This window comes from Cynocephalus volans, chromosome 10 (assembly GCF_027409185.1).
Source record: "Cynocephalus volans isolate mCynVol1 chromosome 10, mCynVol1.pri, whole genome shotgun sequence".
In the NCBI taxonomy this organism is placed as follows: domain Eukaryota; kingdom Metazoa; phylum Chordata; class Mammalia; order Dermoptera; family Cynocephalidae; genus Cynocephalus; species Cynocephalus volans.
The window spans coordinates 1,571,355-1,711,061 of NC_084469.1; the positions used below are offsets into that span (position 1 = coordinate 1,571,355).

At 46.3% G+C, this 139,707-nt stretch overlaps 6 protein-coding genes, 1 non-coding gene and 1 pseudogene across 13 annotated transcripts; 4 read left to right on the forward strand and 4 right to left on the reverse strand.

The window, feature by feature from the left end:
- The first annotated feature begins 8,038 nt into the window (after positions 1–8,038).
- On the forward strand, positions 8,039–35,820 carry EZH1 (enhancer of zeste 1 polycomb repressive complex 2 subunit). 4 transcript variants are annotated; one of them, XM_063109359.1, is made up of 21 exons: positions 8,039–8,085; positions 15,935–16,003; positions 16,519–16,646; positions 16,772–16,900; positions 17,858–17,977; positions 19,692–19,812; positions 20,837–21,013; positions 22,001–22,103; positions 22,584–22,747; positions 23,133–23,224; positions 25,503–25,683; positions 25,929–26,125; positions 27,532–27,623; positions 28,567–28,607; positions 29,091–29,216; positions 30,564–30,742; positions 31,451–31,546; positions 31,964–32,045; positions 32,534–32,614; positions 33,011–33,095; positions 33,377–35,820. In XM_063109359.1, the coding sequence occupies exons 3-21, from the start codon at positions 16,530–16,532 to the stop codon at positions 33,435–33,437; spliced, it is 2,244 nt and encodes a 747-aa protein (XP_062965429.1). In that variant the 5' UTR covers positions 8,039–8,085; positions 15,935–16,003; positions 16,519–16,529; the 3' UTR covers positions 33,438–35,820. The 4 variants fall into 4 exon arrangements, with proteins under 4 accessions (XP_062965429.1, XP_062965428.1, XP_062965430.1 ...); XM_063109358.1 differs by having other exon boundaries at positions 8,054–8,085; positions 15,913–16,003; XM_063109360.1 differs by lacking the exon at positions 8,039–8,085 and adding an exon at positions 9,731–9,749.
- Positions 35,821–37,169: 1,349 nt separating this feature from the next.
- On the reverse strand, positions 37,170–50,427 carry CNTNAP1 (contactin associated protein 1). The gene is made up of 24 exons (XM_063112391.1): positions 50,361–50,427; positions 49,385–49,486; positions 49,098–49,291; positions 48,520–48,667; positions 48,237–48,440; positions 47,512–47,696; positions 46,807–46,950; positions 45,865–46,126; positions 44,833–44,982; positions 44,397–44,568; positions 43,807–43,913; positions 43,539–43,658; positions 42,793–42,996; positions 42,450–42,606; positions 42,237–42,364; positions 41,807–41,992; positions 41,087–41,308; positions 40,592–40,831; positions 39,338–39,691; positions 39,069–39,196; positions 38,510–38,603; positions 38,076–38,321; positions 37,926–37,973; positions 37,170–37,450 (listed from the first exon to the last, which is right to left on the reverse strand). The coding sequence occupies exons 1-24, from the start codon at positions 50,425–50,427 to the stop codon at positions 37,170–37,172; spliced, it is 4,143 nt and encodes a 1,380-aa protein (XP_062968461.1).
- Positions 50,428–51,300: 873 nt separating this feature from the next.
- CCR10 (C-C motif chemokine receptor 10) lies at positions 51,301–53,271 on the forward strand. Its single transcript, XM_063113186.1, has 2 exons — positions 51,301–51,324; positions 52,177–53,271. Exons 1-2 carry the CDS (start codon positions 51,301–51,303, stop codon positions 53,269–53,271), a joined length of 1,119 nt encoding a protein of 372 aa, XP_062969256.1.
- Positions 53,272–55,418: 2,147 nt separating this feature from the next.
- On the forward strand, positions 55,419–64,146 carry PLEKHH3 (pleckstrin homology, MyTH4 and FERM domain containing H3). Of its 3 annotated transcripts, none has more exons than XR_010024638.1 (13): positions 55,419–56,030; positions 58,016–58,071; positions 58,450–58,529; positions 58,635–58,826; positions 58,914–59,071; positions 59,182–59,302; positions 60,102–60,408; positions 61,191–61,398; positions 61,638–61,774; positions 62,043–62,175; positions 62,376–62,809; positions 63,142–63,333; positions 63,843–63,929. XR_010024638.1 is itself a non-coding variant. In XM_063111779.1 (13 exons), exons 1-13 carry the CDS (start codon positions 55,869–55,871, stop codon positions 64,014–64,016), a joined length of 2,379 nt encoding a protein of 792 aa, XP_062967849.1. In that variant the 5' UTR covers positions 55,419–55,868; the 3' UTR covers positions 64,017–64,146. The 3 variants fall into 3 exon arrangements, 2 of the variants coding, with proteins under 2 accessions (XP_062967849.1, XP_062967850.1); XM_063111779.1 differs by having other exon boundaries at positions 62,376–62,834; positions 63,843–64,146; XM_063111780.1 differs by having other exon boundaries at positions 61,638–61,765; positions 62,376–62,834; positions 63,843–64,146.
- A 985-nt stretch (positions 64,147–65,131) lies between these two features.
- Positions 65,132–70,080, reverse strand: LOC134388950 (tubulin gamma-2 chain-like). 2 transcript variants are annotated; one of them, XM_063112337.1, is made up of 11 exons: positions 70,032–70,080; positions 69,637–69,749; positions 69,265–69,432; positions 68,195–68,263; positions 67,649–67,728; positions 67,070–67,196; positions 66,748–66,834; positions 66,477–66,626; positions 65,872–66,024; positions 65,627–65,788; positions 65,132–65,498 (listed from the first exon to the last, which is right to left on the reverse strand). In XM_063112337.1, exons 1-11 carry the CDS (start codon positions 70,078–70,080, stop codon positions 65,328–65,330), a joined length of 1,329 nt encoding a protein of 442 aa, XP_062968407.1. In that variant the 3' UTR covers positions 65,132–65,327. The 2 variants fall into 2 exon arrangements, with proteins under 2 accessions (XP_062968407.1, XP_062968406.1); XM_063112336.1 differs by having other exon boundaries at positions 68,168–68,263.
- Positions 70,081–90,690: 20,610 nt separating this feature from the next.
- On the reverse strand, positions 90,691–90,797 carry LOC134389757 (U6 spliceosomal RNA). Its single transcript, XR_010024734.1, has one exon. It is a non-coding gene; the product is annotated as a U6 spliceosomal RNA (small nuclear RNA).
- A 7,316-nt stretch (positions 90,798–98,113) lies between these two features.
- On the reverse strand, positions 98,114–103,188 carry LOC134388227 (tubulin gamma-1 chain-like; annotated as a pseudogene).
- Positions 103,189–103,496: 308 nt separating this feature from the next.
- LOC134387022 (reticulophagy regulator 3-like) lies at positions 103,497–106,536 on the forward strand. The gene is made up of 2 exons (XM_063109220.1): positions 103,497–103,755; positions 106,474–106,536. Exons 1-2 carry the CDS (start codon positions 103,517–103,519, stop codon positions 106,478–106,480), a joined length of 246 nt encoding a protein of 81 aa, XP_062965290.1. The 5' UTR covers positions 103,497–103,516; the 3' UTR covers positions 106,481–106,536.
- The last annotated feature ends 33,171 nt before the right edge of the window (positions 106,537–139,707 follow it).

Here is a 139,707-nt window from a genome sequence, read left to right on the forward strand (position 1 = left end):
CTCCAACTGGACATTGTCATGAGATTTTTGGCCCCAATGTAGATTGATTTCTCCTGAACAGAGATCCTACTGCCATGTAAATTTCCCTTTGTGTTACAGGCCAAGGGCTATCTTCCTGAAGCAGAGGAAGAGGTAACTCGACCCTTAGAGTACCAATTCTAATCTCCAACCTCCCCACTCATCCCCACCTACCCACACAAATCCAGAACAACACAAGAGGAAGTAATTATATGTGGAGCATCCTGCAATTAGCATCTCTATGGTATAGAGACATTCACACATGCTAGCCTCTTCCCTAGCTGTCTGCAAAATAAAGAGCAGAGCACAAGACAAGATATAAGAGAGAGTCAGGGTCAGAAAAATGGGAAGTCATGGCTGGGAGGGGTTGATCCTTCCAAAGGAGAGAGAGGAGACAGACTTCTTCAGAGGGAAGGGAGGCAGCAGGGAGAACCAGAGAAGCTACAGCCAAAGAACCAGCTGGCTAAGGGAGGGAAGGCAAAGGGGTAGGGATGCAACTACTTTCTCTCTCCCCAGCCTCCTCATCTCCAGAATGATGGTACACCCAAAATGAGGAGGCTGACTACCTCTCAGAGGGAAGAATGGTTATTGGAGAACACTTTTACTCCTGAGCAGGTAAAAAGCAGAGAAAATGATCAAGCCATATTACTCATCAACTGCTGGGGACTTAATAGTAGCTGCCATTTATTGAACACTTACTGTGTGCTGCATAGTGTGCCTTCTGACACATGTGCTGTATGCTTTGTATGCACGGCTTAAAGCCTGACCACCACAACATCAGAATTATCTTCTCCATGGGTGAAATGGGGAAAAAGAAGCAGAGAGTATAAGGTCCCAGAGTTAGTAATTGGCAGAGCCAGCATTTGAACCCAGGATAGCTTGATGTTAAGGTTCATGTCTTAATCATTACGATTTATCACCTCCCTCCCACTCCAGGTCAGAATATTGATTCTTTACTAAGTCTTGAAAGAAGCAGAGAAGGATGGAGAGTTTCTTCCAGGATGAAATTGACTTCTCCAGGAGTGAGAAGCTCCCTAGATCATGTGTACAACCTCCTCCCCCTTTCCTCCCTGACCAAGGCTGGATGATGACATCACATGGTAGAAGCTGTTTTTCTAAAAAGAACCCAGACCAGATTTACAGGAACAACACTCAGACACTGTGACTGAAGAGAACCGTGTCCAAGTGACCACAGCACACGCCCAACAGTGCTGAGAACATGGCTAGTCCCTCAGCACCTGGGGCTGACTCATGTTTGCTGTCAAGACACAATGCCAGATGCCAGGATTGCTTTCTTCCTCGTCTCATTCCTCAGGGCTGTCCTGTGAAACCATCCCCAGGAATGTTTCTGTGGCAGCACCCTAGGAGCCCAGATGTTGAATAACATAGGATACACTCATATTCATTTACCAAGCTCTGAAGATGCCAGGCAGTATGCTCAGTGCTTCATACAATTGTTTCATTTAAAACTCACAACTCTATTAAATTACATATCATAGCAAGCCACTTTACAGACACAGAAACAGGCTCAGAAAGGTTAAGTAATTTTTCCAAGTTCATGCAACTCATAGTGCCAGATAACCAGGTCTGCTGGATGGTGAAGCTTGAGCACTTAAGTTCTGCTCTACAATATCTGAAGGTAGCCAAACTGCTAGATTAGATTCAAATAGAAAGGATGAGGAAGACTGGCCAGAAGGGCAACTGACAGGGCTCCTCCTGGCACAGCGGGCCTTTCCCACCCAGTACTGCTCACTCCTGACTATGTTTGCTTCACCTATAGAGAGAATCTTTTCACATCCTTTCCCCCAAGACTTTTGTGCATTAGATAGACAATGAGAAAAATCCATGACATTGTGAAATAAATCATTTTGTAGATCATAACAAGGATCCAACATATGTTAGGCAAATAGGACACTAATAGCATGTGTGTTTAATGTGTGGTGTCTGTAATGTGATCTTAAGTAATATTATAAAAGGCAATATTTTGGGCCGGCCCGTGGCTCACTCGGGAGAGTGCGGTGCTGATGACACCAAGGCCCCGGGTTCGGATCCCATATACGGATGGCCGGTTCGCTCACTGGCTGAGCGTGGTGCTGACAACACCAAGTCAAGGGTTAAGATCCCCTTACCGGTCATCTTTTAAAAAAAAAAAAAAAAAAAAAAAAAAAAAAAGGCAATATTTTCCTCATCTGTAAAATGGAGATAATAATATTTATAAATTACCAGATATAAAGCACTTGGGCTAGGTGGTTAGCTCAGTTGTTTACAGGATGGTATTATAACATCACAGTCAAGGGTTTGGATACCCATATCAGCTAGCTGCCAAAACAAAACAAAACAAAATAAAACAAAAGATATAAAGCACTTAAAACAGAACTTGGCCCATAGTCACTGTACCTTTATTATTATAATTATTGCCTTAGTGGTTAAGAGCACACACTTTGGAGTCAAAGTAGACTTGGGTTTGAATCTCAGCTCCATTGTTATTTAACTGTATGTGACTTTGTGCAAGTCACTTAACTCCTCCGAGCTTGTTTTCTTATCTGCAAAATGTAATTAATAGTGGGTGTCTCACTGAGCAGTTGAGGTAACACATGTAAAGCATTTGGCCCAATGCCTGGCACTAGTAAGCATGTGATAAATGGAAGTTACTACCATAATATGTAACACATATAGTATTACAACTTTATTTCCAAAATATTCTGGGATCGTTCCAGTCTCATTATTTTGTTATTTTCATTATGCAGTACTCTCAATTTTTATTTTATTTATTTATTTTTGGTGGCTGGCTGGTTGGTGTAGGGCTCAAACCCTGGACCTTGGTGTTATCAGAACCACACTCTAACCAATTGAGCTAACTGGCCAGCCCCAACACTCCTTTTATTGAAAATAATACAGAGTTTGGAGTTAGACCTAGCTTGCGTTTGAATTCCAGTTCCCCTTCTTAACAGCATGTAGCCATGGACAATGTTGTCAATTTCTCTGAGCCTCAGTGACTTTCCTGTAAAAATGGGAATAACAGTATCTGCCTCCCAGGCCTCTTGCAAGGATTACATGGGATTCATACCTGGTGCAATGTCTAGTGCTCATGAATGCTAAAGGCAAGCTGTTAAAAGTATAAATAAAAATGTCTTATTTTTGTTCCTTTATATACAGTATCATGAATATAATCTGTAGATGTACATATTATGAATAGAGTAGCCACTTCTCTTGTTCCAAAGAGCTCTTTGTAGTCTGGTGTCCCATCCTAGCCACAGTGGGGTTCAAAAGGACATACCATCAACAGTGTGGGACTCTGCTGATAAGCCAGGAAAGAGAGAAGGGGAAGTCACAGAATCAAGGGGAACTCCCCTTTCCTGTCTGGCTAGGATTTGTTTTTCTTCCACACAGGCTGTTCCCTGCTGATACAGAGTTCTATTGAGTATCCAGCTTTGATTGGCATCTCCAGTACAGCAGAAATAAGGAGCCCCTTAACTTTCAGAAGCTGTTTTTCTCTGGACTTGCAGACTAGAGTCCCAAACAAGTTCTCTTTCTGGCACCACTGGTGAGAGCAGAAAGCCATGGAGAGAATCCAGAATCATGATGTCAGAGGTAGAAGATCTCAGAGAAGGGAGGTGGTATGGTGGAGCAGTTCAGAGCATGGGTTGGAGGGTCAGAATTACTGGGCCCAAATCCTGGCCATACCACTTACTAGCAGGATGACCTGGGGCAAGTTCTACAATCTCTATAAGCCCTAGTTTTATCAGCTTTAAAATAGGGATAAGAATATTCCCAACTTCATATGAAGTGAGATGATCTGTGTAAAGGACTTAGCACAGTGCCAGGTATATAGTTAGTTCTCAGTATTAGAAAGCTGTTATCATTTTTTTCTAGTTCTGCCATTTCAGTTTTACAATTGAGGACCCTAATGGCCAGAAAAAAAGCATAGCTGTCCACTCAACAAGAGCTACTTCCCAGGCAAGGCCGTGCCAAAGGCGTGTCCTAAAGGATCAAAGCTCTGCATTAACTGTGCCCAGAGAGTAAGAACAGGCAACACCACCCTAGCTGTGGGGTTGGAGCTTTTAGAGTATGTGCAAATCAAGGCATGAATCCCACCCAAGTAAACCCCCAAAGAGAAAATCCCTTTCTTCTGGAATTATTTATTTTGTAATTAACAAAGGCTAAGGAAGCCCTTTCTAATAGTTTGGCTTGGAGGCTCAGAGCTTAAATTTATAACAGCCATGGACAAGGGTTTATTGTAAGCCTGTTCTTACTTGCTGAATTGAATGCATTATTATGATCCCTAAGCAACTAGGGGTCAGGAGCTAAGTACTTAAGGCAGAAAGCTGGGTTTTTGAGATCAGAGGATACAGTGTCCGGGAATGGAAAGGCTTCAAAAACCAAGCCATGTTTCCAGACTTTATAATGTCCACACCTCAACTTGCTTGGGAGCTGCCTTTGCCACTAAGTGTTCAGGGAGGGGTCTGGCACTTCATTTGGCCCCACCAAGTCCTGGGCAGCAGCCCCAGTTTCTGGTGACCTTCGTGCAGGGTTTTAGGTTGTGCTTTGCTTTGTTTTCTTGTTTGTTTCCTCATGGCAGGGTGGCCTTTCCCTGCTTCTGGGTGGGAACTGAGGGGAGGAAGGATGGTTTGCTCCCATCACCACAGCTGTGTTTATACTTCCCTGTCAGGGACCATCTGGGGCCCAGTCTTTCCTCAGTCCTCTGTGTCCCCTCTGAGAATTGTTATTTGATATCCCTGTGGGCATTACAAGGGAGGGGCAGAGTGGGCCAAAGGGTCACCATGCAAAAGTGATTCAGGTTGGAAGGGGGGAGGGAATAGTCAGAAAGCTCTGTCTGAATTCTGAAAAGCATCATCCCTTTCCCCTTCTACCACTGGTCTAAGGAGCAGCAGGAGACGAAAGTACTCTTAGAACTCTCCTATCCCAGAAGTAATAGAACACATGACACATCGTTTTTAATCACTGAGTTGAACAAAATCATGCTTTGTGATGGGGATGTGAGTGCATAGAGCAGAGCAGTCTTCCCTGAGGCTTCACTGGGGCCAGTAGTCAGAGATACAGCACTTTAAAGCCATAAGGTTGTGCTAAAATATAAGCAAAATTAAAAGAGATTTAAGAAAATGGCCACGTAACCATTACTCTTTCAGAGTGAGAGAAATCTAGGGTTATCAGTGGTGGGATGGGGGAGAGAGAGGCGATAGGGAGAGATTGGACAAGGGACATAAAGAATAAGTACAATTTGTAGCAATATACACACTTGTAACATTGATTTGATCAACATATGTCAACATTGAATCCCCAAAATATGTATAATCAATTATGATTCAATAAAAAAAAAAAGAAAGAAAGAAAGAAAGAAAGAAAGAAAGAAAGAAAATGGCCAAGTAAATAGTGCTCTTCTCCAGGGAGCAAGTTGAGCTGGTATTAATCAGTACTCTCGGCCAAGCCTGGGAGAATGGCTGCCAAGGCAAATCAGGCATCAGGTTTCAGAAATTAAACACATAATTTTATTTTTCCACAATAGGGAACTTTCAGAAAAAGAACCAGCCCTATTAGGTTCTTCAGCACACTTTGTCCAGTTTCTTTCAACCTCCAATTTAAGAGCCAAATGAGCAACTGGAAGCCAGGAGTGACACAGTTATTCCTTTCTCCTATTAACTTCCTGGGGGTGGGGCTGGAAGGAGTGGGGCAGAAGTGATGGGGCTATTTTTCAAAGGTCTGGTTGCTGACCACTTGCCAATAGTTTTCCCACGAATTTACAGGATAAAGATCTGAGGGGTTGGAAAAGAAAAAGAGTTGTAGAGAAAGAGCTAGTCAAACAAAGGCTGGCTGATAGTGTCCCATGGAACATGATTAGCTAAGAAAGCCTGGTCTCAGGAAAAACTTTCCCCTGTCATAATGAGAAGGAACCAACTGGCAAACAAATTTTCCCCAAGAGCCCCATGCTTATTGGTAATGTGGAAGGTTGTTTTTATAATTCTTCAGTGAATGAGGATCACTAAACTCTACGTTTAGTCCTATGCCAAGTATGGTGGTTGATGTGAAAAAATTACATAGTATGGCAGTGTGTGTAAAGTGGTCTAGAGTTGAAGTGTCAGGGAGATACAGGAGGGCTGGAAGCTTAATGAGGAGGTGGAACTTGAGCTGGGCTGCACAACTCTGATCCACAATTTTGTCACAAATCCTTTCAACTTCTTTACTTTCCCCTTCAAAATATTTCCCTAACAATACTTTGTTATCTTGAGATTTCTTTGTATCTCTTCTCTTGTTACTTGGCATACTCTCCTAAACCAATGTTGTCTACTTGCCATGGCTTCAGTTACCATCAATATGGTGATGGTTCCCGAATCTCTCATCAGTGTCTCTCCTGACATTCAGACCTTCTGAACATCTCTCCTTTCTTTCTATCGACAATTATTATAGTGCAAATGTTCTCAAGCTTGGCTACAAATTGTAACCACCTGGGATGCTTTTAAAACAAAACACGCAGGCCATACCCCAGACCAATCAATCAGATTTTCTGGGTGTGGGAGGCAGCCATCAGTAGTTATTAAAGCTCCCCAGGTGATTTTAGTGTGAGCCAAGTTTGAGAATCCCCTATCTAGAAGGTAGCAGGAATAGAAAAGAACATCATTGCAAGTTGCAAGTATAAAGGATTATTTGCTTTGATTTGGTAATTAAATGGATAGAGGCAAAGAAAAAACAGCAAAGTCAAAGTTTTTGATATAGAGAAAAAACAACAGCAACACTAAATCTGGAATCCAGAGACCTGAGTTTAAGACCTGACAGAACAATGTTTTCGTCTGGGCAAGGCAAGTCATTTACTCCTTTATGCCAGAATAGCCTGGTATGTAAAACTGAAATCCACCCCAGCTACTTCATAGGGTTGTTATGAAGATTATTTGAAAAAAATGAACATTATAGACTTTTGTAATTATACATTTTGAGACATAATCAAGGTAGTTATTATTTTAATTTTAATTTTTAATTTTTTAACTTTATATTTTGAAATAATTTCAGACTTACAAGAATTGCAAATATAGTACAGAGTTCTTGTATACCCTTCACCAACTTCCTCGAATGTTGAAGAAGTACAATAATCAAAACCAGGAACTAAGATTGGTAAAATACTGTTAACTAGTCTATAAATCTTATTCTAATTTCACTAATTCTCCCACTAATGTCCTTTTTCTGGACGAGGATTCAATCCAGGATCACACATTACATTTAGTTGTCATGCGTCCTCAGTCTCCTGCAACCTGGGACAGTTCCTCGCCCTTTCTTTGTCTTTCATGACCTTGACGCTTTTGAAGATACTACCCAGTTGTTTTATAGATTGCCCCTCATTTTGGATTTGTCTGATTCTCCCTCATAATTAAATTCAGCTTGTGCATTTTTGTCAAGAATACTACAGAAGTGATTTTGTGCTCCCTGCATCATATTGAGAGGTATCTGATAAGAATATCTGTCATCACTAGTGATATTAAGCTTGACCACTTGGTTAAGGTGGTGTCTGCTGGATTTCTCACCTGTAAAGTCACTATTTTTCACTTTGTAACTAATAGGTATCTTGTGGGAAGATATTTTGATATAAGGCTATAATTTTGAATCTAAGTGACTGGGGCAACTATTGACGGAAATAGGGAAATGAGATGTAAATAAAGCAAGAACTTAGGTCCCATAGACAGGGGTGTTTGGGGTACTGATAGGCGTGAGGGATCAGTATGAAGTTACCAGCGTGTGGTGATGGTGTAAACTGCTGGACATAAGGCCTTCATGAAGATGTTAGTGGTTCCACGAAGGTTTCCCCAGAGCCTTTCCTCTCTCCTGACAGCGCCGCCTTGAAAACCGTCAGGCTCCGGCTGCATCACCTCTGACTCCTGAGTCCGGATTATTGGCGCCAAACCGCAAAAGTGCGAAGAAGGAAGCCCAGATGGCCCATCCGCGCGGCGCCGGCGGCTGAACGCGCATGCGCCAAGAGGGGGCGCGGGGCGGGGCGGCGACGCGGGGGCGGGGCGGCGGCGCGCAGGCGTCCTAGCGGCAGGTCCCTGACGCTCGGGATGGAGGGTGAGTGAGTAAACAATCCCCGGCCGGGTATTGGGGCCCGGCCTCGGCACGTTGCCGCCCGGGGCCTGAGGGAGGGAGAGGCGAAGGGATCAGGGATTTGGGAGGAAGCTGAGGCACACACTGCCTGCCTGGCCGGCGGTTGTGGGGCGCACCTCCCGGCTTGGAGGGCTGGGGGGACGGGGGCGACGGGGCGAGAGAGCCCGGGAGCGGACCGCGTCTGAGGCTGGGAGGGCGGTGTCTCTGGGAGGAGGTGCGGCGGGGGCGGGCCGCGGGACAGGGAATCCCGTTGGAGGACGGGCTGGGCCGGTGGGCGGGAGCCCCAGCCCAGAGGGAGCGGGTGGGCGGTAGCACCTGCGAGGGCCCTGAGCGAGGTGGACTCCCGGGGCCCTGGGGCTGTGCACGGGGAGAGCCAGAGACCGAGGCTGAGCTTGCGGTGACTTTGGGGATGTTGAGGAAGGAGTGGCAGTGAAAACAGGGTCGGGTCTAGGACGAGGTGAGTGAGGCTCCTAAGGCACAAAGTGTAAGGGGCACTGACTCTCAGGGTCGTGCAAGTGCAGAGTGGGCGCCTCGCTCACCTCAGCGCATTCCTGGCCCTGAGGAAGAGGCTTCTTTACCTCCACACTTGGTCTGGCGAAGCAAAGGCAAGGTGTTATATTTGGGACATGCCTGTTAGGGAACGTAGGACAAACTTTTATTTCGGTAAAAAGTGACTACTGAGAAATTGTTTGGGGGACAGGGAGGGAAGGGATGCGGAAGGAAGCTAGTGCTGCTCGTGGAATATTGATGGTGGGCTTTGATGGGATTGTAAATGGAGTAGCGCAAGGTTGACCTTGGCGGGGGACTATAAGGGAAAAGAACCGAGGTAGATGAACAATTGGGTGTGTGCAAGGATGCCGTTGAAAATGTGGGTCTCCCCCATACCGGCCAGCCGCCAAAAAAACAAACAGAAAATGTGGATCTCTTTCTCCACATTTGCTGCGCTGACGCCTTTGAATAGACCTACCCCCGCCCCCCCCCCCCCCAGTGCTTTTAAATTTAGGAACCGGTGTTGTATGAAGTTTCCAGCCTGAGAAAGGTGCTAACTATCAGAGATTTCTGTGAGAGCTTGTCTATTTTAAGGCTTGGAACCCCCAAGTGTGGCACTGATAAAAGAGTTCACTTACTTTCACAGGAGAGAGAGTGTTAGGAGATAAGTACTTAAAACATACAGAGAAGCGGTAGAAGAAAGGACCGTCTATAAAAATGTAACGATGCTATTATTGTCAAAGGTTATGTTTAGTGTGTCTATCACAGACAGTGTGAATCACTTCTCCCAGGGGCAGGGGTATGTGTCTGTTTTATTCACTAATATACTCGAAGCACCTAAAACAGTGCCTGGCATGTAGTAAGTGCTCAGTACATATTTGTGGAATAAATAAATAGTGGGAAGATTTCTGGGACTGGGAGTCAGGAGATCTGGATCCTAGTTCTGCCACTACCTGGCAGAGTACGTGTAAGCCGTTCACGGAACTCGATGCTAAGGCACAGCTTTAAAACTCCCTGAAGTGTAATGATTTCGTCATTATGGTGGTTACATTAGTACCCTTTGAGACCACTAAAATAAGGAGCCTGGAATTAAAAAATGAAGTATTACTCCCAAGAAGACTTTTGTGAAAAAGGAAGAGGTGAGAAAATGTAGTCAGACTTGTTTCTCTCATACTTGACTTTGAGTTCTTATGCCTTTTAAAAAACGATTTAAAATATTAATTTTATCTATTTAATTCTGGGGATCTGAAACATGGCTTCCTTAGTCCTATAGGTAACAGTTCCTGCCCTTGATTTACGCCTTATATGAAACTTGTAACAATTCATTTCGTTAAGTATATCTTTTTCTGGCTTTGGATTAAGTTTTAAAAGTTTCCACTTTGTTCTCTACTTTTAGTTTGTTCACTAGCAACTTCCCAGAAAAAGTTTGAGGTAGCAACACTAAAAACTCATTGCATTTCTACATAGGATAGTTAAACTAAAGAGAAAAAACGTGGAGAGGGTGAAGATAATTATACCAGATAGGTTGGGATTGAAGGGGAGGATTAAAAAAAGAAAAACTTTTATTAGGAAATACCTCCATTCTGGAAAGTCCGCAGTTTTTTTGTTTTTGTTTTGTCCACACTGTGTATTGGGTTTCTTCCTGTCTCGTTAGTCTATTAGTGGATCATCAGTTGGGACTTCAGTGCTCTGAACCCTAAAGTCAAGAGTTACTTGATGGGTAGTTGGAGTTTAGTTCCTCTGGTGTGTTGTGTTCCTTGACTCACCCTAATAATTTGATTCAAAATAGACTAAAAAGTCTTGTTTTTATTGATGATGAACAGTCACTGAATAATAAGCTTTGTGCTGACGTAGTACAGAACCGTCCAAGGTAGAGCTCGGGCCTGTTAGGAGATTGCTTTAACCCTTCTCAATCAGCATCGTACATCCTAAGAGCCAGCATTTTCCTTTGGGTCTCATAAAACTAATCCTGTCTTGATTTTTGTCACCATTGCCTCCAGCACACATGACCTGATTCTTCTAATGAAGCAACACTAGAAAATATTAATCTTATAATTTTATTTTAAGTCAGAATTCAGGGTCACACCTATTAGTAAGGTTCTTTCTGTGTATATAGTGCCCAGAAGCTCGAATTAATAACAAATGTAAATCCCTTGGAGAAGTGGGAGGGTATAAATCAAAGGTGTGCTTAACAGATCCTAATTGAGAGATCTATCAGGCTGTGTACCTAGCCACAGAATTGACTTTAACCACAGTGTTGATGAAATTGGTGATCACCAGAATGACTCAATTGTATTACTAGAGCTCTTTGCAGGGGTAGGTTCACTCCTACCCTTCATGTGTCACCTCCACGATGAATTGAAAAGGAAAGAATAAGGTGGAAAAATTTTAAATCTATAGTGTCATCTGTCTCCAAAGCCTTAATGAGCCTGCTGGTTAATAAAATATTATTAAAAAGAAAGTAGTAAAGACATTGAACTTGACAAAGAAGCTATTTCTGCAAAGAAGCGCCTTTATATAGAAGAAAGAATTTCATGGTTTGGAACTTTTGTATTCTGATTTCAATCTCTCTGAGTTTAAGAACATTGTTCCTTAAATGTTTTACAGCCATACAATTTTAATGTTTTCCCATTTCCAACTAATGAAAGACTGCATTCTAGTTTTAGCCTTTAAAGCAAATGGAGATCCAGTTTTGTGGGGAAAGATTTCCAAGTTTTTGTAGATTTCTTTTTCTGTAGAAATGTGACCTGTAAATAAGGTAGTTCTTATTTCCAATGATTCTTTTTAAAAAATAATCTTTATTTTCCAGAACAGTTTCAGATTTACAAAAAAATTGAAAAGCTAGAACAGGATGTTCTCATAAACCCCACATCCAGTTTTCCCTGTAATAACATCTTATACAAGGGTACTTCACAAAGTACATGGAAAAAATGGAATTAAAAGATAATACAAATCTTTCCATGAACTTTTTTTTTTTTTTTTTTTTTGGTGGCTGGCCAGTATGGGGATCCAAACCCTTGACCTTGGTGTTACAACACCATGCTCTAACCTACTGAGCTATCTGTCCAGCCCCTTCCATGAACTTTTTGAAGACCTCTCATATGAGCGTATATACGTAACATCCATTACGTTAATGAACCACTATTGATTTTTCTATTATTCATTCCAAAGTCACTCAAGAATTAAAAAAAGAAAAAAAAAAAGTAGAATTGCCTACAGATGTTTAATAGTAAAAGTCTCTAGAAAATACTGGGTTGATCTATTCAAGACTTATTTTTTCTAGGGCTGGCTGGTGGCTCACTTGGGAGTGTGTGGTACTGGTAACACCAAGGCCATGGGTTCGGATCCCTATATAGGGATGGCCGGTTAGCTCACTTATTTTATTAAAGACTTCTTTTTTTTTTTCTAAAAAGATGACCGGTAAGGGGATCTTAACCCTTGACTTGGTGTCATCAGCACCACGCTCTCCCAAGTGAGCCTGTTATCAGCACCGCATGCTCCTTAGTGAGCCACGGGCCGGCCCCTAAGACTTGTTTTTTCTTTAATCAGCTTTATGGAGGTAAAAATTTACATACAGTAAATTCACCCATTTTATGTAGAGTTCAGTGAGTTTTCATAAAAAGTATACAGTCGTGTAACTATCACCACAACAAAAATATAGAACATTTTGTCACCCTGAGAAAGTTCCTTCATGCTCTTTCCATTTAATCCCTTTTCCACCCCAGTGCCTGTCAACCACTGATGTGCTTTTGTCACTAGTTTTGCCCTTTCTGAAATTAATCTAGTAGAACATCTTGTAAGTGGAATTATACAGTTTGGAGTGTTTTGTGCCAGATTTTCCTCGCTTAGCATAATGCTTTTGAGATGTATTGTGCATGTGTAGGAACTGTTCATCCCTTTTTATTATTGAGTAGTATTCCATTGTTTTTTGTTTTTGGTGGCTGGCCAGTACAGGCATCCAAACCCATGATTTTGGTGTTGTAAGCTGCACTCTAACCAACTGAGCTAACGGGCCAGCCCGCATTGTATTTATATACCACATTTTGGATCCATTAGCCAATCCATTGATATTTGTGTGATTTCCACTTTTAGGCTGTTGTAAAGCTGCCATGAACATTTGTGTATGGGTCAATGCGGGAACATATGTTTTCATTTCTGTTGGATAAATAATTAGTAATTGAGTGCCAGGTTATATGGTAAATATATATTTAACCTTATAAAAAAAAAAAATCCTGGCAAACTGTTTTCTAAAGTGGCTGTTCGATTTTGCATTCCCACCAGCAATGTATGAGGATTCCATTTGCTCCATATCTTCACCAACAATTGGTATTATCAATGTTTTTGATTTTAGCCATTCTAGTGGGTGTGTAGTAGTATCTCATTTTGATTTTTAATTTGCATTTCCCTACTGACTAATGACTGAGTATCTTTTTGTGTGCTTATTTGTCATTCCTATATCTTATTTGGTAAAGTATCTGTTCAAATTTTTGCCTACTTTCTGTTGGGCTCTTTATCTTATTATTGAGTTATAGGAGTTACATAAGAGTTACTTAAATAAAGGTTTACTTATTTTTTTATTTGTTTCTTTTGGTTTTTGGTGGCTGGCCAGTACAGGGATTGAACCCTGGACCCTGGTGTTATCATATCAGCACCATGCTCTAACCAACTGAGCTAACTGGCCTGCCTGTAAAGTTCTATTTTAAAACTTCTTGACCAAAACAACTTTTGGAGTTTATCTTTAATGTAGAAATAAAATTAATGAAAGGCTTGTAGATACTAGCTAAGTACTTAACTGAAATATAAGTGCTGTTTTGCATGTGTAAGTAACTAAAGTATAGATCTAGTAGAAATGTAAAGTGGTTTTTTTGTGTCACTCCCTCTGCCTGGGATGAATAAACCCATTTCTCCAAACCTGTTCTAGTGAATGCTGTGTTTTTTGTTTGTTTGTTTTTTAAAACCTTTGATATGATAGTTGTTGGTTAGGTTCCAGCTGCTATGAGAACCTATCCTATGGCTGTGTTTCAGGCATTTATTTTAATCATATCTATCTGTTCCAAACAGTATGTCTCATCTTCCTCATATACTCTGTGGGGACTGACCAACCGCCAAATAAACTTTTAGAGACATTGAAGAGCCATTAAAAAGCCAAGTAAAATAGATATTGGCTCATGGACACATGAGATTCAAATATCACTTTAGTTGTAAAAGGAGGAAGTGTGGTTTATTTTCCATTGTGATTGGTTAAAACTCAATGGCGTTTTCGTGTTTATATGTGTATTTCTCTGGCCAAATAAAACACTTGAGTAAAATTACAAATGATACCATTAATTGTTGGATTATTGTAATGTATTTACTGTCATCTCTCTTGACAGACTGTAGAAGATCACATTTCAATTATAACTCCTTTCTTTAATAAAAATATTGATATTTTTCTGTGGCCATCTCCTTTAAGAAATCTACACCCACACATGCACACATGCGCACGCACGCGCACGCACACACACACAACAGCAGCTGTGGATTGAATATGTTCTTTTCCATTACTTGATTAATTTTAAATGGATGGAACAACCTGCTGTAAACTTACTATTTCAAAAAGCGGAATGAGTTCCAAAAGGAGAGGGACTGCAGTTCAAAACCAATTTTTTTTTTTTTTTTTGTCTTTTTCGTGACCAGCACTCAGCCAGTGAGTGTACCAACCATTCCTATATAGGATCCGAACCCGCGGCGGCAGCGTCACTACCGCGCTCCCAGCGCTGCACTCTCCTGAGTGCGCCACGGGCTCGGTCCCAAAACCAATTTTTAAAGGAGGTTGTGATGTCTCATTGAATTGTAATATATAACATTTGTGTCATTTGGGTCTCAGTAAGGGTAGCCTAAGGTTTTTGAGGGAGGAAGTTTTGTCCTTGATTCAAACCATTTCTTTATTTACTGGAGGAGACTATTATTAAGCTTGTTTGGGACAGAAATTGTATGAGTAACCACTTAATATTACATGTGAGTATGGTGTATGCTCTTAAATAGTTTTATCATTCAAAAACCATTCCTCTTTTGGCCCCATCCCATGTAAGGGTGAGAGGTATTTAAAAGATGTAGGAGTGGGCTGGCCCGTGGATCACTTGGGAGAGTGTGGTGCTGATAGCGCTGAGGCCAAGGGTTTAGATCCCTGTATAGGGATGGCTGGTTGGCTCACTTGGGAGAGTGTGCTACTGACGACACCAAGTCAAGGTTTAAGATCCCCTTACCAGTCATCTTTAAAAAATGAATGAATAAATAAATAAATAACATAAAAGATGTAGGAGGAAGAGAGATCATGCAATTTGGAGGAAAGAAATTCAAGTCTGCTTAATTTTTTTTTTTTTTTTAACCCAGAATCTTAGCACTTTGGGATTCAAATTCTTGGATTTTGTTGTTGTTGTTTCATTCTCTTACCCAAAGAGATAATATTTAACTCAGGGCAATTCTATTTTTTAAGAGCTTGAATAACTTGATTGAATTAGCAGTAAACACAAAGAATCTGCCTGCTTCTTTGTTATTTCTTCCATCCTTTATTTATCCTCTAAATTTAACATAGCATTAGATGGCTTCACTTAGTTCTTCAAATGAAACATTCAGTATACTCTTAAAATTCATATGCATGAGATATTATAATCATGATCTGATTGTGATTTGTGGTGGTGGGTTAAATTTTGCTGTTTTCTTTCTTGTCTGTGCTGATAATTTTTTATGGGCCCAAACAGGTAATTTAAAAATGTTTCTTTAGAATAAATATGCTGTTCTACTCCAAAAGAAAAAAAGTATTTTGTAGGAAATTTTTGAAAACAAGGTCTGAAACATTAGCTTCTATTTCAAATTTTGGGTCTTCATAGCTCCTTATAATGTTTTTAGAAATTTAAAGTGTTAGGTGAAATGAATAGAACTAATTTGAAGCCTAAGTAATTAATATAGAGTAAAAGCGTCATCTTGTAGATTCTGTTGAATTTTTATGTGAATTTAATATTTGTTCTTTCTCTAAAATAATTGATGGGCCTCTGGCCAAGCCTAGAAATTGGATCAGAAAACCATTATGAACTTGGTAATTGTGAGGATATATTTGCACACGTGATTGGAAGGATAGAATTTAATAAAATAAAGTCCTCTTTCCAAATGGCACCAGGTATTGTTGAAACCCGACCTACATGTAAAATAGTAGTAACAGAGACCTTGAAGCTTTCCTAGTTCTAGGGGAGCATCCTACTAAGGGTATCAGGGTCTAAATATGCTTTTCTGACTTAAGACCACTGTTTGTTCTCTTTTGAAAAGCTGAACACTTCTTTTGCCTTAGTGTCTTGCCATTCCTCTGAAGAACAGAAGCACATCATAAAACCCAACACTTCTCCTCGCATTCTATGAAGTAGGTAAAATGTATTACAATCAATACTACTTTAAAACTTTGAAACTTAATTCAAATACAAAAAAAAAAAAGTGATTTGCAGTGTTATCTATTTCCATATGTCTTGCTGCTCACTTGGAGTTGAGATAATGCTGTTGTCCATATCCTATTTTTATTGCTAGGCATGTAGTAGATTTGGACAATTTGGCAGGTATGGTTTTGTACTATGAGTGGATCTTCCATGAAGTTCTTGGATATGAACTTGGTTCTTGCTGAACATTTCTCTTACTCAAAGTAGTAACTAGGCTTCCATATTTCTAAGTAATTCAAATTCCTAATATCTGTGAGAGAACTGCTTGAGTGCTAAATTTAAAAAATGAGGTACCACAAGACAGAGGCTAAGCAGGAATTGCTGCTTTATGTTTTTTGAAGAAATTTAATGGGAACGAAAGCACATTTGAGCATGTGTATTTGAATTTGAGGAGTGCTTCATTTTCAGGCAATAAAATGCTCTCTCTCCTTTGTGTCTCTCTTAGATTTCAGCAAAATGGACATACCAAATTCCCCAACCTCCAAATGTATCACTTATTGGAAAAGAAAAGTGAAATCTGAATATATGCGACTTCGACAACTTAAGCGGCTTCAGGCAAATATGGGCGCAAAGGTAAAAAATAATTCCAAAGTGAAATGTTATGTATTTCAGTATATTGATTCAATGTGGAGGGGTTGGAATTTTTTTTTGTAACTCTTGTTTTGAAATCTTAAAAATCATTTCCTTGGCTTTTCTAGGCTCTATATGTGGCAAATTTTGCAAAGGTTCAAGAAAAAACACAGATCCTCAATGAAGAATGGAAGAAGCTTCGTGTCCAACCTGTTCAGTCCATGAAGCCTGTGAGTGGACATCTTTTTCTCAAAAAGGTACTTCTGGGTTTCTAAGTTCAGCCTTCCTCTCTCAGGCTTGAAGAGTTTTTTTTTTTTTTTGTATTTGTGACTTTCTAGAAAATAAATAAGTAAGGATAACGGATACAGCTATTGTAGTCGACTTTGAATAATTAGTATAGTGTATCTGTAGCTTAAGGAACAACCTTTTCACCTGTTTTCCTCAGTTAATGAGTATAATTGTAAGTTTTTCATAGGAAAGTAAGACATTGTTTACTTTCCTGAACTCTATGTCCAAACCTTTTCTGTGTCTTGTTTGGTTTTTCAAATACTTTGACATTGGGAATGGAGTGCCCTGGGTAACGGACAGGAGTATATTGATCAAAGGGACATCACTTATTTTAAACGTAAAAAGAACATTCTAGTTTCTTAAAGAGAAAATATATTTTTTGAACTGTCAATAACATTTTTAAAATATAAAAAGCAGATAGTGTATTGAGGGCAATTATCTTTCTCAAAGCTATATTCCTTTACCAAAGTTATATTCCCAGAATATAACTATAATTTATATCAAACTTTGCTTTCTCCTGTACTGTCCCCATCACCTGTGCAGCTAAGTGATGTCCTTTGTCTTAAAGTATAGGTCTTCAGGAAACTTCCTCATCTTCATCCTCATCTCCTAGGTACATGCAGAGGCCCTTTGCTGTTGTGTATACTCCAAGAAGGCCAACAGTTTTAGATTGAAATAAAAACCAGTTGAGTATGGGAGACACTATGCTGGACTCTGTAGAGGATACAAAGGTGAATAAGAGACATTTCCAGCTTTCCACAGGTTTACAGCCTAGGAGTTCCTCTTAGGAGCTGATGTTACGAAACCTTCAGCTTACTAATTTGTAAGAATTAGAAAGCTACTGGGATCATTTTGGAAGGAAACCACAGTTCTCTCTTGGGTTGTGTGCTTGCCTTTCCCTTTCCATGCCATTGCTTATATTTCAGTGTACCATAGACAGCATTTTCCCAGGATTTGCAAGCCAACATATGTTGATGAGGTCTTTGAACACAGTTGCATTGGTTCCCATCATGTATTCCTGGTCCCCTCTGCAGCAGAACTTCATGGTATGTATTGAAAGCGCTGTGGTGGTTTTTTAAACTGTGATTATCCTATATTGATATTCCAGAGCTCCTCAGAATACTTAACAGAGCTTGGACATACAGGGCAGAACTTTATGGTGATTTACTTATTCTAAAACTATCTGTGTTGCAAGTTTTTCTAACTTCTCAATATTTTGGGCTGTCTGAAGTGTACTTTTGAATGGTGCTGGTTCTTTTTTGAATCAGTAAGATTGGGCAAGACTTCAATTTTCTCTTACTACCTTGGCCTAATTTTGTAATATTACGTGCAGTTAAATGCAGTCTAAATCAGCCACTCAAAGCTTAAGCAGGTTGTCAGCTCCTTGCTGATGGAGCAATCCTTTCTGCATCCTCTCAAGGCAAGATGCTGTGAAAGCAACTGGGATAACAGACATGCACATAGAAACACAATCCTTTCATCTGGGTCTTAGGCTGACTCCTACTAACATTGTTTGTGGTTCTGATAATCAGTCATCCCTAAATACTGCTATTGCTTATCATCTACCTGGTGACAGAAGCAATACTGCTGATTCGAATAGGATGTAGATTTACAGAAAGAATCATTTCTTAGAACAAAACTTCAGAGTAATTTTACTTGGGGATTTAAGAATGACTGTGTTCTCTGCTGAGCACCGCCCCCCCCCCCCCCCCGCAATCTTCAGTATCATTTATTGACATAAAATATCCATAGCCTATTCTTGATTGACTTTAGGCTCCCATTGAATGTAATTGGCATGAGTTGTAATCATAATTTTTTTTTTGGCAGCTGGCTGGTATGTGGATCCTAATCCATAATTTTTCATTATTGGAGAGACTTAATCTGTTTTATAGAAAGCCCCCAAATTTTATGGTTTCCCAGTTTCTTTTCTAGTTATATTGCAGATCATACTTTTGGAGGCCTTCCTTTTCATTTATCTTTCTCTCTACTTATGAAAACAATTAGAATTGAAGACTTTTTACAGTGTTGTTTGAGTGATATTCATACTTATTTCACAAAAATGTTTAGTGGGTAAAATGAGATAATAGATGGAAGCTTATGAAAAATAAATGTGCTGTCACATTCTAGGTGTTGGTTGAGATATCATTGTTAGTATGAAGCTAAATATTTAGTAGTTAATATCAGCTAAACTGACTTTTTTTCCCTAAGAGGGGGAGAAATGTTCAGCAAGAACCTAAGAGGGGGAGCTGGTTAGCTCAGTTAGTTAGAGCACATCCTTATAACACCAAGGTCATGGAGAGCACAGCCTTATAACACCAAGGTCATGGGTTCGGGTCCCTGTACCGGCCAGCTGCCAAAAAAAAGAAAAAAAAAGAGTAGAATTGTCCCTTCCATGTGAGGTTTTTGTTGGCAAAGCAAAAGGGTCAGTCTTTAAAATGCAGGGAACTCTGTGACCAAAGGCATTTTAAGGAGACTCAAGAAAAAAACAAAACTCAGCAAAGGTTCCATTAAAAAAAGAAAGAGGAGAGGCCAGCCCGTGGCTCACTTGCTAGAGTGTGGTGCTGATAACACCAAGGCCAAGGGTTCAGATCCCTATATAGGGATGGCCGGTTGGCTCACTTGGGAGAGCGTGGTGCTGACAACACCAAGTCAAGGGTTCAGATCCCCTTTACCGGTCATCTTTAAAAAAAAAGAAAGAAAGAAAGAAAGAGGAGATGAATAGTGGCTTCATGGAATGAATTACATCTGGTTTGATTTCAGGTGGAAGATGAGACAGTTTTGTACAATATTCCCTACATGGGAGATGAGGTAAAAGAAGAAGATGAGACATTCATTGAGGAGCTGATCAATAACTATGATGGGAAAGTCCATGGTGAAGAAGGTAGTGGTGTGCTGGGCTCTTTGGGAGAAAACTTTGTTAGAATAGTGCCTCTTCTTTGGTATATCATCATCTTGCCTTTGTCTCCTGCCCCATGAGGTACGAACTGAAGAACATTTCAATGTCGTTGGACGGCTAGGAGTTAAAAGTTTTATATTAAACATACCCCAGTTAAATTGTAAAAGGAGTTGGGACATAAAGGATCAGTAATCAGTGGCTGGGGAGAAAGTTCGTTGTAAAATAACTTTAATCTTAGGAGTTTTCTACAAGCTCATCAAAGGCCATTTTGTTCATTTCCCTTTCTCTGCGAGTGGTAATGAGCATAACCTCTGTCATACTTCCTTGATCCAGATGTCCCCTGGATCTCCCAGAAGTTGATTTTAATATTCTGAATTTCCTTAAAGCAAATCATTTGGACTTAGCTGTAATTCTAGAATAGGCTGTCGGTATGTAAGAAGTGGGAAGAGGAGGAAATATTCCCCACAGATTTGCAAACCAATAGCCCCACCCGCGCCTTTGACAATTGTGGGTGCTGTTGTGATGCTGTTGAAACACATTATTTATCCACAGCGCCCCCTTGTGTTCAAAGACATTCTTCTAAGTTGTAGTAGAGCCCCATAAAGTATGATTTTAGGAAAAAATGCTGTCTTTTGATTTAGAGCAGTCACTAACAACCCAGCAGCAGCAAAACCAAGTGAATTTCTATTTTATTATTCTTTAACTGTCATACTTGTGATTATTCGTGCACTTTTGTGATATTTTGAACCATAAATACAGAGTTGACCTGTGACTGAGGAAGTGAACTACTGCAGTAGGAGTAAAACCTGTGACTGAATTTCCTATTCTAGCCAGCTGAACTATTGCAGTTGGAGAACCAAGCAAATGATTGTACTTCCCTGATTGTCCTTATAAAAATGTACATCCGTTACCTATCTGGGCCTCAGGAATAAATATAAGAAAACCTCCCTAGGAGGACTAACGGAGCATGAAACAATCATTGCTCATCCTTTTAATCCTCATGTTTCAGAGATGATCCCTGGATCTGTCCTGATTAGTGATGCTGTTTTCTTGGAGTTGGTTGATGCCCTGAATCAATACTCAGATGAGGAGGAGGAAGGGCACAATGACGCCTCGGATGGAAAGCAGGATGACAGCAAAGAAGATCTGCCAGTAACAAGAAAGAGAAAACGACATGCTATTGAGGGTACATAGCACTGTTTCCTTATTCCATTTTGCAAGTGACAGCAATAGGGAAGAAGTAAAAACTAGAGAGGTTTATTGCTTATTAAAGGCTGTTGGTGCTTCTCTTTGGTCCATTTAAAGGAAAACATAATCATTAGCTGATAGCCTAAGATAGCTGTCACCTAGCTGAAGAAGAGAGCAGAAGAACTTATAGAATAGTTGTTCATTTCTAATTGTAAAACAAATGTGTTTGGAAAACACAGAAAGTTATAAAGAAGAAAATAAAATTACCCTATAATCCTGCTACCTATCTTTAATACAAAGGTACTTCAAAAAGTTCATGGCAAGATTCATATTATCTTAATTCTGATTTTCAACAAACTTTTTGAAGTACCCTCATATTTCCTTCTAGACTTAAAAAATGTATATATATAAATCAACATGTTTATGTATGTTAAGTGAAATTAGGATCATGCCAATTTTATGTATATATAAAATTTTACATCTCTTTATTTACTCTTTTATTGTGGGCACTTTCCCATGTCATTAATATTTAATTGTTTAATTACAGTATGCGTTATTTAATTACACTATATGAAGGTCAAGGATTTGGATCTCTGTACCAACCAGCCGCAAAAAAAAAAAAAAAAAAAAAAAAATTATATGTCCAGAGACATATTTTCTCTCTCTTATTATAAAATAGTTATGGTCTCAGTCTTGTTCTTCAGCAGCAACATTATGACAGGATTCTTCTATATTCAGATCTCTCCGTGAAAACTTATCTTTTCACCTCCACATTTTAATTGGGACTGTGGATTTGTTGTTAATATGTAGATGACTCTGACTTTTCTACTGGTAGCCTATATGAGATAAGCCCAGGTAGCACTGATCTTTATGTATCTTCAATCAGTGATCAAAATGCTGTGACAAAGGGAAAAAAAAGGTCAGACAGCTTTGTTTGCATGCCCTGATAATAGCACTCAGGAGCTTTTTGTCATTTCCAATTCAGGCAACAAAAAGAGTTCCAAGAAACAGTTCCCAAATGACATGATCTTCAGTGCGATTGCCTCAATGTTCCCTGAGAATGGTGTCCCAGATGACATGAAGGAGAGGTAGGGGAAGCTCTCCCACTCAGGCCACACAGAGAGTGCTGGAACTAAACTTTTATTCAAGCCTGTTTTTTGGTTAATGAAAAGCCTTGTTTATGGTAAGCACGTTCTGATTTCCCTGCACTTCTCATTATTTCTTGCTCACTCTAAATGCCCCTGGCCATATGATGGGATATCATCTGCTGGCTTTTGAGTAAGTCTAAACAGAGAACTTTTACTCTGCCATTTTTCTGGGGAGTTACTCCAGCACCATATTTACCAAATCTCCCCCCAACCCCTCTTACTTTCAGACGGATGTGCATCCCAACGTAATTATAATGGTGTACCCATTTAGTTATACACCATTCCCTCATCAATGAGACCCATAAAAAACACCCACCCTCTCTTGGCAGACTGTACCTTGGTGACTGTCAATTCCCAATCTGTATTTTCACAGTAAAGACATTCCCTTGGTGGAACTCTTATCTCTCTTTTCTTAAATAGGTATCGAGAGCTGACGGAGATGTCAGACCCCAATGCACTTCCCCCTCAGTGCACACCCAATATCGATGGCCCCAATGCCAAGTCTGTGCAGCGGGAGCAATCTCTGCACTCCTTCCACACACTTTTTTGCCGGCGCTGCTTTAAATACGACTGCTTCCTTCACCGTGAGTGGGGCTACTCTGTTTGAAATGCTCTCTTCTTTTCCGTCCCCTGCCACCATTTCCTTCTCTTTGTTGTAGTTTATCACATAGAATTTCTGGCTTCTGATCTGATGATAGTTTTACAAAGAGCCAGTTCTATTTTCACTTGTTCAGTTATAGTGCAATGTGCTTTGTGTGATAGGGACAGACTAACCAGCGATATAATTGTCCCTCAGTACCTCCTAGCTTTGAAAGGATTGTGTTGATGTCAGAAATGACTAAATTTCCTTGATGGTAGCTCTTTATGTTGAATTCTAACTCATACATTAGCTCCCTAACTCAGTTTTGTTTCTCCCCATCCTGTCAAGTGGATGGTCCATTGGAAACAGGGCAATTTTTGTTTTTCTAGCTTTTCATGCCACTCCTAATGTATATAAACGCAAGAATAAAGAAATCAAGATTGAACCAGAACCATGTGGCACGGACTGCTTCCTTTTGCTGGTACGTTCTTAAACTGTTATGGCATTGTTAATTTTGTCGAAAATTGAGCAGGAAGTGGTCCTTGGGCTTTCTGCCCCTGGGAACACAAGCCAAGTGAGCCGGTACATAGCACTCTGAGGGTTATAAAGCAGAAATAAAAAAAGACTTCTGCCCTTAAGGAGCTCCCCAGAGACAGGAGGACTGTGAACTTAGTCTGATGGAGTGAGATTTGAAGAGCATTAAAGGCTTTCCTGCTCTAAATATCATCTGCTTAGATTTTAGAGCCTGAAACTGTGTTGTTAGAATTGGAGCAAATTGTGTATGCGTATTGTGTGTTGTACTACTTTTTTTTTTTTTTTTTTTTTTTTTTTTTTTTTTTTTTCGCTGTCTTCCTTTAAATGCACGTAACTATGGAAGGACTAACACATGGAGGTACTGGTGTCTTACTGTGATCAACCAGATGGACTCTTCCCTGATGGGTAGACCTTATATGACAGCATAAATTGTTTTGCATACCTGCGGGGAGTCAGTATATTGGACTTGACAAAGAGTTTGGCTTTCTACACAGTAGATGAGATTAGGTAAAGAGTAAAATACCTTGTAAAATTAGATTATATAGCCAAGTGCTTTTGGAACCATCTTTAGCGGGATAATAGAGGGAAAGATGATTCAGAGTAGTATTGGTACACATCTAGAAAATGGGCCATATGATAATAGCAAAAGAATAGATAGAATAAATAGACTTTATTTGATTTATTTTTTCCCTAACATGTATTGACTCCTTCCTGTATGCCAAGTACTGTGCTAAGCTCTTAACATACATTATCTTAATTTCATCCTTACAATGACATATAGAAGTTATATATTTTGCCCAAAGTTTGTTAATAAGTCAGTGGTATGATAATGATGAAATTCAAGCCATGGTCTAACTCCACAGTCCATGCTTTTTAAATTCTTCCATGCTTTTTTTTTATTACACCATGTTATGTCAACATGCCAGCATTTATATAACCCCAAAGGGCATTGTTCTTCACACAGTAGTCACCCTGGTACATTACACAAGTATTACAGAGATGCTGTTGATGCCCAAGATATGTGTGTGTGTGTGTGCAGGTGGGGTTTTTTATTGCTTTTTAGATATGAATACATATTCAAATATAGTGCTGGACTATTTTCCCCAGACTTTTTTTTCTTTTCGATGGCTGGCTGGTATTCCCCCAACTTTTTACCAAGAACATTTTCAGTCATGTAGAGAAGTTGAAAGATACTGTCTTCCTGGATTTGATAGCACTTTTTTCCATATTTGCTTTAAATTGCAGATATTGCGATGCTTATTTGTTAAATGTTTCAGCATGCATCTCCTAAAAATAAAAACATTCTTTTTCATAACCACGTAATTACACCTAAGAAAATTAAGAAGCATTTCATAATATCATCTACTATCCATTCTATATTTAGTTTTTTCAGCTGACCAAGAATAGCTATTATTGGTTTTTGCTTTTTTTTAGACCAGGATAATCCAGTCAGGAATCATATTTGGTTATTATGTCTTTTTACTCTCTTTTAATCTCAAATAATTCTACCACTTTTTTTTTTTTTTAAGTTCCAAGCTTGTTGTCTTGTAGGATGATCCATATTCTGAATTTGTCTATCGTTTTCTCATGCTGTCATTTAACCTGTTCCTCTGTCCCCTATTTCCCATAACCTAGTAATTAGCTCTGGAGGGTTGATTTTTATTTGTGTTAGACGTTTTGGGTAAGAATACTTTGCAAGTGATGGTGGGTACTTCACATTGTAGCATAGGCACAGAATATCAGATTCGATTAATTTCAAAACTTCTCTTTTAGAATGTCCTTTAGGCCCGACAATATATTATTCTGAATATCCTTGGTGATGAGAAACCTTTATCCTTTACAAGCAGATTTAGTTTTCAGAAACAGCTAGAAGTCTTTGGGAATCAAATCTGATGAGAAGCATATTGATGATCAAGCTGAGTGATAGTTATTTGGTTTGAAAAAAAGCATGGGGCTGTCAAGTTAGCTCAGTTGGTTAGAGCACAGCCTTATAACACCAAGGTCATGGGTTCAGATCCACATACTGGCCAGCCACCAAAAAAAATATGAAGTTCGTAAGTTTTAGAATGTTTGTTAGACACCTACTTCATTGCTATATGGTCATATTTTTTATATGGCACAGAGAAAAAAAGAGTGTGATAGCACTTAAGCACAGATGTTGAGGAAGGTGAAGATTTGTGACTCTGGCCTGTTCCTGTTTCCTGTCTGCAATGTGTCCACTGCAGGAAGGAGCAAAGGAGTATGCCATGCTCCACAACCCCCGCTCCAAGTGCTCCGGTCGTCGCCGGAGAAGGCACCATGTGGTCAGCGCTTCCTGCTCCAACACTTCAGCCTCTGCTATGGCTGAGACTAAAGAAGGGGACAGTGACAGGGACACAGGCAATGACTGGGCCTCCAGTTCTTCAGGTACAGTGAACAGAAAATGAAGATCTTTTCTTTCCATGCAAGGATTTTGGTAAGACCAGGATCACTAGGGTAAACATTTTAGAAATTGTTCATTCTTTCCACAAGTTCACCTGTAAACAGTGGAGGTGGAGAATATTTTCATTCTTAACTATTCTGCCTTTTAAAGTAGAATGAATTATTTCTGAGTTTATGACAAATGACAATTGCATTCCACCTTCTGTTTCTCTCATTTCCTCTTCTCTTAGAGGCTAACTCTCGCTGTCAGACTCCCACAAAACAGAAGGCCAGTCCAGCCCCACCTCAGCTTTGTGTAGTGGAAGCTCCCTCAGAGCCTGTGGAATGGACTGGGGCTGAAGAATCTCTTTTCCGAGTTTTCCATGGCACCTACTTCAACAACTTCTGTTCAATTGCCAGGCTTCTGGGGACTAAGACGTGCAAGCAGGTACCGTCTGACAGTGACAGATGAACTTGGGTCCTCCTTTCATCTATTGCTGTGCCTGTCCTTTTGCCATCTTGTAAGGCTGTATGTCTGGAGAAAAGTTGTCTTAAGTTCAGTCCCTGATGAGCCAGTGTTTCTGGACCATAAAGTGGGTTCCCCAAACATGGGCCCTTCTGCAAATGCCAGGCCTAATAATGCATGGGGATCTGCTCTCTTTACTTGTCTCTAGCCACTATTTAATTCTTCTGGGTGGTCCTATACTTTTTTAGCTTCTTTTTTTGATTCCTGCTTTTCTTTCTAAATTTCTTACCCTTTTCCTAGAAGGGACTCCCAGGTCTTTCCACAGATCTTCCTAGCTAGGATACTCCTGCTGCAACAGCTGCTCCTCCCTGCATGAGCCTCCTCAGTTGCTTTATTCTCCAAATTGTCTATCACTAGATTTTCTAATTACCACCTCCAATAGCTGGGCCTGGTTGTTGCCCTTCTAACTCATACCATCTCTAGAAGCTCAGCTTGATAGCAACCACTGGTGCTGTGGAGGCAGGAGAAGACTGCAGTGAGAAGACAGGCTGAGACAGGGATGTGAAGTCAGATGTCAGGGTCAATCTGTCCAGTAAGAAAGGAACCCCAGCACTTGAGCCATGCTCACATGGCTCCCTAACATCTTCAAGAGTCTCTGTGGCCTCCTCATCATGCTTCCTTTACTTAGAACAGTTAATATCACCATGAGTTAAAGTGCCGTTTGCTTCCATTTTGGAGCTCAGACTTATTTCCCTGGGACACAGGTTCTTAAGCTAAAGGTCTATGGAATTGTATGCAAAAAAAATTCTTGTATGTATTTTCCTGAGAAGGTTTATAATTTTCACAGATTCTCAAAAGGGCCAATAGCTGACAAGAAAAAGAAAAAGCTAAAAACAAGTGCTATAAGGGAAGAAACACTTTGAAGGTGAGCCAGACTTCCTGAAATGCTGTCTGGCTGAAGTAGTCAAGGCTCTGACATCTTTATACCAACAGAGGGAGCTAGTGCTTAGCCCAGTGGAACTCTTTACCTCATACCTTACTCTCAGCTACTCAGGGTACACAAAGTTGCCCTGCCTAAAAAGAGGCAGGTACCGTTGGTAAGAATCAGCACACTTGGTAGAAAGAGCAGCAGATGAGAGCTGCTGACCAGGGAAGTGGTACTGTGCTCAGTATTTCTCCCTTCCTGAGTCAGGATAAATGATTAGGAATTAACTTTAAAGCCAGTGACCCAATATCCCAATGACACTGTTTCTCCCTTACTGGAGAGATGCTCTGTCAGTTGCCTGTGAGTTCTCCAGAACCCTCCCAAGCCCAGGACCTGGCTGGGCCACTTACCTGACCACCTAGCTTGAGAAGGAGTGACAGGCCTTATTGGGTTTTTCTTCCAGGTCTTCCAGTTTGCCGTCAAGGAATCACTTATCCTGAAGCTGCCAACAGATGAGCTCATGAACCCATCACAAAAGAAGAAAAGAAAGCACAGGCAAGGGTTGGACAAAAGATTTTCTACAGCCAGGCTGTCCTCTGGGCTCTGACTTCCCCTTGGACTTCCCGTCTGCCTCCCTCCTTAGCCACTGCACCAGGCTGTGTGAGCTCATCACTTTGGCATCACACAGCTGAGGGCCAGTATCCTCAGTGCTCCCTGAGGGTCTGTGCCCTAGACTAGTTCTTCCTCTGCCCCCACCATGAGATAACTGTCTGGGGTGTTTTCCATTTAAACTCCTCACCAGTAGAATAGGAGCTGGCTTCACAGTTCCACCCCAAGGGCATAGTGTGGTTAATTACCACCTTACCCATTTCTCAACTCTGACCAGAATTTATTCCTGTCTTTGTTTGTCACTTGTGTTGTTTTTCTAAGGTTTATAATAACACTCTCTCTAGTTAGCCTTTACTTAGGGTTGGAAGTTTTCTAAAGAATTCAGCACTGCCTGGCTCAGTTTCCTAATGACTATCACCTATCAAAGGGAGGAGCTGACACCAGTTCTAGATACAGAAGGAAGTCCCTGTGGCTCCTCTCTTTCAGTACCTTCCCTCAGAGAAGATTCCTGGAAGGTCTCCCCGCTCCCCATCTTGAAATTCCCCTACATCTCCACCTCCACAGAAGAGGGGGGAGAGAGAGAGAACCAGTGGCATTATAATAGACATATAAGGTTGGGCTTTGTTTTGTTCCTCTTTTTCTTTTATGTTTGTTTGTTTGTTTGGGAGGGGGTTATGTTTAAGTTTAAAACCTGCAGCATAGGCCAGCTGAATTTAGGATGGACTGGAGCTTCCATGTACCAGAGTAAGGGCCTCCTTCGGAGGGATTTGGGGAGAATACTCCCCGATTATCAAACCACAGCCCCTCGGAGCAGGTCGCATTGTCATTAACTGCATCTGCACAGCTCCCTGGGGCTATAACCCAGACCCTTCCCTTCTTTCTTTTTCAGGTTGTGGGCTGCACACTGCAGGAAAATTCAACTAAAGAAAGGTAAGTTCCCCTGGGGTGCTCTTCAGCAGTTTAGTTTAAGACCTCACCCTGGCTGTTACCTGCCCCACCTGCAGCTGCACTGGTTGACCCTGTGCTGCCACCACAGCTTGCAGATTTCCCTGCAGCAGCTGAGAAGAGCTCAGCTTCTCACTGCAGCCAAGACCTCTTAAGAGGTAGAGTTATGGGCCTTGTCATCTCTGACTTTCCTAGCGTGCCATTTACCAGGTTCCATTCCATTATGCAATGTTTAGAATAGCTTCCCTGTTGTCCTAGACCATCTCCACTCTCGCCCCACAAAACAAACCACCCTATTGGAGCTTTTGAACAACAGTCGTCTCTGCTGCCTTCTCACTTCAGGTGCCAAATGTGTGTCCAAGGTGATGGTTAGAATAAGCCTCCTTTGAATAAGGGTGATTGGACTCTTGAGATGGAGTGCAGCTACGGAGCATGGTCACAGCAGTGTCCTGTTGTTCTCTCTCCTAGATAACTCATCCACACAAGTGTACAACTACCAGCCCTGCGACCACCCAGACCGCCCCTGTGACAGCACCTGCCCCTGCATCATGACTCAGAATTTCTGTGAGAAATTCTGCCAGTGCAACCCAGACTGTAAGAGTGCTACGTTTTCCTATAGAATCTACCGGAACAGTTGGCCTCAGTGTGCCCCCAGTTCCTCTCCTTTCCTATGCCCTTTGCTGTTTCTGGGGCCTTCTGATATTCTGTTTGCTGTGTTTTAGGCATTTTACACATGAAACAAGGTGCTTAAGATCTGGAAAAGTCATTTTTGAAAAACTGTTAGGTTCATGATTCTAAAAGCAGCAATTATACAGAAATCAGGTGCTTTCCCAACTTTGTTTTCCAGGGGAGAATTAAGAAACAGAATTTTTTTCCTTAAGGTACAGTCACAGTCTCCCTTTTCTGGATGTTGTTTTAAAATATTTTTGATTTGGGGTAGGGGGAATTTTTTGATTCACCTTTTTTTAGGTTATAGTTCTGTGTGTGTCTATTTTCATTTAGTAGCTGGAGTGTTGATATCAGGTAGGAGATGGGGGCCTGGATGTCAGCAGAGGCTAGAAGTGCTTCTCTAACTTCTTATCTCACCATACCCTTTCCCTCTCAAGGGTGAGCAGTTTATTTATTTATTTATTTATTTATTTATTTATTTATTTATTTATTTATTTATTTATTTTTTAAGGATGACCAGTGAGGGGATCTTAACCCTTGACTTGGTGTTGTCAGCAACATGCTCAGCCAGTGAGCCACGGGCCAGCCCTAAGGCTGAGCAGTTTAATGGCAGCCCCCAGAACTTGCAGAACATCATGCCCAGGCAGTTGTGCTGTAAATACCTCCTAACCCATAGCAGATATCAATCTTAGCCACAGCAGAGATATGCTTGTGCTGGGGAGGGCAGTGGGTGGAGGAGAGTGGTGTAGAACGGATGCATTCTGTTCTCAAAATGATACTTGTTTTGATGGTGAGGATTTACCAGTGAAAAACACTGATTTCATTTTCTCTGGAGCACTCTCCACCTCCCTTCCAAATTCCACCAACAGGGGGGAAGAAGAGTATTGTTGGGGAATCTCTAGGGCACACATATCAATTTTCACACCTGCGTTTTTGACTCGCAGACATGAATGTTAGGAGGCCCTCATTTTCTCTCAAAAAAACTTGAGTATATGATTATACAGAGGGAAGCTTCTCTCCTGTTTTGCCAAAATCCTTGAACATGTAACACTGACTTCTCTGCCATACCTTGAGTCATACCTGAGCCCCAGTATTAGCCTGCTTCTCTTCTTTTTTTTTTTTTTGTTTGGTTTTGTTTGGATTTTGGGGGGCAGCTTGTCAGTACAGGGATCAAACCCTGGACCTTGGTGTTATCAGCACCACACTCTAACCAATTGAGCTAACCATCTAGGCTGTGTTTCTCTTCTTAACCTTACCTGTCTTCCCACCCAGGTCAAAATCGTTTCCCGGGCTGTCGCTGTAAGACCCAGTGTAATACCAAGCAGTGTCCTTGCTATCTGGCAGTACGAGAGTGTGACCCTGACCTATGTCTCACCTGTGGAGCCTCAGAGCACTGGGACTGCAAGGTGGTTTCCTGTAAAAACTGCAGCATCCAGCGTGGCCTCAAGAAGGTGAGACTTTTTCTTCCTTTCCTTTTTTTTTTTTTTAAAGATGACCGGTAAGGGGATCTCAACCCTTGGCTTGGTGTTGTCAGCACCACGCTCAGCCAGTGAGCAAACTGGTCTTCCCTATGTAGGGTCCAAACCCATGGCCTTGGTGTTATCAGCACCGCACTCTCCTGAGTGAGCCACGGGCCGGCCCTAGGTAAGACTTTTTCCAAGGACTCCCTGCCAGATAATGGAGTGGGAAAGAAGGAATAGTCCCAAGCATCCTCTTTCCACTGGTTCCTTAGAGGATTTGTATGTGAAAGCTCTTGGTAAATCCTAAAAGACACACACTTACTGAATTAATAAAGTTTTCCATCCCAGTGAGGGGTTAGTAAAGTGGCCCCTTGAACTGGCCAGACCGAAAGGAGGAGAGAGGTGAACGTGCCATTGATGTTGTCTATTTTTACCTCATAGCAGTGAATTTCCATAGATTCAGGTCTAGGAGGTCCCCGGGGACAGAGGAAGAGGTGTCCTGTTTCCTTCTACTACCTTCCTTTTTTGTTTTTGCTGTCACCAGAATAAAATGGCTTAGATCTTTTTCTGCTTTCAGATCCTCTTAACAGTTGCTAGTGCTTTCCACCCTGCCTACCAACACACACATGCACATACAGCACACACACCCCCACACTCCCACATGCCCTATCATCTGAGGTTTGTCTCTCTCTTCCCCAGCACCTGCTGCTGGCCCCCTCAGATGTGGCCGGATGGGGCACCTTCATTAAGGAGTCTGTGCAGAAGAATGAGTTCATTTCTGAATATTGTGGTGAGGTGAGTGCTATAGGTTTGGCCCACATTCTTTCTGGGGAGATGCTGATGAGAAACTGATTTTCTGTGGGCCAGGCTTCTGTGAATTAATCTCTAAATAACTCAGCTGAGTTCTCATGTGGCCTCTCGGGGGATCCCACAGAACTGTTTTCAATCCTGAAACAAACTACCGTTCTTCAACTCTTTGACAAGCCAAGCCTCATAAGAGACTGGGAAGAAGCTCCATTCAGCCTTGATACTGGTCAGCCTGGGTGGGAATTAGAACCACATAACCTGAGCCCTCTCTCTTATGATTTTCATCATTATGCTCAATAAGTACTCAAATGACACTGCCGCCTCCCAGCCCTTTGTAGGGGCAGGGTACCATGCCCTGAGCAGGCAACCTGATACCACTTGTTTATTCCTTGTCTGTCCCTCTAGCTCATCTCTCAGGATGAAGCTGATCGACGAGGGAAGGTCTATGACAAATACATGTCCAGCTTCCTCTTCAACCTCAACAACGGTATGGAATCTCTTTCTCTCATCCTGAGGTGGTCTTGTGCAGGTCTTCCTACTAAATTGCCCTTGCTGTAGTCCAAGTTCAAATCATCTCTGAATCTTTCCACACAAGCATACAATAAGGTGGCAAAATCGAACTCAGAGACCCCACAGGCCACAGTTCACTTGCTTTGAGAAAGCCTCCATTTCTGGTTTATGTTTTTTATAGAAGAACTAAGCACTTACACCTCAGAAATCTTCCTACCCACTAGATGGGAAGAAGAGATCCATAATTCAGACAAAGGGGGAGACCCAACAGGAGTGCTCCCACACAAGGCCACGTTCTTAGACTGCACGCTTTCCCCAGCTCCTGTTAGTACACTTCTCTTTGAGAGAAAATTCCCATTGGACTAAATTGTTTCTCTTACTGTTTAGTTGATTTTAAATTCAGGCTAAAAAAGCTGTGGCGTTGCCCTGATGCACTCATGGTCTTCCTTGATTTACTTTATACAGATTTTGTAGTGGATGCTACCCGGAAAGGAAACAAAATTCGATTTGCAAACCATTCAGTGAATCCCAACTGTTATGCCAAAGGTGAGTTCCCACCTGGGAGGTGGGTGCTTCCTTTACTATGATTTCTACCCATTGTTCAATTTTTTTCATAGCTGAGTTATTTTTTGTCCAAAGATAGTCATGATTAATGTCTGGTATCATTTTAGGCCTCTGTTTCTCAGTTTTATAATCTACTTTTTTCACTGCATACATTGTAAACACTTTCCCACAAACATGATTTAAAAATAATTCTTCCCCAATATCACTAACCAGAATAACAGATCTAAAAGCATAGAGGCAACTACCTTCATTGACTACTTTTTAAGTCCATTTGATTTATATTTTCACTGGGAATTTGGAGAAAGTCAGCCCAGAATCGTAGTAATTGTTGACTTGGAGTTGAGTACGAACCTAGCCTTGGGTTCATCCTATTTGCAGTGGTCATGGTGAATGGAGATCATCGGATTGGCATCTTTGCCAAGAGGGCAATTCAAGCTGGCGAAGAACTCTTCTTTGACTACAGGTGAGGCAGCCAGTAATGGTCCTTGGGATGTGGTCCTAGAAGCAGAGGCAGTAGCTATTGGAATTGATTTGGGGGCTTAAGGTGGGTCATACGGATGAAGGAGAGGATTTCCCAGTGGTCACCACTGGATCATTTTTCTGATCTCTGGTGCATTGCCTCAGAAGTGGGAACACTGTAAATGGCTGTTAGGGACTGGGAGGGGAAGTGAAGTGAGAAGGGGATTCCATCTTTACACAAAAGCCTTGAGAGTAACCTGGTTTCTCCTCCCTGCCCTGGGACAGGTACAGCCAAGCTGATGCCCTCAAGTACGTGGGGATCGAGAGGGAGACCGATGTCCTTTAGCCCTCTTAGGCCACATGCCAGCGCTTATGGTAGCGGCACTGTCTTGGCTTTCATGCACACACCACTGCTGCTCAAGTTTCCTGCACCTGTGTCTCCCACACCGAGAACCCCCACCTATTCCCTCTGTAGTGAGGCCTCAGCTGTGTCCAATGGGCACAAAACTCCATGAGAGGGGAGACAGCAGCAGTTAGGGCTTGGTGTCCCAGGACAGAGAGCTGCAGAAATGGGAGACTTCATCTCAGGCCTCAGAGGAAGAGAGCACAGGCTGGGGTGTATGACTTATGCTTGATTTCTTGCAAGTCCCCCAGGCCATGGGTCTCAGGAATCAACTGAAGGCAGTTCCCAGCAAGCGTCATCCTGGAATTTTAGCTTTGCCAGTCAAGGGTCCTAATGTAATTGGGTGTCAGGTGTATCTTTGTGGTCCTAAGACCTAGAGAGGACAGGCTAATGAAGTTTGGTCCCTAGCTGGGAGGTAGGCTTGCAGGCAGCACAGACTGAATTCAGAGGTAGATTGGTCGTCTTACTACCTCTTTCCTCATGGCAGTGCTCAAGCTGAGAGAGTCTGGGTTCTAAGTACAGGTATTCAAGGCTGGGGGAAGGAAAGCTAAGTGCCATCCTTCCATGGACAGAGAGGGAGAATCAGCCTGATGACAGGAGTTAAACTGCTAAGCTTAGGCCTAGAGGCTTTGAGAAAGCCTTCTCTGTACAACTCGAAATAGACGAATAAGTGTGATCAGATTCCTGGGAGCAGATGCCAGTGCCCCAGCTTCTTCCAAAGTTCTGGCTTAGCTGGGCTGGCTGGTTAGCTCAGTTGGTTAGAACGCAGCCTGATAACACCAAGGTCAAGGGTTCAGATCCCCATAGCAGCCAGCACACATACACACAAAAAAACAAAGTTCTGGCTTAGCGACTGCAGGCAGGCATTATATTGCTACTGAAGAAGCATTGGGGGCTGTGCCTGGTTGGGTATGAGTGCTCTGGTTTGCTAGATTTGTAATTGTTTTCAGGCCTTCCATTCCTTGTAGAGGCTAGGCCCAAGGGGCTAGTGTTGTTCATCTCTTCAGGGTAGATGTGTCTGGACTGGAGAGGGGAAAGGTTGTTGGTGTGATTTACTTTTCTGTCTGTAGCACCTGCTGTTTGGAAAGGATAAGTTAGCAATATGTGTTTGGTGGTGGGTGAGGGGCTAAATTGCACATATTTAGGATGGCATCAGACGTGCAGACTGGCAGAGGGTATTTGAGGTATTGAGAAGAAGCAGAAAGACCACCTATCCCAGTCTGTGGTGCCATTCTTTCTGGGATTCATACAGAGCAAAGCACTTTATTTCTTTTAGAAGGTCTGTAGATTGCGGTGGAGCTTGAGCTGAGGTCTGGGGTCCCTGCCCAAATCCTACTCCTGAGGAAAGGTGAAGGAAGGGGGTTGGACGTAGAAGGTTCTCCTCCAGTTCTGTCTCATTTCCTGAAGGAGGGAGGAGGAACTGGTTTGCCACAGAAGAATTTACTGAGAATGGGGCCAGCAAGAGCTGCCTGTGTCCGTGGCTAGTGTGCTTAGCTGCCAGGGAGCAAAGAGCACTGTATGGGGCTGAGAGGACTTGTGCAGGCAGACTTGCCTAGGGAGTATTAGAATATGGAGCAGGCTTCTTCCTTCGTTCTGGGGAATCAGAGCCTCTCTTCCCCTGGTCTATTCCGACCTCTCCCTTCCACCCCACTGGTTGTCCTATGAAGGAAGAAGTGGGATTCCCTCTAGCCAGGCTGCCTCTTAGGGATTTGTGTGGGACTCACACACACACTCGCTTACTCTCAGCACACTGGCGGGCACACATGCACCTGCACCCAGCACATACCCAGCCAGCTCCTGACAGAAGCCTCTTCCCACCTGATTGGGCCAGCCCCACCATGGTTCTAAAACATCTGCTGTGGTTTGTATTCATTAGGTAGATTGGGGATAGACTCAACCTGGACTGTGTACTCTGAATTACTCATAAATTATAGGGGAACCAGAGACAGATGGAGTTAGGTCTCTCTGAAATATCAGGGGCTAGCCATGAGGAATAGGAGAAAAACAAAATTTTTTCCAGTCTTTGAGAGGCTAGACTGACCCCACCCTTCCCTCAGTGAGCAGAATCACTGTGGTCAATACTTCCTTCCCCAATTTTAGACCACTGATACTCCTGTCCCTCCAGCGTTTCCATTCTTTGTCCCTGCTGTCCCTCTCCTTTAATGACGGGTCTCAACCCCTCACCCCCACACGTAATGATGGATGGAACATGGCGGTGGGAACTGGGGGGAGGCTGGTATACCTGCGGCTTTATTGCCAGTGAATTTCACGCACTTTAAAGTCCCGTGGCTTGTGACCTCTTTTCTGAATAAAGTGTTAGAATCCATTTTGGCAAATTGTGTACTATGTGCTTTGGGGCTGGAAGGATCGAGGGATGGTGGTACAGGTGCAGGTTATGCTAAAGCACCCCCCCACTTTTCCACTGAGATTTGAAGATGGGAGGTGGCAGCAGGCGGGGGGGGGGGGGGGGATGGGTTTGGCAAGAGCCAGTCAGGTCCTGGCAGGTGATACAAGGATTCTGACAGCTCCCTTAGAAATTCCTTAGCCCTCGGATTAGATCCCTTACAATCATCCCACTTATCCCCTAATCACAACACCAGCTACTACACACAGACTGGGGCTCTGCCACTCTGCTTTATTGGAATGGCTTCAAGTCTGAGAGCACAGAGGCTCAGCCCTGCTTCAGAGAAGGCTGGTTGAGTGACCAGCAGGACTCCTGAGACTTCCAACACAGGAGAAGCAAACTATAGACTGTGGGCACAGCACAGCATGGGACAGCTGATTGATTTTTTTTGTTTTATATAGAAACATAATTAAAAAATTAGAATAATATATAGAGTTCCTCTAGAGAGAGACTTTGCAACAAAAAATATATATAAAGAATATGACCTCCTGGGCAAATGAAGCAGCATCTCTGAGCGAAGGTAAAAGGTCTCCTCATGCATTGGAGAGGGGGCCAAGACTTTGTGCAGGCACCAAGGCTATTGCATATCTTGGAAAAGGTGGAAGAGTAGAGGGCTGGCTAGTCAGGGTGTCAGCATTATTTTCACTATGTTGCAGGGTTTCTTTTATGGCTTTGGCTGAAGCATGTGAAGCAGCGGAGGTACTAAAGTGCTAAACTGAGGCCTCTTGGTCTGTATGTAAAAACAAAAAGCAGGTAAGGGACAGCAGTGAGGCTCTCCCTAACCCCCAGCTGAGTGGAAGCAGATGGAAGAAATTCTGCAGGGCCAGGGGGAGGCTGGGGTATACGATTTAGCAGCTTCCTCCCCCATACCCTGTGCAGCCCTGCAGTCCCATACATCTGTCCCTGCTGATATTGTATATTGGAAGGGAGGCAATTAATCTCCCCTATATTCTGTTGTTAATCCCTGGTAGCAGCTGGGACAGAAATGGCAGGAAGGGCCTGTCTCAACCCATGAGACCTCTTCTTTGGGGCAGGCAAACAGCCAGGAGCCTGGGGAAACAGGGATAAGCAGGGCATTGGTTTAGGCAGTGAGGCTTGGCCACTCCCTTTGGTCCCATCTGTAGCTCTGCCCACAAAAGTTGGTAGGAGGGGTATCCTCTGGATGAGCAGAGCCAGCTAAAAGGAGCCAAATGTCCGTGACAAGGTAGGGAGAGGCAAGAATTGGGGAATTCTGAGGAGCTGGACTTGTTCCCTAAAGCCCTTCTCCTGATTCATTCAGACCTGGACTCCTCCAGTATCTGGGGTAGGTTCTGGTCCCGAGGGCCAGGGGTTGGGGCTGGGGCCGGGGCTGGAACTGGAACTTTTGTGGGAGCTGGTGTGGGGGCAGGGGCCTGGGCAGAGCCTGAAGTAGGTAGGGGAGGTTTGCTGCCGGGATGGTAATCGTGGGTGGCCTTGGGCTCATTGGTATGGTAGGAGCCCTTGTAGCGATGATTTTGCAGATAGAAGAGCACCAACATTCCCACCAGTCCCAGCAGCAGGAAGGCCACCAAAACTGAAAGGAAAGGAAGAAAAGGAACAATTCAGGGCAAATTGTTGGGGTTACACACACACGCACATACACACCTACACTTTTGGCCAAAAGCATATGTGTATGACAGTGTCAGCTATACAACCACATCGAGCTACTCCTCAGTATCTTGTAGGTCTGAATTCCTGACTTATCCCCTGCTGACTTCTGTTTCTAATATTCTCTTTCCAAATCCCTGGTAGTCACCCCAATTTCTCATCTCTCTAGATGTTACTGTACCCCCATTTCCTCATCCCTTAGCTATAGTCCCATTTTAATATTTCAATTAAAAATTTATAGGATCCTCAAACATACTACCTTCAGCCAAGCCTATCTCATCCTTTGTAGTGTCATTCATATGGCGCCTTTGCCCTCAGCTTTGGGGATAAGGGGCAGGGAGAGAATGCTGACAGTCAAAGGGTAGCCTTGGGAGGTCAGGTTATTGATTACTGCTACTCACAGCCTAAAAGTATGGCAACCCAGCCATCATCATGGTAGTATGGGAAGTCTGAAGAGGAGAAAACACCAGTCAGGAGATACCCCCACGCCCCAAGTTAAGAATCATTTCCCTTTCCTGCTCCCTTCCCTCTTCTGGGTCCCAGGGACGTACCTGGGGGCAGATACCAGGGATCAAGCTCAGGTGGCACCTCTGCAACAAGACGTGGCATAGCTCCACAGTTAGATTCAGATAGTTCTCCCTGAACTCGAAGGGCCTCAGCTAGCTCAGCAGTCATGGGTCGAGGGGTTCGGAAGTGAGTCTTGAGGGGAGCCACGTTGTTGAATCGAACACCAGACAGGCAGCCTAAGAAACCTGGGGTGTTGTAGCGCTGGATCTCTGGGTCAATTACTCCTGTCTCTAAGGGAGAGGCAGGCCCACAAAGAGAGGGGCTTGGATCACCCAAAAGCCTGCCCCCTCACTGTCCATAGTTTTCCCACTTATCCTTCTCACCACTCTCACTGCCATTCCCAGTTCTTGACTCTCCTCTAGGCTCCAGGTATTTCACCCACAACTCTGCCCAGGACTCCTCTTCACCCACAGCTTACCCATCACACGCCCTAGATACAAGGCCTTGGGTGAGTCCAGCTGGCTGTCTACCAACAGCGAGAACTTCTGTTCTGTCAGCGGGAAGTAGTCCACCTGAGGTGGAGAGGGCAGGGCAGTGAGGGACTGAGGACCAGAGGCCAGTGCAACCAGGACCACGCAGCAACTCTCATTCTTTCCAAACTGGTGGTGCCAGCTGGCGAGTACTAGCTCAGTCAGAAGTGGGCAACCCCTGGGCCCAGGTGTAGGATTTGGTATGTTTTTAAAAACCCTACTTTTGAGCCCTGTTTTTGCAGCTCACTAGTGGTTTGACTTTGGGAAACTACTTTACTTTCTGAGCCTGCTTTACTGATTTGTAAAACAAGACAATAAGAACGCCTGCCGACCTGAACTACCTCAAGGAGTTGTAAGGGTCACATGAGGTGATACACATGAAAATCCTCCGTACATTGAAATGTGCTCTACAGATGTTAAGTGTTTGGCATTTTCCTGGGAGCCACAACCAAGATCATGAGGCTATGATCTAAACTGGTTCACACACACCCCCTCCCCCCCACATACCTGGATGAAGAGGTTGCGGTAGACCCGGGTGATGTTGACACTGTGGGGCTGGCCATCGGTAACTGGTCGGGTGGTTAGCTGGTACACATAGGGACTGGTGCCCAGCTGATATCGCAGCTGCAGGGTTCCTGTTGGGTGAGGAGAAATATGGGGTCTCCTCTAAACTCTCACAACCCTCATCTTCTAGAGTACTTGGGTCCTTGTATTAGTGAATCAATAGTTAGGAGAATTAAGGGTATGTGGGGAAAGCTGGAGTTGGGGGAGCTTACCATCCTCCTTGATGAGCACGGCCATATAGTCACGCACAAAGGAGCTGACGTAGAGCAGGACAGCAGGGGCAGAGCTGGTGCTGAAGCTGAAGGAGACCTCCTCTCCCGTAACATTGTAGACAGGCCCACGGTAACCTGGCACAGGCCGGCCAGGCCGGGGGTAGTCAGGCAGGTGGTACCCAGGGCCATGGTAGCCAGGCGCGTAGCCAGGAGTGTCATAGCCAGGGATATAGCCAGGCTCATAGCCTGGCACGGGTCGGCTCAGCATGTGGGAGAACTCCCGGGCTGCAGAGCGCAGTGCTGACTGCAGGTTATAACGCATCCAGGTGCCCGACTCAAAGAAACCGCCAATATCTGAAGGCAGAGGCAATGAGGTCAGGGCCCCCAGACTCCTCATTCCCAAATTCAGAGGTTTTATATGTCATCTACACACACACCCTGAGAATTGCTTTAATTTCTGCCACTATCACATTCCTCCATGTCCTTTTAGGTCCCCTTGAGGCCCTCTGTCACAGAACAGAATCTTAAAGCCATGAGAAACTTGAGAAATAATCTAATTTAATCCATGCATTTTACATATGGGGGAACTGAGGCTCAGAGAAGGTAGTGACCTGCCTAAGGACACACAGTAAATGGAGAGCCAAGATTAGAATTGAGATGACTCCATCCAGTCTATGTGCCACTACTCACACTTTCAAACCAAGACCAGAAGTCATCTGTTGGCCCCTAAGTCCCTGTATCTCCCTAGTCCACCAGACTCCTCCCACCAGTAATCCACCTGCCCTTGTATCCCCCTAGGCCAGCCTTAGGGAGGATGCACTATGGGTACATATGCAGAATTTTGCTGTGGTGAATGTCAAGGCTTGTCAGGTTGTAGATATATTTTAGGAATGCAGCAGTCATCACACAGGAAATGGCATAGAAGGCCATTGTGCAGCGTAAAGTGAATATGCTTGTAAGGGGGACAACTTGTGTCACCTTGGTGATAGAGGGAAGGTGGAGAAGTTATTTGCTTGTTGCTTTTGAGCTCTTTTGGTACCAGCTAGCTGTACCATTCCTTCCATGTCCCACTTTGTGCCTTTGGAGTCCACCCAGCATCTTCAATTGCCTGACCCCCAGCTCAGAGCTCAGGAGCCCAGGGACAACTCTGTTTTTTCCCCTGATGTTGACTTTACACCCTCTCTTCTTCCCTGCCATTCCTATATCCCATTACACCCTATGGGTCCCTGTTCCCCCATAACCAGCAGCACTGACCATGGTTGCAATATGGCCCATCAAAAGCTGTAAGGTCACAGTCACATGTATAGTAGCTATAGCGCTCCACGCAGCGGCCTCCATGAAAACAGGGGAACCGGGGGTGAACACAGTGGCCCGTGCAGTTGGGTGAGGTGCCCTCAGAGGCATTGGCACGGCCCTCCAGGTTCAGAGTCACTCCGTTCAAACGCATGGCCCTCAAGCAACCCACAAAGGGGCGCCTCTTAAGCTCCGCAGATCCTGGGAAGGGTAGGCAGGTCAAGAAATGGGTGTAGAGCCAGAGACAGGTAGAGGTATTGTGGTTGGGAAGGGAGCCAAGGGGGCTAGAAAAATAGAATAAGACATCAGGTCTGGAGGGGAAAAGTGGTCCTTGGTTCAATCTGAAGTAGAGGGGACTGGGACCTAAGACATGGGTTTCTGGAAATAAGGGGAGTGGCCTTGAGAGGGTGCGGAGGGTCAAGGGGGCTTTTGACCTGCTGCTGGGTTACTGCTCACCGACATAGAGGGGCTGGTCATACTCCAGCCAGATGTAGGTCTGCAGGGGCATAGGCCGCAGCACCCAGGGCCGGTGATCCACTCGGAGCCGGGCCTGCTTCACGTTGATTTCAGCCCGGACCAGGTGCCACTCGTCGTCATTGAACTCAAAGTCGTCTGAGTGTACTGTCAGGTTCTCATCCCCATTCCCCACATCAAAGGCAAAGACGACATCCCAGGATGCTGGACAGTGTGGCGGGAGTGGAGGAAGAAAAAGATTCAGACCTCCATGATCCCTCACAGATTCCTTGCCCAATACAACCCCTCTTCCTCACCTCTTTGGAGCTCCTTGAATATCCCTTCAGTTTTTCCATGGGTTGTTTGGGACACAACCTATAAACCGCTTAAAACCTCATACCCTTGGTTTCTCCCCAAATCACGATCCCTTGAGGCAGCTTCCCAGCCCCGCCTCTCAGGCTAGAAGCATGGCTAGTCAGAGGTGGGAGAGACCTCAGGAGTCCAGCTTTCTTATTCATAAGTGAGGAGGCTAAGGCCCAGCAAGGTGAAGTGAGTACCTAAGTCACATAGCCAACCATCAATACAGAGCTAGGTCTAGAGCCCAGGGTCACCTAAAGCCTGTTCTGTGCTGCCCTGGTCTCTAACCCGAGCCTCCACCTGCCCCATATCCTCCTAGAAGTCTCCTCATCTACCCTGTGTCCCTCCCAGCGTCTGCCTGCTCACTGTTGAGTTCCACCCGCACATAAGGTCGGCGCCACTGGCAGTAAGCGCCCCCCATATTCTCTAGGAAGACTCCTGAGGGAGCCGAGGTCCTGAAGTAGAAGGAGACATCAAGACTGTGATTGGCACGGATTGGGGGAAAGCGTAGTGCAGCTCCGGTGTGGAATGAGATGGTGTTCCAGGAGTTTCCTGCAAAACCAGATGAAGGAAGGCCTTGTCAGGGAGGTTGGAGGAGCTAGGGAGCCTTAGGTTGGTGGGGAAAGTAAGACAATGGGGAGCATTAGGGGTTACCAAGGAGAGACTAAGGAGTGGAACGAAAGAGTAGTGAGGTGCCAAGGAAGATGAGGGTCATGTCACAGGCTTGTGACCCATGGTCAGGTAGAAACTGTAGAGCCAACCCAGGGAGGGCACACAAAAGGGATCTGCAACTCACGATCGCCATAGCAGCGCAGAGGCCTCAGGAAGAACTGGGCCTCAGAAGTGGAGCGGTTCGTGTCCCCCACCACCACCTGAGTGACAGGTAGATGGTCCACAAAGTTCAGTAGTCCTTTGTCAGTTCTCCTGTAGGGGCAGGATGTGGTGGCTCAGCCCCGGCCACTCAGCTCACCCTGGAATCCTGAAAACCCTATCCCTCTGCCCCCCTCACCACTGGGGCTGGTCAGCATCACAGTTGCAGTGCAGGGCAGGGTCCACACAGCTCCTGTCCAGACCGCAGGCACAACGCTGGATCCCAGGCTGCGAGCCTCCCCAGTAGAAGTGCTGCTCCTCATTTCGGCCAATCCAAAAGCTGTAGGGGTAGCCTCCTGGGGAAGAGGTTCAGGCAGCTTCCAGGCCTTGTCCCTCCATTAGCCTCTGGACTCCTCTCACCCTTTCCTTTCATGAATCCTATAGCCCAGGGCTCCAGCTGCACCCTCTGGCTTCCTTCTCCCAGGCCCCACTGGTCTCTCCTCCAGCTCCTCCATCTTGCCCTTCCTGACCCTAGCCCTAACCTGCAGTGTTCAGCAGCCGGGAATTGTAGCAGGAGAATTCAATCCACTGTTCACAGTGCTGGGAAGCATTGGCCAGAGCACTGACTTCCTCCCACGATGCATTCCAATACTGGACAGCCCCCAGGAATGGCCGTTCCATGCTGGAACCTGTCACCCGAGTTGTCCACAGCCTGTCATGTCGCACAACTGTCCACGCTCGGTTCTCTGGGGGAGGGGAGGAGACAAAGCTTTTGCTGGAGATCGGCATTCTCTACCCATCTCCCTGCCTACCTCCACCACCACTGCTGCAACTCAGAGCCAATAAATGTGGCCAGCAACTCTATTCCAGCCAAGCCCCAGGCCCTCTATGTTGTAGGCTGGAGATGAGACAGCTGGAATGGATCAGAAAGTTGGAATTTATCTGCAAGGCTAGAGTACAAATTCTTTTTTTTTTTTTTTTTTAAAAGATGACTGGTAAGAGGATCTTAAACCTTGACTTGGTGTTGTCAGCACCACGCTCTCCCAAGTGAGCTAACCGGCCATCCCTATATAGGGATCTGAACCCATGGCCTTGGTGTTATCAGCACCGCACTCTCCCAAGTGAGCCACAGGCCGGCCCTTAGATTATAAATTCTTGAGTGTCTCCTTTCCCCTCTGTCCTCTTTTATCCCCACCACAGTTTAATCTTACTGGCCCCCACCCACTACTCTACCTTCTCTGTTCCCTCCACCCCTGCATTGCCATCACCACCCATCAGAGCCACCTACCTCGGATATCACAGTACACTACAAATGGCTTCAGGGGGCCACTGCCATCAGGATCAATGGTGAAGTTTCCAGAAGTTTTCCCACTGAGCCGATAAGCCTCACAGGATTCTTTATACAAAGCTGGTTGGTGGTGTCATGGGGAAAAGGTAATTATGGGGTTGGAGAACTAGGAGGACCAGCCCCACCATCTCCAGCAGCCTCATGATCACCAGCAACCTTCTCCTGATCTCCCTGTCCCAGACTCTCCCCCATACCCCATCTGGCTTACGTTGGTGGCAGGTCTCCCCCTTGTAGCCCGTCAGTTCACAGTAGCAGATGAAGTCATCCCAAGACTGGTAGCAGCGTCCATCATGCTCACACATGTTAGGGCTGCACCTAGGAAAGGAGTCAGCACCAAGGGAAAGAGACTTACTGGGAGTTCGAGAGTGGGGTCTGATCCCTACAAGCTTCACTCCCAGTTCCTTGCAGCACCAAAACCCGGTGAGACACACCCCGCCTAACTAGCCAGATAGAAGCCCAGATGCAGGGGCACTAGGCAATCCTCAGGGCTCAAGCACTACTGTTCCTGCTTTCACAAGAGCCAAAAGCATCTTATTCCACCACCCCACCACCACCACACACACACACACAAAACACTCTAGGACCAAAAGCAGATGCTTCATTTCCATTCTGAGCATATGTCACTTTAAGGGAAGAAATAGGAGGTGAGAGATCAAGGAGGAATTATCCCCAGGTGGGGGACAAAGGAGCTGAGACAAGGAAAAGGGAGATTATTGAGAAAGCTCACTCCCACTGGGAGACTATGGAAGAGGGCTCTGTGGGGGTAACCTCTTGTTAGGGCGAGGGGCTTCTGGATACCTATCAGTGATGCCACATGTGTCAAAGAGGACCTCAGCATAGTATCCGAGCCGCCGGCCCTCCACCAGAGTCAGGTTGACCAGTTGACCATCCACCTTCAGTAGCTCCATGCAGCCATGGAATGCTGTCTGGTTGGAGTGGCAGCCCCATCGACTGGCAGGCTTGGGACAACCTGGAGCAACCACCCCTGTGAGGCCCTCCCCAGGGGAGATCCTAGAGACCCTCCCCCAGGGAGATGCCAAGGAGGAGCCAGACATGAAGAAAGGGGGCTAGAACCAAAGTGCAGACTATGGCAATAACCTTCTGCACCCCAAGGCCCCAGAGGGGTAAAAGGACTGATCCATACAAAACTCTCCATGTGGCCCTGTCTGCCTGGACTTAGATGGGGCCCTCCCACCCAGAGACTAGGGTTTGGCCAGGATGGCCCCCCACTTACCCCCAAAGAAGTATGAGGTCCCTGTACGGATCAGCAGTGGGTATGAGACCCTGACCTCTGCCCCCTCCACATCATCAATGCTGATGACTGCATGGTTTTCCTGTGTCACAAAATTCACCTCATGCCAAAAGCCATCATTCAGGCGGTACCCTGGACAAGAAAGGAGGATGATGCAGGTGGGGAAAAACAATAATGAGGATAGGAGAATGTTTCGAGTGAGGAAGCAGCAGTCCCATTCTGTCCCAACAGCAGCCTGTGTTCCTCCCATTAATACACTTCTCACACTGAGGTGACATATCTGAATGTCTCCACTGTCCACAACCCCAGCAACTGACAGAGTCTGCAAAGTCATAAATGAGTAAAAAACATCTCCAGGGACCCCCTGGAACTGGAAAATACCGGGACACTTAGCCTTCCCACTTCTCCCAGAATCCTGAGCCCCTCAGGTCAGCCTTGTCAGCTGCCCCCAGCCACTTCCATCTTTTCCCAGTACCTTGGGACCTCCTGCCCTGCTCCCTTCACTCCCTCTCCCCTCTCCCCTCACTCCCTCTCCCCTCTCCCCTCTCCCCTCTCCCCTCACTCCCTCTCCCCTCACTCCCTCTCCCCTCACTCCCTCTCCCCTCTCCCCTCTCCCCTCACTCCCTCTCCCCTCACTCCCTCTCCCCTCTCCCCTCTCCCCTCACTCCCTCTCCCCTCTCCCCTCTCCCCTCACTCCCTCTCCCCTCACTCCCTCTCCCCTCACTCCCTCTCCCCTCTCCCCTCTCCCCTCACTCCCTCTCCCCTCTCCCCTCTCCCCTCACTCCCTCTCCCCTCTCCCCTCACTCCCTCTCCCCTCTCCCCTCTCCCCTCTCCCCTCTCCCCTCACTCCCTCTCCCCTCACTCCCTCTCCCCTCTCCCCTCACTCCCTCTCCCCTCACTCCCTCTCCCCTCTCCCCTCTCCGGTATGGAAAGGCCTCAGCCCAGGCCTACAACCTCCCAGGCACCGCTCTACCCTCCTCTAGCCTGCTTGTGCCTCTCCCACGACCCCCTCACCCGCAGCGAACTGAAGCTTCTTTCGGCCGGTCTGCGCGATGGACACGTTGACCTGCCCTTCACTGAGCATCAGTTCCACGTGGCCCAACCCATCCCCCAGGTGGGAGAAAAGTAGGAGCCCGGTGAGGTCCCATGTGCGGAAGCGAAAGGAGACAGCGAGGCGGCCGCGGCGCGGGAAACCAGGCACTTGCACGAAGTTGTGAGGGCCTCCGAAGTTGATGGGGTGTGGAACCGGGTCCAGGCAACGGAATGCCACCTTACCCTAGAAGCAAGAGTGAGGATGCATCAGCATCCGCTAGCAGGTGCACCCGCCTGTGCCTCTGCACATTGCTCTCAAACCCTCGCCTCCGCACTCCTCGGTGGCGGCGGGGGTGAGACCTCCAAGCATGACTCTTCCTGCCTCAAGCACGTCCATTTGTGGAGGGAGACCCAACCAAGTCGGTCTTCGGGAGCCTCAGCTTGTTCGCGCGCTGTTGCTCATCTACACTGTCTGCATGGCGACTACTTCCTTTTAGTGTCCAAAGGGAATTTCAGGCTACAGATCCGGCTCCTGCTGGCTTCCCAGCCGCCGAGTATGCATATGATCTCCCGAGTCGTAGAGGGTGGGGGAAGCATATCAAAAGAACCCTGGGTTAAGTCCCTATTAGGCCACTGCACAACTGCCAAGTCCCCTGGTCAAGCCACTCCCTGGCTCGGGGCCTCATTTTCCTCCTCCACTAATTAAGGAGGTGATTGGACCCGACCACGGTTTCTTAACTCGGGGGTGCATGGCTCTTGCACCTCCTGTGAGTCCCTGATACACCTCCTGCCCCAATTGAGAATCTGGCTGGGTAGAGAGGGATCCTTGGATTTTATCTGATTCTCAAGATCCCTTCCGGCTCCACCTCTTTGCTTTCCAAGAGGCTTTGATGTCCCTTCCCCCAAATCCCCCTGCCCACTGGCCTCGAAGGTGATCCGCGAATGGCGCCGCACGGCAAGGTCTGCGATGTTGACGCGGTTGAAGATTACGTTTTCCATGCAGCCGCGGAAGTTATGCCGATAGGCGAGATTCTTCTGCGCGGCGCCCACCAGACCTCCGATGAACATCTGCAGGAGGGATGGGGAATGAGGTTCCCCAGGCACGGGAGCACTCATGCCTTTCTCACCCGCCCCTGCCATACGCTTTTCCAAGCGCCAGGCCCGGCCTTATAAAAGACTTGAAACACATTTTCCCAGTGTCGGTACTAAAACTTGCTTGCTCAGCTTCCCAGGGCTTGGATCAGAGCTCTGACTCCACCACAAATTGGCTGCACGCCCTTGGGCAAGTCAATTAACCTGTCTGGAATTCTTTATCTGCAGATTGGGGCCTGGGTCTTTCCCAACTCCACAGTTGGGGGAGGATCCAAAGGGACAATTTTCCTACCTTGCCCGCTCCCCACAATATGGATTTCCAGACCCCATCTCAGTAGTTCTGGGGTTGCACTCTGGAGTCCGCATGCAACATCGACAAAAAACTGGGCCTTTTCTGGTGAGCAGCAAGTTTGCTAAGAGTTGCCAGGATATTTGGGAACCTGAAAGTGAGATCTTACCTCTGGGAGAGAGAAGTACTGTCCCCATCCACTCACCCTGGACTCCACCCAACCAAATGGCGCCTCCTCCTTCGCTCACCTCTGTGTCCAAGTTCAGCCTCTCAAAGTCACCGTTGAGCACAAAGCGCTGCACGTAGCCGTCCAGGGTGAGATTTGCTTCGCGGCCATATCGGTCCACCCGCACGTAGTGCCAGTGCTGGTCATTGAGGACGCCGCCAGCGCTCACCGTCGTGTGACCTGGCCTTGGCTGGATGGGGCTGCTGCCTGAGGGTGGGGCGGGACAGAGTGAAACCCAGGAGAACTCCAGCGAGGAATGCAGAGGGACTGCACAGAGCCCCGGGCAGCCGGACGGGGTGGGCATATAGAAGATAGACGGCCGGCCGGGAGCCTGGGATGGAGAGGCCGCCATTTGCTAGTGTGTGACTTAGGGTAAGCCATTTAACCTCTCTGAGCCTCTGTTTTCTTATCTGTAAAACTTAGGCCATGATAGCTGCATCTACCTCATCACACGGGTGTTATGAAAAACTAATAAGATACAAAATAACGTGTGTGTATTTACAGGGAGGGAACTGTGAGGCTCGGGGAAGTGCCTTGTCCAAGGTCACACCACTGGCAAGTGGCAGAGCTGAGTCTGGAGTCCAGGTCTCCTGACTCCGAGTCAAGTGTTTTACTAGCACCAAATGCTACAAGAAAAGGGCAGTTTAGGTTTAGATAGCAAAGAAGGGGAAGATCAGGCACGGGCGCGACTGCACTGAGTAGGTGCGCGAGGGGCGCGGTAGGTGAGCTTCAGGCCGCCGAGCTCACCCAGGCTCATGTGCAGCAACAGGTGCGCCCCCTGCAGCTCGAGCGTCACGTAGTCGCCTTGGGCGCCCTCAGCGTGCAGCAGAAGCCCGTCCTTCTCCTCAGTCTTGAAGCTGAAGGCGAACACGTCCCACAGGCTTCCGCTGACTCCTCGCGGGAAGCGGTATGAGATGGCATCGTCGCCGTCGAAGTAGAGTATGTCAGATTCTGCACGAAGGACCGTAGGTGGGCCGGGTGCCCGGGAGACTGTCTCCCGGGCCCCCTCCGCCCACCTCCACGCGCTTACTGTAGGGGCAGCCGTAAAGACCGAGCCTCAGACCGATCTTGCCTCGCGGGTTCCAGGCCAGGGGCACGATGCGGATGTAGCGCGCGGTGAAGTGGTAATGCAGGTCGTGGCGCACCACCGCCGACTCGTTCACGTTACCGAAGAAGGTCTGCAGAGTGCGGGGAGAGTAGTAACCGAGTCCACACCCTCTGCTTCGTTTCCCCGCAGCCTCCCAGCCTACAGCTTTCACGCCCAGCCACCTCGACTCCCGGAAAGCAAACACCCCTCGATCTTCCCTGCCTTCGCAGTTTTGCGCGTAGTTTCCCCAGCCTAGAGTTATTTCCTCAAAATTCAAATCAAACGTCACCGCCTTAGGAAGCTCTCCCCGATTTTACTGAAGTGTGTTAAGCCCTGTGATCTGAGAGTGTGAGTGGACATGGCGATCTGACAGTCCCTCTGGTCTGAGTCTCCGGAGTGGAGTCACTGCTCCTCATCTGTGCCCTCGCCACCGCCACCTCCCTTCCCCCCCAGGCCAGTGCCCAGCCCAGGGCCTGGAACAGAGGAGGATCCCTTTGTGCGCGCCTGGGCACCCGGAGTACCGCGTTGTGCCCTCGCTGGTAGAATGGCGTCCAGCTGTCCACGCGGTCGCCGTAGAGCAGCATGTAACGTGTGACCCAGTCCCAAGAATTAAAAGAGCCCTGCGTGGCCACGGCCCGGATCCGGTGCTTCTTCATTAAGTCTATCTGGAGCCAGGGATTCGGGTCCCCAATCCGGGGTGACCATCCACTTATGCCTATAGAAGGGGCAAGGGCTTTACCACCGGCTAAACCCCTCCCCCCAGTCTTCGGTAGTCCTCCACCCCATCCCGGTGCGCAGCCGCGCTCACCATGCAGCCGGGCGAAGCGCGGCGCGGTGAAGATCCCATAGTAGGAGGAGGCGCCCAGGGAGCGTGAATACAGGGGCCCCACCAGCTCCTCGTCGCAGCCGTCTGGGGTGGGGAAACGGACATGTTACTAAGTGCCGGCCCCTCTCAGGCTCTTTCCAAGGCCCGGTCCACTGAGCAACCTGAGTACCTTCTTTTCTGCCCCCCAGCGGCAGACCCAGCTCTATCCTAAAGCCATCTATTCAACCCGGGCTGCAGCAACAGCTGCAGCTCAGGGGAGGCTGCTTTCTCCTTCTAGGAGAACTCCTAGGCTAGGCCTATAGGCCCAACGCCAGACCCTCCCTAGTTTAGAACTCGCCCAAACACAGTCCCAAACCTCAGTATCTTCCAGATTCCGAGTCAGCCCCAAGACACCAGTTTAGCTCCAGCCTTAGCCTCAGTCCCATTCATCAGACCCCCAAATCTGCACCAATCTCAAATCCAAGCCTCGCTGCCAACCTCAGCCAGTCCTAGCACCATCACCAGTTCTATGCCCAGCCTTAGCATCAGTCAAGAACACCAGCTCCTGCTTGGATCCCAGCCACAAAACCCAGCCCCAGACACAAACCCTAGCCCCTGGGCTAACTCCAAAGTCCAGCCCCAGCCGCTGGAAAAACCCTAACTCTAGCTTCAGTCACCAGTACCACAATCCAAGCCTAGCCTTAAATAGGGCACCAGCTCCTGCTTGGATCCCAGACCTAAATTTCTGTTCCGACCGACTCCATCCTCAGCTCGGAGCCCAGCCCCAGCCCGGGGCGCGCGCGACAGCCTCGAAGCCGCATTGCGGAGAGCGGAGGAGAGGCAGGAAAAGATGGGAGCAAGCGAGCACGCGCCAGCGAGAAGGACCCGCGACCACCCAGCCGCAATGCGGCGCGGGACCCGCCCTGCAGGTTCTGGACTCCTGGACCCAATCCCGCCTGCTTCCAGACCCAGCACTCACAGTAGCCCCAGCCCCGGGCTCCTGAGAACGCGGGGAACAGAATGCAGAAGAGCCGGAGGAGCATCATGCAGGGCTGACGGTCCCCGGCGACCGCCTCCCTGTGCCCGACTCTTGGCTAGGGCTCCAGTTCCGGCGGCTCGGGGTCCCAGCTCTCCTCCGGGGGTTCGCCGCAGGCCGCTGTCTTCCCTCCCTACCCACCCCTCCCTCTCTCCTCTCTCCCCCAGCCCTTCTTCCTCTCTCCCTCTCTGTCTCTGCTCTCTCCCTGTCGTTCCCGGTTCTCCGCTCTTCTGTCTCGCTCTCTTCTCCTTTCCACCCTCTCTCCTCTCACCTCCCCCCTTCCCCAGCCTCTCCCTCCTGGCACGCGCCGTTTTCCCGGACCCCGCGCAAGCGCGCGGCTCAGCCCCGCTGCGAAAGGGCGGGGGTAGCGAGCCTCCAGCCACCGGGAAATACCCCGAGGAACCTGAGGCCGGCAGGGACTGGGGGCGCAAGGATGACAAAAGGGAGGAGGCAAGGGCCGAAAAACCCAAGAAAAGCGGGGGCGAGGGGGCAGAGATGGAATAAAGGGTAAGTAAAGGAATCTAACATTTTCCGGAGGCAAATTATACTCCAGCAGTGGTGCTGGGCACTCTCTTAACACTGTGAATTCAGAATTTTTGCCTTACTCCACTTTTCAGATGAAGTACATGAGGCTCAAAGAGGTCCAAAAAACTTACTCAAGACCACATAGGATAGCAAATGATGATATTCCAAAACTCATTCTTTTTCCACTGGCAGGGTAAAGAGAAATTCTTTGGGGGAGGGGGATGGGAAGATGAGCCCACAGACCCTAATCCCCACCTCCTGCTTGGCCCCTCTCCCCGCCCCTTCCTTCCTGTCCCACTAGTTGTTTTAACTTCTACCCCCTGCAGCAGCTGTACCTCAGAAACCCGTGTGGCCAGAGATGGGGACCGAGCCCACAGAGCAGGTGGGAGTGGGGGCAGGGAGGGGGTGGAGGCTTGAAGAGAGGGAGGGGAAGAGGAAGGGATGGGATCCTCACCTGGCAACAGGCTGCTGCCATCCTATGACCTAGGCAGTGTGCCTGAAGCTATCTCAGATCAGGGGCCCTCCAGATAGATGAGGCTGGGGTGTGAGGCTGGGATCGTGGGACAGGGACAGGGGCTGAGGCGAAGGGCAGGATGAACCTAGAGACCACAAGGTCCCAACTGACCCCAGAAAACCTGAGCCCCAACCCTTGACAGCCCTGTGACATGAGTGGTTCAGGGGATTTGTACTATGGAGGTAGCAGGGTGCGGAGGGGAGAAGGGAAAGGAGACAAACAGAAACCCACCCACGTCAGACCAAGCTTGGAGCCCAGAGTCCCGGTCTGAGGCAGGCTTTGAATCTGTGCGTCCTTCAAGAGGGGGCACTGCAAAGGGAACTGAAGCTCCAAGATTTACTAATAACGCCAGTGCTTGGCCTACGGAGAGCACAGATGCTTCACATTCATTTTCTTCCATATTTCAAACAATCCTCACAGCAAACCTTGGCAGGTGGGCTGGTCAGGACTTCTAATCGTGACAGTTACATATTAGGCAACTGAGGTCGAGAAACAGCAAGTGGCTCGCGTCACCGAGGAAGCTGGAAGCAGAGGCCGGAGGGGTTCAAGGGAAGCCAAGGCCTGTTGAGGGTGTTCCAGGAAGAGTCTGGAGAAGAATTTACGTCTTCTCCCCATGTACTGTCTGGTCACAGAGGAGCTCCCAGCTTAGGTGTGTGTGGGAGAGGGAGGTGCGTGGGCAGATGTCTCATAACGTCCCTCTTCTCATTTTGACCTCCCCAGATTTCCTGGGGCCCCTACTCGGGGGATGATGAGGAGACATACTCGGCTGAGCCATTGCCAGAGCTCTGCTACAAGACGGATGTCCAGGCTTTCAGCCGGGCCTTCCAACCCAGCGTCTCTCTCACGGTGGCTGCGCTGGGTATGGCTGGCAATGGCTTGGTCCTGGCCACCCACCTGGCGGCCCGACGCTCTGCTCGCTCCCCCACCTCCATCCACCTGCTCCAGCTGGCCGTGGCCGACCTCCTGCTGGCCCTGACCCTGCCCTTTGCCGCAGCAGGGGCTCTTCAGGGCTGGAGTCTAGGAAGTTTCACCTGCCGCGCCATCTCGGGCCTCTACTCAGCCTCCTTCCATGCCGGCTTTCTCTTCCTGGCCTGTATCAGCGCCGACCGCTATGTGGCCATCGTGCGGGCGCTCCCAGCTGGGCCGAGGCCCTCCACGCCCGGCCGCGCGCACTTGGTCTCAGTCATCGTGTGGCTGCTGTCACTGCTCCTGGCGCTGCCTGCGCTCCTCTTCAGCCGGGAAGGGCAGCGGGAAGGCCAGCGGCGCTGTCGCCTCATCTTCCCTGAGGGCCTCACGCAGTCGGTGAAGGGGGCGAGCGCTGTGGCGCAGGTGACCCTGGGCTTCGCGCTGCCGCTGGGCGTCATGGCAGCCTGCTACGCGCTCCTGGGCCGCACGCTGCTGGCCGCCAGGGGGCCCGAGCGCCGGCGCGCGCTGCGCGTCGTGGTGGCCCTGGTGGCGGCCTTCGTGGTGCTGCAGCTGCCCTACAGTCTCGCCCTGCTGCTGGATACCGCCGATCTGCTGGCCGCCCGCGAGCGGAGCTGCCTTGCCAGCAAGCGCAAGGATCTGGCCCTGCTGGTGACCGGCGGCTTGGCCCTCGCCCGCTGCGGCCTCAATCCCGTGCTCTATGCCTTTTTGGGCCTGCGCTTCCGCCAGGACCTGCGGAGACTGCTACGGGGTGGGGGCTGCAGCCCAGGGCCTCACCCCCGCGGCCGCTGTCCCCGCCGGCCCCGCCTTTCTTCCTGCTCGGCTCCCACTGAGAACCACAGTCTCTCCTGGGACAACCAGGGCTGTGAATCTAGAGGCGGGGGCGATTGAAGGGAGGGTCGTGGGGAAGGGGAATAGGTGAGAGAATGCTGAGAAAGCAGTGTGGACCTAAAGGGATCGCCTCTGTGCCTTGCCACATTAAATGGATAACATGGAAATAAGATGCAACCCAGCAACTGTTACTGTTTTTGAGTCACCCACTTGGAAGTGATCTGTAGCAGGGCACAGCCGGTGGGTTAACGCCCCCACTCCCACCCCATGCTTGGCTCTGAGTGGAAGGCGCTGAGAGCTTGGGGCGGGGGGAGCGGGGGCAACTGCTGAGTCTGCCAGAGCTCTGGACACTGACATTCCCTCCGCCTTCACCTAGTGTCTGACAGCAAAGTGAGGTGAGAAAGCTGCCGCGCTAGGAGGGGCGGTGGTTCCTCCTGAGATAGTGTAAGGAAGAGCTTTCGAACAACCAGAGCTCTATCCAGTAATGGCTGCCTTAACAAGTACCGAGTTCCCAGCTTCTGGTGTGTTCGAGCCATGGGAGATTGTGTGTCTGCGCGTGGTGTGGGGGTAAGGGTGGGGGAAGGAGATTCTGTTTGGGGTGGGCGTTTGAATTAGATTACCATTTTACAATTCCTTCTAAGGTTCCGTGATGGAAAGAAAAAAAGAAAAAAGTGATTTATTAGAAAGATCAGTTGGAGTTTTTCACCTTGGAGAAAAAACTAAGGAGGGAATTGCAATTTGCAGATTTCTGAAGAGTAGTTATCACAGGCGTGGTGGGGATGGGGATACTTGCTGTTCTCCATCCTCCCTGGGGACTGGGTCAGAGGAAATGCACCGAGGCTGCCGGAGAGAATGGGGTTAGACGTCAGAAAGGACTTCCCTGCAGGCAAAGGCGAGGGGTACAGACTGGGAAGAGAGCGTATGGTTGCGGTGTCTCCGTTCCTCGGAAATCTCCGTACAGACCCGTCTCATCTGGGGAGAGAGCGCTGCCCGGATGGCCTGTGGAGATGGTCACACCGATTCCTGGTCTTTGTTTTACACAATCACAACAGGCAGGACGTTGTTCACGTGCGACAGTTCTCGCAGTTTAATATCCGGTCAGCAAAGCCTTCCCCACCGCTCCAGCCTGGAGTGTGAAGGAGAGAAGAGCGGGGCGTGACGAGGAGGCCTCGAGGGAGGCGCCAGCCTGATGTCCCCGCCTGCCCTGCCCTGCCCAGCCCCGCCCAGGCAGGCAGTGCTTCCCAGAGCCTCCTGCGGCAAGAGACCGAGGGCCACGACCTCTAGGGGGCCAGGATCCAGGGAAGACCCGGACACGGCGCGGACCCTCAAAGGGCCCCGCACGCCCGCCACTGGGGGCCGACCTGGAACCCACCGCCAGAGACCGCGGGACTTGCCGCTGAGTCAGCACCGCGCGCGCCCGCTGTCGCCCGACCCCGCCCCAGTCGTCTGGTCCCTCGGTTAACCCCTTCTTACCCAGAAGCGCAGAAGTTTCGCCCCGAGAGGCCTCCACTTTATTCGGAGGTCGCAGAATTCCCTAGAATCTCAAGTCACTTTCCCCACCTGAGTCTGCTGAGCCGCGCTCTCTAGATCTTTTATTTCCGGCCTACCTCTGCGTCCTCCCGGAGTCCTTGCCTCAAACTTCACCTCAGAAAGGAGGTGACTCACACTGAGGAGCCGAACCCCGTAAACCCCGGGTAGGAGGCCGCCTCCAGAGCCGTGTCCGGCGCAGGTCTGAGCACGCTCTCGGTAGCGACGTGGCCTTTCTCAGGAACCCGGAAAGGAGACGGGGCTTCAGCGGGCAGCAGCCGGGCCACCTGCCCTATGACTTTCGTCCTCCAAAGCTCCTCAAAAGGGTTTTGAATTTGTTTGGTTCGCCGAGAGTTAACTCGAGAGCTTGGAGGCGGGCTTCCGTGACGTCACAAGCACCCCGCGTCCGACCTCCGAGACTGGGGCGCGGCTAACGTCGCACCGCCCCTTCCCTCTCTGCTCCCCCGCCCCTCCCCGCTGTCACCGAGCCAGGGGCACATGATGCAACCCGCCGCCGTTTCAGCCGTTTGATTGGTGGCTGCGCCCGGCGCCAGGCACAGGGATTGGGCGGAGGAGGCTGTGACGAAACCTGGACCCTGCCCGGTAAAGAAGGGAGGAGAGGAAGAAGAGGGACGGGGAGAGGGGGGTTGGGGGCCTGGGAGGCGGGGTCCGGGCACTGTGCTCGCGCCCCCAGCGCGCCAGTCCCGGGGCTGCAGGGAGCGCAGCGCGCGCGGCCCGGGCCCCGGCCACCGGACGCCCTGCCCGACGCCACCCTCCCTGGAGCTTGGATAACTGCCCACCTCGGACACTGCACCGGACACTGCCCCCCACAGGGCTGGACACCACAACGGACACTACTTTCCAGCTCCGGACATTGCTCCCTCCTCCCCCGGGCCCTGGGCGCTTTCCCCCTCCCCCTACGGGGGCCCAGACACCGAGACCCCCGCAGGCTCTAGCTGACGTCCCCTTGCACCCCAGCACCGGACACCGCCTCCTCCCTGTCCCCCTCACCCTCCTTCTCCTCTCTCCTCATCTTTCCCCTGCTCTGGCCGGAGCCCAGACAGTTTCTCCGACCCCCCTGCTGCTCCGCCGCGGCTGCCCGCGCCCCCGACTCCCGGTTCCTCGCCCGGATGCCTCTCCCTGGGGGATTGTGGTGGCTCCTCTGCTGCCGTCGAGGCTTCACTCTTCTGCACCGGGACTACGGGGACGGCGAGCTTAGTGGGGACGGGGACGAGGACGAGGACGAGGAGACCTTTGAGCTACAAACCCCGAGTCCAGCGGGCGGCGGGAGAGTAAGTCCTGGGGGGTTTGGAGGCTTGTGTCAATTCTTCTCACTGCAGCCGGCCCTCACGCCTGACCCCGCTCCAGCTGAGCGCTGCGTTCTTGGCGAACTGGGACGTGGGTGAGGTTTCCGCCTAGGGGCCAGAGCCCCCAGGAACTCAAGGAGCAGCCCTCCTCGGGATGCGCCCGTGGGCCTCGCGCCGCACGCTGGGCGCTGTCCACCTGCTGGGGGCCCTAAGGCAGGGGAGGCGTCATGCGTGGCCCGACCTGGACCTGCCTCTCCCTTCCCCGCCGGCCCGCGTCCCATCCCGTCTCCTTCCGCCTCCGCCAGCGCCGAGGAATGTGGCGAGGCCGGCTGGGCGGCTCGAACGCCTGGGTCCCCTCCGCTCCCAGTTCCGGAGCGCTGGGGCCAGATGCGGGAGCTCCCGCCTCAGGGACCTGGGCGAGTAGAAGAAGACGTCCTAGGATTGGGGTCCGTGGCGGGGACCCCACTGAAAGGGAGCTGGGGGCCATGGCTCTTTGAGGACCCCTCGTCATTACTCTGCCACTCAGGACAGAACTCTCGGCCTTCCCCGGTGAGGCTCCTGGGAAATCCCTGAGAGAATGGTGAGGGGCACTTGTTTGCTAGATTTTGTCTAGTATCTCCGTGGGGAAACTGAGGCACGTTTGGTGTGGGAGACCTCCATCCTCTGACGTCTTTCCCTCCATGCCTCTGCACACCAGCGACCAGACTCGCGTGTGCTGTGGCCCGGGTCAGGCTCCCATCCCCTGCTCAGGGGTCCCCAGCAGGCCCGATGGCTTGGTGCCCGGTTGGGGCGGGCTGCGCCGCGGGGCCGGCGCCAGCACCTGGCGGAGGCGGAGGGTGGATAAATATAGAGGAGGGGAGGGAAGCAGGAGACTGCGATTAGGGGAGTTGGTCTGAGCGGGTGGTCAGTACCTGCCACCTTGGTGGTGTGGCAGAGAGCCCTGCTCAGACCCTCCAGAAAATGGGTGAGTGTGCATCCAGGGAAGAGCAGGACCCAGACGTCCCCAAGCTTCCAGCCTGGGCAGGGTTGGCTCTGTGAACCAGGCCATTGCCTCCTTCATGCTCCACCTCCACCACCCCCCTCCCTGGAGCTTGGGGACAGGTGTCCCTGGCCCCCCTCCCCCACCTCTCTCTCCGGGCTTTAGCAGTCTGGGCGCAATGGGATGATGGCACAGTTCCCGCCTGGCTCTGCTCTGGGTCGGGTTTGCGGCCTCTCTTAGACCCCAGTCTACAGTGGAAGTCCCACAGCAGGAGGAGGCTGGTGGGGGAAGGGCAAAACCCAGAGCTACACCTAGCCTGGAGTGTGTGTGTGCTGTTCCTCAGCTTGTCCTGCCCTTCCTGAGCCCCGGCAAAGAAGCAGGTCTCTATTCACAGTTGAGTCTCAGGGATTTCTACGGGAGAACATAAAAAGCTCTTGGAGAAAGTTCTACACTGAAAGGTCCCCTGTGCGCACCACCTGCCCTCCCCTGGACAGGGAGGCAGAGCTAGGAAAGGAAAATGAAGAGGAGGGGGTGACTTCCATCCTGTCAAAGCGAGAGGGGGACCTCATCCACCTGTCTCATTTCAAAGATGGGGAAACTAAGGCCAAGAGATGGGAGGAGACTTGCCCAGGGCTCCACAGTGAGTTAGTGGTGGAGCCGGTGTTAAAAGCCAGGTCCCCTGACTCCCTGCCCAGTGCTCTTCCCACCCTACCCTGTCCCTGACTGCATCTTCAAAGGGGAACGGAGTCAAGGCTCCAGCCTTGGCTTCTTAGCTGCTGTAGAACTTGTTTTATACACACCGGCGGGAGGAGCGAGCCCAGCGGCATCAGCTTGCTCCGCCCCACTCACGACCCCACTGTCGACCCCACTCACGACCCCACTCCTTGACTCATGCCTCAGTCCCCTGAGCCGCACTGTCCTGGGGGCAGAAGCCCCGGCCATTGCGTGAGGAGGGCTCTGACCCTGAGGGCTTCCCTGCCTGTCTCCCCAGGGTCCCCTGGACGTGACGCTGACTCAGCCAGTCAGGAGCGGGCCAGTCTCCGACAGGTGAACTCCGCCCCTGTGTCCCATCTGAATCTGTGTCCCATCTGAATCTCGAGACCCCAGCCCTTTCCCGGGACCCCGTTCTTGCCATCTTCCCTCGCGCAGTTGTGCAATAAGGGAGAGGCCCTACGCCGCCGGACGCTGTGGTTTGGCCGGGGTCCCGGGGGGAGGTACGGTCGGGGGAGCGAGAACGGGGGGGGGGGGTCCGGGCTATTTCTGGTGCGAGGTCAGAACTGCGCGGCGGTTCCCACAGCCTGGGGGAGGGGTGCCCAGCCTGGGAGCAGGCGCCCCTCGCGGTCTGGGAGCCCCTACTGAGGAGCCTCCCGGAGGCGGGGTGGAGGCCCCGCAGCCTCGCCCAACCCTCCCTCCCCTCTGGCCCAGGCTGCAGAGCTGCGAGGAGACGTGGAGCCTCATTCCGGAGAAGGGGCTGCCAGAGGACGACCCGGACATCGTTGTGAAAGGTAGTGACCCCCTTCCCCCCAGTGCACACCGGAGGCCCCAATCCCAACCCTCCAGAGGATAATGTCTCCTCCTGCTGATTCCCCTTCTCTCGCTCTCCTCCAAAGGTTGGCTTTACCGTGAGCCCCGCGGAGGGGGGACGCGACCCTGGCTGCCCCCGCGCCGGGCCTGGTTCGTGCTCACGCGGGACTCTCTGGATCAGTTCAGCAGCAGCGGGAAGGGGGCGCGGCGCCTCGGGAGCCTCGTGCTCACCAGCCTGTGCTCGGTGACCGGCCCGGAGCGCAGGCCCAAGGAGACCGGTGAGACCTCGTGCGAACTCGACTACCTTCCTCGGCAGGGGCCCCAGCCCACCCTGACTGCCCTCCGCGCGCTTTTTTCCCCCGTAGGTCTGTGGTCAGTGACTGTGTCTGGCCGGAAGCACAGCGTCCGCCTCTGCTCCCCGCGCCAGGCGGAGGCGGAGCGCTGGGGAGCGGCGCTGCGCGAAGTGATCGCCTCCAAGGCACCGCTCGAGACCCCCACCCAGCTACTGCTCAGAGACATACAGGTAAGAGAGAGGATTTCAGCGAGAGCCAGGAGGGTGGTGGACCCAAAAAGCTTTCTGGGCTCACGGAGAGCTCCCTTCCCCATCACGTCGACTCTCTCCCTGGCCTCTAGGAGAGTTGTGGGGACCCAGAGGCCGTGGCCCTCATTTACCGGCGGAACCCGATACTGAGGCACACCAGCAGCGCCTTGTACGCCCCACTCCTGCCCCTGCCCTACGGAGTCAGCGCCCCAGGTGAGTGGTTCCATGGCCCAAGTTCCCTGGATGGTTTGGAGTGGATCAGAGGTAAGAATCCGAATGCCTTAGCTGGCAGGGGCCTAAGACTACGCAGGGGGCCTACCCACCTCTTACTTTTCAAAGGATAAAGGTGAAACCCAGAAGCTGGCCACGGCGGAGGGGAGGAAAACCCTCACAGAAAAAAGGGCCTACTTTCACCAGCTGCTTTATAGTCTCATTCTGACCACTGATGTTCCTTCAGCGGTTTTTGCACACTCTCTTCTAATTTTTCATTATACTCTTAAGACCATGTCATATTACTCTTAAGATGATGTCACCTTTCCATAAGCGGTGGAAAAGCCCCCACTTTGGGAGAATGTGCTGGCCTCCTCTGGCCATACCTCCCCCAAAGGGTGCAGTAACTGACCCAGGTCCTAAAGCTAGGGGATTAAGAGGAGCTGGGAGAAGAACCCTGGTTTTCTGACTCCCAGTATAGCTTGATTTCTGGCCCATGGTGATGACTGTTGGTACCCGGTTAGAGAATCTGCGGTTTGAACCTATGTTCTTTATCCCTCTTACTAATTCGAAGTCCAGGCCTAGCGGGATCCAGAGTGGGATTCCTGGGAGGCAAGGGTTAAGTTTGTCTCTGTGGGACCATTGCTTTCCCTTCCCTTTTCCTGTCATTCATGCCCTCCCCTCCTTGCCAACCCCTGTCTCCTTATACTCCCCTTGACTTCCCCCTAGTTCATGCCTTCCTCCCAGGGCGCAGCTCTGTGTCTGCTCTCCAAACCGTCCCTCCACCCCCACCCTCCCGCAGGTCCAGGCTATGCACCTTTGCGGGAGGAGGCAGTGCGGCTGTTCCTGGCGCTGCAGGCACTCGAGGGGGCGCGGCGCCCCGGGCCCCTGATGCAGGGTGTGCTCCAAACTTGCCGCGACCTGCCTGCGCTCCGGGATGAACTCTTCCTGCAGCTGGCTAAGCAGACCTCGGGCCCCACGGGCCCCCCCGGGCTCCCAGCTACCCAAGACCCTGCGTCCCTGCGGTACTGGCAGCTCCTTACTTGCATGAGCTGCACCTTCCGGCCTGGGGGAGCTGTACGGGGACACCTCCTGGGGCATTTGGAGAGGTGAGAGGGGAGGGGCTGGGGTCAGGCCAAGATAAGGGAGCTGGGAGAGAATGACAGGCCTTTGTGCAGGGTTTGGTAGATGGGGAACATAGATCCAGAGAAGGGAAGGGACTTGCTCAAGATCAGGGCTGCTGCTGAAATATACAGTGCCTTTGTGGAAATTACAAGATCATATCCCACTTATAAGAGGATTAAGTAAAATAAGTCGCCCCGTCTGGGCAGAGGAATTATAAAAAGGCTGCTTTACGGGCTGGCTGGCTAGCTCAGTTGATTAGAGCACGGTGTTATAACACCAGTGTCAAGGGTTTGGATCCCTGTACCGGCCAGCCGCAAAACACACGCGCGCGCGCACACACACACACTTACGCACACACACGCACGCACGCACACACACACACATACACGCACACGCGCGCATGCGCGCACACACACAACACCTACTTTTCCTTTTTCCTCTGGCTGATGAAGGACAGCACCAGGGCTTTTAGGTTGGAAAGCGTAGTCATGTGGCTGGATTTCGGATTGCATTCCGAAGGAAGATCGCAGACTTTCGGAAGTGGACGGGCGCAGTTGAGAGAGAGCTGCCAGGGTACTTAGAAAGTAACTCAGCTCCATATAGAGTACCGAGGACAGATTTAGAACAGCTGGTTGCTGCCTTCAAGGAAATTGAGTTGGAGGGGAGGAAAAAAACGAGATGAAATAAACTATAATACCAGAAGGCGAGAGGCAGGGAAAGAAGGAAAGCCCTTGGAGCTCTGAACCCTTGGTTCTCCCTAATCCAGGACTGAGCAGGCACTCCCGGACTCGGAACTGGCGGAGTATGCGCGCTTCATCCGGAAAGCGCTGGGTCGGACCCGCGGCCGAGAGTTGGTGCCGTCACTGGCTGAGATTTCTGCGCTGAGCCGACGGCAGGAGCTGTTGTGCACCGTGCACTGTCCGGGGGCTGGTGCCTGTCCCGTGGCCATCGACTCTCACACCACAGCGGCGGAGGTGAGGCAGAGAAAGGCCCCAGCGCCCCCCACTCCCCGCCCTTCCAGCTCCTCATGCCTGGCTCTCCCGGTTCCTGGGCCCTAGGTTTGCTCCGAGTCTGTCTCAGATTCATCATTTCGGTAAGGGAGGAAGTGGAGGTGATAGGACTAAGAGACCCCTTCTGTTGGATCAGCCCCTCCCAGAATCCTGGCAAGACCCCAGTGTGGCCTGCCATTCCCGTCACCCTCCCTCCCCTCTAGGTGGCTCGACAGTTGGTGGGACGGCTGGGCTTGGCCCGGAGCCGCAACACATTCGCGCTGTACGAGCAGCGAGGGGCCCAGGAGCGAGCCCTGGCTGGAGGGACCCTCGTGGCCGACGTGCTCACCAGGTTTGAGAAGTAAATGTCCAGCCCCAATCCTGCTCTCTGTTAGCCCATCTACTTCCCCGTTGCGTCAATCACTAAGCCAACGTTTATCGAACGCTTGCCACTTGCGCTGTACAGTGACGTTCGCTGGTTTTCGGATGGACGCCTGCTCGCTGGCGGTTTGCAATCTGATTTCACGGCTCACCTCCGCCTGCCAGTCCCCCGGGCCCGCCCCTCCCCCAGCTGCCGGAGCGCTGGGGCTCTCCTGCTCTATCGCGTCTCTTCCTTGTCTTTTCTGCAGGTTGGCCGCGGAGGAAGCCGGTCTGGAGGACTCGCCGGACTCCGGGTGGAGACTGTGTCTCCGTCTTCACGGACCTTTGCACCCCGAGGGGCTGTCCCCAGACGGTCACGAACTGCCTTTCCTCTTTGAGCAGGTGAGGATCTCCAGCATGTACGCCTCCAAACAGAACCCCCAAGCCTGAACCCCTCCTTTTCTGAGCCGTCTCATTTAATCATTATGGCAACCCCGCGGGAGGCTTTTCGAACGCAGAGCTCAACTCCACACCCCGAGGTGTTTTCGCGACAGTACAGCCGCGGCTCCCGTGCTGATTGATGCCCGGTGCCTCCCGCGTAGGCTCACGCTCTGCTGCTGCGTGGCCGGCCGCCCCCGCCCGACGACACACTGCGCGCCCTGGCGGCGCTGCGCCTGCAGAGTCTGCACCGGGACTTCTCCCCGCGGGTCCCTCTGCCGCGCCTGGACCGCCTGCTGCCACCCCCGGCCCCGCCACGCGAAGGCCCGCCCCGTTCAGCCTCCAGGCCACCGCCCTCCGCCGCCCTGCTGGCCGGGGCACTCTGGAGCCCGGGCCTGGCCAAGAGGCGGGCGGAGCGAGCCCGGCACGGAGGGGCCGGCCGCACAGCTGGAAGCACGGCCCGCGAGGGAGGAGGCGGCGCCAGGACGGCTGCTGCTGTGCTGGGCAGCTGGAAGCGGCTGCGGGGCATGGGCCGACCTGAGGCCATGGCTGCCTACCTGGCTCTGGCGGCGCAGTGTCCGGGGTTCGGCGCTGCTCGGTATGACGTTCTGGAGCTGAGCACGGTGAGGGGGAGAAGGGAGAAGGGAGAAGGGGACTCTGGCGGCCCAAGCCCCACACCTTTGCCCCAGAGCCACAGGCCCCCACTGTGTGTCACTTCATTCCCTACAGCCAGAACAACTGCCCGTTTCAAGCCCCAGAAGTCACCAGCTCTTGGGCTGTCACGTCCCTGGAACCCTTTAGCCTCCTCCATACTTGAGCTGTGCATCATAGGGGGTTCCGGAAACTCCCTGATCACAGCTATCTCCCCCTACCAAAAAATAATGCTGCAGGGTCCCCTCCTTCCACCCTGACTCTGCTCATCTGCTGCAGGAGCCTGGTGGGGGTGCTCCACAGAAGCTATGCCTGGGCCTGGGAGCCAAGGCCATGTCCCTCTCCCGGCCCGGTGAGACAGAACCCATCCACAGCGTCAGCTATGGCCATGTGGCCGCCTGCCAGCTAATGGGACCCCACACTCTGGCACTGAGGGTGGGAGAAAGCCAGCTCCTCCTTCAGAGTCCCCAGGTGGGTGAGAAGGGGGGTTGTGGGAGGAGGAAAGGGAAGAAATGTCAAGAAATGTTGCTGAACGCTAGTACAGTTCTAGGCACTGGGGATCCAGCAGTGATCAAAGACAAGGTCAGGGAGCTTACATTAGAGTGGGGGAGTCAGACAATAAACAAGAAATTAAAGACTATTTAAGACAGTGATAAATGCTACAGAAAAGAATAATATGACTGGAGGTACCATAGCATTAGATAGTCGGGGAAGGATTCTTAAATAGGGTGACATTTAAGCTGACCATAGGAAGGTCTGGGGGATCAGCATTTCAGGTAGAAGAAATTGCAAGTGCAAAGGCCCTGAGATGAGAGAAGCAAGTATGACTGGCACATACTGAGTGAGGAAGGAAATGTTGCAGGGGCCAGAGAATAGAGGAACATGGTAGGAAAGGGAGCGCTAGAGCCTGGATGGAGAATGAGAAAAAAGAAGAAAGTTGAGTGGCCCCTGTTGCACACTGACCTCTGCCCCTCTCTTAGGTGGAAGAGATTATGCAGCTGGTGAATGCCTACTTGGCCAACCCGTCCCCTGAGAGGCCCTGCAGCAGCCCTTCTCCATGCCAAGACCTGCCAGACACCTCCTCTCCCAGCCAGCACCCAGGCCTGGACGAGCCCCAGGGACAGTCTGGCTGTTTGGGGCAGCTGCAGGACTGAGCCTGCCAAGAGGTCACGACCTCCTTTCTGCCTCCAGCCTGGACCAGGACTGCTCTGAGGTTTGAGGGAACCATGGACCCTTTTGGCCCTGTAGGGACAGGGCACACCCCACATGCAAGGGCTGCAATGGGTGTGGACAATTTTATAGTTTGTTTCTTAATTTATTTGTAGAAGAGAAGCAAAAAAAAAAAAAAATCATTATTTACACAAACCTTTTCTGTGGGAGTGTTGTCAGTGGGACATGTTGGAGCCCCAGGGCTCAGAGCTCCGCCCCTGGGGACGCCCACACTCTGGGCTTTTACCAGGCACTGAGAGGAGTCTGGATATCACAGAGCTCCACCCTCCTTGACATTCTGAATTTAACCTCCTCCTGGCCATTATGCTGCCATAGGGTGCTGGATAGGGCAGGCAAGAAGGCCATTTTGGAAGCTGGCAATTACTCACCCTCTCTTCTCCCTTGGGTGGTGAAGGGGTAGCCTCCTCGCATCCCTCAGGCTAGAGAGCAGTGAGTCAGCAGGACTGGCACTGCTCAGTTCCTACTCTGGTATACAGCTTCCGGGCCCTGGTTGGGTCCATCTTTAGTGTGCCTACTACTTTTGGCTTGGAATGGAGAAGGTTGGGGCAGGATATGTACTCAGAAACTTCCCTGGCACAGAAAAAGAACTCAGGATGGGCTCAGCCCTACTCCTGAGTTCTATTCCTGTTTATCAAGGTGGGTTGAATTGGGTTGAGTTCCTAAGAGTCTGATGGCCCTGGGCACTGGGCCTCCAGAGTCCCAGCTTTCCTGACCTGCTCAGTATGTAGAGGGCCCTCCTTCAGTAGACCCCACATCCTCTGCCCTGAGTGCAAGAGTCTAGGGCAACATTGGCCCACCCGGGAACAGGAGTTCAGGCACTGAGGAAACAGCAGACCTCAGTAATCCTTTAATCTTGAGAGAAGGGCTGACTCCAATCAAAGCCTGGTTCAAAGCAAGAGATGCCGGTGGCAACAGTGGACACACTAAGACCTGCACTAAGTGGTAAGAAGTTACAGCAGGTAAAGGCCATCTTATGGTCACATGCCTAGAGAGTGGAGATCCCTTTACCATCCCCGATATTCACAGCTCAATCCCAGACTATATTCACAACCAACCTTTATTACCTTATCAGAGCTGAACAGGCACATCAAGGGTCAGGGCATGGAACCCTGTAGGGCCAGCTTCTTGGCTGGAGATGAACCTAGAAAGATTGCTGGTGAGGTGAAGTTGGGTGAGAGGGACCAGGCATGGTGGGGGCTGTGCTTCCTATACAGTGGGAGTAGGGGGGTGGGAAATCACTGCTCCTGGATGCCCCAGGAGATGTAGTCTGGCTGTGTGGTAGCAACCTCCCTGGACGTGTCCATCTCATCAAAGTTGTCCTTGAACATGTCCTCCTTGCGGAACTGCTCCAGGAAGGCATCCCGTTTCCGCAGCTTGTCGAACTGCTGGCAGGAACTTTCAAAGAGCTGAAAGAGATGGAGACCTCCAGAATGGATGCCAGTGTAGTACAGGGGATTAGGAATGGACCGGAGGAAGATGATGAAGATGGCTAGTGAAACAGAGTGGCCAAAGAAGACCAGGCGACTAGACTCACCGAGGAGATGCTGGTGTGGTTGGCCATCATCAGACCGCTAACACGGTGGGCTGAGGGCAGGTAGGGAGACTTCCTGGACAGGGCCACCTGGATGCTGGCTGGGCCCCAGGGGATGAAATTGGCCAACTTCCGTTCGCGGATCCTCTGCAGGCTCTTGTGGACCTGGGGTGGGCACAGGAGTGGTGATGGTAGCCTCTCCTCTAGCCCTGCAGGTTCAGGGGGTAGAACTGAGGGGCCTCACCCACCTGGGTGGGGTCCACCTCTCCCTGGATGATGTTGAGGATGGCAATGTAGCAGTGGTTGGTCTGGCGGTCCCGGCCTGTGGACACCATCACGTTCTTGGGCTGTAGCAGCCGCCTCATGACATCTAGGACCGTGGTCTTCCTTACGCTAGCCACCTGATGGGACAGTGGGTCACAGGGACCAGGCCAGCACTCAGGGCACAGTCCATTGATTCATGGACAGAGAACAGCGGTCAACACATGTTCCCGTCAGACTCGGGGTAGGAGGGTCTCTGTGGGGAATGTCTTTAGATTCAGGTCTGTACTGAGTCTCTGCCACAGGATTACGGTCTTAGCCCTCCTCCGCTCAGCAAACTCGTGCCCTTGTGCAGTAGCAAAACCCAACTCCATACAACCCAAGCCCTGCAGGAGCCAAAGGCAGAGGGAAGACAGGAAGATGGGAAGACAGAGAGCATGTCAGCAAGAAAGCTGTAGATCTGTGCCTGAGCGCAGAGCCTCTGGGAGCTGCAGAGGGCAGCTCCTGGGGTAGTGGGGGGAAGAGAGAGACTAGGTTGGGGCCTGCCAGGTCCAGGGCCAGCCTGGCCTGGGCCACTGAGGGTTGCTCTTACTGACTGGTCCGTGGTGAGGGGGGTGTAGCCGGTCATGAGGAAGTGGAGCCGGGGTGTGGGAATGAGCGAGGCAATGAGGCCGATGAGGTCGTTGTTCATGTAGCCAGGGTAGCGCAGGGTGGTCGTGCTGGCCGACATGATGGTGGACACCTGGGGGCAGGGGTGTCACTTCATAGGCTTTGGCCTGGATGAGCCTCCCTTCCCCAGATGGCCCTCCAGCAAGGAGGGTGTCCAGTCCAAAGGAGTCCAGGAGTGGGTAGTGGGTGCTCACCAGCTGGTTGATCTGGGAGAAGGACGGGTTCTGGATGTGCAGGCGGTCTGTGGCGATCCGGTTCAGGGCTGTGTTGTCCAGCACCACCTGGGGGGACAAAAGAGGGTGGCAGATTTATGGGAACAGTGAAAATAGGAAACCCGCCTGAACTTAGGCTCTGAAGCTTAATTTCCTTTGAGCCTCATGGCCAGAGAGTCCCATCTAAAAGGGACTTGCACAGGCCTCTGGCAAAGGAGGGCTCAGAATGGGCTTTTGAAATGCATGAAGATGAATAAGTCGACAGGGACACTGGGAGTGGGGAAAGGTAGCATCCAGGACTCACCACACAGTCTGCGTTCTGGGTCAGCCTCTTGAGCGTGAGGAGTGAGTTGTAAGGTTGTACCACCACGTCGCTCATCTCATCCTGGTTGGGAAACACTGAGTACGTCTGCACCAGCTTCTTGGGGTACCTGGTGGGGGTTGGGAGAAAAAGATCAGGGCAACAGACTGGAGCTTGGTGAACATGAGGTTCCCCAACACCTGTCTGGAAAGCAGCTAAATCTGGAAGGGGAAATTGGGTGGGTCACAGGATCAGTAGAGAAGGGAAACTTGACTTTTGGAACTCTGTAACCCCCAAGGGAGAAGGGCAGAGAGACATCTTAGGATCTAGAGTTCCAGCTCCTAATCTGGCCACACTCCCTGGACCTTCGTACCTGGCCCAGATCCTAGGCTCCAATTCCCACCACTAGGAGTGTGATTGGGTTCTCAGTTGTTGTAACTTCACTTTCTTCACTATAGGAGAGACTAGAAGGGCTCTTTCCTACTCCAGCACATAGGGATGTTTATCTGCAGGGCCTCCCAGTCACTTGGGAAACCAAGTTGGAGGACATGTCTCTTCCTAGTCCCCCAAACACAGACTTACCTGTCATTCAGCCGTTCTAAGAGATAGGAGCCCAGGCCAGAGCCTGTCCCCCCAGCGATGGAGTGACACAGCACAAAGCCCTGCATGGAGAATGGGCAACAGTGTCCAGGTATCTAGTAGCAGAATTTCAAACTGGACTCACCCCCCACAATTTCTTTTTTTTTTAAAGATGACTGGTAAGGGGATCTTAACCCTTGACTTGGTGTTGTCAACACCATGCTCTCCCAAGTGAGCTAACCAACCATCCCTATTAGGGATCGGAACCCGCAGCCTTGGTGTTATCAGCGCCACACTCTACCAAGTGAGCCACAGGCTGGCCCTTCACCCCACAATTTCTTGGACTCCTATCTTACTGAGCCCTTCCTTCCCCTACGGTCCTTTTACATGTACAGCTCAGGAGACTCTGCCTTGTCTCCAGCAAGGCCCAGTAGCTTCTGTACAGTGCAAAGGGTACATGGGTGGGTCTTGTGCTGAATAGATAGCTTCTAAAGGGTGTTGCCAAGACTTCCCTATGTCGGCTCCCACCAGCATTCCTGGGACACTTACCTCTAGACTGTCACTACCATCTGCCTCCCGATCTATGATGTCAAAAATGTCTTCGTGGATCTTCTCTCCCTGTACAGACAGACATGGGGGGGGGTCAGAGTGGGATAGGACCATGTGATGAGGGTCCTGACCTCAGAATAGCCACCCTTGATTCTCCTTATAGCACCTGAAAGTACTTTTTTGTAGCATAGGTGCCCTGCCTTTTATTTTTAAAAGATGACCGGTAAGGGGATTTTAACCCTTGACTTGGTGTTGTCAGCACCACACTCTCCCAGTGAGCTAACCGGCCATCCCTATACAGGGATCCGAACCCTTGGCCTTGGTGTCGTCAGCACCACTCTCTCCCGAGTGAGCCATGGGCCGGCCCCTGCCCTGCTTTTAATCTACATTGAGAGGCAGTACAGCACAGTGGTTAAAAGCAAGCACTCTATACCCAGACTACCTGGGTTCATACATTAGCTGCAGCCCATTGAGCTGAGTGCCTCTGGGCACGTTACTTGATTTCTCTATGCCTGTTTCCGCTTCTGTACAATGAAGGTAATAATAGAGGTCCACAGACCCTTATCTAAAATCCTTGGAGCCAGTTATGTTTTGTAATTCAAAATATTTCAGATTTTAGAAAGATAATATGGTACATATATGTATATTAAATAAAACCCCAGAGGAGATCTGAGGTGCATTAATCAAATACATTAATATTTCTGTAATGAAAGGTATGAGTAATAACAATAAAATGGACAGAAACTCTAAAATAGTCTGTCTCCATTGAGATTTGGTTTTGCTGCTCTTTTGGCTTCAGAGCTTTTTGGATTCTGGAAAGGCAGATAAGAGGCTGTGAACCTGTAGTACCTCCGAGGTTTAAATAAGTTAACACATGTAAAGCACTTAGAATAGCCTGGCACACAGCACCAGCTAGTGCAGGTTCTTAATATTATGTAGTTAACTCCCTGCAGCCATGTCTCTCTCCTTCCAGCTCTCATACATCCTGATCTGCTTTCATCTCTCTGAGAAGTCACAGGGCCTGCGGCCACACAGGGACTTGTGGGCCCTGCCAGGGAATAGCAAATGACCTGGGAGAATCCACTGGCCCAGTTGTTGCCAGCTCCTCCTCCATGCTCGGACAGGTAGATGTTCTCTGGGTTGTACAGCTTGGCATAGGGGGAGTTGAGGATGGAGTGGATCACCCGGGGCTCCAGGTCCAGCAACACCGCCCGGGGGATGTAGTGCTCATCGTCCGCCTGTCAAGGGGAGTCCGGGAAGGGGCCCAATCGGCTAGGACCTGCCCAGTCCTCAGTCCTCCCAACACTGGCTCCTGCCGGCCCTCCCTCCTCAAGCCAGCCGCCTGGCCCTTTTGCCCAGCGGATTTCCCAGTACCAGGCCGCTGCCCTTCCCTTCAGGGACCCCCGGGCCACGGCCGGCCCTGGACAAGTCGCTGGGGGCACCTGGTAGAAAAAGACGTCCTTGCGGTCAGTGCCCTCGGTGGCGAATTCCTCCACGATGCCCTCGGGGCTGATACCATGTTCGGCGCACAGTTGTTTCCAGAACTCGAACCCAACTGGGAGAGAGGGGGAGACACCTGAGTCTACTTGAGTCCTAAGGCCTGAGGAGCCCAGCTGTAGGCTCAGAGGCTGTCACACTCAAGGGTGGACCCAAGACACCTGGGTCTCTGAGCCATCACAGCCCAGGGCTGAGGCACAGCTCTCGGTCTGGGTCATCATACGCAGTAGGGCAGGAGACTCATGGAAGGGAAAGAGGGACTAGTGGATGCCGAGCTCTTGGGTAGGACCGGGAAGAGGCAGAACCAGAGACCGGAGGGGCTCAGGGCTCGCTTGCTCACTCTGGTTGCCGCACTGGCCCAGCTGCAGCGTGATGATCTCCCGGGGCATTGCTCTTCAGACGTGGGCACGCCAGCCCCGGCCCTGCGGGAGTCACGACTGAGACGGAGGCCTGGCAGCCGGGCGCGCAGGACGTGGGGAGCGCGCGCTCTCTCCGTCTTTTGACGCGCGTGCTCGGTTTGCGCGTGTGCTGTGTCGGCCTCCACTAGGCCAACAGGCCAGGGAGCCCAACCTGGGAATCATTTTATCCCACAGCAGTGGCGGCTGGAATTCAGCACAGGCGCAGAATGAGGCCACGCCCCATCCTGGCCACCGCTCCGCGCCTGCGTGGTGAGACGGCGGGGGCCGCAGGGTCGCAACCTGTGGGGGCGGGGAGGGGCGGGGCTGGGGAGGGAGGGAGGGCGGGGCGGGGGAGGGAGGGGCGGGGCTGGGGAGGGAGGGGCCGGGCTGGGGAGGGAGGGGCGGGCCGAGGTCGATGAGCTGGACCAGGTGTACGGGGTCACCTGAGCGGCTCTGCTAGGTTGAGGGCCTGGATTTAAGCCAACTTTATTCTTTTAAATTTCTATTTTTGTTTATTGCGTTACAATATGAGTATACATAAAATTTACGGCTTTAACCATTTGTTGTAAGTATACAGTTGCATGATTTTACATGCGGTGGCATTGTTCTGTACCATCTCCACCATCCATCTCCAGAACTGTTTCACCTTTCCAAAGTGAAACTCTGTGCCCATTAAACAGTGACTTCCCATTCCCTCCTCCCCCAGCCCCTGGCAATGAGCATTCTATTTTCTGTCTCTATGAATCTGACTGCTCTGGATCCCTTACATAGGCAGCATCATCATAAAGTATTTGTCCTTTTGTGTCTGGCTTCTTTCACTTAGCATACTGTCTTCAGGATTCCTCCATTTTGTTTATCAATTCATCCCTTAATGGACACGGGTTGCTTCCACCTTCTGGCTATTGTGGATGATGCTGCTTTGAACATGGGTGTGCAATTATCTGTTTGAGTCCCTGCTTTCAATTCTTTTGGATAGATACCCAGAAGTAGTAGACATGGTAATTCTGTTTTGTTTTGGTTTGGTTTTTTTCCCTGGCAGGCTGGTGTGGGGATGCAAATCCTTAAACCCTTGAGGTTGGGATTATTAGCACCACACTCTAACCAAGTGAGCTAACTGGCCAGCCCGGGTTGTTTGGTTTTTGTTTTTTTCCAGCTGACAGGTTTGGTGATCTGAACCCTTGACCTTGGTATTATAACACCATGCTCTCACCAACTGAGCTAACTGGCCAGCCCTCTAATTTTCTGAGGAATCTCCATACTGTTTAACACAGCAGCTGCACCATTTTACATTCCCACCAGCAATGGACAAGGGTTCTGTTCAATAAAATTTATAGGTTTGGACTGAGCTCCTGCACTAGGCCCAACAGACCAAACTGAAATGGAGTCACTCATGCTAAAACCAAATTGTTTATCTGACTTTCTCAGGAATCAGGAGAGTTAGTAGCCAGATCTCTAAATATACCAGTTTTAGCCATCAAGGTAAGGAAATTCCCTCTGCTTTAGCCTTTTCAAGAAAAGTAACTTTGAAACAACCAATCTGTCTTTTGTTTTCTGTTTCTACTTCTTCCATCCCTTTTCTGTCTATAAATTCAACCTCCTGTGCTCAGCTCATTGGAACACTCATTCTACTTTATAGAACGAGGTGTTGCCCAGTTCTAGAATAACAAATACAGTAAAAGCCAATTAAGAACTCTAAACTTGGGCTAGCTGGTTAACTCAGTTGGTTAGAGTGTGGTGCTGATAACACTAAGTTCCAGGCTTCGATCCCTGTACCAACTAGTCACACACACACACACACACACACACACACACACACACACACACACACACAAAATCTTTAATCTGAATTTGTTGTTCTGATTTCATCTCCACCAACACTTGTTACTTTCTGGGGTTTTGCTTTTTGTTTTTAAAAAGATGACCAGTAAGGAGATCTTAACCCTTGGCTTGGTGTTATCAGCACCACACTCTCCCAAGTGAGCCACAGGCTGGCCCCCCCAGATGTTCATTTTTAACAGTTCTGTGGATGCTGAATGGGGCTTTGCAGTTGAAATTTCCAGTTATGATCACAACTGAAATTGATTGACTTTTCCTTTGTTACTGACCTTTTTTGGGATTCTTTCTCTGTGAATTGCTTGTTCATACTCTTTGCCCATATATTTATTTATATATATATATATATATATGTATATATATTTTGTTGTTGTTGTTGTGTATAGGGATCCGAACCTTTGACTTTAGTGTTATCAGCACCATGCTCTCCCAAGTTAGCTAACCAGCCAGATCCCTTTGCCCACTTTTCTATTGGGTTCTCTTAGACATTTGAAGATACTCTACAGATTTATTCTTTGTTATTTGGGTTGCAAATTTCCTCTCAGTCTATGGCTTGTCTTTACACTCTGTATATGATGTCTTTTGTCATAGAGAAGATTTTAATTTTAAAGTTTACCATCTTTTCCTTTATGTTTTGCACGTTTTATACCTTGTTAAACCTTTCCCTATCCCAGTGTCATACAGCTATCATTCTGTGTTTTCTTCCAAAAGCTCCATATTAATTTTGCTTAAAGACCCCGTAGGTCTTTAGTTCATCTGGAATTTATTTGGAGGCCTGCTGAGAGATAGGGATCTATTTTATCTTTTCCATAGGATGGCCAATTGTCTCCGAACCAATTATTTAAGAGTCGGTGCAGCCTTCCCCACCCCCTGGAACATTGCAAGCCGGCTCTGGCCTCTCTTCCGCTCCACTGGTCTGTCCCTCTGTCCCTGTCTGGCAGGCTTTCCCTGGGAACCGCTGCAGAGGCGCTGGCAAAAGCACCACCGCCAAGAGTCAAGCTCAGACGAGATTTTTGGTTTTCTTCTCTCTTTCATTTTCTCTCTCCCTCCCCCCCCCCGCTCCTTTTTTTTTTTTTTTTTTTTTTTTAAGAGAACTCGGCCACCGTCCAGCTCCCGCAGCCCAGTCCTCCGGGCTTCCTTGGAAGGCTCTCGCTCGCCCCACACCCGCCCCCGCCGCGGCCCCCGCAGCCCCTCTCCCCTCACCCCACCGGGCCTCCCGATTCACTTCCCCCGCCTCTGGCCAGGACAAGCTCGAGCGTCCCCCAAGAGGACCCCGCAGGCTCGCCCTTTCAGGGAGGGTCTGGCTGCACCTTTTGAGGTTTAAGGGTGGGGGCAGCTCCTTCGTTAGGCTTGAGCCTCCCTTCCCCCAGCACAACCGTTCCTCAAGAGCTGGCTGTGTTCAGAGGCTTGGCCAGAACCTTCTCAGAGTCTGCCCAGGTGAAGAGAAGGCTTCAGGGATCAGAGTAAACTTGCCTCCCCGCCATGTTTTACTCGCCGCTCCGTTTACTTCCTTTAAAATAAGCTTTAAGCACCTTATGAGCACTTGGGAAACAGGTTAAGTTTCATCTTTTCTTGTGATTAATAACAGTGCTTTGCTCCAACTTCTGGTGTCCCAGAAGTGGGAAAACTTTCTTCAAATCCCAGTTTATAGGCAAGCAGGTTAGGACATGTGAATTTATCAGAGTTGGAGAAGTTGCGCTGTAAGTTTCCTCTAAAGAAGCCATCTCTGACCAGCTGCAGGCTCCTCTCTGCCCTCCTAGTCTTGTAGAAATGGGTTGGAGACTGAGATGCTTATGTACATTTGCAGAGCTGACTGTAAATCCTCCCAGGTATTAGCACGCTGTGCTTTCCATGTCTGCTGAGAATGGACCAACTGACATTAGTTAAATGAGGTGATGCATGAGCACTTTAGTTAAATGAGGTGATGCATGAGCACTTAGCACAGTGCCTGCCTCACAGTAAGCACTCGACACATGTTAGCCAGTGTTACTATCATCACTAGATGCAATCGGAACTGAAGTATTCCTTGGCTGCTGCTGCAGATGAAATATTTTATTCAGGGTAAAAGCAAAATGAGTTGTTGCTTTAAATTATTATTATTATTATTTTTAAAGAGGCTAGCCAGTTAGCTCAATTGGTTGGAACTTGGTGCTGATAATGCCAAGGGCCAGGGTTTGATCCCTGTACCATCCAGCTGCCAAAAAACAAAACAAAACAAAGAAAACCAAGTGCTTATCCCACAGATTCGGTTTCAGATCTAACTATCATTGAGGTTGAACAGAAGGCCCAGGTTTGTGGATTTCAGATACAAGGTCTTAAGGTCATTTACCCATAGCTTGATTGTTGAATGTTGACTTTAATTTGCTTGGCTCCAAGATCCCTGATCCAGGTTATGATAATGTAGTGGGATGTGTGTTCTTTTGTCTGAGGCCTTCCTCTGCCTCTCATAATAAATGCAGCATTTGTAAACTAACAAGTTTGTTAAATGTCCAGAGCCTTTATTAGACATCCCAGGTTGAATAAAACATATTTCTGGATGCACCTTCATTTCTGGCCTTTCCTGAATGCTTGGTGCAGTATGTCAGGAGCACAGGTATCTTGTGGAGGTGAGCAGGCAGAGGTGTGAGATAGGGAAATGAGGCTATGCCAGGATCTGGGAGGAAGAGTAGTATGCATGTCATGCAAAAGCAGCTAATTTGGGTCCAGCCATGGCTCATTTCGGAGAGCGTGGTGCTGACAACACCAAGTCAAGGGTTAAGATTCCCTTACCGGTCATCTTTAAAAAAAAAAAAAAAAAAAAGGCAGCTAATTAGAGCTGCTTCTAGTCATGAGACTGGGATCCTATGACCCCAAGGAATTTAACTTCAAAATAAAGGGAAGGAAAAATTAAAACAATGAAGTCATAGTACTGAAGCTCTTTATGTGAAGGGAGTTGTGCTAAATTCACATTTTGGTTATGAAATAGAGCAAAACAGGCTGTTTCATTCCGTATTGTTTTCTCAGGGAATAGGAAAAAGGAAATAAAGCTCAAAGTAATCCTGTTTGTGGATCATTTTCTCATTCTTTCATTCTTTCATTATGCGCCTATGTTATACACTGCACACTGCTTTGAGCTGGGGTAGTAGAGACAGCTAACCAAAACCTCATGCTCCTGTGCAGGCCTCGTGGTCATGCGGAAAGGTTAGCGCTGAGTGCAGAATAGGGGGCTTAGCTTTTGGTGGTGGGGGTCGGTGGGGGGAGTTGTTCAGGGAGCGGCCAGAGAATTTGGGAAGACTCTTTGGAGGAGGTAGCACCTGGCGCAAGTCTGGAAGGTCTGGTAGGAATTGGTCAGGTGGAGAAAATGGAAGGAGGTACAAATCAGTAAAAAGAAAACACTCAGAAAAAAATGAGTAGGGGGAATAAACAGTTGATGATACATAAAAAAATATGAAAAAGATGCTTAGTCTCACTAGTAATCAGAAAAATACAAATTAAGGCAAAAAACTGGAGGAGCACAGATTTAAACGATTGATAATATCTAGTATTGATGAGGATGTTGAGAAATGGTTGCTTTTTATATACTTTTTTTGGGGTGGCTGGCCAGTATGGAGATCTGAACCCTCGACCTTGGTGTTATCAGTATATACTATTTTTATGCACTGTTAGTGGTAGTGTAAACGGATACCTTCTTGAGGATAAACTGGCAGTTCTCTTGATATGTAAAATAGACAAAACCTTTGACCCAGCAATTCCACTTTGAGGAATCTATCCTACACAAATGCTAGGATAGGTGTGCAAAGATATATGTACAGAAGTGTTTGCTGCAGCAGTGTTTATAATGGTGAAAAACAACCTAGATGTCCATGTGTCCATCAATAGAGGTATGGTTAAATAAATGACGTAAATCCCTATGAAGGAATACAAAGGAGCCATTTGTGAGAAGAATAAGGTAGCACTGTCATTGGCATAGAAAGGTGGCCAACACATGACAAATGGCAAAAACAAGTTACAGAGCATTATGCATGCTTTCATGGCTTATGACAAAACCAAAACTAAAATACTTTTGAGTGCATGTGGAAGAGAAAACGTGTGTGTGTGTGTGTGTGTGTGTGTGTGTGTGTGTGTGTTGGGAGAGGTAATGGTGTGTAAGAAGCAGCATGTGCACAGGCCAAGATGTTGGAGATAGCATGTTGAGTTTAGAGTGAACACGGAAAGTTTCACGTAGTGAAATGAAGAAGGTGGCAGGGACCAGACCCGGATATGCCCTTTGGAGTAAGAAGCCACAGAAGGATCCTGAGCAGGGCTGGGACAGAATCAGATTTGCATTTTGGAAAGATCTGGCATCAGTGAGACAGGCATGCTGGAATGGAGCAAGAGGACAAGACAAGAGGTAAGGTTACCAACCAGGTCCTTACATGAATCCAGGCATGACATGAGGAGGGCCCTTCCCAAGGACAGAGAAGAGGGTACAGATTCTAGAGATACTGAGTGGAGAGACTCTGCAATGTTCAAGATGATGGAACACATCATGGGGGTGAGGGAGAGGGAAGAGTCTGAGCTGACACATTTCAGTCTTGGGGCATTGAATGAAGGAAGGGCCATTTACCGAGACAGAAGGAATTCAGGAGGAGCACATTGGCACAGGTGGAGTTGGAGAGGCCCAAGGGATATCCAGACAGAGCGAGGGGTCCTAGAGCTACCCCTATCTTGAGGAGAAGTAAGGTCTAGGTGGAGAGCCTGCTGTACCTGGGTGGTGGTAAAAATCACAGGCATTGTTTTGGCGGCTGACTAGTACAGGGAACTGAACCCTTAGACCTTAGTGTTACAAGGCCGTGCTCTAACCAATTGAGCTAACCAGCCAGTCCCCACAGGCATTGCTAAAATACAAAAGTACATTCCCTTACCACCCAGGTGCCAAAAAAAAAAAAGAAAGAAAGAAAAAAAGAAAAAATAACAATAAATTTAGGTTAAAAAATCTGAATTGGCTTTTATTTGCGATTCTAGAATTGGGCAATACCTCATTCTATAAAATAGAATGAGTGTTCTGATAAGCTGAGCAGGGGAGGTTGGTTTTATAGGCAGAAAAGGGCCAAGGAAAGCAGAAGCAGAGAACAAAAAGCAAATTGGTTGTTTCAAAGTTACTTTCCTTACAGGGTTAAAAGGGAGGGGACTTCTGTATCATGCCGGGTCAGGTAAATTGGGCCCCTTTCGATTGGTTGCTGTGAATATCCAGTTTTTGGTTTTGTTTGTTTGTTTGTCTTTTTAAACTGGCCTGTTTTAGAATTCACTTTGCTTATGTGGCACCCAGCATCAGTGACTCCATTCTGGTTTGGTCTGGTCTGCTGGTGCCTAGTGCAGGAGGCTAGTCCAAAACAGTGGCCTCCTATAAATTTTATTTAACAGCATGAATAGGGTCTCCCAGGGAGAATGCATGGTGTGGGATTGTTCTAGATTGGAAAAAACCTGGAATAAAACCTGATATGATACAACACTTAAGAAGTAGGAACAAAAGTTGTACGGCAAAGAAAAACAAAGGAGCAAGCAATAAAGTAGAAGAAAAACTAGTGTGTACCAGTAAGATCTGATCGCCTGCCCTCTTCATTTTGGGCAGAGCCCTGATTTTGTTCTGCGTTCCACCCTCCCTCCAAGTGGTTCAACAGTAAATCCTGATTAATACAAGCCAATAGTGCTTATCAACAATTTCCTTGCCAGGGACTGATTTAGGAAGGGACATATGATGCAATTCAGGCCAATGAGATGTGAGGAAAGACTTCTGGGGGCTTCTGGGGAAGGTCTCGCTGGTGAAAAATAAAGAGACTATATGGGAAGAGACACTCTTCTTCAGCTACATGTTGTCATGTTTGGATATGGGGCTGGAATTGCTTGTATTGGGGTTCTCCAGAAAAACGGAACCAATAGGATATAGATATATGCAGATACATATACATATATACATATATATATACATATATACATATATATATACATGTATATATATATGTATATATGAGGAGATTTATAGGGCCGAGCCCGTGGCACACTCGGGAGAGTGCGGCGCTGGGAGTGCAGCGACGCTCCTGCCGCGGGTTCCTATCCTATATAGGAATGGCCGGTGTGCTCACTGGCTGAGTGCCAGTCACGAAAAAACAAAATAACAACAAAAAAAAAACCCAAAAAAACAAAAAAAAGAGGAGATTTATAGCAATCAGGTCACCTGGTTATGGAAGCCAAGAAATCCCATGATATGGTGCTGACAACACCAAGTCAAGGGTTAAGATCCCCTTACTGGTCATCTTTTAAAAAGTAAAAAAGGGGGGGGGGGAAAAAAGGTCCCTGGGTGCCCGGTGACACTGCTGAGCCTTCAGATTAATCAGGCTTGGAGTTGCTCCATATCTCTTAAGATGTGAGATGTATTTTAACCTTTGGTTTAAGCTATTTGACCTGTTTTGTTTTTTTTTTTTACTCCCAGCTGAAGTCATAGCCATAGGGAAGGATACGGCCAGAGCCTAAGAAAGAGAAAATTCCAAGGAGAATATGCTTTGGCATCTGAGGCTGCAGGGAGATGAGTAATATGGAGATGGAAAAAGGTACTACTTCAAATTTGGGGACCATTGGTGTCTTTGGTGAGAATAGTGGCCCTGGGCCATGGAGTAAAAACCAGATTGCAAAAGGTTACTTACCCATATTACACAGTTGACACTAACAAATATTTGAGGAATCATAAAAGTGAGAAATTAGTGGAAGATACGGATGTAGTCAGGAAGTACAGACTTTTTAAAAATAATTTAATTTAATTTAATATATTTTGGCAGCTGGCTGGTACAGGGACCCAAACCCTTGACCTTGGTTTTACAAAGCGGTACTTTAACCAACTGAGCTAACTGGCCAGCCCCTGTTTTTATTATTATTATTATTATTGATTGATTTTTTTTTTTCTTTTTCTTTTTTAAAGATGACTGGTAAGGGAATCTTAACCCTTGACTTGGTGTTGTCAGCACCACGCTCTCCCAAGTGAGCCACGGGCTGGCCTTTTTATTTTAATTTCATTTTTGTTTATATTTTTTGGAGTATAGACTTTAAAACCAGTGTTTTAATCTGGGGTCCACAGATCCACTCCAAGAGAAAGACGGCTAGAATTTAGGGGATCCTTGAACTTAGATGAGGAAAAATAATTATTTTTTAAAAATCTTTATTTTCACTCCCCTCTTACTAAAGTTTAGCCTTTCCATCCATTATGACTGCAGGCATCATATTTCAGTAGTATTGCCAATACCTCTGACTCTGGCACCTGTAAAATCACAGTTATTTGTATATCATATTACAGTTCATGCAGATGTTACAAAATATTGTTTATAGTCATCACTACTTGGAAAATACAGGGGTTGTTAGACTCATTTTGAGACCTTGTTATTTAATTCATGAATAAAGGACACACAAAAATAAAAAAGCACATGTATTATTATGTCAAAAACTTGTCATATAATTTTAAAATATTTTCACAATTGTATATAATTGGTTTCCATGGTAATTCTATATATATTATTTTATTCATTCAAAAAACTTTATCCACCAGACTGACAAAGGCATCCATGGTTTGAAAAAGTTAAGAATCCTTGCTCTAAAGTAAAGGAGAGAAAGGGAGACTTATACAGCAGAGGTAGGAATGTAGTGTCTGGGGAACTTAGCTTTTTAGAACACAGGAGACGCTTCCATGTTGAGATACTGAAGGGACAGACAGGGGATTTTGAAAGCCAAGGTCCCTGAGGAGGCTGGAGCTGTTGGGATGCAGGGCTCAGGTGGAGGGATTAACTACAGGAAGGAAAACTTTCCCACAATAAAAGGGAGGAAAGGATGAGTGTAGATAAAAATAAATGTTTCAGTGGGGTGAGGGGAGGGGGGCAGGAAGTTGAGGGGGCTTCTGCCTGATGGCTTCTATTTTCACTGTCAGGTAGGAGTGACATTATCTGTCTAGAGTGACAATGAGAGGGGAGGTAGATAAAGGTAAGAAACAGAAGAGAGGGCTGACAAGGACAGCCCAGGGGCTGGAGAGGGGTTGGGGAGGTTAGAGGCCACCTGGTAGTCATGGCAACTGCTTGGGACTGCACTGCTGGGCTGCCCAAGTGTAGGAGTAAGAAGGCAGAAAGTCAGCTACAACCAGGGCCGGGTTTTTGCCAGCAGGATGAAGTGAAGATCAGGGAAATAAAGGAGGGATGGGTCAGGATGTCCGGGCTGATCCATCCTTAGAGAAGAAGGCGAAGCCAGGAAAGCGCTGATAGCGTAGGAAAGTGAAATTAACATTAGGAAGAACAGTGCAGCAAAGGGAATGAGAAAATGGAGGTTCAGGAAGTAATGACACAAGAATGAGCCAAGTTTAAGGTTAAAGAATAGATCGTGGGATGGCAAGGGCTGCAGTCTGGCCAGAGTGTGGGTGTAAGGTACAGAAGAAGTAAAGGGTGTTGGAGGTGAGGAAGTCAAGGAACAGCCAGGCTAACCAGGACCATCCATATGCATATAAAAGCCAGCTGGAATGAAGGTGAGGCTTGGCGTGGAGAGGAAAGTCTCTGGAGAATGTGGAGGAGCGATTCAGAAATACACAGATCATCGGAATAGAAGAAAGGGGTGAGGTTGGGTAGCATGTGCCTCAAAGAAGGGGGATTTTTTTCAAGGTAGAATAGTCATGGTTTAAAAGTAACAATAAGTAACTGATGAAAGGCTGGAGATTAAAAAAAATAATAAAAGTAGCAATAAGGAGATAAAGAATGTCTGCCCACCATGGGGTGGAAAGTGGGGAACGCATGCTCCTGCTGTGTAGCCAGGTCTTCAAACACCCACCAGCCTTTAGTGAAGAGGCTAGAGAGGATCATACAATTTTGGACTAGAGATGATCTAGTATAGTGGTTTCCAACCCAGGAAGATAGTCCCTTCCCATGCTCCACCTCAACCAGGAGAAATTTGCAAACCAGCAGAAGCCTTTTTGGTTTTATCACAATGATGGTGGTTGGCGATAGGGGCATTTGATACTGACAAATTGCTGGAGGTTTAAAAAAACTTTAAAAAAAAAAAGATGCTAAATGCTCTGCTGTATACAGGACAGCCACATACAATGATGAACTGTCCTGCCCTAAATGCCTACATTTAGTGCATTTCCTGCATTTTACAGATGATGAAAGTGGGGTCCAGAGAGCTGAAATGTGTACTTAACTTTTGGGAGCTTCTGCAGTCTTGATGTTATATTAAGATCTTGTGCCTGTGTCTGAGGTCTCTATGGCAGACCATGCTGGTGGGGGAATCCAACCTGTTTTCCCTAGTTGCCTATGGTTGCCACAGTTCTAGCCAATGAGATGTAAGCAGAAGTCATGGAGTGGGACTCTTCGGTAAACTTTTTCGAAAGGGCAAGTGCAGCTGCATGCCCCTTCCCCGTTTGCTCTGCTTCTTTCTTTCTGCTTGGAACTTGGTTCCACAGCCGTCTTGTGCCCATGAGCACAAAAGCCACACATTAGTGATGGTGGAACAGAAAGACAGCAAGATCACGTGTCCTTGCTGACTTCCTAAGAACTGCCCCAGCCGTGGACCGCTCATCTCTGGACTTAATGAGTGAGAAAAACAAACCACTACTTGTTAATTGGTTGTTCTTATGATTGCAGCTGAATGCATTCCTACTTGATAAAGTCATAGAGCCAGTTAGTAAGAGCTAAGGCTAAACCCAGGTTTTTGCTTTCACAATCTAACACGCTTTCCTTGACAGCAGTGATTCCCAGTGTGGTCCCCAGACAGGCAACATCAGCATCACCTGGGAGCTTGTTAGAAATGCAGAATTTCACACCCTACCCAGACCTTCTAAATCAGGAACCTTAAGGATGGGGCCTGACAGGCTAGTTTAACAAGCCCTCCAAGTGATTCTCATGCAGCTGAAGTTTGAGAACCACGGTTCTATAGCCATGTTCTTCATGATATGGTTCCAGACCAATCGTAGCAATACATGGGGGCTTGTTAAAAATATAACATCTCAGGTCCCACCACAGATCTTCTGAATCAGAATCTGCATTTTTAGGAGATCCCTGGGTTATTTGTATGCACATTCAAGTTTAAGGAGCCCTGCTGTACATTATGCTGAATTGAGTCTTTTTATTTCTCTCATTGAAGTAAGAGCACAGAAAAGATACATAACTGACCAGGCTGAAATTACACATTCAGGATTCAGCTGTGCATGTCACTCTATATAACAACATCTAAACATTTTAAAATTTAAAAAGATAAAATTCACAGTTGAACTTTCACACTTTTAATTATGGACATTTAAAAACTTTTCAAAGGGTTAGCTCAGTTGGTTAGAGCGTGGTGTTCTAACACCAAGGTCAAGGGTCTGGATCCCCGAACCAGTCAGCTGCAAAAAAATAAAATAAATTAAAAAGTAAACTTATTAAAAAGTGGCGAGAATAGTGTAAATATATAAATCTATGTACCTCATAATTGACTTTATGGTTGGTTTATTTTTTCCCCCTGGAAGCTGGCTAGCACGGGGATCCAAGGCTGTTCTCTAACCAACTGAGCTAACCAGCCAGGCCTCACAGCTGATTTTAAATGAAAAACTTATCTCCAGTATACATTGGAGAAGACTCTTTTGGGAATGACTTGAACGCTAAGGTAAATCTGTGCATGCCACCAGAGCCTCTGTGAAAGAAATCACTCTGTATTTTTAAAATAAATGATCGTGTTTTGCTATCTTTATATCCATTGGAGAAAGAATAGGGGCACATTTAAAATTTTTGATTGTACATTTTTTTGTGTCCACTTGTTTTTACTATTTATTGGAATTTATATATTTCAGGATGGCATCTTCAGGATTCGGTGACTGTCTTTAGTTCATATTCACATTATTCTTAATTGCCATGTCCTTTTCACAGTTGTCAACAGCTACAGTTTCAGCCCTAGAAAGTATGATCTTAGCCTTCATTACAGACTGCCTCAGAAACACGTTTTGCTAGGCATGCCTTCCTTAAAACGTATTTGTTTAACTTTTTTTTTTTTTAAAGGGGATCTTAACACTTGACTTGGTGTTGTCAGCACCACGCTCTCCCAAGTGAGCCACAGGCCGGCCCTTGTTTAACTTTTTTAAATCTTGATATTCTTTAAATATACCTTACACAAAAGTAGCTTTTAGAAGGATAGGATGTTTTTGTCATTTCCATTATCTGTTATGTCCCTTTGTATAGAGATTCTGTCTAGTGGCCTTGTTACCACTGTGCATTATGATGTTGATTTATTGTGGTACGGTGGCAGCATGCTAGAGCTGGACAGGACATGGAGATCACTTATTAATTAGGCCTTCCCAGCCTTTCCCCCATAGTGTTCACATAGAAAATGAAGATGTACAATACCCCAAGGAAAGAGAAGGAAAGAGGCAGGTTGCTGCAGAGGGGCTGCCTGGAGGCTCCAGCCACAGAGCTGCAGGGTCCAACCCAACACACCTATAGCCTGTTGTAGGCACACTAACCTATTTCACCTTTCCTTTCATGAATGAGGAAACCGAGGCTCTTTGCTTTTTCAAAAATTCATTTGCATCATCTACAAATAATAGTATTATTGTGCATGGTCTGTATTTTCCTTTTATTGTGAACATTGTATGTTTTTTCTCCTTCTTAGAGTAAACATGATTTCTGTTTAACTCATGATCTATTTGTGTTGGTACTTTTGTCAGAGTTTTAATCGAAGATCCTGCTGTCCCAGTCATTTGTGCTTCTGTGCATTCACAGATAGTTTTTTCTGATGAAATTTAAAAGATTTTTCTAATATGGCAAGATATTATATTTCCTACATACTGTTATTTATTTTTTATGGCAGTTGGCCTGTACAGGGATCTGAACCTGTGACCTTGGTGTTGCAAGGCTGAGCTTTAACCAATTGAGTTAACTGGGCAGCCCTCTATATACTGTTTTAATGTTATTATATTTAATAAATTGATCTTTTTAAAAATCTGGAATTAAACTATTATTCCTTTATTTGTAAAGTTTCCATTGTTTTTATATGTATGTTGAAATTTTTAATCCATTTTGACTCTACTGATGTTTATTATTCTATAAATACATCTCTCCAGCTGTGCCAGCCTAGCTTCTTTGGCTAATGAAAACTAGGAGATTGTTATTAAAAATTAACTTGACATGGTTTTAGTTTCATGTTCTCTCTCATTTTGGTTTATTAAATCAACAACCCAAGGGCTGGCCCGTGGCTCACTTGGGAGAGCGTGGTGCTGACAACACCAAGTCAAGGGTTTAGATCCCCTTACCGGCCATCTTTCTATAGAGGGGGGAAAAAAATCAACAACCCAAAGTTCTTTTCTTCTTTTTGAGGCTTAAGCATTAACACCCCAAAGTTCTAGAATAGTTATTTAGCAGTTTAATTGAAAATGGGAAAATCCATCAAGAGTTCAGATTCCTGTACTGGCCAGCTGTTAAAAAAAAAAAGAAAGAAAAAGAAGAAGTAAGAAACAAAATGGGATGATCCAGGCTTTTTAGCACATCTAGGACATTTTAAGTCCTTTTGGCACTTTTTAATGGTTTCTCTTTGTTCTGGATGTCTTGTTTTGTTAACCATAGCCTGCCTGCCCCTCTGTCTCCTTACCTGTTCAGCCTAAAACTTTGGCTATTGCCCCAAGGGCTCAGCAGGTCTCAGACAATCTCTTTGTGGAAGCTGTCTGGATGGGCCTATGACTTTTCTGAGGATTCCGTAGTGAGAACTGTCAGAATTTCTTCCCTTGCTTGCTTCAAGTCCATTTGTAAATGAGTGATAGAAGCAAGTCAGCTAGTGAGTTTTCCGGATGGACCAAGACCAAACAGGTTGGAGTAATCCTCCCTAGCTGAATCACCCTGTGCTCATATAAAATAAACCAAGGAACCCTGGAAACAAACCTGTGTGCCCTTCCTGACGTCCCTCTGCCATAGTTCCTCCATGGCTCAGGAATGGCACATGGCTCAGGGTGTTTTTCTGTTAATCACATGTTGAAGCAAAGTTGTTCTCAAACTGTTCTCACGTGTTGGAATCAAAGTGACTTTAATCCTGTCTTCCCTAATCTAGATAATCTAAATAATCCTATCTGTGTGACATGGTCCCTCCTCCATAGCCTATCTAGAAGCATTTGATAGTACAGAGAAAAGATTTATACTCTGGTAACCTTTGCTTTGTTAATGTGGAGATATCTTTTTAAAAAAATTTTTTGAAAGGAAGAAATAAAACTGTTTAATTTACAGGAGACATGATTGTACATGGAAAATCCCAAAGAATATACCAAAAAAAAAAAAAAAAAAAAGAAGGAAAAAAGAAAAATAGCTACAGAACTAATAAGTGGGTTTAGCAAGGTTATGAGATTCAAGGTCCACATACATAATAAGTACATTGCATTTCTTGGTTGAAAATTTTGAAAAACTATTTTTAAAAACTTGTATATGTACATAACACAAAAGTTATCATTTTAACCATTTTAAAGTGTACAGTTAAGTGGCATTAAATACATTTCGGTTGTGCAACCATTGAGAGGTCTTTTTTTTTATTGGCAGCTGGCCAGTACAGGGATCTGAACCCTTGACCTTGGTGTTATCAGCACTAGGCTCTCCCAAGTGAGCTGACCAGCTAGTCCTGAGATGTCTTTTTAACACTAAAATTTTTGATGATGACTAAACGTATATACATATATATATGATGAAGAATTGAAAATGGAATGGCGAAACCTAGTATTCTACCTGGACTTATACTTCAAGATAAAATAGAAATCTAAGCAGTGAGTTATGCATGTGATTGACTTCCCAACCAGTCTGGATGTGGCAGTATCAGATTCCTCACACTACCTTGGGAAGATAAGAAAAAACTAATAAATATTTTAATAGAGGAGGACACAGTTTATTCTTTGTAAAATAATAACCCCTACCAGGTTTTAAACATTACAGCATCAAAATATATTTATTGTAGTAAATATAGAAAATACAGATAAGCAGAAAAATAAAATAACAACTTGCAAAGATTGATATTGACCTTTTAGGAATTCATAACCCTGTTTCTTTCAGTACTTAAAGACTTAGATAGTGTTAGCTGGTGCTTGAGTTAATTGTAAGCCACAATGAGCAGACTGTGGTTTAATAGCATCTTAGGGTGACTATTGAGTTCCTGGCAATACAATCAATAAGGTTTTATTTCTGGTTTTATTTGAAAGAAAATCTTACGATGGATTCATTTTAGGTGTGTCTGGGTTTGGTCTTTTTCCTTCCTAAGTGATGTGTCTGCTACATCAGTTGGTTAACTATGTGTATGGCATAAGAATATGCTGTAATGTGTTTCTGCCCTTCGAATTGGAAGAGCCTTGATATTATCAAATGTTAGAATTGGATAATATAAAGTCTGATAATGAGAATCTGGCTTCTATTCAATTTGAAAGAGTGGTGTTGGTGCCAAATGGTGAGCCGCCAATGGTGAACTCCTTCTTAACTGCACCTGTGGAGGACCTGCGTTATGTACATTTCTCTGAAGCAGAATGTCAAATGGCCTCTGTGTCCTTCTGGAATGCGTTACAATCTTAGAGTAACAGACTTGTCTAGAAGTCGAGTCCTTTATTTTTCAGACCCTAATGTCCCAGACACAGGTGCTCTCCTCCCAGTACCTTGTCTGACTTTCATTAGAGCCCTAATCACACAGTGACCTGATGAGTTATTTACATTAACACATAAACAATACAGTGAGAAATTCTTCAACTGGATCATATCTTGCATATCTCTGTTGTCTGCAGCACTTAGCACAGTACCTGGAACTTACTAGCTTCTCAATAAATATTTGTTGAGTGAATGAATGAGGAAACTGAGGCTCAGGGACTGGAAATGACCTGCCCAAGATCACAGATCTAGTTAGTAACAACATTCTGAGAGGTAGGTTATGATAACTTTTAATTACATTGCATTGCTTGAAAACATAATCAGAGGCCAAAATTGCGCTGAATGTTGGAATAAAACATTGGTGACAGGTTACTCACAGAATTAGAAACTCAGATGACAGTCCACAGCATCAAAAATTGGCTCTGAGGTCTTTCTTAAGAGTTTTGGGGCTAGCTAGTTAGCTCAGTTGGTTAGAGTGCAGCCTTATAACGTCACAGGTTCAGATCCCCGTACTGGCCAGCTGCCAAAAAAAAAAAAAAAAAAAAGCAGCAGCTCTGGAAGAGTTTTAGTGTTTTGGTACCCTAGAGTTTTGTTTTTCTTGCTAATGCTCTACCTGTAGGAATGGTTGGTTCGTATTTGGGGTGAGAGGAAGCCACCTTGGTTGGCTCTCCCATGGTTGGGAAAGGCTAGAGTGGAAGAAATCCCTCTTCTGTGGAAAGGCAGGGAGATCTTTCCCTATATCCAGAGTCCATATGTCCTTGATTGTGTTCATGGTGAGTCTTTGTGAGAAATACACACTCATTTTTGACATAGGTTGGAGAAGCCTGGTGCATGTGATGAGCACTTAGCCTTGATTTTGGTTTATTTGTTGTTTTTTGTTTGTTTGTTTGTTTGTTTTCTTAAAGATGACCAGTAAGGGGATCTTAACCCTTGACTTGGTATTGTCAGCACCACACTCTCCCAATTGAGCTAACCAGCCATCCCCACATAGGGATCCGAACCTGTGGCCTTGGGGTTATCAGTACCACACTCTCTCAAGTGAGCCATGGGCCGGCCCTACTTAGCTTTGATTTTGGCACAAGCCTGTTTTTGTCTTGTTGAGGTAGAGAGGGTTAGAGTAGGGTGTCAGCTCATTGGTCACTATGGCCTTTGAGAAGGTCAAAGTGACCCAGGAAATGTAATCTGGTCAGTGGCTGGGTGGCAATTGTCACTGAGCTCAGCAGAGTCTTCCCTAAAGATGTGCTCCAGAAAATGTTCTCCAGAGAAGCCTCAAAATGCTGATGCTGGCTCTTCTGCTGACAGCTGGTGCGTGCGCGCACACGTGTGTGTGTGTGTGTGTGTGTGTGTGTGTGTGTGAGAGAGAGAGAGAGAGAGAGAGACAGACAGACAGACAGACAGACAGTCAAGAAAGGAAAAGCAGGCAACAGAGAAGGTGTGGCCTAGCAGACCTAGTTGAAGTCCTTTTCATCCACTGTTTCAAGTTGACAAAGTCACCTGGCTGGCCTGGATGGCCATAGGGGAAGGTGTATAAGGTCTGGGCTAGACCCCGTAGGTGGGAGTTAGCAAGGGGAGGGACCTGTGTCACTGTCAGGGAGGAGTGGTTGCCTGGCTTGGTCATGATGAGCCCGCTGCCTGAGCTAGGTAGACAGGTGACAATAGAACCTGGCTGGTTGACCAGCTTTTGTTCCTAAATCCTATGCAATCTTTTGTGTGTATGGAGAACAAGTAGGGAAGAATTAAACTTGGGTTTTCAATCTTCTGACTGCCTGTCTGTTAAGAAGTACCTTCATTTCTTACCATCGGGAGTTGTTAGCATTGGGTTGGGATCCCAAGGACGGGCTTTATGAATCAAGAACATCTTGAAACAGTTTGCAAATTGATAGACCGGCAGGTTAGCTCAGTTGGTTAGAGCGTGGTGCTGATAATACCAAGGTCCAGGGTTCGATATCTGTACCGGCAGCCACCGAAAAAAGAAAAAAAGGGAAACTATTTGTTAATTAATATCTGTATTCTTTTTCTGGGGAAAGGTCTATAGCAGATTTTCAGACAGATTCATTAATCGGCAAAGGTTAAGAAATATTGGTGTGGAGCAAAGCAGAAGGAACACATGCATTTACAGGGGCCTGTTGTTCACGTGGCAGGGATATAAATGAATGCACTATGGCAGTGTGGTAATACTCAATTTGTTAGCCCAGGGCCTACGGATCAACAGCTGCTACATCGTCTGATAACAGTAGTTACCTGAGGCATGCACACACATATGGGTTGGAGGTAGTATTCAGGAACTTGCTGAGTGACCCAGTGACAACCACAGTGCATGCAGACAAATAGCTGCTAGGAATAGAACGGTCACTGTGGGGAGGTCACTGAACATAGCTGCCAGAGTGGACAGAGTATCAGATTATTCTCAGTCCTGATTCAATTTACAGTTTGTGAGGGGGCCAGGTCACAAGGATTTCCAGGGACTACACTAGACTTCAGTTGAAGATTGTCCCCTGGCTCTGGGTAGGGAACCCTCTTGAGCTGTTTTGCTATGGTTGTGTCTTAGAAGCAGAAGTAGTAGTCTGGCCTTCTTGAGCCCCTTGACCCTATTCTGTTAATCTCTACATCACCTTTTTCATGAACCTTGCAGACCTGGTATTTTCTGATACCATCCCTGTGGCCAGTGCTCTTGTGATTCATTTCCATCCTTGGGGTCCAGGGTGTAGGTTGGTGATCCCTCAAGGATCTTCCTCTACTCCTCACCACCTGTTTCTGGTCATCTCTTGACCGTGGCTGTGCTCCTTTGTTATTGCAAAGTTGTCTTAGAGGAACACATCCAGTTGGCAACTCTGTTTTGTCCTGTGGGTGACCTTCCAGCTGTGCCAGTTCTGACCACCCCTGACTCGGCGGGTTGGGCCTTGGAACTGCCATATCTTCTGCTGATAATCTGTTTTGTGCAGCTGTCTACAGATCCAGTTCATGATTCATGACTATTTTTTGATCTTGTAGGAAATAAAATCCTCATAGTCACTAGTTTGTTTCCATTCAGGTGCTAATGGCACCTTGTATAATGTATCCATTAGGAAAACTTCCAAAGGATCAAATATCAGAAATTCAGCTACATCAAGCCATTTGGTTCTTAATACCATAAGCTACTCGGTGTAAGAATCTTGGAATATCTTTACTTATATCATACATAAAAGGAATTTTTTAAAAAATTTATTTCTGGTGGCAGAAATTACATCTCACCCCCCACTTTTCCAAGTCCTCTCTGAAAACCATCTAGTATTAAAGTCTCAATATCCCTGACCTGTAGGCAAATGTGGTGAACACATGAATTTGTCCTGGCATACAGTATTATTTGATTACGTGGCAAGTTTTTTAATGGCGAGTAGAAGCTACAGCTTTGACATCACTCTTTCATCTGTTCAACAAATGTTGAACGGCTACAATGTGCAGGACTTGCAGTAAATATCAGAGAAACAGAGATAAAAGACACTGTCCCAGCTCATAAGAAATGCATAGGCCAGCAGGGAAGGCGGGGAAGTGAATCATCATTATTACAGTATGGAGGGGGAATTGCCAGGAAAACAGTGAACAGAGTGCCAGTAGCCCTGAGGAAGGTTGCTGCCTCTTGCAGTGGAAAAGCAGTGGACTCTCATTGTTTTACCCTTTCATTTTTATCAGGAAAAAAAGAAAAAAAAAGATGTCCCATGTAGATAAGAAACTTAAAACATTTTCCAGATAACCAGGCTTATCTGTCTAGGTCCCATAACTCAAAACATTTAAAAATTCTTTTCTTTTCTTCTTTATTGAAGCATAAGTGATTGTACATATTTTGGGGGTACAGCATTAACTACCATTACCTGTGTGCAACGTGTGATGATCAAGTCAATATTATTAGCATATTCGTTATTACAAATTGTAATTATTCTTTATGCCCCTTACCTGATGCCTCCTCAACCCTCCTCTCCCTCCCCCACTCCCACCTCTAGTAACCATAGATTTGTTCTTTCCTTCTGAAAGTTCAATGTATTAGTGTGTGGTCTCCTTCCTCCCTTCCTCCCTCCTTCCCCTCATTCCTTCCTTCTTTCCTTCCTTCCTTCCTTTTTCTTTTTTTCCTTTGAAAAATGTGCATTCAGCTCCTTTGCCCATTTTTTAATTGGATTATTTGAAGAATATGGAACACTTCACGAATTTGCATGTCATCCTTGCACAGGGGCCATGCTAATCTTCTCTGTATCATTCCAATTTTAGTTCATGTGCTGCCAAACCTAGCACTAACAACTATTTTCAATGGAAATATTTGTAAAATATATTATTTATGTCTCCTTTCTTAAATGGATTATACTGAACAAAATTTAATCTTTCCTATCGACTCAAGGCATGTGCCATGAGCACCAACATTTCTATTTTGCTGCACTGCCCCAGACTCCTTTGAAGGTATGTTTGCCCCTAAGCCAAATGGCTGCTTATTGCTTTTGCTTTTCGTAATATCTCTCCTTATCAGGATGATAGCTCTGTTCCTAACTGATTTTACTTTAGAGTCCCTACTAGCCCTTCCTTTCTCCTTCAAATTTGTGTTGGTCTAGGAATTTACACACCTAAGCAGTTTAGAATTTTGTCCCAAGTAAGAGTAAGTAGACTGTGAATCAAAACTTGACAGGCTCACCTGTGAGTCATGTACATAACTGTACGTGAACTTGGCTCTCCAGAGTGCCCTTTCCTTTACTCTGGATAAATAAATGGATCTGTCTATTGCAGGCAAGCCCTCATGCAGAACTTGCTGAGTTCAGTGGAGGGGGATTCATAGTCCTCAGAGCCACTCATCTGCCCGGGGACAGTATTGCTCATGTGGAAATTCTTTCTGCTGGGGAGCTGTAATCTGCCCCAATGTAGTTCTCTCCAGTGGTCCTTGTTCTGCTCCTAGAGTGTCACAGAATACGTCCCCCCACCTCTTGCAATTGACAGCCCATCAATATTTGGCAGTTATCGTGACTCCTCCTAAGTTTTCTCTTTCTAGGAAAGCTGAGAAACCTCCCTCGACCACTGACTCTCTGTGTGACCCTGAGTCTCACTTTCCTCTCAGTGTCAGTTTCCTCTTTGTAAAAACTGGGATATAGCAGCGCCTGTCCGTACGGTGGTTGTGGAAATTAAATGAGCTCTACTGGTATATGCAGAGTGCTTAGAACAGTGCTTGATGTACAGGCAATGCTCAGCAATATTTTCAATATGGCTTTGTATTTTCAATATTGTTTTCTATACATATAGCACTTAAAATTGAACAACTTTGAGACATTTTATTTAATTGAAAAACCACAAGAATAAAACATGATGACATGCAAAAATTATATACTTTCAGCAATCCCTCTCTAGCTTTTTAAGTATTTAACTATCCATCACTTTAATAGTTTTGTTAAAATTTTTCATATCCGTTTATATTGTATATTAATATATAGATATTGTATATTAATTGTAAATATTATAAACATTATAAATACAGTCATGTGCCTCACAATGACGTTTTGGCCCACAATAGACCACATACTCAATGATTGTGCCATAGATTATCATGGAGCTGAAACATTCCTATCGCCTAGTGACATCGGAACCTTCACAGTAGTGCAAAGCATTACCTTGTTCATGTTTAGGTATGTTTAGATACACAAATACTTACCATTGTGTTACAATTGCCTACAGTATTTGATACAGTAACGTGCTGCATAGGTGTGTAGCCTGGGAGCAGTAGGTTATTCCACATGGCCTAGGTGTGAATTAGGCTATACCTTCTAGGTTTGTGTAAATACACTCCATGATGTCCATACAGTGACAAAATTGCCTAATGACACATCTCTCAGAATTGATCTTTCGTTAAGCAGTGCAGGGCTGTATATATATTGTATGTTAATTGTATACTAATGCAATATATTATAAAAAGTTAATTTAGGATGTTAACTTTTTTGTTGTCCATAATATGAAAAATAGTGAGCTTCTTTCCTTGCTTGCTATTCTTATGGAATTCTAAACTTGAATCAAATATATCCACTTGATTTTGAAATAATCCTAAACTCTCATGTCTCCCATAGTTTTCAGATAGAGGGTAAGAATCCGTGAGAAATAAGATGTATCCACCCCAAGCAATTAGGTTGCCTCTTCTTCTGTTTTTTTGGTGGCTGGCTGGCACGGGGATCCGAACCCTTGATCTTGGTGGAATAACACCATAGGTTTCTTCTTCTGTTCTGTTATTGGCATCTGTTTTTCATATCTATTTTATTGGCATTATCCATGTGTGGGCTCTTTACCTCTGGTTTCTCTTCCTGTTTACACTTCTACTCATTTACGCTTAAAATTTATTTTTTCTGGTTATCAAAGTAAAATATATACATCACAGACCATTTGGAAAATATAGAAAAACATACATATAATACCACTGGCCAAATGTAACTCCTATTAATATTTTATTATACTTGTTTTCAGTCTTCTTTCCATCTCTCTATATATCTCGATCTTTATCTCTTTCTATATAGTCGGCCCTCCATATTTGTGGGTTCCACATCTGGAGATTCAACCAACCACAGATCAAAAATATTTGAAAAAAACTTTTGTCTGTACCGAAAGTATACAGACTTTTTTCTTGTCTTTATCCCCTAATCAATACCGTATAACAACTATTTACATAGCATTTACTTTTTTTTTTTTTTTTTTTAAGATGACCGGTAAGGGGATCTTAACCCTTGACTTGGTGTCGTCAGCACCACGCTCTCCCAAGTGAGCCACAGGCTGGCCCTCCATAGCATTTACGTTGCATTAGGTATTATAAGTTATCTAAAGATGACTTAAAGTTCACAGAAGGATATGCATTGGTAATATGCAGATACTACCCCATTTTATATCAGGGGCTTGAGCATCCATGAATTTTGGTGTCTAAGGGAGATCCTAGAACCAATCTCCCACATACTGAAGGATAACTCTATATCCATATTTTTTAAACAAAAATGAAATACCACTGAATGCTTTTTCACTTCACACTAAATGGTACCAATTTACTCTTCAAGCCAGTTCCAAACTAACCATCCTAAAATACAGATTTCATCACATTCCTTCTCAGCTCAAGAATTTGCAACTGCAATTCAGGCCACAGGAAACCTCTGAGCACTTCTTAGACACTGGGTGTGGCAGAAAGAATTGATTTGGAGCCAGAGGACCTGAGGTCAAGTGTGTCTTTCACTTAACAGCTGTGTGGTCTTGGACAAGTTACTTAACCTTCCTGAGCCCATTTCCCTATGATGATAAATGACAAAAATCCTCCCTCTAAGGGCCCAGATGATTCATGCTTGAGAAAGTGCATCATGCAGGGTAAAATGCTGTACAGATGGCAACAATGCTACTTCCCCTCTCCAATAAAATTGGGAGCCTCTTTAAGTTGGGTTCATTAGGAAGCTTAGTGATGGGCAACTCGGTCTCTGTTTTTAATAAAAGCTTGCTTAATTTATGAACAAATGTCTACCAGGCCTTAATTCAGCCCTAATCCCTCATACATACTGCTTCAAGATTTTCCAGTCATTCTCTGTGGTGTTCTTTAATTTGGGGTGACCAACTGTCCTAATTTTCCTATGACTGAGGGAATGTGGGCATTTCATTTGTAAAACCAAATCTGAGGGGTTTCTCAGGAGTCAAAGTTTCAGTGCTAAAACCAGAATGAGTTGGTCCCCTATTAATAACTCAGTAATGGATTTGAGGGTTGGAGGGAAGAATTGCTACCTCCAGCTTCCATGGCCAGCATCACTAAGATAATAATGCCAGTGAGATATGAGGAGGACATTTCCAACTGGGTCTCATGGGTTGTTGGACTCTAACTGCCGGGGCCTGTAGCTTTGCAAGAAACTTGATTTTACCTCTTACACTGTGGTTATTTGGCCCTGTGGAATTTAATTAAAACTTATAAATGATGAGTTGGTTAACCAGAATGTCGATTGAAAATGTTTCGTTACTTTTCTAGGGCAGCCCCTTCCCTGCTTAAGATGCCTGAGAGGGAATGGAAAGGGAGCAAGTGTTGGAGATGGGCATTGCTGGACAGTGTACTGTATGTTGGATTTTAACCGACTCTCCACTGAGTGCCCAATTCTAGGGAGATCTAGAATGTTTGCAAACTGGCAGAGACCATGGATAAGGCTTACTAGACTGACCCACCAAACACTTTGTCCAGTGTGTGTGCCCACTGTGCTTGTCACCTCTTTACCTCATCTCAATATGCTGCCCAAAGTTGCGATCCGTAAGTTTCAGATTCCTTCACACAACTCTGTTTTTGGTTATGTGCTTCCTGCTACAGATTTGTCTCATGCATGTTCGAGAGTCCCTGGGGTCACATGACAATGGAGTGTTCTGGGAACATTACCTTTAAATGGCTAATTTCCTCTTATTCCTTTAGTCAAGAAGAAGTTCCTGTTCCAGGCTTGAGCATTCTGCTTTCTCTCCAACTTTTCCACAGCAACGCTTGTCTCTCAGCAGGGACAGTTATCTCTGTGGCTTGTAGTTTCTCAGACCACAGGGACTTTTCAATACCAGCACCACCTGCTGCCCTGATTCCCAGAGGCTTCCTTCCCTTTCCACCTGGCCTCCCACTGCCCTCTAGTTGACACACTTTGGGTTTTGCTGCTGGCCAAGAACAGGGAGGGGCTGCACTGGTGTGGGGTGATGGTTGATCTGGAAATAGCCTTGTGGGAGGGACCTGGTTCTGAAGTTGGCATTGAAGTGTGAGTCTGTTCTTACAATGCCTGGTGCTCAGCAGTCAGAAAAAGGAGACATCTTTGCGGATCCATTTCTCCCTCCCAGGGTATTTATTCACCCCTCTGGGTTGGTGACTGTAGTACTATCTAGACATGGCTTTTACTCTGGACTACCTGGGTATTTCTTCCTGCCTGGGACTCTACATTCTGCCTAACAGAATCTTGCAAAGGAGGACCTGCTTGTGGCCTGGAAGTGGGCCAGCTGGCCATTAATATGTACCAGCCTCTCTACATTTGCCAGCTCATGACCCCCACTCATCACTAGCTATTCCTGCACATGCCCCAAGTGAAGAAAGGTTGGTCATCAGGGGCGGGGGCAGTTAAGGGAGAGAACTGAGACCAGGTACCCAGTGGTGCAGAAGGAGGAAGTGAAGCTGAGAAGGGACCAGGTGTACACTGGTTTTTGCTGAAGTCATCTTCCTCCCTACTGAGAGAACAGGCAGCTGGTTGATACCAACCAGGCTGGCTCTCCCTGAGTCAGCCCCCTGCAGACACTGGCAACTGATAGTGACAGCCTGGCTGCTTTGACTGCAATGGTGACAGGCTTGTGGCCTCCCTGCCATCCCTCAGGCAACCCAGGGCCTGGCTTCTGACTGCCTGTCTGTTCATCAGTCCTACAAGGATCCCCTCTGTTCATAGGGGTCTGACCTGTATAGTGCTCACTCTGTTCACATGCAGAGCTTTATTAAAGATAAATGGTTCATGGGAGGAAAAGTATATCCCCAGGCCAATAGTGAGCAAGTATGCTCTAATGTAAAAAGGGGGGGGGAATCTCAATTTGCCCAAAGTTCCTCAGTACTCTTCAGCCCCAGTAAGAGTGGCAGAAACTTGCTTGGGCTGGTGTTTCACCCTTGTGCTGAGCTCTGCCAGCCCCAATCCTTCTGATCCACTCAGCCTGACCCTCTGGTTTTGACCCCAGACATCCTGAGGGCAGGCAGAAGTTGCCAATTACCCTGACTTGGGTGATGGGGACACTTTGTAGGTATATGTAGGCCAGTTGAGGCTGACACCCCTTACCCCCACTCCAAGGATACAATCTACCCTCTCTACACAGGTATTCAACGTGCCACAACCTCTGACAATCATGAGCTCATCCAGGGGCTCCAAAAGTCCTCAGAAATAGGATGATTCTACACCAGCCTATAAACTATCACAAAAGGCAGGACAGTGCAATGGTTAGGAACACAGATACCAGTCAGTCAAACCAGAGTTTGAATCTAAGTCTGTTGGCCTCAGTTTCCTCATTTATAAAATGAGATTAATAATAACGTCTACCACTTCGTAAGGTTGTCATGAGGATTAAACAAAAGAATGTACTTATCACAGTGTATGCATGCATATTAGCCATCACTGTAATCCTCACCTTTAGGGTATATAAGACCCTAATGGGGCCCGGACAATCCACCACAGACTAAGAAGAAGCTGCTTTGCCCTTTCGATCCCGAAGATTTAGGCTCCTAAATCAAGTACTTCCCTACAGTCTTTGACCAGAAGTGGAAGTCGCTGTCCTTTAAATAACTGGAGACCATCTGAGAACAGAAATATGGTGCCTTAGCTGTGGAAAAACTTTTGACCATGCTTGCAGTCCAGGTTTTCAATTTGGCCTCTTGAAGAAACAGAGCACACCCGGGACACTAGGCAGGAACAGAGGGCAGCATTCCCCGCCTGGAAGCAGGCAAGGAGCATGCCAAAAACACCACTTCCACATGGACGGCCCACCACAGCCACGGCTGCTGCAAAAGTGGCTCAACACAACAGTAGCCAGAGCCACCATGCAGGCAGCCCACCAGACACTCAACTGCAGTGACACAAGGAGAGTCACCAGCAAAGACCAGAAAAAGAGGAGGACATTTCTCTCCTCAAAGCCCACTCCAGCATAATAGAAGCAACTGCTCTACCACGCCCCTGCTTTTCTTTCTTTCTTTCTTTTCTTTTTTTTTTTTTTTTAAGATGACCGGTAAGGGGATCTTAACCCTTGACTTGGTGTTGTCAGCACCACGCTCAGCCCGTGAGCGAACCGGCCATCCCTACATATAGGATCCGAACCCATGGCCTTGGTGTTATCAGCACCGCACTGTCCCGAGTGAGCCACGGACCAGCCCCTTGCTTTTATTTCTGATCTTAGTAATTTCTGTCTTCTCTCTTTTTTTCTTGGTCAGTCTAGATAAAGGTTTGCAAACTTTGTTATTCTTTTCAAAGAATCATAAATAAATAAACAAACAAACAAACATACATTATATGGAAACAATAAAATAAAAGAATAAATTTGTCCTCTTGACTTGATGTTCCTAGACTCCAGCTGCCTGAAACTAGTGGATCTCCTGGACTGTCTTTCCAGCACCACCCTGTTTGCAAGAAGCTTAAAGGTAGCTGGTCTGATTCCATTGCTTGCCCAGGGCCTAGTGGTAGGGGTGGTGGCCTCAGGCCCACAGTTTTTGTAATCAACAGAACTCTCTGATGTGGGAACATGAAACGGGTGGAATGTTCACCTAATATAGTGACTTGTGAGAGGCAACTGGGATCCAAAGGGGGCCAGACAGAGAACAAGGTAATATCTGTGGGCCTATTCACCCTGGAAAGGAATTTCAGGTAGGTCAAACCCCACCTGTGTTCTCCAAAATTAGGCAGAAGGAAAATCTGGGGGAGACCGTTTGCTCAGAGTTGAAGATGCTAGAAATGGGGAGGGACTCCATCAGAGTGATGGTAAAAGAACAGGCATCCCCTTGCCCGGTTTCTAAAGCCTTCAAAGAGACCAGTGACTTCATTTATGTCCACTGCTTTATTAAAGATAGTCTCATAAGAGGAGAAGTAAACATGTCCCAAGGCCAACAGAGAATGTGTGTACATGTGTGTATGAGAAAGAGACGTGTGAGGTCCCTGATCTGTGCTCTGAGGGGGTGGTCAGTCAGATGGGGCCTGGCCCAACCAATAAGGCAGATGAGGGTCCTTGTCCTGGGGGACTCACTGCTCCTGGGTGCCCCAGGAGATGTAGTCTGGCCGTGTGGCTGCATGGTACTCATCAATGAGTTGCTGCACAATCTCCCTGGACGTGTCCATCTCATTAAAGTTGTCCTTGAACATGTCCTCCTTGCGGAACTGCTCCAGGAATGCCTCCCGCTTCCTCAGCTTGTCGTACTGACGACAGGTCCTTTCAAAGAGCTTGGGGTAAACAGAAAGCAAGGGCGACAAAGAATTTTGAGAAACAATGTGGCCCAGAGAGCCAGGAAATCAAGGCTGGGCTGTACTACAGCAAAAAAGCTGGAAGCAGGGGCAACTGGGATGGAGAGAGGTGAGTCACAATCAGGAAACCAATTAGGGGAAAAGAGGTGCAAACTACGAGACTCACCGAGGAGATGCTGGTGTGGTTGGCCATCATCAGACCGCTAACACGGTGGGCTGAGGGCAGGTAGGGAGACTTCCTGGACAGGGCCACCTGGATGCTGGCTGGGCCCCAGGGGATGAAATTGGCCAACTTCCGTTCCCGGATCCTCTGCAGGCTCTTGTGGACCTGGGGTGGGCACAGGAGTGGTGATGGTAGCCTCTCCTCTAGCCCTGCAGGTTCAGGGGGTAGAACTGAGGGGCCTCACCCACCTGGGTGGGGTCCACCTCTCCCTGGATGATGTTGAGGATGGCAATGTAGCAGTGGTTGGTCTGGCGGTCCCGGCCTGTGGACACCATCACGTTCTTGGGCTGTAGCAGCCGCCTCATGACATCTAGGACCGTGGTCTTCCTTACGCTAGCCACCTGATGGGACAGTGGGTCACAGGGACCAGGCCAGCACTCAGGGCACAGTCCATTGATTCATGGACAGAGAACAGCGGTCAACACATGTTCCCGTCAGACTCGGGGTAGGAGGGTCTCTGTGGGGAATGTCTTTAGATTCAGATCTGTACTGAGTCTCTGCCACAGGATTACGGTCTTAGCCCTCCTCCGCTCAGCAAACTCGTGCCCTTGTGCAGTAGCAAAACCCAACTCCATACAACCCAAGCCCTGCAGGAGCCAAAGGCAGAGGGAAGACAGGAAGATGGGAAGACAGAGAGCATGTCAGCAAGAAAGCTGTAGATCTGTGCCTGAGCGCAGAGCCTCTGGGAGCTGCAGAGGGCAGCTCCTGGGGTAGTGGGGGGAAGAGAGAGACTAGGTTGGGGCCTGCCAGGTCCAGGGCCAGCCTGGCCTGGGCCACTGAGGGTTGCTCTTACTGACTGGTCCGTGGTGAGGGGGGTGTAGCCGGTCATGAGGAAGTGGAGCCGGGGTGTGGGAATGAGCGAGGCAATGAGGCCGATGAGGTCGTTGTTCATGTAGCCAGGGTAGCGCAGGGTGGTCGTGCTGGCCGACATGATGGTGGACACCTGGGGGCAGGGGTGTCACTTCATAGGCTTTGGCCTGGATGAGCCTCCCTTCCCCAGATGGCCCTCCAGCAAGGAGGGTGTCCAGTCCAAAGGAGTCCAGGAGTGGGTAGTGGGTGCTCACCAGCTGGTTGATCTGGGAGAAGGACGGGTTCTGGATGTGCAGGCGGTCTGTGGCGATCCGGTTCAGGGCTGTGTTGTCCAGCACCACCTGGGGGGACAAAAGAGGGTGGCACATTTATGGGAACAGTGAAAATAGGAAACCCGCCTGAACTTAGGCTCTGAAGCTTAATATCCTTTGAGCCTCATGGCCAGAGAGTCCCATCTAAAAGGGACTTGCACAGGCCTCTGGCAAAGGAGGGCTCAGAATGGGCTTTTTAAATGCATGAAGATGAATAAGTCGACAGGGACACTGGGAGTGGGGAAAGGTAGCATCCAGGACTCACCACACAGTCTGCGTTCTGGGTCAGCCTCTTGAGCGTGAGGAGTGAGTTGTAAGGTTGTACCACCACGTCGCTCATCTCATCCTGGTTGGGAAACACTGAGTACGTCTGCACCAGCTTCTTGGGGTACCTGGTGGGGGTTGGGAGAAAAAGATCAGGGCAACAGACTGGAGCTTGGTGAACATGAGGTTCCCCAACACCTGTCTGGAAAGCAGCTAAATCTGGAAGGGGAAATTGGGTGGGTCACAGGATCAGTAGAGAAGGGAAACTTGACTTTTGGAACTCTGTAACCCCCAAGGGAGAAGGGCAGAGAGACATCTTAGGATCTAGAGTTCCAGCTCCTAATCTGGCCACACTCCCTGGACCTTCGTACCTGGCCCAGATCCTAGGCTCCAATTCCCACCACTAGGAGTGTGATTGGGTTCTCAGTTGTTGTAACTTCACTTTCTTCACTATAGGAGAGACTAGAAGGGCTCTTTCCTACTCCAGCACATAGGGATGTTTATCTGCAGGGCCTCCCAGTCACTTGGGAAACCAAGTTGGAGGACATGTCTCCTCCTAGTCCCCCAAACACAGACTTACCTGTCATTCAGCCGTTCTAAGAGATAGGAGCCCAGGCCAGAGCCTGTCCCCCCAGCGATGGAGTGACACAGCACAAAGCCCTGCATGGAGAATGGGCAACAGTGTCCAGTTATCTAGTAGCAGAATTTCAAACTGGACTCACCCCCCACAATTTCTTTTTTTTTAAAAGATGACTGGTAAGGGGATCTTAACCCTTGACTTGGTGTTGTCAACACCATGCTCTCCCAAGTGAGCTAACCAACCATCCCTATTAGGGATCGGAACCCGCAGCCTTGGTGTTATCAGCGCCACACTCTACCAAGTGAGCCACAGGCTGGCCCTTCACCCCACAATTTCTTGGACTCCTATCTTACTGAGCCCTTCCTTCCCCTACGGTCCTTTTACATGTACAGCTTAGGAGACTCTGCCTTGTCTCCAGCAAGGCCCAGTAGCTTCTGTACAGTGCAAAGGGTACATGGGTGGGTCTTGTGCTGAATAGATAGCTTCTAAAGGGTGTTGCCAAGACTTCCCTATGTCGGCTCCCACCAGCATTCCTGGGACACTTACCTCTAGACTGTCACTACCATCTGCCTCCCGATCTATGATGTCAAAAATGTCTTCGTGGATCTTCTCTCCCTGTACAGACAGACATGGGGGGGGGTCAGAGTGGGATAGGACCATGTGATGAGGGTCCTGACCTCAGAATAGCCACCCTTGATTCTCCTTATAGCACCTGAAAGTACTTTTTTGTAGCATAGGTGCCCTGCCTTTTATTTTTAAAAGATGACCGGTAAGGGGATTTTAACCCTTGACTTGGTGTTGTCAGCACCACACTCTCCCAGTGAGCTAACCGGCCATCCCTATACAGGGATCCGAACCCTTGGCCTTGGTGTCGTCAGCACCACTCTCTCCCGAGTGAGCCATGGGCCGGCCCCTGCCCTGCTTTTAATCTACATTGAGAGGCAGTACAGCACAGTGGTTAAAAGCAAGCACTCTATACCCAGACTACCTGGGTTCATACATTAGCTGCAGCCCATTGAGCTGAGTGCCTCTGGGCACGTTACTTGATTTCTCTATGCCTGTTTCCGCTTCTGTACAATGAAGGTAATAATAGAGGTCCACAGACCCTTATCTAAAATCCTTGGAGCCAGTTATGTTTTGTAATTCAAAATATTTCAGATTTTAGAAAGATAATATGGTACATATATGTATATTAAATAAAACCCCAGAGGAGATCTGAGGTGCATTAATCAAATACATTAATATTTCTGTAATGAAAGGTATGAGTAATAACAATAAAATGGACAGAAACTCTAAAATAGTCTGTCTCCATTGAGATTTGGTTTTGCTGCTCTTTTGGCTTCAGAGGTTTTTGGATTCTGGAAAGGCAGATAAGAGGCTGTGAACCTGTAGTACCTCCGAGGTTTAAATAAGTTAACACATGTAAAGCACTTAGAATAGCCTGGCACACAGCACCAGCTAGTGCAGGTTCTTAATATTATGTAGTTAACTCCCTGCAGCCATGTCTCTCTCCTTCCAGCTCTCATACATCCTGATCTGGTTTCATCTCTCTGAGAAGTCCCAGGGCCTGCGGCCACACAGGGACTTGTGGGCCCTGCCAGGGAATAGCAAATGACCTGGGAGAATCCACTGGCCCAGTTGTTGCCAGCTCCTCCTCCATGCTCGGACAGGTAGATGTTCTCTGGGTTGTACAGCTTGGCATAGGGGGAGTTGAGGATGGAGTGGATCACACGGGGCTCCAGGTCCAGCAACACCGCCCGGGGGATGTAGTGCTCATCGTCCGCCTGTCAAGGGGAGTCCGGGAAGGGGCCCAATCGGCTAGGACCTGCCCAGTCCTCAGTCCTCCCAACACTGGCTCCTGCCGGCCCTCCCTCCTCAAGCCAGCCGCCCGGCCCTTTTGCCCAGCGGATTTCCCAGTACCAGGCCGCTGCCCTTCCCTTCAGGGACCCCCGGGCCACGGCCGGCCCTGGACAAGTCGCTGGGGGCACCTGGTAGAAAAAGACGTCCTTGCGGTCAGTGCCCTCGGTGGCGAATTCCTCCACGATGCCCTCGGGGCTGATACCATGTTCGGCGCACAGTTGTTTCCAGAACTCGAACCCAACTGGGGGGAGGAGGCGGGCGGGGGAGAAAGAAGATATCTGGACCTCAGCAGGTTCCAATTAGGAACTGGGGGGCGGAGCGCCTGGGTCCAGGAAAAAGAAGTGAAGCCCCAGGACTCGCTCCTGTATGCCAGCGACTGGGTAAGGAAGGACCCCTCGGGTTGGGCAACTGGACACTGGGTCACGGATGTCCCGCCTTTCGGAGAACTACAATTCTGGGAAGGACAGATGGAGTCCAGGATCTCACAGCGAGAGCCCATTGAATCTAAGGAACCCGGCTAAGTGGAGGGGCCGGAGGTTCGCTTACTCTGATTGCCGCACTGGCCCAACTGTAGGGTGATGATTTCCCTCGGCATCGCTCCTCAGGCTCCGGCGTTGAAGCTGCTCCCGCCAGCAACGCCGTCGCAAGCCTGCCCGCTCGCTGTAAGACGCAGGCGCCAAATAATCCGCTCCACCCACGAGCTTTCTCCTCTCCAATGAGAACTGGGTTCTGGCAATGGCACTTCCTTATTTATTTGGCTTCAGTCATACAGATTGCGCGTGCGCGGCTCCAGCCCGGGCTCCTCGCTCCGGCGCCGGGTACATTCTTTGGCGCCGCGTCCTTCCCCTTCTCTGGGTGGACACGTGCTTGAGCCTGTGCGCATGCGCACTGTGGGAGAGGAGGCCTCCTCCGCCGGACCACGCATCTGCGCAGTTGGTGTTATTGGGACTGGCGGCGGCCCCGGATGTCGTGGCTGCTGGGGGGAGATGGCGGAGGCTGAGAGGGTGGCCGCGGCCCCAGGCCCTGCTTTAGGGTCGACTTTCAGGGGCCGCCGAGCCATGTCAGGCTCCTGGGAGCGGGCCCAGCAGGTTGAAGCGGCGCAGCGGGCCCTGGTGGAGGTGCTGGGGCCTTACGAGCCTCTGCTGAGTCGGGTGCAGGCAGCCCTGGTGTGGGAGCGGCCAGCCAGGAGCGCCGTGTGGTGCCTGGGGCTGAACGCGGCTTTCTGGTGAGAGAACTGGACCCGCGGCAACCGTCCGAGGCGTGGATTCGTCAGGTTTCTCTAGGGCTCTACCTCTCGCCTGCTCTGTTTTCTTAGCTGCAGTGGCTCCTTCCTGTACCTGCCTAATTTTGCCTCACCTCCTTCCTCCATCCTGCCTCCAGGCTTTGGCACCCCAGTTCTTCCCAGGGCCTTCCAGCTGTCTTCCCTGCTTCACCTGCGCCCGCACCCACGTCCCGCACATCTGTGGGCAGGAGCTTCTGGTAACATCTTGAGCCGCTCTCAGTGAGCGAGAGCCCCTCTTTTTAGCCAGGGAAAGCTGTGTCCCTTTAAGGCAATTACCTTCCTTTTCTTGCCTGCCCAAGTGTGGTTTGAAGACTCCCTTCGGAGATTTTAGTAGTTACTGTTGGAGTGGAGGCGTGAGATGTTGAAAAGGTATCCATAGGTGTGATAAGAAAACAAGCTTGAGCGATTAGCATGAATTAGCATGTTAAGTAACCTCTCGATCAGTCAAGGAAGTTTGTGAAGTCTTGAGTGTCAGTGTGAGCCACCAAAGCAGCAACTTGAAAAATTATAAGCTTTTAAAGAACAGTTATGAAATAGATTGTGAGATTTCACCCTTTTCAAAGCCTCCATTGCCACTCCTCCCTGTTCCAAAGAATTAGGCATCCATAGCCACAGTTTATAGGCAAGGATATTGACGATGTCTAATAGTGTGTGCTCCTGAACTGGAAAAGTGGCACTATAAATACGCTTTAAGTATCTGTAGGTGTCATGCTCTGTGAAAATGGAACTGCTGCTCCTGTCAGTTGTCATCATCTAAAGTGCACGTAGGTCTTCAGAGGATCTACCAAGCTTAGTTAGTTTGGATTTATTCATAACAGGGGAAGTTCCAAGGAAATTGACTTGTAGGGGGCTTCTACAGCTGAATGAAATGAGACTATTCTGGATAAACCTGAAACAACAAAGTATGTGGGTTTTTTTGTTTTTTTAATGTGTCTTTGCCAAAAATAGCTTTTCTATTAAAATTCTTGGTTTTAAAATCAAAACACACATTATCCTTTGTCTGAAAGATTTTCATTTTGCTGGAGAAGAACAAATGTTCCAAGTTCATTGACCGGAAGATAGTGTTCAGTTATTAAGTTAATCCTCTCCAAGTTTGACGGACAGCTGGGTTAAAGGTGTCAGAGCAGTCTCTGGCCTTTGTTGCTTCCAAAGTCTTTAGCAAACTTGATGATAAACTTTCCTACTACATTCTTCACTCATTTTTGATAGTGCTTCTTCTGTGACCCCCAGGTTTCAACTTCTCTCTCATTGCTCTCTGTCAGAAACCCTTAACCTCACTCAGGAGCGTTTATCCAGTCAAAACTTCATTTCCCACAGTCAGATTTGTACCCCTAGTAAGAAGGTTGGTCCTCATTAAGCCAGTTTGTATCAAAGGATGACTGGCTGATGGAAAAAAAAACTTTATCAGGGCTTAAATGAATATTAAACCAAACGTTTATTAATGCAAATGATTTGCTAGCACGTATGTTGTTATTTTTGAGGAGGGACCTTTCACATGCCCCTTGCCTGAGAGAGATGTTTGAAGCAGAATGTGGGGTCATGGTCTACACATAAGGAGCTGCTGTGACTGGGGGACACATCTTGAAATGTTACAGTTAGTTTTAATTTGCTGGTCTCCAACAGTGTTCACTTAAGCTTATTAATATGCTGTTTAAGACTCTCACTCAGAACCCCCTTTTGTACTCTGGGTCTCTTAAGGCATTGTCGTGATTGGTTATCTCTGGCATTTCCTGGTAGCTTGCCTGCTGTGTATCCAGAACACAGTTACTCTTTTTACATTCCCATCACACCAAGGAGGTGGGGAGAGATATAAGAAAATGAGGGTGTGACTCATAAGACTGAAAGAACAGTTGAATGTGCCATTTATGGAGAGGACTGATACCTATGAAGGGTACAGACAGTGTTAATACCCCAGAGAATAGAGTATTCTGGCAGTGGAGTTCATAGAATTGTTTGGGGGAAATGAGCTTCCTTGGAAGGTAGTTTGAGGTTTAAAGTGAAAATTAGGCTTCACATTCCAGTACTGTCATAAATTGAGTATGAGTGTTGACATTTCACTTAGGAATGTTGAAGAGTGACTGTTTAGTTCTCAGATATTTTAAATGTTTAGGAAAGGGAGGAAGATCATTAGTTCAGGTCAGAAAAATCAAATCTGAAATACTTAATTTTTCTTTCATTACTTGTTTTGAATAATGGCACATTATTAACTGAAGTGTTTTATGCATTTTGAGGTATTAGAAGATTGAATAGGGGTACAAAAAAATCATCAGAATTCAGTGTTCTGTATTCTCCGTCACAGTTTTTCTGTACCTGTGAATGTGCCCTCTTACATCTTAAAAAACAAACAAACAAAAAACGTAAGAGAGAGATAAATGTAGGTACCTTGTCACTGTAGTATTTCAGGGCTTTCACTTTTTTTTTTTTTCAGGTTCCAGAGAAATTCTGGTAGCCATATCAGAGATCTTCCAGCTTAGATTTCTTCTGGTCACTGATCTGTTATTATCTCTAGGATAATAATAGGAATGTCAAGCCTTCCCTTCCAATAGCCTGTATTTTCATTAGCCTCAATACTATCTGTAAATGAGAGGCAACAAGAGTATATCCTGACAGGATCAGAAAAGAGCAAGTTCGAGTAACTTTTTGGTTTGATTCATACTATAGGAGATAAGGGGAGGGTAAATGAGCCCTGGAAATGTGTGTGAACTCCCTCCCAGCTCTCTCCTCCACTCCTCCTTCTACGAAGAGTACATGGTTCACAGAGGGCTAGATGACTGCTGAGCTCCTTTCCAGTGTTTATGCTTCTGAGATTCTAGGTGGGTGGTCTTTGAATTAGGGATATTGATTTAAGAGTAGTCCACGAGCTGATTTCCTTTTGAGGTCTCTGTTGGGATCTGCTTTAACAGTCACTAGTCTGAGTCAACCGTATTATACTTTTGGGGGTTATTGTGGAATCTTTTTTTTCACACACACAAAAAAAGTGTTCCCTCCCTCCCCCACCCCCCCAAAATAAAAAGACCTGAGAAATGACTCAGGGTAGACAGCAATTCTGACTTAAAAGGTTAGAATTTGAGCAAAAAACAATAGTGAGGAACAAGAAACAAAAGGGAGGACCTATGTAAGTAGAGACACTTGTTCTGTGAAAAAAAATCTACACATCAAATTTCAAATGAAATTTATTGAGCAGTGTTTCTAATGATAGTCTTTGAAGGGTTTTTCTTGTTGATTTTCGTAGCCAGAAAGACTTCCAAGGATGCCTTCACTTACTTTGCCTCTCTTTGCCTTCAGTATTCCATCTGTCCTAATTGTAAGGTTGGGTGGTTTCTCTCCATTAGCAGTTAGCTGGTTTCATTTCTGCTTTTGTGCAAGCAACAACTATCATTACATTATACAGGTTGGGTTAATTTTTTCCTTCTAATTTGCCAGTAACTGGCTCATTAAACAGACTGTCACAAGTACTATACAATAATGGGCTTTTTGTCCCTATAGGATGGGATGCTTTGTTCTGAAGTGCCACTGAGACAAGCCTACTCTGTAATAACAAAGGAACCTAGAAGTAGTATCTTCTTTGATTGAAAATAGAAATGTGGTCATTCCTTTATTTATAATTATAGCAAGCTCTAATTTACCTGTACTAATAATGAGTATCCACATTATAGTTAATCTCCAAAAGATTATGTTGCCTCTGGGATTTCTCATTATCTTTGTGAACACCAGTTTTCTATTCCAAGGGATATTTTATTTAGACTTGTAATTAGATTTTAGCTCCTGACAAACCATATGGACAGTTTACAAAAGGAAAAAAAAAACAGAAACAATGAATATATAAAATTTCAATCACTAGTAATAAAAAAATTCAAATATAAATGGCAATGGGTTACTAATTTCTGCTTATTAAGTTTTTAAAAATGATAATACTTAATTCTGGGGTAAATACGGAAAAATAGGCATATAGCTGATAGGAACATAAATGGGACATCCTTTCTGGAAGGTAATTTGCCAACATATATTAAGCTACTTAAAAAGTGAATACCTTTTCTAGGGCTGGAGGAAATGGGGAGTAATTGCTAATGGGTATTGGTTTCTTTTAGGGTAATAAAAATGTTGTAAAATTATATAATGGTGATAGTTGCACAACTCTGTGAATGTACTAAAAACTGTTGAATTAGACTATTTATTTATTTATTTTTGTTTGTTTTTGTTTTTGAATTAGACAATTTAGAAAGGTGAATTTTATGTTATGCAAACTGTATCTAAATAAGCTGTTATAAAAAAAAGTTAATGCCTTTTGACCCAGTAATTCCACTTAAAGTGGTTAATTACAGACAAGGACAAAGATTTATGCTCAGTGATCTATAGCTCAGCTTTTCTTTGTTACATCAACAATTGGAGGGCTAGCAGTTTAGCTCAGTTGGTTAGGGTGCGGTGTTATAACACCAGGGTCAAGAGTTTGGATCCCTGTACTGACCAGCAACCAAGAAAAAAAGAAGGAAACAGTTTAATTAGGGAAAGGTTTAAAAGACTAGTGGTATATATGTATACTGCAGTTATTTTAAACCTTTTAATGCTTTTCTGGTTGTATGGGAAAACATGTCTATGTATTACCAAGTGAAAAAAGGTTTTTAAACCAGGTATGCCATATACTTCCACAGTGTTTTTATATGTGAATTATTATTTTTTTTTTTTTTAAAGATGACCGGTAAGCGGATCTTAACCCTTGATTTGGTGTTGTCAGTACCACGCTCTCCCAAGTGAGCTAACCAGCCATCCCCATATAGGGATCCGAACCTGTGGCCTTGGTGTTATCAGCCACACTCTCCCAAGTGAGCCACGGGCTGGCCCTATGTGAATATTTTTTTAAATGAAGGAAATAATCTCTGTTCACATTTTACAGCATGTGTATGGATGATGAATCATTTTTTAAACTTTATTACAGAAAATTTAAAACATATACATAAGTAGACAGAATAATATTTTGTCCCACCATGCAGTCAGCTTCAAATTTTATCTATCCATGTCTGATTTTGTGTCTTCTGTATCCTAGTTCTTTTCTACCTCTTGTTTTGAGGAAAATCCTGTGTGTCATATCATTTAATCTGTAGGTATTTCTGCATGTGTTTCTGAAAAATAGACTTAAAAAAAACACTACCATTATTACTTGAAAAAATTAATGATTCTACTCAGTGTTCAAACGTGCACTCTTATAAATATTATAAATGATACTTTGTTTTTATAAAAAAGTTTGGGTTAGGATTCAAGTAAAGTCCATGTATTGGGATTCTGCTGTGTTTTGTTGAAGAAACCCTTTTGTCATGTAAAGTGTCCTACAGACTGGATTTTGCTGACTGCATCCCTGTGGCTTAGCATGTCCCCGTGTTCTCTGTATTCCTGTAAATTAGTAGTTGGATCAAGGCTTGATCAGATTCAGGTTCACAAAATTTTATTTTGTCAAAGCTATTTGACAGATAGTAATGTACTAGTTTTATTTTACTTTCTTCTTTAGCTATTATATTTTCTAAACTTTCTCCAATAAACATGCTTGCCTTTGAAATAAAAAATAAATATCAAGAAAAAATAGACTGTGAGCCAACAATGGATAGAAGAAGTAATGGGCTATGGCAGTCCCCAAATTGACTGTATTTGTGGTTGTTTTACTAAATTGGAAAGTTCTCAGGTTGATTATAGTGGCTGGGCAATGTTTTATGTGTCGTCTTATCAAACTTCTACACTGTTACATCTGCTTATGAATTTTTTGGCTTCCTTGAATAGACATTACAGGACTAAACTAACCCAGAGGAATCCTCCCTTATTTTCTCCTATCCCTTACCTATATTAATCTCAAAAGTACTTTATCTTTGATTGTTTTATCATTGCATATAGTTGCAGAGGTTTTTTTTACTGGTGGACTTCCGAGTTACTTATATAAAATGGCACATCTGATGTGATCTCATATCTAACACACATCAATCTGAGATTGATATTATCTCTTTAGGAATTTTGTATTGAGGGCTGGCAGGAAAGGAGGACTTATCAATATTTTTTGGTATTTGATAGTCAGACCCCTAAGTAATTGTCTAGTTACCTTGGAAGAAGCAACTCTGGTTTTTTGAAGTGATCTTTCCATTAAGTTTTTATCTCTTTGGAAGAAACTATTTTCTCAAGAAATGTTATTTTATACCACACAGAAAAACTCTTCTTCCTCTGAAGTTCTTGCAGCAGCTTGTTCAAGAAAAGGATACATCTGGGCCTAAAATTGATTTATGAACCAGGATTAATCTTGTTCAGGAAGATGCTCACAATTTTAGCTATCATGACCCAGAAAGTACACCCTGATTAAAACTCTTCACTGGCTTACCTTCATCTGCAGGATAAAATCCCAATACCCTTTATCATAAAAAGCCCTTTATGATCTGACTCCTGCTTCTCTTTCCATACTGATCCCCTTCCTCTGTTCTTTATATTTCATTTCTATCAAACTGCTTAAAATCCCTTAAATATAACTTGCTAGCTTGCTCTTCTCCCTATCTGAATGTCCTCTCTCTTCCCCACACCCTTTGGCCCTGTTTTCTTACTGTTTATCTTTCAAATCCCAGTTTAGATGTCCTCCTCTTTGTCATTATTACCTTGTCATGTTAAATTGTAAACACCCCCCCCCACACACACACACACAGAAATACACTTGAGAGTTAGGTTCATGTCTTATTCTTTTCTGTAACTGGGCTGCTTACCACAAGGCCTGGGCATATAAAGGCATTCAATAAATGTTCATTGAATTGAGTTGAAGTATAGTTTATGAGAATGAAAGGTGAGGGTTATAATAGGCTACCAAAATAGTCCACATCTTGGAGAAACAGTATCTTTATTGCCATCATCTTTGGAAAACCAACTTTCTTAGGAGAGCTTAATATCCTTTCCCTTCACCAATTTCTATTTGTGTTAGTGATCGTGCTCGGGGAAGGGTAGATTGCAGGCAGTCTGGACTGCCTCCCTAGACAGCTCTTTTGAGTACTCAGGGGAAAGCAGCAGTCGCACCACTTGCTGCTGTTGGGATGGGGAAGGAGCAGGGCTGGGGCGCAAGAAACTCTAGAGCCCTTATCCTTCCTTGGCCGTGTTAAATTTGCAGTTGGCTGTACAGGGATTGAAGGGTATGACTTTGTGGTCCTCTGTTCTGTGTGGACAGGTGCTTGGGAAGGGCAGGGTGTATGTGACTCACTGGCTAGGGGAGGCAGACCAAAGCCCCCACCTCCTTCTTCCTTTGCTCACCACACAGTCTGCGTTCTGGGTCGGCCTCTTGAGCATGAGGAGTGAGTTGTAGGGCTGGACCATCACGTCGCTCGTGTCTTCCTGGTAGGGAAACACCGAGTACGTCTGCACCAGCTTCTTGGGGTACCTGAGGGTGAGAAAGGGGGAAAAGGGGAGGGCACACAGCGAATTGGAAGAGCCCCCATCACCGCCCATCTCTGTGCATCGATGTACATCAATGCGCATCTGCCCATTTTCTAGGGAAAACAGGGACCAATCTTTTCCAAGTGCCACCAATCTCTTATGCAAAAGTGGTGAGGACAGAACTGAGTCTTCAGAGCCAAAAAAGATAAGCCTCAAGCATGAAAATCTGTAGATCCCTTCCCTTCCCTAAGTAAATCCCCTGTTCCCCAAGTTATTTCTTCCAAGATGTTCCTTGGGTAGGTCTGTCCGTAAGACCCAAAAGGGGGTAGTGGCAGACTTTCCAGCTCAAGAGGAAAAAGTGACTAAAAGGAAAGACATTACCCAGGGAACCAGGGTTAATGCCATCTTCCCAAACACAGGCTTACCTGTCATTCAGTCTCTCCAGGAGGTAGGAGCCCAGGCCAGAACCTGTCCCCCCAGCAATGGAGTGACACAGCACAAAGCCCTGTGTGTATACAGGAAGAAACTAACTCAGTTTCTCTAACAGTACTCTCACAACTCGCTTCTGACACTAGATGTGTGTGGGGGGGTTTCTCCACACAACAAGCAAGCAACCAATTCTGCAACAGACACCAGCTGGATGTCCTCTGATTCAGTTCAATTCTGGCACTATCTCTAGAGTGTCCCCAACGCACGATGGTTTGACTCACAAGTTTTCAATTTCATGGTGGGTTTATTGGGACACAACCCAATGTGTTTTGACTTGGGATATTTTTAAATTATAATGGGTTTTTCCAGGATGAAACCCCATTGTAAGTCAAAAAGCATCTGTACCTGAAGATAGCGTCAGATCCCACAGGTTGAAGGCTCAGTCCCAAAAGACTGCCCTCCACTTCCGATGGCAACTGCAAGTGGCATGTGCCTCTGACAAATGGCTATAAAACAAAAAGCTATGGGGTTCTGCTCTAGAGTGGCAACAGTGTCCCAGGGTAGAGTTCCTTGTGCTGAAAAGAGATATTCTCCAGAACCAAAAAGCTATGGAGTTCCCATTACACCCTCCTAGGGTCCAATTAATTTGCTAGAATGAAGGGCCGGCCCGTGGCTCACTCGGGAGAGTGCGGTGCTGATAGCACCAAGGCCACGTGTTCGGATCCTATATAGGGAGGGCCGGTTGGCTCACTGGCTGAGTGTGGTGTTGACAACACCAAGCCAAGTGTTAAGATCCCCTTACCGGTCATCTTTAAAAAAAAAAAATTGCTAGAATGACTCACAGAACTCAGGAAAACACTGATGTTTATTGGTGAATTATAAAGGACATTTTAAAGCATATAAATAAACACCAGGTGAAGAAATACATACTGTGAGGTCTGTATGGGTCCCAGTGCAGGAGCTTCCATCCCCATGGAGTTGGGGTGGCCACCCTCCTGGCATGTAGATGTTCACTTTCCTGGAAGCCCCCTGAACTCAGCCCCTTTGGGGTTTTATGGAGGCTACATTACTTAGGCATGATTGATTAAGTCATTGGCCATTGGAGGTCAATTTAACCCCTCCACCTCCTCAGAGGTGGGGGTGGAGCTGTGAATTCCAACTCTTACAGCACAGGGTTGGTTTCCTTGGCAACCAGTTCCCCATCACATCACCTGTTCAGGCCACCTCCTGCTTTTTCCCCAGCACTCTTCAGTCTCCCCCACCCCTATAGGGAGAACCTCACCTCTAGACTGTCACTTCCATCTGCTTCTCGGTCTATAATGTCAAAGATGTCTTCATGGATTTTCTCACCCTGTATAGTGACATGGGAAGGGAGGGTCAGGTCAAAGGTTCTGTAGAGTGTCTCTTGTGAGCGCCAAGAGCTCTACCCTGGGACATTGTTGCCACCCTGAAGCAGAGCCTCAGATGTAGCCCTCAACTCCAAAATACTACTTTGCAAATGATTTGCTCGAAACTTGCATAAACCTCTCCCTGGCTGTCCCTCTGGTCAGGGTATCTCTTTGTCTCATTTATTTTCAATCTGATCTGGTCAAATTCACAGATTGCTTGAGCCTGGGGCAGGAGTACCCAAGGGTCTCTGGAATGGTTCCCTGGACACCTGAGAGAATCCACTGGCCCAGTTGTTGCCAGCTCCTCCTCCATGCTCGGACAGGTAGATGTTCTCTGGGTTGTACAGCTTGGCATAGGGGGAGTTGAGGATGGAGTGGATCACACGGGGCTCCAGGTCCAGCAACACCGCCCGGGGGATGTAGTGCTCATCGTCCGCCTGTCAAGGGGAGTCCGGGAAGGGGCCCAATCGGCTAGGACCTGCCCAGTCCTCAGTCCTCCCAACACTGGCTCCTGCCGGCCCTCCCTCCTCAAGCCAGCCGCCCGGCCCTTTTGCCCAGCGGATTTCCCAGTACCAGGCCGCTGCCCTTCCCTTCAGGGACCCCGGGCCACGGCCGGCCCTGGACAAGTCGCTGGGGGCACCTGGTAGAAAAAGACGTCCTTGCGGTCAGTGCCCTCGGTGGCGAATTCCTCCACGATGCCCTCGGGGCTGATACCATGTTCGGCGCACAGTTGTTTCCAGAACTCGAACCCAACTGGGAGAGAGGGGGAGACACCTGAGTCTACTTGAGTCCTAAGGCCTGAGGAGCCCAGCTGTAGGCTCAGAGGCTGTCACACTCAAGGGTGGACCCAAGACACCTGGGTCTCTGAGCCATCACAGCCCAGGGCTGAGGCACAGCTCTCGGTCTGGGTCATCATACGCAGTAGGGCAGGAGACTCATGGAAGGGAAAGAGGGACTAGTGGATGCCGAGCTCTTGGGTAGGACCGGGAAGAGGCAGACCCAGAGACCGGAGGGGCTCAGGGCTCGCTTGCTCACTCTGGTTGCCGCACTGGCCCAGCTGCAGCGTGATGATCTCCCGGGGCATTGCTCTTCAGACGTGGGCACGCCAGCCCCGGCCCTGCGGGAGTGACGACTGAGACGGAGGCCTGGCAGCCGGGCGCGCAGGACGTGGGGAGCGCGCGCTCTCTCCGTCTTTTGACGCGCGTGCTCGGTTTGCGCGTGTGCTGTGTCGGCCTCCACTAGGCCAACAGGCCAGGGAGCCCAACCTGGGAATCATTTTATCCCACAGCAGTGGCGGCTGGAATTCAGCACAGGCGCAGAATGAGGCCACGCCCCATCCTGGCCACCGCTCCGCGCCTGCGTGGTGAGACGGCGGGGGGGCCGCAGGGTCGCAACCTGTGGGGGCGGGGAGGGGCGGGGCTGGGGGCTGGGGGCGGGGCTGGGGGCGGGGGGCGGGGCTGGGGGCGGGGCGGGGCTGGGGGTGGGGCGGGGCTGGGGGTGGGGCGGGGCTGGGGGAGGGGCGGGGGCGAGGTCGATGAGCTGGACCAGGTGAACGGGGTCACCTGAGCGGCTCTGCTAGGTTGAGGGCCTGGATTTAAGCCAACTTTATTCTTTTAAATTTCTATTTTTGTTTATTGCGTTACAATATGAGTATACATAAAATTTACGGCTTTAACCATTTGTTGTAAGTATACAGTTGCATGATTTTACATGCGGTGGCATTGTTCTGTACCATCTCCACCATCCATCTCCAGAACTGTTTCACCTTTCCAAAGTGAAACTCTGTGCCCATTAAACAGTGACTTCCCATTCCCTCCTCCCCCAGGCCCTGGCAATGAGCATTCTATTTTCTGTCTCTATGAATCTGACTGCTCTAGATCCCTTACATAGGCAGCATCATCATAAAGTATTTGTCCTTTTGTGTCTGGCTTCTTTCACTTAGCATACTGTCTTCAGGATTCCTCCATTTTGTTTATCAATTCATCCCTTAATGGACACGGGTTGCTTCCACCTTCTGGCTATTGTGGATGATGCTGCTTTGAACATGGGTGTGCAATTATCTGTTTGAGTCCCTGCTTTCAATTCTTTTGGATAGATACCCAGAAGTAGTAGACATGGTAATTCTGTTTTGTTTTGGTTTGGTTTTTTTCCCTGGCAGGCTGGTGTGGGGATGCAAATCCTTAAACCCTTGAGGTTGGGATTATTAGCACCACACTCTAACCAAGTGAGCTAACTGGCCAGCCCGGGTTGTTTGGTTTTTTTTTTTTTCCAGCTGACAGGTTTGGTGATCTGAACCCTTGACCTTGGTATTATAACACCATGCTCTAACCAACTGAGCTAACTGGCCAGCCCTCTAATTTTCTGAGGAATCTCCATACTGTTTAACACAGCAGCTGCACCATTTTACATTCCCACCAGCAATGGACAAGGGTTCTGTTCAATAAAATTTTTAGGTTTGGACTGAGCTCCTGCACTAGGCCCAACAGACCAAACTAAAATGGAGTCACTCATGCTAAAACCAAATTGTTTATCTGACTTTCTCAGGAATCAGGAGAGTTAGTAGCCAGATCTCTAAATATACCAGTTTTAGCCATCAAGGTAAGGAAATTCCCTCTGCTTTAGCCTTTTCAAGAAAAGTAACTTTGAAACAACCAATCTGTCTTTTGTTTTCTATTTCTACTTCTTCCATCCCTTTTCTGTCTATAAATTCAACCTCCTGTGCTCAGCTCATTGGAACACTCATTCTACTTTATAGAACGAGGTGTTGCCCAGTTCTAGAATAACAAATACAGTAAAAGCCAATTAACAACTCTAAACTTGGGCTAGCTGGTTAACTCAGTTGGTTAGAGTGTGGTGCTGATAACACTAAGTTCCAGGCTTCGATCCCTGTACCAACTAGTCACACACACAAACACACACACACACACACACACACACACACACACACACAATCTTTAATCTGAATTTGTTGTTCTGATTTCATCTCCACCAACACTTGTTACTTTCTGGGGTTTTGCTTTTTGTTTTTAAAAAGATGACCAGTAAGGAGATCTTAACCCTTGGCTTGGTGTTATCAGCACCACACTCTCCCAAGTGAGCCACAGGCTGGCCCCCCAGATGTTCATTTTTAACAGTTCTGTGGATGCTGAATGGGGCTTTGCAGTTGAAATTTCCAGTTATGATCACAACTGAAATTGATTGACTTTTCTTTTGTTACTGACCTTTTTTGGGATTCTTTCTCTGTGAATTGCTTGTTCATACTCTTTGCCCATATATTTATTTATATATATATATATGTATGTATATTTTGTTGTTGTTGTTGTGTATAGGGATCCGAACCTTTGACTTTAGTGTTATCAGCACCATGCTCTCCCAAGTTAGCTAACCAGCCAGATCCCTTTGCCCATTTTTCTATTGGGTTCTCTTAGACATTTTAAGATACTCTACAGATTTATTCTTTGTTATATGGGTTGCAAATTTCCTCTCAGTCTATGGCTTGTCTTTACACTCTGTATATGATGTCTTTTGTCATAGAGAAGATTTTAATTTTAATGTAAAGTTTACCATCTTTTCCTTTATATTTTGCACGTTTTATACCTTGTTAAACCTTTCCCTATCCCAGTGTCATACAGCTATCATTCTGTGTTTTCTTCCAAAAGCTCCATATTAATTTTGCTTAAAGACCCCATAGGTCTTTAGTTCATCTGGAATTTATTTGGAGGCCTGCTGAGAGATAGGGATCTATTTTATCTTTTGCATAGGATGGCCAATTGTCTCCGAACCAATTATTTAAGAGTCGGTGCAGCCTTCCCCACCCCCTGGAACATTGCAAGCCGGCTCTGGCCTCTCTTCCGCTCCACTGGTCTGTCCCTCTGTCCCTGTCTGGCAGGCTTTCCCTGGGAACCGCTGCAGAGGCGCTGGCAAAAGCACCACCGCCAAGAGTCAAGCTCAGACGAGATTTTTGGTTTTCTTCTCTCTTTCATTTTTTCTCTCACTCCCCCACCCCCCCGCGCCTTTTTTTTTTTTTTTAAGAGAACTCGGCCACCGTCCAGCTCCCGCAGCCCAGTCCTCCGGGCTTCCTTGGAAGGCTCTCGCTCGCCCCACACCCGCCCCCGCCGCGGCCCCCGCAGCCCCTCTCCCCTCACCCCACCGGGCCTCCCGATTCACTTCCCCCGCCTCTGGCCAGGACAAGCTCGAGCGTCCCCCAAGAGGACCCCGCAGGCTCGCCCTTTCAGGGAGGGTCTGGCTGCACCTTTTGAGGTTTAAGGGTGGGGGCAGCTCCTTCGTTAGGCTTGAGCCTCCCTTCCCCCAGCACAACCGTTCCTCAAGAGCTGGCTGTGTTCAGAGGCTTGGCCAGAACCTTCTCAGAGTCTGCCCAGGTGAAGAGAAGGCTTCAGGGATCAGAGTAAACTTGCCTCCCCGCCATGTTTTACTCGCCGCTCCGTTTACTTCCTTTAAAATAAGCTTTAAGCAGTTTATGAGCACCTTGGAAACAGGTTAAGTTTCATCTTTTCTTGTGATTAATAACAGTGCTTTGCTCCAACTTGTGGTGTCCCAGAAGTGGGAAAACTTTCTTCAAATCCCAGTTTATAGGCAAGCAGGTTAGGACATGTGAATTTATCAGAGTTGGAGAAGTTGCGCTGTAAGTTTCCTCTAAAGAAGCCATCTCTGACCAGCTGCAGGCTCCTCTCTGCCCTCCTAGTCTTGTAGAAATGGGTTGGAGACTGAGATGCTTATGTACATTTGCAGAGCTGACTGTAAATCCTCCCAGGTATTAGCACGCTGTGCTTTCCATGTCTGCTGAGAATGGACCAACTGACATTAGTTAAATGAGGTGATGCATGAGCACTTAGCACAGTGCCTGCCTCATAGTAAGCACTCGACACATGTTAGCCAGTGTTACTATCATCACTAGATGCAATCGGAACTGAAGTATTCCTTGGCTGCTGCTGCAGATGAAATATTTTATTCAGGGTAAAAGCAAAATGAGTTGTTGCTTTAAATTATTATTATTATTATTTTTAAAGAGGCTAGCCAGTTAGCTCAATTGGTTGGAACTTGGTGCTGATAATGCCAAGGGCCAGGGTTTGATCCCTGTACCATCCAGCTGCCAAAAAACAAAACAAAACAAAGAAAACCAAGTGCTTATCCCACAGATTCGGTTTCAGATCTAACTATCATTGAGGTTGAACAGAAGGCCCAGGTTTGTGGATTTCAGATACAAGGTCTTAAGGTCATTTACCCATAGCTTGATTGTTGAATGTTGACTTTAATTTGCTTGGCTCCAAGATCCCTGATCCAGGTTATGATAATGTAGTGGGAGGTGTGTTCTTTTGTCTGAGGCCTTCCTCTGCCTCTCATAATAAATGCAGCATTTGTAAACTAACAAGTTTGTTAAATGTCCAGAGCCTTTATTAGACATCCCAGGTTGAATAAAACATATTTCTGGATGCACCTTCATTTCTGGCCTTTCCTGAATGCTTGGTGCAGTATGTCAGGAGCACAGGTATCTTGTGGAGGTGAGCAGGCAGAGGTGTGAGATAGGGAAATGAGGCTATGCCAGGATCTGGGAGGAAGAGTAGTATGCATGTCATGCAAAAGCAGCTAATTTGGGTCCAGCCATGGCTCATTTCGGAGAGCGTGGTGCTGACAACACCAAGTCAAGGGTTAAGATTCCCTTACCGGTCATCTTTAAAAAAAAAAAAAAAAAGGCAGCTAATTAGAGCTGCTTCTAGTCATGAGACTGGGATCCTATGACCCCAAGGAATTTAACTTCAAAATAAAGGGAAGGAAAAATTAAAACAATGAAGTCATAGTACTGAAGCTCTTTATGTGAAGGGAGTTGTGCTAAATTCACATTTTGGTTATGAAATAGAGCAAAACAGGCTGTTTCATTCCGTATTGTTTTCTCAGGGAATAGGAAAAAGGAAATAAAGCTCAAAGTAATCCTGTTTGTGGATCATTTTCTCATTCTTTCATTCTTTCATTATGCGCCTATGTTATACACTGCACACTGCTTTGAGCTGGGGTAGTAGAGACAGCTAACCAAAACCTCATGCTCCTGTGCAGGCCTCGTGGTCATGCGGAAAGGTTAGCGCTGAGTGCAGAATAGGGGGCTTAGCTTTTGGTGGTGGGGGTCGGTGGGGGGAGTTGTTCAGGGAGCGGCCAGAGAATTTGGGAAGACTTTTTGGAGGAGGTAGCACCTGGCGCAAGTCTGGAAGGTCTGGTAGGAATTGGTCAGGTGGAGAAAACGGAAGGAGGTACAAATCAGTAAAAAGAAAACACTCAGAAAAAAATGAGTAGGGGGAATAAACAGTTGATGATACATAAAAAAATATGAAAAAGATGCTTAGTCTCACTAGTAATCAGAAAAATACAAATTAAGGCAAAAAACTGGATGAGCCCAGATTTAAACGATTGATAATATCTAGTATTGATGAGGATGTTGAGAAATGGTTGCTTTTTATATACTTTTTTTGGGGTGGCTGGCCAGTATGGAGATCTGAACCCTCGACCTTGGTGTTATCAGTATATACTACTTTTATGCACTGTTAGTGGTAGTGTAAACGGATACCTTCTTGAGGATAAACTGGCAGTTCTCTTGATATGTAAAATAGACAAAACCTTTGACCCAGCAATTCCACTTTGAGGAATCTATCCTACACAAATGCTAGGATAGGTGTGCAAAGATATATGTACAGAAGTGTTTGCTGCAGCAGTGTTTATAATGGTGAAAAACAAACTAGATGTCCATGTGTCCATCAATAGAGGTATGGTTAAATAAATGACGTAAATCCCTATGAAGGAATACAAAGGAGCCATTTGTGAGAAAAATAAGGTAGCACTGTCATTGGCATAGAAAGGTGGCCAACACATGGCAAGTGGCAAAAACAAGTTACAGAGCATTATGCATGCTTTCATGGCTTATGACAAAACCAAAACTAAAATACTTTTGAGTGCATGTGGAAGAGTAAAAGTGTGTGTGTGTGTGTGTGTGTGTGTGTGTGTGTGTGTGTGTGTGTGTGTGTTGGGAGAGGTAATGGTGTGTAAGAAGCAGCATGTGCACAGGCCAAGATGTTGGAGATAGCATGTTGAGTTTAGAGTGAACACGGAAAGTTTCACGTAGTGAACTGAAGAAGGTGGCAGGGACCAGACCCGGATATGCCCTTTGGAGTAAGAAGCCACAGAAGGATCCTGAGCAGGGCTGGGACAGAATCAGATTTGCATTTTGGAAAGATCTGGCATCAGTGAGACAGGCATGCTGGAATGGAGCAAGAGGACAAGACAAGAGGTAAGGTTACCAACCAGGTCCTTACATGAATCCAGGCATGACATGAGGAGGGCCCTTCCCAAGTACAGAGAAGAGGGTACAGATTCTAGAGATACTGAGTGGAGAGACTCTGCAATGTTCAAGATGATGGAACACATCATGGGCGTGAGGGAGAGGGAAGAGTCTGAGCTGACACATTTCAGTCTTGGGGCATTGAATGAAGGAAGGGCCATTTACCGAGACAGAAGGAATTCAGGAGGAGCACATTGGCACAGGTGGAGTTGGAGAGGCCCATGGGATATCCAGATGGAGCGAGGGGTCCTAGAGCTACCCCTATCTTGAGGAGAAGTAAGGTCTAGGTGGAGAGCCTGCTGTACCTGGGTGGTGGTAAAAATCACAGGCATTGTTTTGGCAGCTGACTAGTACAGGGAACTGAACCCTTAGACCTTAGTGTTACAAGGCCGTGCTCTAACCAATTGAGCTAACCAGCCAGTCCCCACAGGCATTGCTAAAATACAAAAGTACATTCCCTTACCACCCAGGTGCCAAAAAAAAAAGAAAGAAAGAAAAAAGAAAAAATAACAATAAATTTAGGTTAAAAAATCTGAATTGGCTTTTATTTGCGATTCTAGAATTGGGCAATACCTCATTCTATAAAATAGAATGAGTGTTCTGATAAGCTGAGCAGGGGAGGTTGGTTTTATAGGCAGAAAAGGGCCAAGGAAAGCAGAAGCAGAGAACAAAAAGCAAATTGGTTGTTTCAAAGTTACTTTCCTTACAGGGTTAAAAGGGAGGGGACTTCTGTATCATGCTGGGTCAGGTAAATTGGGCCCCTTTCGATTGGTTGCTGTGAATATCCAGTTTTTGGTTTTGTTTGTTTGTTTGTCTTTTTAAACTGGCCTGTTTTAGAATTCACTTTGCTTATGTGGCACCTCGCATCAGTGACTCCATTCTGGTTTGGTCTGGTCTGCTGGTGCCTAGTGCAGGAGGCTAGTCCAAAACAGTGGCCTCCTATAAATTTTATTTAACAGCATGAATAGGGTCTCCCAGGGAGAATGCATGGTGTGGGATTGTTCTAGATTGGAAAAAACCTGGAATAAAACCTGATATGATACAACACTTAAGAAGTAGGAACAAAAGTTGTACGGCAAAGAAAAACAAAGGAGCAAGCAATAAAGTAGAAGAAAAACTAGTGTGTACCAGTAAGATCTGATCGCCTGCCCTCTTCATTTTGGGCAGAGCCCTGATTTTGTTCTGCGTTCCACCCTCCCTCCAAGTGGTTCAACAGTAAATCCTGATTAATACAAGCCAATAGTGCTTATCAACAATTTCCTTGCCAGGGACTGATTTAGGAAGGGACATATGATGCAATTCAGGCCAATGAGATGTGAGGAAAGACTTCTGGGGGCTTCTGGGGAAGGTCTCGCTGGTTAAAAATAAAGAGACTATATGGGAAGAGACACTCTTCTTCAGCTACATGTTGTCATGTTTGGATATGGCGCTGGAATTGCTTGTATTGGGGTTCTCCAGAAAAACGGAACCAATAGGATATAGATATATGCAGATACATATACATATATTCATATATATATACATATATACATATATAAATACATGTATTTATATATGTATATATGAGGAGATTTATAGGGCCGAGCCCGTGGCACACTCGGGAGAGTGCGGCGCTGGGAGTGCAGCGACGCTCCTGCCGAGGGTTCCTATCCTACATAGGAATGGCCGGTGTGCTCACTGGCTGAGTGCCAGTCACGAAAAAACAAAATAACCAAAAAAAAAAAAGAAAAAAAAAAAAAAAGAGGAGATTTATAGCAATTAGGTCACCTGGTTATGGAAGCCAAGAAATCCCATGATATGGTGCTGACAACACCAAGTCAAGGGTTAAGATCCCCTTACTGGTCATCTTTTAAAAAGTAAAAAAGGGGGAAAAAAAAAAAAGGTCCCTGGGTGCCCGGTGACACTGCTGAGCCTTCAGATTAATCAGGCTTGGTGTTGCTCCATATCTCTTAAGATGTGAGATGTATTTTAACCTTTTTTTTTTACTCCCAGCTGAAGTCATAGCCATAGGGAAGGATACAGCCAGAGCCTAAGAAAGAGAAAATTCCAAGGAGAATATGCTTTGGCATCTGAGGCTGCAGGGAGATGAGTAATATGGAGATGGAAAAAGGTACTACTTCAAATTTGGGGACCATTGGTGTCTTTGGTGAGAACAGTGGCCCTGGGCCATGGAGTAAAAACCAGATTGCCAAAGGTTACTTACCCATATACACAGTTGACACTAACAAATATTTGAGGAATCATAAAAGTGAGAAATTAGTGGAAGATACGGATGTAGTCAGGAAGTACAGACTTTTTAAAAATAATTTAATTTAATTTAATATATTTTGGCAGCTGGCTGGTACAGGGACCCAAACCCTTGACCTTGGTTTTACAAAGCGGTACTTTAACCAACTGAGCTAACTGGCCAGCCCCTGTTTTTAGTATTATTATTATTATTGATTGATTTTTTTTCTTTTTCTTTTTTAAAGATGACTGGTAAGGGAATATTAACCCTTGACTTGGTGTTGTCAGCACCACGCTCTCCCAAGTGAGCCACGGGCTGGCCTTTTTATTTTAATTTCATTTTTGTTTATATTTTTTGGAGTATAGACTTTAAAACCAGTGTTTTAATCTGGAGTCCACAGATCCACTCCAAGAGAAAGATGGCTAGAATTTAGGGGATCCTTGAACTTAGATGAGGAAAAATAATTATTTTTAAAAAATCTTTATTTTCACTCCCCTCTTACTAAAGTTTAGCCTTTCCATCCATTATGACTGCAGGCATCATATTTCAGTAGTATTGGCAATACCTCTGACTCTGGCATCTGTAAAAATCACAGTTATTTTTATATCATATTACAGTTCATGCAGATGTTACAAAATATTGTTTATAGTCATCACTACTTGGAAAATACAGGGGTTGTTAGACTCATTTTGAGACCTTGTTATTTAATTCATGAATAAAGGACACACAAAAATAAAAAAGCACATGTATTATTATGTCAAAAACTTGTCATATAATTTTAAAATATTTTCACAATTGTATATAATTGGTTTCCATGGTAATTCTATATATATTATTTTATTCATTCAAAAAACTTTATCCACCGGACTGACAAAGGCATCCATGGTTTGAAAAAGTTAAGAATCCTTGCTCTAAAGTAAAGGAGAGAAAGGGAGACTTATACAGCAGAGGTAGGAATGTAGTGTCTGGGGAACTTAGCTTTTTAGAACACAGGAGACGCTTCCATGTTGAGATACTGAAGGGACAGATAGGGGATTTTGAAAGCCAAGGTCCCTGAGGAGGCTGGAGCTGTTGGGATGCAGGGCTCAGGTGGAGGGATTAACTACAGGAAGGAAAACTTTCCCACAATAAAAGGGAGGAAAGGATGAGTGTAGATAAAAATAAATGTTTCAGTGGGGTGAGGGGAGGGGGGCAGGAAGTTGAGGGGGCTTCTGCCTGATGGCTTCTATTTTCACTGTCAGGTAGGAGTGACATTATCTGTCTAGAGTGACAATGAGAGGGGAGGTAGATAAAGGTAAGAAACAGAAGAGAGGGCTGACAAGGACAGCCCAGGGGCTGGAGAGGGGTTGGGGAGGTTAGAGGCCACCTGGTAGTCATGGCAACTGCTTGGGACTGCACTGCTGGGCTGCCCAAGTGTAGGAGTAAGAAGGCAGAAAGTCAGCTACAACCAGGGCCGGGTTTTTACCAGCAGGGTGAAGTGAAGATCAGGGAAATAAAGGAGGGATGGGTCAGGATGTCCGGGCTGATCCATCCTTAGAGAAGAAGGCGAAGCCAGGAAAGCGCTGATAGCTTAGGAAAGTGAAATTAACATTAGGAAGAACAGTGCAGCAAAGGGAATGAGAAAATGGAGGTTCAGGAAGTAATGACACAAGAATGAGCCAAGTTTAAGGTTAAAGAATAGATCGTGGGATGGCAAGGGCTGCAGTCTGGCCAGAGTGTGGGTGTAAGGTACAGAAGAAGTAAAGGGTGTTGGAGGTGAGGAAGTCAAGGAACAGCCAGGCTAACCAGGACCATCCATATGCATATAAAAGCCAGCTGGAATGAAGGTGAGGCTTGGTGTGGAGAGGAAAGTCTCTGGAGAATGTGGAGGAGCGATTCAGAAATACACAGATCATCGGAATAGAAGAAAGGGGTGAGGTTGGGTAGCATGTGCCTCAAAGAAGGGGGATTTTTTTCAAGGTAGAATAGTCATGGTTTAAAAGTAACAATAAGTAACTGATGAAAGGCTGGAGATTAAAAAAAATAATAAAAGTAGCAATAAGGAGATAAAGAATGTCTGCCCACCATGGGGTGGAAAGTGGGGAACGCATGCTCCTGCTGTGTAGCCAGGTCTTCAAACACCCACCAGCCTTTAGTGAAGAGGCTAGAGAGGATCATACAATTTTGGACTAGAGATGATCTAGTATAGTGGTTTCCAACCCAGGAAGATAGTCCCTTCCCATGCTCCACCTCAACCAGGAGAAATTTGCAAACCAGCAGAAGCCTTTTTGGTTTTATCACAATGATGGTGGTTGGCGATAGGGGCATTTGATACTGACAAATTGCTGGAGGTTTAAAAAAACTTAAAAAAAAAAAAAAAAGATGCTAAATGCTCTGCTGTATACAGGACAGCCACATACAATGATGAACTGTCCTGCCCTAAATGCCTACATTTAGTGCATTTCCTGCATTTTACAGATGATGAAAGTGGGGTCCAGAGAGCTGAAATGTGTACTTAACTTTTGGGAGCTTCTGCAGTCTTGATGTTATATTAAGATCTTGTGCCTGTGTCTGAGGTCTCTATGGCAGACCATGCTGGTGGGGGAATCCAACCTGTTTTCCCTAGTTGCCTATGGTTGCCACAGTTCTAGCCAATGAGATGTAAGCAGAAGTCATGGAGTGGGACTCTTCGGTAAACTTTTTCGAAAGGGCAAGTACAGCTGCATGCCCCTTCCCCGTTTGCTCTGCTTCTTTCTTTCTGCTTGGAACTTGGTTCCACAGCCGTCTTGTGCCCATGAGCACAAAAGCCACACATTAGTGATGGTGGAACAGAAAGACAGCAAGATCACGTGTCCTTGCTGACTTCCTAAGAACTGCCCCAGCCGTGGACCGCTCATCTCTGGACTTAATGAGTGAGAAAAACAAACCACTACTTGTTAATTGGTTGTTCTTATGATTGCAGCTGAATGCATTCCTACTTGATAAAGTCATAGAGCCAGTTAGTAAGAGCTAAGGCTAAACCCAGGTTTTTGCTTTCACAATCTAACACGCTTTCCTTGACAGCAGTGATTCCCAGTGTGGTCCCCAGACAGGCAACATCAGCATCACCTGGGAGCTTGTTAGAAATGCACAATTTCACACCCTACCCAGACCTTCTAAATCAGGAACCTTAAGGATGGGGCCTGACAGGCTAGTTTAACAAGCCCTCCAAGTGATTCTCATGCAGCTGAAGTTTGAGAACCACGGTTCTATAGCCATGTTCTTCATGATATGGTTCCAGACCAATCGTAGCAATACATGGGGGCTTGTTAAAAATATAACATCTCAGGTCCCACCACAGATCTTCTGAATCAGAATCTGCATTTTTAGGAGATCCCTGGGTTATTTGTATGCACATTCAAGTTTAAGGAGCCCTGCTGTACATTATGCTGAATTGAGTCTTTTTATTTCTCTCATTGAAGTAAGAGCACAGAAAAGATACATAACTGACCAGGCTGAAATTACACATTCAGGATTCAGCTATGCATGTCACTCTATATAACAACATCTAAACATTTTAAAATTTAAAAAGATAAAATTCACAGTTGAACTTTCACACTTTTAATTATGGACATTTAAAAACTTTTCAAAGGGTTAGCTCAGTTGGTTAGAGCGTGGTGTTCTAACACCAAGGTCAAGGGTCTGGATCCCCGAACCAGTCAGCTGCAAAAAAATAAAATAAATTAAAAAGTAAACTTATTAAAAAGTGGCGAGAATAGTGTAAATATATAAATCTATGTACCTCCTAATTGACTTTATGGTTGGTTTTTTTTTTTCCCCCCTGGAAGCTGGCTAGCACGGGGATCCAAGGCTGTTCTCTAACCAACTGAGCTAACCAGCCAGGCCTCACAGCTGATTTTAAATGAAAAACTTATCTCCAGTATACATTTGAGAAGACTCTTTTGGGAATCACTTGAACGCTAAGGTAAATCTGCGCATGCCACCAGAGCCTCTGTGAAAGAAATCACTCTGTATTTTTAAAATAAATGATCGTGTTTTGCTATCTTTATATCCATTGGAGAAAGAATAGGGGCACATTTAAAATTTTTGATTTTACATTTTTTTTGTGTCCACTTGTTTATACTATTTATTGGAATTTATATATTTCATGATGGCATCTTCAGGATTCGGTGACTGTCTTTAGTTCATATTCACATTATTCTTAATTGCCATGTCCTTTTCACAGTTGTCAACAGCTACAGTTTCAGCCATAGAAAGTATGATCTTAGCCTTCATTACAGACTGCCTCAGAAACACGTTTTGCTAGGCATGCCTTCCTTAAAACGTATTTGTTTAACTTTTTTTTTTTTAAAGGGGATCTTAACACTTGACTTGGTGTTGTCAGCACCACGCTCTCCCAAGTGAGCCACAGGCCGGCCCTTGTTTAACTTTTTTAAATCTTCATATTCTTTAAATATACCTTACACAAAAGTAGCTTTTAGAAGGATAGGATGTTTTTGTCATTTCCATTATCTGTTATGTCCCTTTGTATAGAGATTCTGTCTAGTGGCCTTGTTACCACTGTGCATTATGATGTTGATTTATTGTGGTACGGTGGCAGCATGCTAGAGCTGGACAGGACATGGAGATCACTTATTAATTAGGCCTTCCCAGCCTTTCCCCCATAGTGTTCACATAGAAAATGAAGATGTACAATACCCCAAGGAAAGAGAAGGAAAGAGGCAGGTTGCTGCAGAGGGGCTGCCTGGAGGCTCCAGCCACAGAGCTGCAGGGTCCAACCCAACACACCTATAGCCTGTTGTAGGCACACTAACCTATTTCACCTTTCCTTTCATGAATGAGGAAACTGAGGCTCTTTGCTTTTTCAAAAATTTATTTGCATCATCTACAAATAATAGTATTATTGTGCATGGTCTGTGTTTTCCTTTTATTGTGAACATTGTATGTTTTTTCTCCTTCTTAGAGTAAACATGATTTCTGTTTAACTCATGATATATTTGTGTTGGTACTTTTTGTCAGAGTTTTTATCGAAGATCCTGCTGTCCCAGTCATTTGTGCTTCTATGCATTCACAGATAGTTTTTTCTGATGAAATTTAAAAGATTTTTCTAATATGGCAAGATATTATATTTCCTACATACTGTTATTTATTTTTTATGGCAGTTGGCCTGTACAGGGATCTGAACCTGTGACCTTGGTGTTGCAAGGCTGAGCTTTAACCAATTGAGTTAACTGGGCAGCCCTCTATATACTGTTTTAATGTTATTATATTTAATAAATTGATCTTTTTAAAAATCTGGAATTAAACTATTATTCCTTTATTTGTAAAGTTTCCATTGTTTTTATATGTATGTTGAAATTTTTAATCCATTTTGACTCTACTGATGTTTATTATTCTATAAATACATCTCTCCAGCTGTGCCAGCCTAGCTTCTTTGGCTAATGAAAACTAGGAGATTGTTATTAAAAATTAACTTGACATGGTTTTAGTTTCATGTTCTCTCTCATTTTGGTTTGTTAAATCAACAACCCAAGGGCTGGCCCGTGGCTCACTTGGGAGAGCGTGGTGCTGACAACACCAAGTCAAGGGTTTAGATCCCCTTACTGGCCATCTTTATATAGGGGAAAAAAAAATTCAACAACCCAAAGTTCTTTTCTTCTTTTTTTTTTTTTTTTTAACTTCAAATAATTGTTGTTGTTATATCTTCTTCCCCTCCCGGTTTGTGTGTGTGTGTGTGTGTGTGTGTGTGTGTGTGTGTGTGTGTGTGTGTGTGAATTTATATATTAATTTTTAGCTCCCTCCAATATGTGAGAACATGTGGTATTTCTCTTTCTGTGCCTGACTTGTTTCACTTAATATAATTCTCTCAAGGTCCATCCATGTTGTTGCAAATGGCAGTATTTCATTCGTTTTTATAGCTGAGTAGTATTCCATTGTGTAGATGTACCACATTTTCCGTATCCACTCATCTGATGATAGGTATTTGGGCTTGTTCTAACTCTTGGCTATTGTAAAGAGTGCTGTGATGAACATTGGGGAACAGGTATACCTTCGACTTGATGATTTCCATTCCTCTGGGAATATTCCCAAAAGTGGGATGGCTGGGTCGTATGGTAGATCTATTTGCAATTGTTTAAGGAACCTCCATACCATTTTCCATAGAGGCTGCACCATTTTGCAGTCCCACCAACAATGTATGAGAGTTCCTTTTTCTCCGCAGCCTCGCCAGCATTTATCGTTCATAGTCTTTTGGATTTTAGCCATCCTAACTGGGGTTAGATGGTATCTCAATGTGGTTTTGATTTGCATTTCCCGGATGCTGAGTGATGTTGAGTATTTTTTCATATGTCTGTTGGCCATTTGTATATCTTCCTTAGAGAAATGCCTACTTAGCTCTTTTGCCCATTTTTTAATTGGGTTGCTTGTTTTCTTCTTGTACAGTTGTTTGAGTTCCTTATATATTCTGGATATTAATCCTTTGTCAGATGTATATTTTGCAAATATTTTCTCCCACTCTGTTGGTTGTCTTTTAACTCTTTTAATTGTTTCTTTTGCTGTGCAGAAGCTTTTTGGTTTGATATAATCCCATTTGTTTATTTTTCCTTTGGTTGCCCGTGCTTTTGGGGTCGTATTCATGAAGTCTGTGCCCAGTCCTATTTCCTGAAGTGTTTCTCCTATGTTTTCTTTAAGAAGTTTTATTGTCTCAGGGTGTATATTTAAATCCTTAATCCATTTTGAGTTGATTTTAGTATACGGTGAGAGGTATGGATCTAGTTTCATTCTCCTGCATATCGATATCCAGTTATCCCAGCACCACTTGCTGAAGAGGCAGTCCCTTTCCCAGTGAATAGGCTTGGTGCCTTTGTCAAAGATCAGATGGCAGTAAGTGTGTGGGTTGATTTCTGGATTCTCTATTCTATTCCATTGGTCAGTGTGTCTGTTTTTATGCCAGTACCATACTGTTTTGGTTATTATAGCTTTGTAGTATAGCTTAAAGTCAGGTAGTGTTATGCCTCCAGCTTTTTTTTTTTTTTGCTGAGCATTGCTTTGGCTATTCGTGGTCTTTTATTGTTCCATATAAATGTCTGAATAGTTTTTTCCATTTCTGAGAAAAATGTCTTTGGAATTTTGATGGGGATTGCGTTGAATTTGTATATCACTTTGGGTAGTATGGACATTTTCACTATGTTGATTCTTCCAATCCAAGAGCATGGAATATCTTTCCATCTTCTTGTATCCTCTCTAATTTCTCTCAGCAGTGGTTTGTAGTTCTCATTATAGAGATTTTTCACATCCTTGGTTAACTCAATTCCTAAGTATTTTATTTTTTTGGTGGCTATTGTAAATGGGCAGGCTTTCTTGATTTCTCCTTCTGCATGTTCACTATTGGAGAAAAGAAATGGTACTGATTTTTGTGTGTTGATTTTGTATCCTGCTACTGTGCTGAAATCATTTATCAATTCCAACAGTTTTTTTGTAGAGGTTTTAGGCTGTTCAATATATAGGATCATGTCATCTGCAAACAGGGACAGTTTGACTTCATCTTTTCCGATCTGGATGCCCTTTATTTCCTTCTCTTCTCTGATTGCTCTGGCTAGTACTTCCAACACTATGTTGAATAGGAGTGGTGAGAGTGGGCATCCTTGTCTAGTTCCTGTTCTTAAAGGAAAAGCTTTCAGCTTTTCCCCATTCAGGATGATATTGGCAGTGGGTTTGGCATATATGGCTTTAATTATGTTGAGATACTTTCCGTCTATACCTAACTTATAGAGGGTCTTTGTCATGAATGAGTGCTGAACTTTATCAAATGCTTTTTCAGCATCTATAGAGATGATCATATGGTCCTTGTGTTTGATTTTATTAATATGGTGTATCACATTTCTTGATTTGCGTATGTTGAACCAACCTTGCATCCCTGGGATGAATCCCACTTGATCGTGATGAATAATTTTACGTATGTGTTGCTGTATTCTGTTTGCTAGTATTTTAGTGAGGATTTTTGCATCTATATTCATCAAGGATATCGGCCTGTAGTTTTCTTTTTTGGTTATATCTTTACCTGGTTTTGGTATCAGGATGATGTGTGCTTCATAGAATGAGTTTGGGAGATTTGCGTCCGTTTCAATCTTTTGGAATAGTTTGTAAAGAATCGGTGTCAATTCCTCTTTGAATGTTTGGTAAAATTCTGCTGTGAATCCATCTGGTCCTGGGCTTTTCTTTGTTGGGAGCCTTCTGATAAGAGCTTCAATCTCCTTTATTGTTATTGGTCTGTTCAAATTTTCTACGTCTTCACGGTTCAGTTTTGGGAGCTTGTGTGTGTCCAGAAATTTATCCATTTCCTCCAGATTTTCAAATTTGTTGGCATATAGTTGTTTATAGTAGTCTCGAATGATTCCTTGTATTTCAGATGAATCAGTTGTAATATCGCCTTTTTCATTTCTAATTTTTGTTATTTGAGTCTTCTCTCTTCTTTTTTTTGTTAGCCATGCTAATGGTTTGTCTATTTTATTTATCTTTTCAAAAAACCAACTTTTTGATTCGTTGATCTTTTGAATTGTTTTTTGGTTTTCAATTTCATTCAGTTCTGCTCTGATCTTAATGATTTCTTTCCGTCTGCTAACTTTAGGTTTGGATTGTTCTTGTTTTTCTAGTTCTTTAAGGTGAAGTGTTAGGTTGTTCACTTGCCATCTTTCTATTCTTCTGAAGTGAGCATTTAATGCAATAAATTTTCCCCTCAATACTGCTTTTGCAGTATCCCACAGGTTTTGGTATGATGTATCATTGTTTTCATTAGTTTCAATAAACTTTTTGATTTCCTGCTTGATTTCTTCTTGGACCCATATGTCATTAAGTAGAATGCTGTTTAATTTCCATGTGTTTGTATAGTTTCCAGAGTTTTGTTTGTTATTAATTTCTAGTTTTAATCCATTGTGGTCTGAGAAGATACATAGGATAAATCCAATTTTTTTGAATTTATTGAGACTTGATTTGTGACCTAATATGTGATCTATCCTGGAGAATGATCCATGTGCTAATGAGAAGAATGAATATTCTGAGGTTGTTGGGTGGAATGTTCTGTAGATATCTGCCAATTCCAATTGGTCTAGAGTCTTGTTTAGATCTTGTGTTTCTCTACTGATTCTTTGCCTAGATGATCTGTCTAATATTGACAGTGGAGTGTTCAGGTCCCCTGCTATTATGGTATTAGTGTCTATTTCCTTCTTTAGGTCTAATAGAGTTTGTTTTATAAATCTAGCTGCTCCAACATTGGGTGCGTACATATTTATGATTGTTATGTCTTCTTGATGGATCAGTCCTTTTATCATTAAGTAGTGTCCCTCATTGTCTCTTTTTATGGTTTTTAGTTTAAAGTCTATTTTGTCAGATATAAGAATAGCTACTCCAGCTCGTTTTTCTTTTCTGTTTGCATGGTAAATCTTTTTCCATCCTTTCACTCTTAGTCTGTGTGAATCTTTATGAGTGAGGTGGGTCTCTTGTAGGCAGCATATAGTTGGGTCCTGCTTTTTGATCCAGTCAGCCAGTCTGTGTCTTTTAATTGGGGAATTTAAGCCTTTAACATTAAGAGTTGTTATTGAAAGGTGTTGATTTATTCCTAGCATTTTATTGGTTGTTTGGTTGTCTTAGGTGTCTTTTGTTCCTTGCTTTCTGATTTACTGTTTGGTTTCTGTGTTTGTTGGTTCCTTAGGTTGTAGATAGTGTTTTTGTTAGCTTGTTTTCTCTTCATGAATGCCATTTTTATTGTACTAGCGGGTTTAGATTTTTCTTGGGTTTTTATGGCAGTGGTAGTTGTTTTTCAGGAACCAAACCCAGTACTCCCTTGAGGATTTCTTGTAAGGGTGGTCGTGTGGTAGTCAACTCCCGCAGTTTTTGTTTGTCTGAAAAATATACTAGTTGCCCCTCATTTCGGAAGGATAGCCTTGCAGGGTAGAGTATTCTTGGCTGGCAATCTTTGTCTTTTAGTATTTTGAAAATATCATCCCATTCCTTTCTAGCTTTTAGGGTTTGTGATGAAAAGTCTGATGTTAACCTGATTGGGGCTCCCTTATAGGTGATTTGACGCTCTCTCTTGCAGCTTTTAAGATTCTCTCTTTGTCTCTGAGTTTTGACAATTTGACTATGACATGTCTTGGAGAAGGCCTTTTTGGGTTGAATACGTTTGGAGATCGTTGAGCTTCCTGGATCTGAAGATCTGTGATTTTTCCTATACCTGGGAAGTTTTCTGCCACTATTTTGTTGAATATGTTTTCGATGGAATCTCCATTTTCCTCCCCTTCTGGAATACCCATGACTCGGATGTTTGAGCGCTTATGGTTGTCTGATATCTCTCTCAGATTTTCTTCCATGTCCTTGATTCTTTTTTCTTTCTTTTTGTCTGCTTGTGTTATTTCAAACAGCCCATCTTCAAGTTCAGAGGTTCTCTCTTCAACTTCGACAAGCCTGCTGGTTAAACTCTCCGTTGTGTTTTTTATTTCGCTGAATAACTTCTTCAGTTCAGCAAGTTCTGCTACATTTTTTTTCAGGACATTGATTTCCTTGTATATTTCCTCTTTCAGATCCTGTATACTTTTCCTCATTTCATCATGATGTCTAGCTGAGTTTTCTTGTATCTCCTTCAGTTTCCTTAGAATTATCACTCGAAATTCCTTGTCAGTTATTTCAAGGGCTTCTTGTTCTATAGGATCTAGAGTATGAGATTTATTAACTTTTGGTGGTGTACTTTCTTGATTTTTTGTATTTCTGGTGTCTTTTTTTTTGGTGTTTATTCATTGTGGCAGGGGGTTTCACAGTCCACCGGTTTGAGACTAATGACTAACTAGGATGTTGCTGTGGTTGCCAATTTGGTATGGCTCCCGCCGTGACTGCTCAGTTGGCCTCTAGTGTCTTGTGTGTGTGGTTGCCTCGGGTCTTGGGCTTCTCCGGGGATCCACCTTTCTGGTCAGCTTGGACTCTGCTGGGCTGGTGGATCACGTACCACAGGGTGTGTGATCTCTGTTGAGCTTTCACTTCCTGTACAGGACTTCTCCCCGTTCCGTGTGCTCTGGCCCAGGCTGTTAGATCGTGCAGTGGCGACCCCACCGGGTGTGTGGTTTCTGTCGAGTCTCCGCCTCCCTGGCCGCACGTCTCCCCCCTCTGTGCACACTGTCCTGGGCTGGGGTGTGTCTTCTGCACCCCTCGTCTATCAGCTGGGCCTTCAAGACCCTGCTCAGCACCGCCTTGCCCAGGAAGTCCACCAGGTTTCTGCTAGGCACAGACGACCGGTCTCTCTGGGTGCCTTTGTAGCACTGTGTAGATCTTTCTCGGGTCTTGTTCACCTTTGTATCCCCCCGGTATAAACCGAGTCTAGTGCCCGCCTGCAGCCTGCTCTCCGGCAGGTTCAAGCGGACCTGGGAACTCTCCTACCACACTATTCCCAACCAGAAATTTGTTAGGCATTTTTCCAAACTGGTGGTCGCAGAGATGGTATCTGCCTCCCAGTAACAGGAAGTTTACCGGGGCCAGAGTCCAGGGTGTGGTGGAGTGACAGTCGGCCCGCCCGTACTTCCTTGCCCTCCCGACACTGGTCGGGATGCCCCATGCCCCCAGCCCCGCCAGAGAACCGCGGAGGGACTGGGAGAGGAGGCTGGCCCGCAGGCTCCGGAAAGCCCAGCGCCAGGTCAAGCAAATGGGCTCAGTGATGGCCGAGCCGGACGGAGCTGCCCGCACCTGGGAAAATGGAGTTAGCACCGGGGCGGTGAGTGGCCTGGTGGTGCAGGCGGGAGCCGCGTGGGCATCCAGCCCTCGAACAGAGCTGTGCCAGGGATCACTCACAGTGCTGTGCCAGGTCGGGTGCTTGCTCTCTGTCTCTGGTTTGTCGCCTTCCGTGTTCTTGGCGCTGCCGCCTCGGGCTGTTCAGTCGCGGCGCGGCTCGGGCGCTCCCAGGAATCTTGTTTAATGCTCGTCTGAAACCTCGAATCCTGAATAGGGCAGCTGGCCGCCTTCAGTGCGGCCCCAGCCTCCGGGATCCTGGCTGCATCCACAGCAGCCCTGGCGCCGTGTTCCCTGTTTCAAGACTCGCTTTTGCAGCTAAGAATCAGTTCTTTTCCTGCTCCACACTTCAAAGCTGTTGCCTGTAAATGAGGCAGCCTCTCCTGCCGGGGGCAAAGTGGCGTTGAGCCCCCACGACCGGCCAGCAGCAGCAGTCCTCCCTTAAGAGATGGTGAGAGGAAGGTCCACAAGTTTCCCGGCTGGCTGAGGCCCAGTGGCCGCCTTTTACACTTCAGCTACTCCGCGCCAGCCGCCGCACCCGCCGCCATCTTGAAACTCCCTTTTCTTCTTTTTGAGGCTTAAGCATTAACACCCCAAAGTTCTAGAATAGTTATTTAGCAGTTTAATTGAAAATGGGAAAATCCATCAAGAGTTCAGATTCCTGTACTGGCCAGCTGTAAAAAAAAAAAAAAAGAAAGAAAAAGAAGAAGTAAGAAACAAAATGGGATGATCCAGGCTTTTTAGCACATCTAGGACATTTTAAGTCCTTTTGGCACTTTTTAATGGTTTCTCTTTGTTCTGGATGTCTTGTTTTGTTAACCATAGCCTGCCTGCCCCTCTGTCTCCTTACCTGTTCAGCCTAAAACTTTGGCTATTGCCCCAAGGGCTCAGCAGGTCTCAGACAATCTCTTTGTGGAAGCTGTCTGGATGGGCCTATGACTTTTCTGAGGATTCCGTAGTGAGAACTGTCAGAATTTCTTCCCTTGCTTGCTTCAAGTCCATTTGTAAATGAGTGATAGAAGCAAGTCAGCTAGTGAGTTTTCCGGATGGACCAAGACCAAACAGGTTGGAGCAATCCTCCCTAGCTGAATCACCCTGTGCTCATATAAAATAAACCAAGGAACCCTGGAAACAAACCTGTGTGCACTTCCTGACGTCCCTCTGCCATAGTTCCTCCATGGCTCAGGAATGGCACATGGCTCAGGGTGTTTTTCTGTTAATCACATGTTGAAGCAAAGTTGTTCTCAAACTGTTCTCACGTGTTGGAATCAAAGTGACTTTAATCCTGTCTTCCCTAATCTAGATAATCTAAATAATCCTATCTGTGTGACATGGTCCCTCCTCCATAGCCTATCTAGAAGCATTTGATAGTACAGAGAAAAGATTTATACTCTGGTAACCTTTGCTTTGTTAATGTGGAGATATCTTTTTAAAAAAATTTTTTGAAAGGAAGAAATAAAACTGTTTAATTTACAAGAGACATGATTGTACATGGAAAATCCCAAAGAATATACCAAAAAAAAAAAAAATAGCTCCAGAACTAATAAGTGGGTTTAGCAAGGTTATGAGATTCAAGGTCCACATACATAATAAGTACATTGCATTTCTTGGTTGAAAATTTTGAAAAACTATTTTTAAAAACTTGTATATGTACATAACACAAAAGTTATCATTTTAACCATTTTAAAGTGTACAGTTAAGTGGCATTAAATACATTTCGGTTGTGCAACCATTGAGAGGTCTTTTTTTTTATTGGCAGCTGGCCAGTACAGGGATCTGAACCCTTGACCTTGGTGTTATCAGCACTAGGCTCTCCCAAGTGAGCTGACCAGCTAGTCCTGAGATGTCTTTTTAACACTAAAATTTTTGATGATGACTAAACGTATATACATATATATATGATGAAGAATTGAAAATGGAATGGCGAAACCTAGTATTCTACCTGGACTTATACTTCAAGATAAAATAGAAATCTAAGCAGTGAGTTATGCATGTGATTGACTTCCCAACCAGTCTGGATGTGGCAGTATCAGATTCCTCACACTACCTTGGGAAGATAAGAAAAAACTAATAAATATTTTAATAGAGGAGGACACAGTTTATTCTTTGTAAAATAATAACCCCTACCAGGTTTTAAACATTACCGCATCAAAATATATTTATTGTAGTAAATATAGAAAATACAGATAAGCAGAAAAATAAAATAACAACTTGCAAAGATTGATATTGACCTTTTAGGAATTCATAACCCTGTTTCTTTCAGTACTTAAAGACTTAGATAGTGTTAGCTGGTGCTTGAGTTAATTGTAAGCCACAATGAGCAGACTGTGGTTTAATAGCATCTTAGGGTGACTATTGAGTTCCTGGCAATACAATCAATAAGGTTTTATTTCTGGTTTTATTTGAAAGAAAATCTTACGATGGATTCATTTTAGGTGTGTCTGGGTTTGGTCTTTTTCCTTCCTAAGTGATGTGTCTGCTACATCAGTTGGTTAACTATGTGTATGGCATAAGAATATGCTGTAATGTGTTTCTGCCCTTCGAATTGGAAGAGCCTTGATATTATCAAATGTTAGAATTGGATAATATAAAGTCTGATAATGAGAATCTGGCTTCTATTCAATTTGAAAGAGTGGTGTTGGTGACAAATGGTGAGCCGCCAATGGTGAACTCCTTCTTAACTGCACCTGTGGAGGACCTGCGTTATGTACATTTCTCTGAAGCAGAATGTCAAATGGCCTCTGTGTCCTTCTGGAATGCGTTACAATCTTAGAGTAACAGACTTGTCTAGAAGTCGAGTCCTTTATTTTTCAGACCCTAATGTCCCAGACACAGGTGCTCTCCTCCCAGTACCTTGTCTGACTTTCATTAGAGCCCTAATCACACAGTGACCTGATGAGTTATTTACATTAACACATAAACAATACAGTGAGAAATTCTTCAACTGGATCATATCTTGCATATCTCTGTTGTCTGCAGCACTTAGCACAGTACCTGGAACTTACTAGCTTCTCAATAAATATTTGTTGAGTGAATGAATGAGGAAACTGAGGCTCAGGGACTGGAAATGACCTGCCCAAGATCACAGATCTAGTTAGTAACAACATTCTGAGAGGTAGGTTATGATAACTTTTAATTACATTGCATTGCTTGAAAACATAATCAGAGGCCAAAATTGCGCTGAATGTTGGAATAAAACATTGGTGACAGGTGACTCACAGAATTAGAAACTCAGATGACAGTCCACAGCATCAAAAATTGGCTCTGAGGTCTTTCTTAAGAGTTTTGGGGCTAGCTAGTTAGCTCAGTTGGTTAGAGTGCAGCCTTATAACGTCACAGGTTCAGATCCCCGTACTGGCCAGCTGCCAAAAAAAAAAGCAGCAGCTCTGGAAGAGTTTTAGTGTTTTGGTACCCTAGAGTTTTGTTTTTCTTGCTAATGCTCTACCTGTAGGAATGGTTGGTTCGTATTTGGGGTGAGAGGAAGCCACCTTGGTTGGCTCTCCCATGGTTGGGAAAGGCTAGAGTGGAAGAAATCCCTCTTCTGTGGAAAGGCAGGGAGATCTTTCCCTATATCCAGAGTCCATATGTCCTTGATTGTGTTCATGGTGAGTCTTTGTGAGAAATACACACTCATTTTTGACATAGGTTGGAGAAGCCTGGTGCATGTGATGAGCACTTAGCCTTGATTTTGGTTTATTTGTTGTTTTTTGTTTGTTTGTTTGTTTTCTTAAAGATGACCAGTAAGGGGATCTTAACCCTTGACTTGGTATTGTCAGCACCACACTCTCCCAATTGAGCTAACCAGCCATCCTCATATAGGGATCCGAACCTGTGGCCTTGGGGTTATCAGTACCACACTCTCTCAAGTGAGCCATGGGCCGGCCCTACTTAGCTTTGATTTTGGCACAAGCCTGTTTTTGTTTTGTTGAGGTAGAGAGGGTTAGAGTAGGGTGCCATCTCATTGGTCACTATGGCCTTTGAGAAGGTCAAAGTGACCCAGGAAATGTAATCTGGTCAGTGGCTGGGTGGCAATTGTCACTGAGCTCAGCAGAGTCTTCCCTAAAGATGTGCTCCAGAAAATCTTCTCCAGAGAAGCCTCAAAATGCTGATGCTGGCTCTTCTGCTGACAGCTGGTGCGTGCGCGCGCACGTGTGTGTGTGTGTGTGTGTGTGTGTGTGTGTGTGTGTGTGAGAGAGAGAGAGAGAGAGACAGACAGACAGACAGTCAAGAAAGGAAAAGCAGGCAACAGAGAAGGTGTGGCCTAGCAGACTTAGTGGAAGTCCTTTTCATCCACTGTTTCAAGTTGACAAAGTCACCTGGCTGGCCTGGATGGCCATAGGGGAAGGTGTATAAGGTCTGGGCTAGACCCCGTAGGTGGGAGTTAGCAAGGGGAGGGACCTGTGTCACTGTCAGGGAGGAGTGGTTGCCTGGCTTGGTCATGATGAGCCCGCTGCCTGAGCTAGGTAGACAGGTGACAATAGAACCTGGCTGGTTGACCAGCTTTTGTTCCTAAATCCTATGCAATCTTTTGTGTGTATGGAGAACAAGTAGGGAAGAATTAAACTTGGGTTTTCAATCTTCTGACTGCCTGTCTGTTAAGAAGTACCTTCATTTCTTACCATCGGGAGTTGTTAGCATTGGGTTGGGATCCCAAGGACGGGCTTTATGAATCAAGAACATCTTGAAACAGTTTGCAAATTGATAGACCGGCAGGTTAGCTCAGTTGGTTAGAGCGTGGTGCTGATAATACCAAGGTCCAGGGTTCGATATCTGTACCGGCAGCCACCGAAAAAAGAAAAAAAGGGAAACTATTTGTTAATTAATATCTGTATTCTTTTTCTGGGGAAAGGTCTATAGCAGATTTTCAGACAGATTCATTAATCGGCAAAGGTTAAGAAATATTGGTGTGGAGCAAAGCAGAAGGAACACATGCATTTACAGGGGCCTGTTGTTCACGTGGCAGGGATATAAATGAATGCACTATGGCAGTGTGGTAATATGCAATTTGTTAGCCTACGGATCAACAGCTGTTACATCATCTGATAACAGTAGTTACCTGAGGCATGCACACACATATGGGTTGGAGGTAGTATTCAGGAACTTGCTGAGTGACCCAGTGACAACCACAGTGCATGCAGACAAATAGCTGCTAGGAATAGAACGGTCACTGTGGGGAGGTCACTGAACATAGCTGCCAGAGTGGACAGAGTATCAGATTATTCTCAGTCCTGATTCAATTTACAGTTTGTGAGGGGGCCAGGTCACAAGGATTTCCAGGGACTACACTAGACTTCAGTTGAAGATTGTCCCCTGGCTCTGGGTAGGGAACCCTCTTGAGCTGTTTTGCTATGGTTGTGTCTTAGAAGCAGAAGTAGTAGTCT

What these genes read in the sequence shown, in the direction of transcription:
- PLEKHH3 (XM_063111779.1), top strand. Translation starts at nt 55,869, where the DNA reads ATGCCTCTCCCTGGGGGATTGTGGTGGCTCCTCTGCTGCCGTCGAGGC. An exon ending in GTGCTCACCAGGTTTGAGAA is followed by an intron (nt 61,775 to 62,042) that starts GTAAATGTCCAG and finishes TCTTTTCTGCAG; the next exon opens with GTTGGCCGCGGAGGAAGCCG. An exon ending in ACGTTCTGGAGCTGAGCACG is followed by an intron (nt 62,835 to 63,141) that starts GTGAGGGGGAGA and finishes CATCTGCTGCAG; the next exon opens with GAGCCTGGTGGGGGTGCTCC.
- EZH1 (XM_063109359.1), top strand. Translation starts at nt 16,530, where the DNA reads ATGGACATACCAAATTCCCCAACCTCCAAATGTATCACTTATTGGAAA. An exon ending in AAAACGACATGCTATTGAGG is followed by an intron (nt 21,014 to 22,000) that starts GTACATAGCACT and finishes TTTCCAATTCAG; the next exon opens with GCAACAAAAAGAGTTCCAAG. An exon ending in CCTCTTCAACCTCAACAACG is followed by an intron (nt 32,046 to 32,533) that starts GTATGGAATCTC and finishes TACTTTATACAG; the next exon opens with ATTTTGTAGTGGATGCTACC.
- CCR10 (XM_063113186.1), top strand. Translation starts at nt 51,301, where the DNA reads ATGGGGACCGAGCCCACAGAGCAG. An exon ending in GGACCGAGCCCACAGAGCAG is followed by an intron (nt 51,325 to 52,176) that starts GTGGGAGTGGGG and finishes TGACCTCCCCAG; the next exon opens with ATTTCCTGGGGCCCCTACTC.
- CNTNAP1 (XM_063112391.1), bottom strand. Translation starts at nt 50,427, where the DNA reads ATGATGCTCCTCCGGCTCTTCTGCATTCTGTTCCCCGCGTTCTCAGGA. An exon ending in GATGCTGACCAGCCCCAGTG is followed by an intron (nt 42,365 to 42,449) that starts GTGAGGGGGGCA and finishes CTGCCCCTACAG; the next exon opens with GAGAACTGACAAAGGACTAC. An exon ending in GTATCTAGGGCGTGTGATGG is followed by an intron (nt 38,322 to 38,509) that starts GTAAGCTGTGGG and finishes CCTCTCCCTTAG; the next exon opens with AGACAGGAGTAATTGACCCA.
- LOC134387022 (XM_063109220.1), top strand. Translation starts at nt 103,517, where the DNA reads ATGGCGGAGGCTGAGAGGGTGGCCGCGGCCCCAGGCCCTGCTTTAGGG.
- LOC134388950 (XM_063112336.1), bottom strand. Translation starts at nt 70,080, where the DNA reads ATGCCCCGGGAGATCATCACGCTGCAGCTGGGCCAGTGCGGCAACCAG. An exon ending in CCCAGAACGCAGACTGTGTG is followed by an intron (nt 66,835 to 67,069) that starts GTGAGTCCTGGA and finishes TTGTCCCCCCAG; the next exon opens with GTGGTGCTGGACAACACAGC. An exon ending in GAGAGGTGGACCCCACCCAG is followed by an intron (nt 65,789 to 65,871) that starts GTGGGTGAGGCC and finishes TGCCCACCCCAG; the next exon opens with GTCCACAAGAGCCTGCAGAG.